The 105147-nt window shown below is 47.9% G+C and overlaps 5 protein-coding genes across 7 annotated transcripts; 4 read left to right on the top strand and 1 right to left on the bottom strand.

Annotated features, from left to right (window-relative positions):
* The first annotated feature begins 645 nt into the window (after positions 1–645).
* On the top strand, positions 646–18398 carry NXF1 (nuclear RNA export factor 1). The gene is made up of 21 exons (XM_035098375.2): positions 646–919; positions 2514–2727; positions 3946–4087; positions 7109–7192; positions 8181–8285; positions 8687–8767; positions 9136–9205; positions 9355–9443; positions 9902–10009; positions 10113–10222; positions 12739–12775; positions 12868–12936; positions 13167–13222; positions 13602–13709; positions 14313–14371; positions 14483–14598; positions 15128–15170; positions 15295–15367; positions 16586–16768; positions 16926–16986; positions 17581–18398. Exons 1-21 carry the CDS (start codon positions 886–888, stop codon positions 17617–17619), a joined length of 1881 nt encoding a protein of 626 aa, XP_034954266.1. The 5' UTR covers positions 646–885; the 3' UTR covers positions 17620–18398.
* Positions 18399–18474: 76 nt separating this feature from the next.
* TMEM223 (transmembrane protein 223) lies at positions 18475–38854 on the top strand. Its single transcript, XM_035098376.2, has 3 exons — positions 18475–20137; positions 21866–24301; positions 37267–38854. The coding sequence occupies exons 1-2, from the start codon at positions 19663–19665 to the stop codon at positions 22156–22158; spliced, it is 768 nt and encodes a 255-aa protein (XP_034954267.2). The 5' UTR covers positions 18475–19662; the 3' UTR covers positions 22159–24301; positions 37267–38854.
* Positions 38855–39013: 159 nt separating this feature from the next.
* Positions 39014–51354, top strand: SLC3A2 (solute carrier family 3 member 2). The gene is made up of 10 exons (XM_035099334.2): positions 39014–39149; positions 39978–40439; positions 43025–43198; positions 43496–43596; positions 44410–44478; positions 44840–44904; positions 46119–46323; positions 46942–47085; positions 49177–49287; positions 50268–51354. Exons 2-10 carry the CDS (start codon positions 39986–39988, stop codon positions 50613–50615), a joined length of 1671 nt encoding a protein of 556 aa, XP_034955225.1. The 5' UTR covers positions 39014–39149; positions 39978–39985; the 3' UTR covers positions 50616–51354.
* A 2053-nt stretch (positions 51355–53407) lies between these two features.
* On the top strand, positions 53408–65924 carry LOC118076518 (calmodulin-1). Its single transcript, XM_035099335.2, has 6 exons — positions 53408–53629; positions 56256–56286; positions 56938–57081; positions 57829–57935; positions 59573–59708; positions 61708–65924. Exons 1-6 carry the CDS (start codon positions 53627–53629, stop codon positions 61734–61736), a joined length of 450 nt encoding a protein of 149 aa, XP_034955226.1. The 5' UTR covers positions 53408–53626; the 3' UTR covers positions 61737–65924.
* Positions 64018–103030, bottom strand: RPS6KA4 (ribosomal protein S6 kinase A4). Of its 3 annotated transcripts, none has more exons than XM_035099333.2 (17): positions 102646–103030; positions 94076–94147; positions 91758–91976; positions 90139–90254; positions 88239–88346; positions 84901–84981; positions 80474–80577; positions 79039–79189; positions 77909–78070; positions 75364–75489; positions 72795–72928; positions 72070–72163; positions 71606–71776; positions 70142–70333; positions 68528–68687; positions 68045–68208; positions 64018–67417 (listed from the first exon to the last, which is right to left on the bottom strand). In XM_035099333.2, the coding sequence occupies exons 1-17, from the start codon at positions 102695–102697 to the stop codon at positions 67202–67204; spliced, it is 2322 nt and encodes a 773-aa protein (XP_034955224.1). In that variant the 5' UTR covers positions 102698–103030; the 3' UTR covers positions 64018–67201. The 3 variants fall into 3 exon arrangements, with proteins under 3 accessions (XP_034955224.1, XP_060125772.1, XP_060125771.1); XM_060269789.1 differs by lacking the exon at positions 102646–103030 and adding an exon at positions 102227–102509; XM_060269788.1 differs by lacking the exon at positions 102646–103030 and adding an exon at positions 94495–94828.
* Positions 103031–105147: the final 2117 nt, after the last annotated feature.

The following is a 105147-nucleotide window of genomic DNA, read 5'->3' as shown; positions in this document are numbered from 1 at the left end:
CTTTTAATATATCATACACAGAGACATGAATGTCATTTCTGTAAGCTGCCTTGGGCTCCATATTGAAGGAAATGTGAGCTGTAAGTCTTAACTATTAAATAATGTAAATAAATAATAAACCACCCACCCAGGGCAGCAGATCCCAAGCTGCTTCCTGCTTCCTCCTGGACTACACTGCAGGGATGTCCGAATATATTCTCTTCCTCCAGCCTACAATTTAAATTGGCATGCCTTTTACAATCTCGAAAAACTCAACAAGACAACCACAGACGTTTCACAGGAGTGTAAAAGCGCAGGGGCCTCCTGTTTGTACTTTATTTTTGCCCCAGCCCTGTTTGCTTGGTAGCTGTTGCCCAACCACAGCTGCGCGCCAAAAAAATGAGATTCCTCCATTCATCCCTACGACGAGCGCCGCTCCCCCTCTCCGCGATTGTAGGTGAAAGGGTGAACCAAAGGAGTCGTCTTCCTTCTCTTTTTAAACGAGCCGGAAGTAGAACTCCGGATGCGGAAAGCTCTAGCCGCAGCACCTCTATGGTCACAAAGCCGAGCGTTGAGGGCGCGCCTGACGTACGCGCGTACTATAATCACCGGAGAGCGCGAGCGCGTCCGTTTCGGGCATGCGCAGTGAGGCGCGTGGCGGCCCCCTCAGTTGGATGAAAAATACTTCGTGAGGGAAAGAGCGGAGGGAGCCTCTGGCTTGGCTTTCCAACCGATTCGAGAGCGGATTTATCACCACCACCGTCATTCTTATTGCTGCTGCTACTATTGTTTTTAATCTTTCGAGCGAGAGGCGGGGTGCGTGTACCTGTCCGCGTCCTTGCCTCTCTCTCGCCCTCATCCCGCGCTCGGGGAAGCGCCAACGCTCCCTCAGGGCCGCTTCCCTCGATGGCCGACGGAGGAAAAGGAGGAGGCTACAGCGGTGAGGAAGGAGCGGGGGGCTCTTTAGCAGCGGGGGCGGGCCGGTCAGACGGGGGAATATGGGGGGGGGCTTCGCTGGTGTGAGGGGTGGGAACTGGGCCGAAGCCGAGAGGGTACTTTTAAGACACGGGTAGCCAAACGTGTTGCCTCCGGATCCTGTTGGACTCCGGGTGACCGGGTCCCATCCGCCCCGGCCCGCGTCGCCAGCGATGTGCCCCGCAGCGCCTGGAGAGCTGCTCTAGGAGTCAACTCCTAGGGGCCGATTTCCCTTTAACTCCCCAAATGAGACACTGAAGGGTCCGCCTCCCGCTCCCCCCCCAACGAAGTTGATGGGCATCTCCCAAGAGACTGCGATCTACTCACAGAGTTAAAAACTGGCAGTGATCTACCCCCTTTTGGGGGGTTCAGCTCAAAGTTGTTGAGCTTTTTTTAGGAAGGAGGAAGGCCCGGGGGGGTCTGAGTTGTTTCTTCAGGGAGGAGGTAAAATGTTGAGGTTTTTTAGGGGAGCCACAGTTGTTCAATTTCTTTGGGGGGAGCCAGTGATCTACCAGTGATCTACCGGTAGATCACGATCTACCTGTTGGACATGCCTGGGCATTGCCATTCACATGGCGTGTGTGCGTCTCGTGATCGATTGTGTGGGGCACGGTTTACCTGCCCCCCATTTTATTCAATTTGGCACCCCTGCTCTAGGGAGTCCAGAACCTTTGCGGGGGGGGGCGACTATGTGGGCCACTGGCAGTCCTGTGGAAGGAGGGATGGAAGACGAGGAAGGGGGTTTGTGGGTCGAGATGGGAGGGGGGAGGAGCGGGGGGGCAGTTAAGTCAGGGAAGGACAGAAGGAGAGAGGAGGTGAGGACAGTGAATATTGGGGGGGGCAAGGGGGGAGAGGTTTCTTTTTGAGAAGACGCTAATGGAGCTTGAAGGCTTGAGAGTCAGTGCTTTTTTGTGTGTCTATAGTACTATCAATGTGACTGACAGACACACACACACACACACACACACACACGTATCACTGACAGGGGTAGGAGAACCTGGTTTTGTGCAAAAATGAAGCAGGGTGGCTGGTGACAAGGGAAGCTCCTTGGAGAGGGTTCCTTTCCAGAGATAACTAAGAAGATTTGGATAGAGTTAAAGAAAACGGAGAGAAGAATTCCATGATTTCAGGTCCTTAGGGGAAGCTGAAGGGAGGCAATGGTGGTGTGGATAGGGAATGGAGAATTGTTAAGAGGAAGTGAATGGGAAGGTGTGTCATGTGTTCATGATATTCTCTAGTTGTCTGTGGAAAACTCAGAAGCATGAGGACACCTTGTTGAATTTTGTAGGGAGAACAGAGTGTTGAAGAAGGCAATTGGTGGTCCAAGGCTAGTCAGTGTGTTGTTCTGCAGACATTGTTGGGAATGCAGCTCCCTTTAGTGCCAGTCAGCATGGTCAGTGGTCCAGGGATGATGAGAACTGGAATCCAACAATGTCTGGAAGGTGTTGTGTTGGCTATCCCTGCTCTAGTTTGCTTTTTGAGACTTACCTGGTGTGATTGTTTCTCTGAATACTTTGCTTGACAGCCTTCTGACACTATAATTTTTTGCCCTTACATAGAACATGATGACCGTGTGGGTGGAGGTGGTGGCAACAGGGGCTTCCCAGGGAGGAGGAGAAAAGGTCGAGGCCCCTTCCGAGGAAAGATGTACAGTGAGATGAACCATCACCCGCGGAACTGGAGCAATGCAGGCCCCAGTCCTCGTAGCCGACTTGAAGAGGAGGACGGAGATGTTCTCATGAGTGACCCTCATGATGTGCTGCGATCCCGCTAGTAAGTAAAGCGTTCTCTTGGGTGGACATGAACATACTTTAGTTTGTAGGCATGCAGTTGTTGCTCAGCCTCAGTCAAATGCTCGGCCTCAGTCAAATGGGAACAGCGACTTATATCAGAAGATTGTAATAAGATAGACATGAGTTGTATCAGCTAAGTTCCACTCAGTGTAGGCCCAATGAAATCAATGGATACTGCTAATTTAAGTCCATTGGTTTCAGTGGGTCTACTCCAAGTGGAACTTAGTTGGATACAACTCTAAGTATAAAAGAAAAAAAAGAACCGCCTTATGTGCAGAATGACACTTCACCACCATTTTCCTGTAAGGTCTGAAACACACTTGAATCCTGTACTGGTTATATAGTTTTCAGCAAAGAGAATATTCATTCCTTTTTCTTGGGAAGTACACTGGGGCAGTGTGATTTTTCAAAAAGTATAGATGTTCCCTATTAAGGACACTTTTTTAAAAGGGTGTTTTTTGCTAGTGAACCATTTAAGTGTGTGAATTTCATAAGATCTGAAGCCAACCCCATAGAAAGGTTTTTGTAGAAAGTTTAGGAAAAACAAGGGTAGGGCATCACTTGGTTAAAGGCAGGATGTGAATAAGGTCAAGGAGCTGGTATTAACAAAGATCAGAATGGTTAAAGCCTGTGACCTGCTCTGTTTTTAATGCTCTAGTTTACAGGCCCTCACACACCCTAGTTAAAAAAACGCTTAGAAGGTGGAGCTCTTTGAAGGGACGCAAACCTTTCTTGCCTAACCAGGTACAGGTTCTCTGCTGTGGGGAGGCTCTGTGCACATTTCCTGCACCTACAAAGATGGAAAATTGAGGTCATCTGAATCATTCCTCAGCATAGCACTTAACTGGCTGCAACCAGATGAAGAATCTGTGAAGTAAATAATAATAATCAAGGAACTGATAATTGAATGTATTCATCATTTGGAAAAAGGGCTAGAATCACAAGTGACCTAGTTCATTGAGTAAAGTTAAGTTGTGGGTATAATTACTATTTCAATGTCTGATTAGTTCTGTAACTTTTTTTTTGGTGGGGGAGGGAAACCAAATGCTTTTTATTACTGCTTTGTCCACAGAAACAAACCAGCAAAGTAGAATAACTTGAGTGTTTGATCCAGACTTCCTTGCTGGGCAAGGTTTCTCATATCTTAATTTGACACTCTGCTACACTCCATACTGAAATCTAGTTTTCTACTCCTCAGCACTCCTTACGGTCGTCCAAACAGAGATCGGGAGCGGGGAGGCCTAAGCAATATAAGCCTCACAGTGAGACAGAATCTGAATACCATAGAACGGCTTGGCCCCAGAAGCAATGCCCCCAAGAGGAACTGGTTCAAGATTACAGTAAGTCACATGGGGGAGGGGAGGGATTTGGAAGCAGAGCTTGAAGGACCCCTGGCTGTTGTTGGCAGAGGTGCTCTGTTCCTGTAGAGTTGCTGTTTTGACTGATGCTTGCTTATTCGGTTCCTAAGCAATGCTGTGTGTCATTGGCTAAACTGCTTAGATTCTAAAGGGGAGGGTGGGGCTGGCAAAATGCCCTCCTAAGCAAAGAAGAACAGGTCAAGCAGGGGACCGAGAAAACAGCAGACCAGAGACAATGAGGCCAGGGTAGGAGGTGAGTACTGAATATTGAATGTTCCAGAAGCACAAGGAGAAAGAACAGGAGAAGTGGGCAGAGAAGAGCTGTAGAGGTCAGGTTAGCTCTCATGCAGGCTTTGATCTGAAACAATCAGTCCAATCTTTGTGTTAATTCATTGTTAATTATTTAACAGAGCAGCTGCTTTACCTGAATAATTTTCAGACTTGAGTGTGCTGAAAGCACAAGGAGCTACCGCTTTTTGAGTTAGGCATGAGAACATTGTTCTGCAGGGGAGAAAGGGAGCTTCCCAGTTTCAGTTCTGCTGGTAATCTGCAGGTCAGACCTTCCCCACATGGTAGCTTTGCAGTCGCATGTGGTTTGGGAGGAGAAAAAGCGAAACCTCACAGGATTGGAGTTGAGAGAATGCTGCCTTCTTTTATAACAGAAACAAGCAGCACTATGGTTTGACTTTGGAAAACAAGCCTCTTAACACTGTGTATTTGGGGGTGGAGATTAAATGCATTTATTACTTCAATTTCTATCTTGCCTTTATGCATATAACACCCAAGAAAGCCTAACAGTGGGCTGTATCAAATGATAGTCCTGCTCAAAGTAGACACATTGAAATTAACCATCATGACTAACTTAGGCCTATTCATTTCAGTGGGGTACACTAAATAGAACTTACATGGATTCCACCCCGTAATAATATTACAATAACACATTTTAAAGTCAATAAGTAAATAAAGCAGATAAAACCAATCAAAGATACAAATTGAGGTCACAAACATATTAAGACTAGTCATGATTTGATTTTTTAAAAGAAAAGTCAGCTTGACGGGCCAAAAGGATAGTTATATAAAAATCAGAGAAGGCCTTTAGGTCATGTCCTTGCATGTACGCCCAAACTGCAAACTCAAGTCTTCAGAAGAAGTGCAATTCCATCCAAGACAGCATGCATCCCCATTTCCTGATCTTAAATGAACCAAGTTCTTCACTGGCATCCAGGCCATTAGCAATACTGCACACTGTTTCCGAACTTGGAACAGATTTTGGGGGGATTTAGATGGAAATGAGTTAGTCTCATCAGCATGTTCACAGAGTTGGAAGGGACCCCAAGTGTCATCTAGTCCAGCCCCCTGCAATGCAGGAATCTCAGTTAAAACATCCATGACAGGTAGCCATCCAACCTCTGCTTAAAAACCTCCATGGAAGGAGGTGTTGGGGACACAGAACTTCCAAACTGCAGAATACCTCTCCCAGTGGTTCCATGTAGAAATGAGATGGAACCCCAAGAGATGCAATTGACTATCAACAAGGGCATCAGACAGGATTCACACGGCACCAACTTTTGAAACTATTGCCCCAAGAAGGACTAGAGCCACCACAACCTTGTGTCTCCAAGTCCCATCACACCCAGATGGTCCAGAAGGTTGATGCTACTGAAAGCTGCAGAGAGGGCCAGGAGAACAAACCAGGAGGGGTGAGCTCCCTCTTTTTGCCCAGGGACGTTTCCCAAGAATTGAAAGTTGGAAACTGACTAGAAATTATCCAGTATGTGGGGGGTTTGGGGGAGCCCCACCTTTAAATATCTTAGCACTACGCTCTGTGGTTGGTGGAACAGTACTATCTTGTGACACGGCATTTGCATCTCCCCACTGGCAGGTTTTATGAGCCAGGAGGAGCAGGGATTGAGCAGTCAGGTCTCACTTTTCTAACAGTCCGTGTCCTTGAGTTGCACATATTGAAATGTATCCAGAGACTGTTTGTACTCACGGGTTTTGCCCTTGTGTACAGTTGATGCTAAATATAGCTATACCTAAGCTTAATGGGATTAGGAACTTCAGTGAAAGTCATCAACCATTGGATCTAGACATCTTTTCAAATCTTTTCCTGAGCTGATTCTCCAGCTGCAGGCTTTTATATCTGATTTATTTCTCCCAACATGTCCAGGCCAGCCGTTCAGCGTATATGCCTGGGTCAACTGGTTTTGCTAGAGAACCGATTTGAGAAGGTGTCAGAGGGTGATAGGCCAGAGCTAGGAATGGAGGAGAAATTTGTGCAGTCTGCATTTTAAAGTGAACATATCTCATTTGCTGATCCCACTTACATGTGAATTGGAACGTAGCTGTCAAGAAGATGACACATTTCTCCAAATTTTGCTCCACAGTTTTGGTTCAAACATGTGAATCTTTTTGTGGGGGATGCATACAAAATTCATTTTTGTTAAGCAGGAAAAAGCATTGAAAGTAATAAATGAGATATATTTTAGGGGAAGAATGTACACGCTTTGTACACAATCTAATGTACATACCACTTTTTGCGTTACCTTTATCCACAAAAAAGAGAGAAGGGATGGCCATATGATTGACATGGAAATAGGCTGATTTGTGCATCCCTAGCCAAAGCCCTTCAGTCATCTACAATGGACTTCCAGTTCTATAGCTTTTGCACTTTCCTAAATGGGAAGTCAAAATCTTGCTGCTCCCATTTCACCTATGCCTAGAATTCTCAAAACTGCCAGGAAGAAGCATCTCCCTTTGTTCTCTTTCCAGCTGAATTGTAGCATTTTTAATCCCATAGGTTATAAAATGGGTGCCTCCCAGGTTTCCAGATTAGCCAAAAGCTTTTCTTTCTTCCCCACTGATGCAGTGAAAAATGTCCCCAACCTACCAATTGGCAAATGGACTTGAGAGCTGGATATTATTGCCACATCAAAGCTTTGGTATGTTTCTGCTTTTGACCTTTCTTGCCTTGATTGACTTTTTTGCTTCCTCCTCCCTCAGATTCCCTATGGAAGGAAATATGAAAAGGCTTGGCTGATTAATGCCATTCAGAATTTGTGCACCGTCCCCTTCACTCCTTTGGAGGTAAGAGAGGCATACACATGCTCCCTGGGCAAGAATTTTCCTTTCTGTTTTACAGAATTGGCAGTCCCAATTCCCAAATTGTGTGCTGCAATAGGAGCTGAGGTGTTCCTTGAAACCACCATGTTGAGTGCATCCAACACCCATTGTCATTTGGATCAGGAGGCTGTATGTGGCATTGATCTTGCCCCCACCCCAGTTAATAAATTGCCAATGGTATTCTGATGGAAGTTGCACCAGCAATACTTATAATCTAAGGTGCTGGGCAGGGGCTGCGTTTCCTTGGGTGTGCCCAGTATTGATTCCACTCAGAAAACTTAGCTATTGTTTTTTTAGAAATGCCAAGCAAGATTGTTAGGGGAAAGGAGGAGTCAAGGAATGGAGCTTGTGTGAAGTTCCTCAACTTTCTCCCATAATTGAAGCTCTATACCCTAGCATCTTATGCTCCAGCTGACGGGTACAGGGGAATCCCTGAGTCACCACCATTGCTTAGAATGCCCAGTTGCTTCTATAGGCCTTAACCACCTGAGCAGGATGCCAGGAGGAATTAATTGTAGTTCTCTGCAATTGAAGGGAGTGGTACTGCTCTCCCCCCCCCCCCCCCCCGGAACCAATCAAGAAAATGTTTGTCATTTTTGAGCATCTGAGTGAAATGTACCTGAGTGAAATTTTAATCTAGGGAAAAACATACTGTGTCCTAGGTAATTCAGCAGTTTTGGAAATGTTGGTGCTAGTGAAATAAAAGGATCATGAAGGAATGCGGAGACTAGGGGTGGCATGAGGCTGGCATTAACAGGAAGTGTTGGTGATGGGGAAGCTTAAAATCCCCAAGCCCTGCACCTTCTGGTCATTCAAAGCTGTGCCCAGAGGCATTACAAGGCACCTTCCATGTTGTATAGTCTTTAATAATTATGAAGCTCAGCTCATTTTTTTCTAATTAAAGAATAATGAGCTCTGTCTCACACCAACACCTTTCCCCCTCTTGCCGCAGCTACACTATGCCAATAATCGGGTATTGTTCTATGTGGAAGATGCCTCTGCAGTCAACGCCCTCAAACAGGTGTCTCGAAAGATTGTTGCCCCAGATGGCTACAAGGTTTGTTTGTTCTTCTTCTGTGGGCCTGGGGCTATTGGGGGGGGGGATACATGAGGTTGGAGGGTGAGGAGCTATGTCCAGACTAGGAGGATGCTTGATCAGTTATAGATCTGACTTGCCTCATGTGATTGTCTTTTGCTGACCCAGCTTAGATTCAAGCAGTGCCTGCAAAGGAAGAAAGGAAAGAATCAGGAGTGCACTCTTAATTATTTCCTTTGAAGTTGTTAGGTCAGGTGATTGAGAAATGGTCAACCTCGCCCATCAGCCAGAGTGGCTCAAAGGGGAGTGGGGGAGCTTAGGATCCAGCCCACCTGCAAGATCTCTTCTTTACGTACATTAATAGGATGCCTGGGCAGGGATTAACCAGCACCCATCCAATCTCCAACTGGCATTTCTTTCAGGTTGTGATACTTGCAAACCCATGCAGTCCACCAACATCTGCCCAGCGTGAATTGAAACCAGAGGAGATTGAGCAGCTGAAGGTGAGTGGAATGTGCCAGAACTTCAGTACTATTGTCTTGCCATCCACTTGCCCATCTGCCCTGCATTCCCAGAAGTGGTTTGTGTCTGGTGTTTTTCTCTTTGGGAACCTGACAATGATCCTTGATTTTAAACTGTCTCAAGAGGTTAGCAAGTTGGAATGGGAGATGCCATCTGTCTTTAGTGGGAAAACAATTCCCTGTTCAGGTTGTGAGTATTGTACAGTCTCCTCCTAACCTTGGTTTGTTTGTTTTTCTTTTGCTTGGGGTACTGAGATTCTGTTCTTCCCCTCAAGCAGGCAGGAATAAACCTGTCCAAGATTCCATCGGAGGCCTTATCTATCTAATGGAATTTTTCTCTCTCCTTCCAGCTTTGCATGAGTAAAAGATATGATGGTTCCCAGCAGGCCTTGGATCTGAAGAACCTTCACACAGATCCAGGTAGGTCACCATACCCACCTTTTCACTGTTGGGACTGCTGTTCTTCTACGCACCTAGAACTCTGGTTCCAGCTTCAGGGGCGGAGGTGGGTTTCTGTTGCAGATTCCAGCTGGCAGTGAAGTGATTCATGCTACTTTTTAACTCCCCAGATCTGGTAGCCCAGAACATTGACATGGTGTTGAGCCGCCGAAACTGCATGCTAGCTGTGCTGCGGATCATCCAGGAGAACATTCCTGAGGTCATCCATTTCTCTCTCCCTTTCCCTCTCTTCAACCCAGCCTTTTTCTTGCCTTGGTGCACTCGGGGATTGGTGATTTCTCTGAAATTTCATGCTGAAAAGTTTTCAGCGTGCCCTCAAATGAATATGGACCCTTGTAAGTAAGTGGTCCATAATTACAAACCATACACCAAACATCCTACAAGGGGTGGCGGTATTGGGTTTGTGTTTTTTGTTTGTTCGTTCTTGTATTTATTGTGCATTTTGTGTCTTATCTTCTATTTTTATGTTGTGAACTGTCCTGCTCTACAGATGGAGGGCGGTATATGAATGTAAATAAATAAATCTTACTGTAGTTTAATTTATTTTTAATGAGGTTTTTTTAAATACAAAAACTGCCTTGAGGTCACTTGGTGGCAAAAAGCACATCTCTCACTCACACCTCACAATTCCCACCCACCCCCAATCTGTCCTTGCAGCTCCTTTCTCTGAACCTGAGTGACAACAAGCTCTACCGACTGGATGATATGGCTGAGCTGCCCCAGAAGGCTCCCAACCTGAAGATCCTCAATTTGTCTTCTAACCAGGTAGGCTGGATGCTCACTAGCTCAGCCTGAATCTTCCATTGGGTAAAATCCTCACTCTCTTCACTATGCTCTCTCTCTTTCTTTCCCTCCGGGCTCCCTTCAGTTGAAGACAGACCGTGACTTGGACAGGTTAAAAGACTTGAAGCTTGAGGAACTGTGGCTGGATGGCAACCCGTTGTGTGATAGCTTCCGCGACCAGTCTACCTATATCAGGTGAGCAGTAGCCCTGGGGCTGCCTAAGATGCCCTGGAAGGGCGCACCTCCACCTACCCAGAGAACACTCAGGGCATGATTAAGATGCTTCTTGCCAAAAGGCTTTTTTTGCCCTCCTAGTGGTGCCAGATTGGTTATTTTTACCCCATAGCACCATCTGCCTCAGCTGCAGCCAAGTCTCTGAAGATGCTGCATCCCATTCCTGGATCCTGAGTTGTGATTCTTGTGATAATGGTTTTGTTTCAGCCAGATTGGAGCACTGCCCAGCCCCATCTCCTCCCCCACCCCATATTGATATTACAACATTTATTAGCTGAAATTTGCTTTTGTGGATGATCTGCCATATCGCACCTCCCAGCCACCCCAGCCTTGCTTCTCTTCCTTTTGAAATCTTCCTTTCCCCCTCCCCCACTTTCCTGTCTGCCTTCCACTCTCCGCTCTGCACACACCACTTGCTTTTCTCTGCCCCCGGGGCTCTAGGACCTCAGGATGCGCAGCCTTTCCCATCCTTTCAAGTTCCCCTTGTGCACTGCCACCCTCCTTTGAGCCTGCCATGCTGAGCCACCTTGCTCGTGGCCTTGCCTGCTTCTATATTTATATACTGTGGCTCCCCAATGCTGTACCTGGAAGTACCATATTGCGCAGAGGCACACGGAAGTCTTTCTTTTGGAGAATTGAAGCCAAGCTGCTAAATCCTGGGGTGCCCCTGGTGCGTTTGGCTCTCACAGATGGCTGGTTAGCCAGTGACGGGTAAGATTCCTTGCGGAAGGAACGACCTAAGACAGGCACAGTCGCACAGTGGCCAAACGAAGCCCTTCCGCCCACCTCCGGGGAAGTTGGCAAACACAAGGCACCAGAACCCTCCTTCACAGGCTTGTCGTCGGCAAGTAGCTTTTGGGCAGCCTCTGCGCCATTTCTAATGGGGAGACTTTTGCTTCTTGGTGATCTGGGAGTGACGATGGTGCTGACTCTGGGTGGAGCAGCAGCAACAGCAGACTGAAGTGACAAGCTTCTTGCAAGTAAAACTCTTTCTCCCTCAGTTGTACACTTGGAAGTCCAGTTGGTGTGGCCAAGGCATCTGTATCTCTGCAGGGTTGGAGCGTCAAGAGGGGCAGTGTGGAGGATGGATGAGGCTGTGCATCAGTAGGGAGGAGTTTCCAGGCCTTTTTTCTTTGTTTCCATCACTCTGGCGTCCCTCTGCTTCTCCCTCCCCCACCCCCACCCGCATCTTCCACGGTCATTAATTAGATTTGGGCCTTGATGCAGGAACTCTCCCAAAGCTGTTTTAAGTTGGGTGCCAGAAAGTTGGCTCAGGCATCTCCATGACCAGTGGGAATTATTGTCCATTCCCCTACTTTCCCTTCCCTGCCCCTGCCCTCTGGCCTCAGTGGAGCGTTCCTCCTATAAATTGAGCCATGCGGGTGAGTACATACTCAGGTAAGTGCAGAGGGAGACTTTGAGTAGCATGGCTTTGGAGACTTCTGCCTCTTGCACCCGTGTGATGTGTAAAACTACCACGGGAAGAGTACCAGAGCATTTTACTTTAAAGGCTGTGTTCTGCTACCTGCTAATTTTTTGAAATTGGCTAACTGTCACTCACCCTTGTATGGTATCAAGTGACAGAACCATAATAATGAAATTGATCAACTTTTCCCTTAAATTGTCTGGCAATATTAAAGGAAAGCTGACTCAGCATTTTCTCCTAGGTGAGGCTTGAGTCAGATTTTAATACAAAGGGTGGGAAATGTCAAATATAATCAGATGTCTCTTTAAACTGGATTGCAGTAGTTGTCTAATCCAGCATAAGCAATGCAATCCCTTTAATCCCATTTGTGTTGCTTCTTCCATGGCTGACAGAAGATGCAGAGCCTAATACGGTTCCACGTGCAGCTTTAGCCACCCGTCCCTGATTTTGTACACGTTCTACCTTTGCTTGAAATGCTTGTACGTGTAAATTTCTTAGGCTTCCAAAGAAACATACAGTTTGAGAGCCTGGGGGGGGGGAATTCGTTAAAAGATTCTGGTGAGTAATGCCACTATTTTGTGATGTTTCTCCACGCTCCTAAAAAGGCCCAGATGTGTGGAATGAAACCCTGCCCCTTGTGGGACATGTCTCCTAAGTTCTCCCATTTGAGGAGCTGGTTGTTGCTCTGTAATTCAGAATCCAGGAAGTGAGGTGAGGGTTCTGAATCACCTGCGGGCAGCCTATCTAATTCGGTGGGCATCTGTTTGGCCCAGGATAACAAATTGATTACCCTCCACCTCCTGGCAGCAGTTGAGGCACCTTCTTTTTGCAAGAGTGCCCATCTTGGTTTTAAAGGATGCTTTAGAGAATGATGGCCAGTGGCCAGGACGGGTAGAGGCCACAACAGGATGTAGTTCAGGTAGCACTGGCTGTAGTAGGAAGATGGTGGTAGCAGAAGGTGGGGACCACCAAGGTAGGCCACGGGTGGGGGGAGGGCAGTGCTCTTGGGGCACAAAGCTCTTTCATTCACTCCTTTTCCCCTTTCTGACAGCGCCATCCGCGAACGGTTTCCAAAGCTGCTGAGGCTGGTGAGTGAATTGTTAAAATTCCAGGTGGATTCTGAGCCAGCTTTTGTATCTGACAGTACTGTTGCCTTACCCTTCTGCCTCTCCCATCACAGGACGGCCATGAACTGCCCCCTCCTATCGCTTTTGATCTCGAAGCACCTACCACGCTTCCCCCTACTAAGGTACAGAAATGCTCGGAAGGGGCAAAGGAGAGGGCCTGTGTTTCTATTGTACTGAGAAAGCTGGTGCCTTTCGAGCCCTTGCTTCATTCCCATTGCTCAGTGTGGGCCGTAGCATAGGATGCCTTAGGGCTGGTGCTGAGAGGGTGTTTGGTAGGTTTTGCTTGGTGTTTGGGAGGAATGGAGGGGGAAAGATTAACATTCAGCTTCTCTCTTTGACTCTCCTCACTCAGGGCAGCTATTTTGGCTCTGAAGACTTGAAAGCGTTGATCCTGCGATTTCTGCAACAGTAAGTAGAGTTGCAAGGTCTTGCACGTTAAAGAAAACCAGAGTCCCTTCCAACAGGTTTAGAACCTGGGGGATTTGGGACACACAAAAGGGGGAGCTGGAGAAAAAAAAAGAGAGGGTAAAGATCTTCGGTTTTAAGTTAGTTCCTGGGAAGAGGGCAGTGGTAATGCTGGCTGGCATTTGAAAACCAGGGTTTGAAATTGCATTCCAGTGTATAAAACTTGGCTAGCAAAAAGGACCACCGACTCTACTGTAATTGAAAAAAGCAAACGGGTTTATTGAGGCACAGTACCCAATACAATGGAAATAACATAATAGAAATAATAAAGCCTTGCTTCCATTCTGGCTGTTTCTTTAGCAATGTTGGTATTCTCCCACAGATATTACACTGTCTATGATTCTGGGGACCGGCAAGGGTTATTGGACGCCTACCACGATGGAGCCTGCTGCTCCCTGAGCATCCCCTTCTCACTACACAACCATTCCAGGTAAGTTTATGCTTCTGACATTCATTCCCTTGCCATGGGAGAGGACTGCACATTGCCCAGTACACTGTGCTTTGATTTTGGTGTGACATGGTGTGAGACAGGCTGTGTGCACCCTTTCTTTCCAAAGTTTCTGTGCCAAGATGTGGGGTATTTTGCAACCTATACTAAGTAAACAAGAGTTGCTTGTATTAGTCACAAGGAGATTCAAAGAGCTGTGTGTGGATCTTGCACATGCCTCCCATTCAAGTATTTCACGCTTTGCAAGCATGAAATCTTTTTGTAGGATGCCATACATTTGGTTGCATTGTGTTGATTGGGAAGAAGATTTGGTGTTAAATAAATCTAACTAGACTGTTCAGAGGGCAGGGATTTGCGATACTTCCACAACTTACTTTTTTAAAAATCCTCATACCAAGGGAGAGACTAGGTTGAAAGTACATGGAGCTGCATGCTTTACTTTGGAGCCAGCTTTGGAGCCTTAACTCTCAGCACGCTACCTCAAAACTCAACATTTTGCCTACTGCAGCCAAGTATACACGTCCTGCTATGTAAAGAAAGACCTGGGGAGATGGGTAGGCGTTTATGTTCTTGTTTTGTCTGCAGGAGCACTCTGGCTGAATACTTCAAGAACAGCAGGAATGTGAAGAAGCTTAAGGATCCCAGTAAGTAATGACCAGTGGCATTTAACACACACACACCTGCTGGTTTCTCCACTTTGGGTTTACTTCAGTGAAGATAGTAATTGACCTTCCCTCTGCTCTCTCTGCCCCCAGCCATGCGCTTCAGGCTCCTCAAGCATACAAAGCTAAACGTTGTGGCCTTCCTTAGCGAGCTCCCGAAGACTCAGCATGACATCAACTCCTTTATTGTGGACGTCTGTGCCCAAACGGTGAGTCAGGGGAGAAGGAACTGGCCAAGCACTTACCACCTTTCAAGGAGTAGGTGAGGTCAGTGGGCAACAAGAAAGAAGAGGAATGGGTTGTTGGTTGGGTGGAGATTTGGCTTGCCCCTGGTAGCTGATGGGAGTTGAGAAAAATTGCTCCCTCTATGGAGGAAGTCAAAATATGTGTTGTTCAGCTGGAAATCTTGGAATCTGGAACAAAGTTTGATTACCCCCCCAAATAAGTACATACCCCCCTATTGCTGCTCACTTTTTGATAAAACAAAGGCGATTTACTTCCAGGAAACCCATCCATAGATCTCTTTTTATGCTGCTACTGTTTCAGACCTTTTAGCCTGTTTTCAGTTGGCATGATTGTAATTGTTTCTATTGCTGTGTATTTATCTTGTAAGCGGCTGTGAGTATATCATTACAGAAAGGTGGGGTATACATCTTGATGTTAAATGATGTATATAACATCTGTGTGAGTTGCTGCCACAATCTCTTTGGCCTTGAGACCCTTCTTTTCTTATTGCAGAACACGCTGCTGTCTTTCACCGTCAATGGGGTCTTCAAGGAAGGTGAGTGTGCTGTTAAAAGCCTGCTTTGTGACACATCCTGAACAGTGGGAAAGCCAGAACACTTGCAGCACCCAGTGCCCCTTATTGAAAACTCTAACCTGTGCTTTCTTTCTAAATTCTACAGTGGATGGCAGGTGTCGTGACTCGGTGCGCGCCTTCACCCGTGTGTTCATTGTTGTGCCTGCTGGCAATAATGGGTAAGGGTTATGAGCTTCAGGGCATTGACAAATCCAGGGATTGCAAGACGTGTGTCTGAAAGGGGCAGGTGTTGGGAGAATGATGAAATATTTATAGGGGGATGAGAGACAGAGCCTTAGCAAGCCATGTCTGTCAGGAGCTGGGAACGTCAAAGGCTTTTTAAAGTGCTGGAGGCATCGGGGGATTGGCTAGCTTATGGAGGAGCAATCTGATTTTTCCCAGTGATTTATATCTGTACTGGTGGACCACTGGCCAATTTCTAGGGGACAGCCTGGCGCTGGTTGGGGAAGGGCTCAGTGCTAGAGCATCTGCTTTGCATGCAGAAGGTGCTAAACTTAGTCCCCAGTATCTCCAGGTAAGGCTGGGGGAAAAACTCACCTGAAACCCTGGAGAGCTGCTGCCAGTCAGTGCAGGCAATACTGAGCTAGGCCCAACAGTCTGACTTGGTATGAGGCAGCTTCCTGTGTCACCAAAGTATATATTCTCAGTAAATTTTAAAGTGGTTCCTTGGAGCACAGTTTTAAAAGCCAGGCCATCAAGACAGGTTGATTGCTGCCTGATAGCCACTCTGCTATCAGAAATCGAATCTAGTGACAATTCCTTTTTGCTGTAGTTGACCTCCAACAGGAACAGTGGGAACACGCTGGTGTGTCTCATTTTTTCTCTGACTTCAGGACCCATTTTACTGAACATTGGCTAGATGCACTTTTAATATTTGCCACACTTTTTGCTACTGTTAGAATATGGCGACCTTCTCTCCTTAGTGAAGGCAGAAGCAAGTATACGTCTAGCTGTTGCTCCTTTATTTATGGGAGCATCCTGCAGTGCTTGGCAAGAGATGCAAGCAAGCTGTAGGAGGCCCTGTGTATGCCTTAGCACAGGCACCCCCAAACTGCGGCCCTCCAGATGTTTTGGCCTACAACTCCCATGATCCCTAGCTAACAGGACCAGTGGTCGGGGAAGATGGGAATTGTAGTCCAAAACATCTGGAGGGCCAAAGTTTGGGGATGCCTGCCTTAGCAGATCCTAACCTCCTCCACTTGCCATCAGAGGGGTGGCCAGCAATAGTCAGGTCTCAGATTGAAAGGGTAGACGGTGAAAGGGGGCATTCTGACTACCCTCCCCTCGACATTTCCTCCTTATGTTGGGTGTTGAGCAGCCCATAGGCTTGCAGCCCCTTCATTAACCACTGCTGGCTCTTTTCCCCTCCTCCACAGGCTGTGCGTTGTGAATGATCAGCTATTCATTCGTAAGGCCACCAACAAGGAAATCCGCAAAGCTTTCGTCATGCCAGCGCCCACGCCCTCCTCCAGCCCGGTACCCACGCTCACGGCAGAGCAGCAGGAAATGCTGCAGAATTTCTCACTGCAGTCGGGCATGAATCTTGAGTGGTCTCAGAAGTGAGTCTGGAGTTGCTGGGGGCTGGCAGTTGGGAAAAAGGAGTGGGAGATGGTCTTGAGATCAGGGAGGAGGGCAGGGAGGGGAAAGCAGTTGCAAAATGAGATTAGGTTATGCTGCTATCTCATGACTTTAACATCTCTCCCTACCCTTGCCCAGGTGCCTCTTGGACAATGATTGGAATTACGCTCATGCAGCCCAGGTTTTTACCCAGCTCAAGGTGAGTGCCTTGGTGCCCTTTTAGAATGAGACCACCAGATGCTGCTGCCAGGCTTAAGAACTGGAGACAGAAAGTGATGGCTGGAATGGATTTGCACTGCACTGCAGTTCTGTTACAAGGGAGAACCCCTGGGTGGCTTTTCCTTCATTCTCAGGGTCTGATGTGCCGTATTTGAGGGTCATGTTTCTCCCCCAGAGGAAGTTTGCAAGGAAGGCCCATCCCATATGTAATATGTCTTGATGTGTGTATTCAGAGTTATTTGAAGCGAAAGCATCCAGAAACCATTGCTGTTGGTTTCTGCTCTTTTGCTTTTCATCCATAGTGTAGTAACGAGAAGCTGATATGTAGCAGACTTTGCCTTTGGACAGGTGGCTGTCCTTAGAATATGTTGTCCCCTTACTGGCCTCTTAACTGACCTTTGGAAGAGGAGTCAAGTACGGATTTGGGCAAACTTTTTTTATCACAACCCCGTGAGCCTCTGGAAAACCCCTGGGTTCTGTTGACAGCTTCATGTTTGTCTCAGTCTCCTTGTAGAACCAGGCATGGAGGAGAGTTGGTTGCTGTTAACTTCTTACTCTTCCTTTTCTCTTCTAGGCTGAGGGGAAGATCCCAGAAGTAGCTTTCATCAACTGAGCGTTTGCTGCCATTGCCCTTACCAAAGCCAGCCAAGCAGCGTTTTATCCTTTGGGTTCTTGTTTTGTAAATAAATGAAAGTTTGTAAATTAAAGAGACTCCTACCCTGTTGTGACTGTGAAGGCTGCACCTGTCCGTGTTGCCATTGGACTGCGGGCAAAGGCAGTGAAAACAGACCCTTGTGGAAGAGGCAGCACCTCCTGCCTGCAGCGACAGATGACATGATTTTCTAACAACAGACACTGACGACCATGGGAATTTTGAGGAAAGGCACTTGATCGTTTTTGGGTTCTCCCACCTCCCTTTTAATTTGAAAAGCTGATTTTTAGCATACCTTTTTTTCCCTGCTGCTACCGACTTGGGAGTTGAGTCTTGTATGTGCCTAGAGTAAGAAGTAGTCAGTAGTTCCCAACATGGAACAAGGGTTATATCCCTAGAGGGCAGGAGGAATGATAAACCCCCAACCTGCAAAAGACCGCCGTCGCAGCACACACACCCGCCATGTCCTTTGAGGTACAATTGATCATCCTGATGGTGCCAGAGAGACAGTGGGTTTCCTAGTTCTAGGTTGCTTTAGAGGACTTTAGGTATGTGAGACCCTGGATGAATGGATGGCCTCTGAAGCACAGCCCTTGCAGGACGTCGGATTTGCTGTCACTCACTGCTTAAATGAGAGGAAGCTTTGGGGTCCACACACCTAGCAAGCTGTAGCTTCCGTGTTTCTTTTCTGCCTGTAGTTCTTGAAAACACTGTGTTTAGTAAAATTGTTATTAAAACCATGGTGTGCATTCATGTGATGATGTTCTAAACTAAAGATAAGATCACTTCCTTTTACTATGTGGGTTTCTTTTTCCTTTTTGGCCACATACGACTTATAATTGTGGAAGTTCTTTCAAATGTACAAATTATGTAAATAAGCATACCTTTCCATCATTCGCAATCTTTTATTACTTTAAAAAGAAGTGTGTAGGGAGGTCTTAATGCTTTGGCCTCCTGGCCTGAGTTTATCCTGCTTCCTCTGAAAAGGAGAGCAAGGTTGTGTTATCTTTTATTTCTTCCCTGTGGAAGATTGCTCCTCTTGCAGCCCTGGAGATCTGCAAGATCCCCTGCTCCATGTTATATACAGAGACGTCACTCAGTGACCCAGGAGCCTTGGATGAAGCTTTATTTTTTAAGACTGTGATGGAGGAGGGTGTTATCCAACACTGAATTGTGCTTAGGTGACCAGAATTAGTTGGAAGGGGACAACTCAACTCACAACTCAAGCCAAAACCTTTTATCAGTACAGAGAATCCACTGCTACAACAACCCTGATAGATAGCTATCCACTTTTAGTCTAAATCCTTTAAAAAAGATATATTTTTTATTTTTATTTTTTTAAAAGAAAATTTATATACAATTTCCCCCCCGTCTAAATCCTTCTGTCATTTGAACCTGTCAGTTTGGGTCCTACCCTCTGAGCAACAGAAAATAAATTGGCTCTGTGATTTATGCCAGGAGTAGTGAATGCAGCGCCCTCCTGTAGTTGCTTGACTCCCAGCTCTGAACAGCACCAGCCAGTATGGCTAATGCCACAAGGATGTTGGGAGTTGGTGCCTTGCAGGTGACGTTAGATTACTTTTTTACTCACCCTGGCCTCTACAATAGCTCCAGGTTGAACAGACCTAATTTATTCAACCTTTGGGTCTCTAGATCCCTCTCCATCTTTGTCACCTATTCTCTGTACTGTACATGACACACGTGGTATCTTTTTAAAATTATTGTTGCAGCTTCTGGCGCCCCACAAACTGCACTCTTCACAATTCGGCAATTCTCTGAGGGAAAGGATGTGCTTTCAAAGTAGTGTGCACTTCCTCAGTCTTGCCAGTTTTGGTAACTGACCGGAAGCTAAGGCTGCCCTTCCCAAAGATGGCGTCCGAAACGAGCATCCGCCTATGACTCCAGAAAAGGGGAAGTGGGTTAAGAAGAAAAGGGAGGGGAGAAAGACTACAATTCCCATGAGCCTCTTTGGCTGCAGCTGACCTTGGCAAAAGCGGTTCAAGAATGTTGCACTGCACATGGCGAGCTGGGCTGCGGATCGGGGGGCTGGCAGGTGGGGGGTCCCGAGGCTGCGTGGTTTGGAGGCTCTGGGGCCCCACGGGTCCACAGCACACCGTGCGCTTTTGGAGCTGGGGCGCGCGAAGCGCGCACGGCGCGGAACTGCCTTGGCGATGGGGCGCACGGGGCGTGCAGACCGCCTTCCCGTTGGATACTAATGTGTCCCGGGATGTCTTGCTTTTCCAGCACGATCGAGGCCGTTTTTTCCGTATTCTTGGGCTGTTCTGCGCCGGCCAGTTCGTGTTCTGGGCGTATCTGGCACACTTCGCTTTCTACGGCTTGCGGGATGTTGGGGCGAGCCGGCCGGAGCCGGATCCCCAGCATGGGGAGCGCCCTCTGCCAACTCTGCCGGGAGGAGCCACGATACAGTTGAGCTCCAACAAGTGGCGCTTCGGTTTCACTGCTTCTTGCCTGACCGTGGGTAAGGAAGGGTTGGATTGCTCTGCCCGCTCCTCCTCCGGGGTTACTTATTAGCATTGGTTGCTCTTCGTTGTTATAGAATTGTAGAGTTGGAAAGGACCACGAGGGTCGTCTATTCCAATCCCCTGCAATGCAGGAATCGTTCTGGCCAGCATGGAGCTTGAACTCACGACCCTAAGATTAAGAGTCTCATGGTCTAGCGATTGAGCTATGTGCCACAATGTGCATGGCACTTTGCGCATTTTTCTAAGCAAAACTAAAAAGACCCCTAACCCCGCGGAGTTTACAATCTTACTTTCATGAAATTGTAGGTTTGCTTCTTGTTGGTGACAGATAGTATGTGGGGCACAGCAGGAAAATGTAACCAAACATAATATTGTGGTTTTCAGATCCGTTGGTTGTAGCCAACTAAGTTCTACCCCCAAGCAGAGCCATTGAAATTAATTTATCTAAGGAAGGCCCCTATCTGCACTATACATTTAGAGCAGCATCATTACCACTTTAAACAGGCATGGCTTCCCCCAAACAATGCTGGGAAGGCAGCCCTGTTTAGGGAAGCTTTTAATATTGAATAGATTATTTTAATATTCTGTTGGAAGCCGCCCAGAGTGGCTGGGGAAACCCAGCCAGGTGGGCGGGGTACAAATAATAAATATTAACAGTTGTTGTTGTTGTTAACAGTACTGAGAATTGTTAGGAGACCTCCCTTGCCATCTCCCTCACAGAACTACAATTCCCAGAGTTTCCTGGAAAGAAGGATTGATTGTTAAGCCACTCTGGAAAGTGTAGTTCTACGGGGAGAATAGGGGTCTCCTAACAGCTCTCAGCACCACTAACAAATGGCAGGCCCTGGAATTCTTTGGAGGAAGCCAAGACTGTTAAAAGTGGCATAATGTTGCTTTAAATATAAGGTGCAGATGAGGCCTCACTCATGCTCTTTGTTTCAGGGCTTCTCCCCTGAGTAGAATTAACATGGATACGACCCAATAAAAATAAGACACTCCCTGCCCAACTCAGGCTTATAACCAGGACAAAAGATCAGATCCAACAGCCATGGCTGGGGCAGGTGGGAGCTGTAGTCTGAAGCATCCATGAAGGCACCAGGTTGACACAGGCACCCAAATGTATCAAAGCAGGTGCAAGTCCAGTTTCTGTGGGAAATTGCACAGGGCGGCTGCTACCACAAAACAGGCCTTTCCTTGACATAGGTCTGTCACAGCTCAGCTGGCAGAAGCACCTGGGCCTTGGTCCTAAGCCATGAAGGTCTTTGAAGGTCACAATCTCTTTGAATCGGGTCCAAAAACCAGAGTAGGAGCATTTGCATTGGTGAAGCACTAGTACATGATGATTAAAATTCCTAGTCAGAAACCCAGCAACTGAATTCTGAACCACCTGCCATTTCTGAACCATCTCCCAGGTAGGGTTGCCAGACTCAATAGAGGACAGGACTCCTGTGCCTTTAATTGCCCTGCTCTCTTTTGAGTCTGGAAACCTTAAAAGAGAAACCAGCAGACCCTTTGCTCGGAAATTAAACAAAGGGTCTGCTGGCTTCTCTTTAAGGTTTCCAGACTCAAAAGAGAGCAGGGCAATTAAAGGCACAGAAGTCCTGTCCTCTATTGAGTTTGGCAACCCTACTCCCACGGCAGCCTTAGGATATATGAGGCATTGCAGAAGCCTGACCAGTAGGTTATCTCAGCTCGACTTGACATCCTGCTCTGTTCCTCTGCAGGTTCTCTGATCTTGGCGGCAGGTTTTGTCTTTTCCCGACGCTCTGTGAGCCGGATTTTGCTGCACCGAGGTGGGCAGGAGGTGACCTTTACCACCTATTACCCCTTGGGCTTGACCTCGTCCTTCACGGTCCCTCTTCGCCATGTTTCCTGCATGTCCCATCGTTCGGAGGTGCCAGCGATGATGCCACTCAAGGTTAAGGGGAGATCCTTCTATTTCCTGTTGGACAAACAGGGACGGATCACCAACACAAAGCTTTTTGACATCACTGTTGGCGCTTATCGCAAGCTGTGAGGCACTGCGCTGCTAAAGGGGAAAGGTGCAGGAGAGGGCCCGTTCTGCATCCTGGGCTATTGTGAAGACGGAGAAAGATGGACTGGGCATATCCAGCAGACAGATCCCAGGGCTAGAAGCAGCTCTTAAATGGCTTCTTAGCCCTTCTGTGCTTTGAAAAAGACAATTGATGCATGATGTATTGGGGTAAATGGAAGCTCATCTGGAGAGAGAGGGAATGAGAGAGAGCAAGAAAGAGAGGCTGAGATTGCCCTGGATCCAGAGTTGATTAGCTTGTTTGTTAAAAATCTAGAAAGCACCAACCTGATTTTTGCAGGGGTTTTTCGTACCTCCCAACATACCCCAGCTGCATTCATAGTACATTTTTCTCTGTAATCTTTGGGATGACAGAGCGGGGTGGGAAATGTGTGCTTGTGTCTTGGTAGCAAGAATTAAGGTTTTTGTGATGGCTGCTTGGTTGATCTCCAGGATCTCATCCTGCCTTAACTGGAGATCATTGAATTTCTCCTTTGCAGAGCTGCCACATTTATTTCTGGAGAGGCTCCTGTGCCTTTTAACAGGGAGAGAAATAGAAATAGAATAGTAATAGAAATACTTTATTGTCACTGTACCACTTGTTTACAGTGAGATTAAACGAGCCCCCCACCCCCCACAATCTCTCAGTCCTTGTTTCACGCTGGGTGATGTCGTACGACCACGAACCCTGAACGTCAGCTGCAATGTTGCTGTCTTCCATTCAGCAACCTCACGGCCCATGCGTAGAAACTGTTCTTTAACCTGTTGGTGCGGCTTATCATGCTTCTAGGCAGGAGATTGAAAAGGTGCTGGTTAGGGTGTGAGTCATCCCTGAGAATGTTCCTTGCTCTTCTGAGGCAACGGTCTCCCGCGATAACATCTAGCGGACTCTCTTCACCACCCTCCATAGGGACTCTCTGTCCACGGCTGTCAAACCAGCATACCACACCGTAATGCAGTATGAGAGAACACTTTCTATCGTGGACCGATAGAAGGAAATCATCAGTTGCTGTCCAACCTTGTTCTTCCGCAAGACCCTAAGGAAATGAAGTCTCTGTTGGGCCTTCCTAACCACCTGGGCTGTATTGACCTTCCAAGTTAGGTCTTCACTAAGATGGACTCCCAGGTATTTAAAGGAAGAGACTCTCTCCACACAGACCCCTCTGATATACAACGGGGCTAGCTCCCCTCTCTTCCTCTGAAAGTCCAACACCATCTCCTTTGTCTTGCCAATGTTTAGGTGCAGATTGTTCTCTGAGCACCATGTGGATACCTTTTGAACCTCTCCCGTGTACGCAGATTCGTCTCCGCCTGTAATTAAACCCATTATGGTTGTGTCATCAGCAAACAATAATTGCAGTAGACGGGTCAGATGAAATGCAATCATATGTATACAATGTATACAGCAAAGGAGGGGAACCATTTTTCAGCCCAAGGGCCACATTTCCTTCTGGGCAGCCTTCTGAGGGCCACTTGCCAGTAAGGGGGGGGCAGAGAGAAAAAGTGGATGGAACAATGAATGTAAGCCTGACTTTTGTTAAAGTAAGCTCATTTCTACACACACCAATCTGTATCCTCCATCCATACAACCAGGAGGCATTATTAAGAGTTTGAGGCTGCATTCCAGCCAGGCAGACACCTTCATGAGGGGAAATGGGGCTGGTGAGGTGTGGCATGGGGAGAGTTCTGAGGGCCAGACAGAGAGGCCTGGAGGGCCACACTTAGCCCCTGGGCCTGAGATTCCCTATCTCTGAGAAAGTGTGATAGACGCTGGAACAGTCAAGTTTGTGCACCCCCATTCCCTGTCACTGCCTTTCCATTCCATGATAATTTGGCCTGTTGAATTTCTGTCTGCCCCCCCCCCTCCCCAAGTGTTGTGGGGAGAGGGGACCAACCAAAGTTGACAATTGCCTCCTGCCTTCGTCCATTTTGGCGTGGTCCCACCAGCCACTGCCAAGTCTTGTTTTCCCGCTCGAGCAGAAGCTTCCTTGGCTGGTCTGGTTGCCGTGGAAACGCATTGGTCATAGCGGCATCAAGATGGCTGCCATGCGGAAAGGGGAGCTGGGCGGCGGCGAGTCTCCGGACATGCGGCTGGGAAGGAGAGAGCTAGAGAAGGAGGGGAGACGAGGTAACTGTCTGCCGCTTCCAAAAGTAGCTTTTGTAGCCTACCAGCTCCCCCTCCCAACCTTGCGTTTCACATTCTCACCACAGCCTCCCCTTCCGCTCCCCACCCTGTTCTTTTGGATTAATTTCTAAAAGCAACAGCAATGGAATAAAGCAGCCGCCACCCCACCCCCCCGCTCTCAGAAGTGTGGCACTCTGTGCATGCTCAGGGGGAGGCAGTTTCTTAAGCCTCTCTTGTTCAAGCCGCTTTATGGCTTGGGAAATAATAACGTTGTGGGCCTCTGTCCAATGGATTTCAGGTTGGGTCCATTTTTGAATCATCCGTCTCTCTTCATCCTCTCCTAACATGTATAGACAACCCTCCCAATTTGGTAGTTATAATTATAATTTGGTAGTTATAATTATAATTATATTTCCTGCCCCTTCTCAAAAAATCATAGAATAGTAGACAGGGGTCTTGTAGGTGCTCCCAGCAGCAATCAGGCACACGCGCGCACACACACACACACACACACACACACACACACACACACAGTCTCTTTTTAGATTCACAACACCCCTATGAGGTAGGTTAGGTGGTGAGAGGAAGGGAGGAAGAGACCAGCCCAAGGCCACCCAGTAAGCTTCATGACTGAGTGGAGGATTTGAACCTGGGTCATCTGTCAAGCAATCTAACCTTGTTGGTTTAGCACAGGGGTGGTGGGGAACCTTTTTTTCAGTCCCAGGGCCGCATTCCCTTCTGCGCATCTTTCCAAGGGCCGCATGACAGTGGTGACTGGGGCTAGAGGCAAAAATGGCCGGAGCAATTAATGTAGATGTTAGCTTTGTACAACAGGCTAGCTTCTTCAGGCATGCTCCCCTCTCTGACCTCCATCCAGAGCTGTAGCTAGGTGATCTTGCGCCCCTGGCAGAACCCTCCAGATTGCGCCCCCTAGCCACGGACAAATTAGCTCTTCTTTCTGCCTCTCCTCCAACGCCCCCCCCTCCACCCATTCTATTCACCCTCTATTTAAAACCATTTATGAGGCAATAATCAATATATATATATATATATTTATGGATATATTTTTAGCCGGTTTTGCGCCTCCTCCATCACCTGGCGGGGGCCCACCTTGCCACCCGCTAGCTACGGCCCTGCCTCCATCCAGGCAAGTGCAAGGCATCGCCAGAGTTCAGAGGCAAATTTCAGCCAAGCAAAAACACCCAAGGGGGTGCGAAGCAGAGATGGGGTGTGGGGTGAAGATAATTCCAAGGGCCAGGTAGGGTTAGAGGGCCGCATTTGGCCTTCAAACCCGATGATCCCAACCCCAGATTAAACAGCATGCAAGTTAAGAACCATATTTTTCCTCTTTCCTCTCCCTGTCCTTTCCATTCTGGAAAATGGCAGCAACTCCCCCCCCCCTTCCTGCTACATCACATTCCCATTTTGGGTGACTCAGTTGACTTGAACCGGCCTTTTGGACCTCCTCCTCTCCTTTCCCCCACCCCACAAAATAAACCACGCTTTATTTCATTTTAAATTGTTCCAGGATTTCAGTGCATCCCTTCCCTAGGAAGCTGCAGAAGAATACTGCTGAAGTAATCTTAACCCAGGTTAAGGGACCCAGGTGGCGCTGTGGGCTAATCCAGTGGTCTTCAACCCCCGGGCACGGACCGGTAGCGGTCCGTGGATCAATTGGCCGCCTAAGGATCATTAAATACAATTAAATTAAAATTATTAAATCAAAACAATCTAAATAAAATATAAACAATAAATGCCCCCCCCCTTAGCGGGCCACAGTAAAATTATCAAACGTTGACTGGTCCGCGGTGATAAAAAGGTTGGGGAGCACTGGGCTAAACCACTGAGCCTAGGGCTTGCTGATCAGAAGGTCGGCGGTTTGAATCCCTGTGACGGGGTGAGCTCCTGTTGCTTGGTCCCAGCTCCTGCCAACCTAGCAGTTCGAAAGCACATCAAAATGCAAGTAGATAAATAGGAACCACTACAGCGGGAAGGTAAACGGCGTTTCCATGTGCTGCTCTGGTTTGCCAGAAGCGGCTTTGTCATGCTGGCCACATGACCTGGAAGCTGTATGCCGGCTCCCTCGGCCAATAATGCGAGATGAGCGCGCAACCCCAGAGTCGGTCACGACTGGACCTAATGGTCAGGGGTCCCTTTACCTTTACCTTTTAATCTTAACACTAGGCCAAAGTCCCAAGTCTCTCTGACCTCGACAAACCCAAAGCATTTTGCTGAAAGCGTTTAGGTCCAGTTGGAGTTAGTGTGATGCAAGTCGCTCAGATTAGGGAGAAGAAACCTAAGAAGCTGCCTTGTACTGTCTCGAATCCTTGGTCCATCTTGCTCAGTTCTGTCTACACTGACTGGCAGCAGCTCTCCAGGGTTTCAGGCAGAGCATCTCTGCCGGCCTGACCTGGAGATGTAATTGTGCAAAGCAGATGCCCTACCACTGGAGCTAAATCCTCGCAAAGAGAAACCCAGTGCACCAAGGAAAATGGTTCTAAGCCTAGCTTCCTCCCTGATGTGCTAGGTTTTTTTTTTAATGTGCTGGGAATATTGCTTTTAGGATATGAGGGAGCATTTGGCAATGTGAGTTATGGAACTGGTACAGTCCAGACAGAAATTTACCACTTCCAGGCACTGTGAATCTTGAACTCTGTCCCCACTCTGTTGTGCCTTCTAATTCTAAGATGCCAGGCATCTTCTCCTTGCAAAGCCCCTGAGCTGTGGAGGGGGAACCAGTTTGAGAGGTTGCAGCTTAGTGGCAGAGCCACTGTTTTGCATGCAGGAGGTGTTTAAAATAGAGAGGGGTTTTAAGATTATGCATGGTGTAAAGCAGGGGTCGGGGACCCAGGTGGCGCTGTGGTTAAACCACTGAGCCTAGGGCTTGCTGATCAGAAGGTCGGCGGTTCGAATCCCTGTGACGGGGTGAGCTCCCGTTGCTTGGTCCCAGCTCCTGCCAACCTAGCAGTTTGAAAGCACGTCAAAATGCAAGTAGATAAATAGGAACCGCTACAGCGGGAAGGTAAACGGCGTTTCCATGTGCTGCTCTGGTCTGCCAGAAGCGGCTTTGTCATGCTGGCCACATGACCTGGAAGCTATACGCCGGTTCCCTCGGCCAATAATGCGAGCTGAGCGTGCAAACCCCAGAGTCGGTCACGACTGGACCTAATGCTCAGGGGTCCCTTTACCTTTAAAGCAGGGGTCAGCAAACATTTTCAGCAGGGGGCCGGTCCACTGTCCCTCAGACCTTGTGGGGGGCTGGACTATATTTTTGGGAGGAAATGGAACAAATTCCTAGGCCCCACAAATAACCCAGAGATGCATTTTAAATAAAAGCACACATTCTACTCATGTAAAAACACGCTGATTCCTGGACCTTCCGTGGGCCGGATTTAGAAAGCGATTGGGGCGGATCTGGCCCCCAAGCCTTCGTTTGCCTGCCCATGGTGTAAAGAAAGGGGATTGGAAGAAGTTTTCTCCACCCCCTAACCTCATAATACCAGAACCAGGGGACAGACAACAAAAAGAAGTACTTTATTCACACAACATGTGCTTGGGACTGTGAAGTTTGCTCCCACAAGAGGCACTGATTGCTAACCAACTGGGATGGCTTTAAAGGAAGATTAGACAAAGTCATGGAAGATAAGGCTATCAGTGGATGCTAAGCCTGATGGCGATATTCTCTCCACTGTTGGGGGCAGTAATGTGCCTCTGAATACCTGTTGCTGGGAATCGCAAATGGGGAGAGTAGCTGTTGTGTTTACATGCTGCTGGTGGGCTTCCCTTTGGCCACTGTGAGATCAGGCTGCTGGACTAGATGGGCCTTTGCCTCCAGAAGGTGCCAGGTTCAGTCCCAGGTATCACAGGCAATAGGATAAGAGAAGCCCCTTTACCACCAGATGGAATAGACCCAGAGAAGCCAAGATCTGACCCGGTACAGTATGTCTGTACCAAGGAACTGGATATCCTGACTTCAGAGACGGGCACTCAGATGGATGCCCTCGTTGAACTCGGGTCCATTCAATATGTAATCCTAACCTGCTCTGAGTTAAGTGTTTGAGAACCACCACTCTGAAATCTTCCACTGAGAGCAGCTGCCTCGCTTTTTATCTTGATGGGGTCACCTGGCTCAAGGATGTGATCTTGTTGTACATCATTCCAAAGAAATATGAGCCTCATTTCCATTGATTTTTATTTTATTTTACACATGCTCAGTAATAGGCCTGGTATTTCCAGACCTCCTTAGAAACCCCAAAGACTTGTAGATTTCATTTTAACATAGGGTTCCTATTTGTCCAGTTTCAAACTTGCAGGTCTTTCCATCTCTCTTTCCTTTCCAATTTATTTTATTTACTCATTACAACAAATGCAAATACTGTTAACCCGTACTGTTTTTACTTAGTTTGATATGTTTTTAATAGTCCAAGAGACCAGTGGAGATGGCTTAATTGAGTCAAGAAAGATGACTCGGAAATCTTTTTGAATGCTTTATTACAACATAAAATATTATTGGGACATGCACCCCTAACACCAGTCATCTAGTATATTTTGGAAAGATGTTTGTCAGTTTGCTCTGCATGCAGAAACTTCTTAAGATATCGTAACAAAATTTTGTGTAACGGTTCCTGAGATCGAGCAGCCAGTTTTCATCTATGTTTCTATACAGTTGGGTGCCATTTTGAATCAAGATGGCAGACTGGACATTAAAAACTTCACTGATTGTAACCACTGATTTCAAAGCTGCTCTGTTTGTATGTTTGCTTGTTTCTAAAAATTCCAAAGCAACATCAGCTCAAAGGCTGTTCATTAACAAGAGAAGATATGCTTATACACGTTCAAATCTTAAAATACACTGGATGGTTGATCAGACCACCAAGTGGGCACAGGTTTTACCTAGTTGTTGTTTTTTAATTAATTTTTATTGATTTTCCAATAAAAACAGCCAGTTAACATACCCATCAAATCATAACCATAATCCAATTAAAAACAATAAACTAAAATAAAAAAACAACCAAATTACAATCCAAATTATTAATGATTAATTTTTCCGAACTTCCCATAGTCTGGACCTCTGAAGTGTATCTCCAATATCTTCGTTCCTGCCTTCTTCTTGTTCTCATATTTTCCACATTCCGATCTTAACGCTTTAAAGTTCTCCATCCCAGGCTATGCGATTCTCAATCATGTCAGAAATCATATATCCTTTCATCCATCGAGTACAGCTTTATTTGTGTATATATATTTTCCAACTGTCTATTTGCCAGCGCAGCTTTTCCTGACTTCATTCCAATCTTCCAATCCGGGCTGTTGTCGAAGTCTATCGTTTAAATAATGCCCAACAGCTACAGGCTGGGAAAGTCCTCTACTTCAGCGTTTCTCAACCACTGTTCCGCGGCACACTAGTGTGCCGCGAGACGCTGGCTGGTGTGCCGCGACATGCGGCGACGAGAAGGGCGATTTGCATTGTCACGTGCCTGGCGGCCGCCAATAAACAACACTAACCCGCCGGAAAGCAATATTTCTCCTCCTCTTTCCCAAAGCTCAGTGCAAACGAGCCTGGCGGCCGCCAATGTACAACACTAACCCGCCGGAAAGCAATATTTGGCAAGTGTTTCTTACAGTCATAATTATAATATAGGGCGGCACAGAGTTAAATTTTTTAACTTTTTTAATGGTGGTGTGCCTCGTGATTTTTTTCACGGAACAAGTGTGCCGTGGCCCAAAAAATGTTGAGAAACACTGCTCTACTTAAAAGGTTTGTTGGAAGAGGAAGATATTCAGCAGGTGTCTGTATACAGTCAAACCTTGGTTTACACCTACCTCTGTTTGCGACTACTTCAGCGAGCGACCGCCACAGACCCAAAAGTGTTTACATCCGGGTTTCACAGCGTTGGATGCGCAGATGCGATCTGTGCAGCTCGTGCATGTGCAGAAGCGATCTACACAGCTCGCACGTGTGCAGAAGTGCTCTATTGGTGCTTCGCGCACGTGCAGAAGTGTGCCTCCAGGGAGCGACCGCTTCTGCAAGCGACCGCCTCCGCGGAATGGATTGCGGTCGCAAACCGAGGTACCACTGTAATATTTAACAAGAGGGACATAGGGGGGTTGTCATGATACTAAAAGCCAGATTCCTACATTGTGTAGCATCAACCTTTTGATAAGATTGTATCTGCAGGAGGCCCTCACCTGCAGAGTGCAGTGGTTAGTTGGGTATGCAGTGAGACCAGTGGTTTTTTTCCCCAAGAAAAGTGGTGCTAGAACTCACCATGAAGATGTGGCCGGGCGACTCGGGACAGCCCTGAACAGATGCAGGTTTGACAACAACCATGTTCACCACTCACGGAGTTGCTAAAAACTACTTGCAAGCTGTCTCCCTAGATGGTTTGGGGGTTGCCCCTGGTTCTGGTACAGGTCAAATAAATGTGCCCCCGCCTCCCTCATTCTCTTAGGTTCAGCCGGGTGGCTAGGGCAGCTCGGAAGGGCCCTCGTGCAAGCGTGCGCATGTGCAACAGCAGAGGCCTGGCTGGAAAGCTTAAAGCCCAACACTGCTACATGGGGACAGAAAAGGAAATACAATTTGGCCCCGTGCCGTAGCTTGACCAATCATGGCTAGGAGAGGCTAAGAGCTACGTGGAGTCATATATTTTAAAAAGTGTAGACTTGCATATGGGGGCCACCTTCCATTTTGATTTTAAATGTTCGTTTGGGACTTCTCAGAAGTGCGTAAAGGCAATAAGCGGGCAGGGGGAGCACCAGCCTGCAAAGGCACCCACCTGAGAAGTGCCTGAACTGTGCTCTGGCATGCTCTGACTGAAAAAGGTGAGACCATCTTTCAGGTTTCCTGGTCCCAAGCTGTGTAGGGCTTTACACACGAAACCCAGCACCTTGAAGCTATCCAGGTGGCTGGTGGACTATTGTCAATCAAGGGGGTGATCTTCAGATAGAGGCCTGCACAAAGTGGGACCGATAACCAACCCCCCCCCCAAATTTCCATTCCTTAGGTGTCTGCGACTGTATTTCTAAGCCTTCACTGCACGGAGGGAGGAGGGAAATGTCACATCTGTTCTGGGTTTTTTTTTTTGTTTTGATTCTGAGAACTAGCGCATTTTGGCAGCACAGCCGGTTCTCGGATTGCTTGCTTCCCTGGCACTAGGCCTGCCCTGAGTGTGATTCGCAGCCTCTACAGTCAGCACAGCAGTGGTACACTAAGGCCTCATCTGCACGATACAGATGAGAATCCTGAGAAACTGTTTAGCTATCAATCTCTCTTCCCAGGGAACTCTGACAATTGTAGCTCTGTGAGGTGGAATAGGGGCTTCCTAACAGTACACTTTTGAGGGACCCAGGTGGCGCTGTGGGTTAAACCACTGAGCCTACGGCTTGCTGATCAGAAGGTCGGCGGTTCGAATCCCTGTGATGGGGTGAGCTCCCGTTACTTGGTCCCAGCTCCTGCCAACCTAGCACTCCGAAAGCGCGTCAAAATGCAAGTAGATAAATAGGAACCGCTACAGCGGGAAGGTAAACGGCGTTTCCATGTGCTGCTCTGGTTTGCCAGAAGTGGCTTTGTCATGCTGGCCACATGACCTGGAAGCTATATGCCGGCTCCCTCAGCCAATAATGCGAGATGAGCGCGCAACCCCAGAGTCGGTCACGACTGGACCTAATGGTCAGGGGTCCCTTTACCTTTACCTTTAACAGTACACTTAACAAACTACAGTTCCCATAATACTTGGGGAAGCCATGACTGTTTAAATTGATATGATTCTGCCTTAAATGTATAGCACAGACAAGATCTAAGTGTTTGTGGCAGAAGTCATACCAAGGGGGCATGCAGGACAGACTGAGGCTATGTACACACCATACGTATAAAGCACACACATCCCTCAATAATCCTGGGAACTGTAGTTTGTTCAGGGTGCTGGGTGTTGTAGCTCAGACAGGTAAAATAGAGTTCCTAGGATTATTGGGGAGAGTGTGCTGTATGGTGTAGGTATATGCAACTTCAATGCAAACTGGGCTGGAATTTGAAACAAAGCCTCTTGAGCTCGATTCGACTCATACACTCTGCTGTTTAAGAACAGTTTATATTCTTTCCCTTTCCTTCCAATCCTGCAGTAACAGGGGCCAAAGTTTAAGCCCTGAATTGCTGCCAAACAAAGTTCTGCGCCCAAGGACCTTGAATTCCGGGGTTGGCCCAAGAAGGGGGAAGAACAATGCTGGGAATTATGGCCCTGCTGTTTGACCATTATAAATCATACTCAGCGATTTATCTGAACTCAGCATAGTTTCGGGCCTATAATTGTATTATTAAGGACTAGAATCTTGGCGTTTCTTAATTCAGGAGGTTGCGTTCTGCAGTACTGATTCCCCACACTTGGCATGGTGGGGCTGCAGAAGCATGAGAACTGAAGTAGGTCTGATTTGAGAGCCTGCTCTTACTGCCTGGGAATCTCTGCTGGATTCCTTTGCTGGAATAACCAGCCATGGTGGTTACAAAACAGTGGGAGGCGATGAGGTTTCCTAACTGCAATGTTGTTGCCAAAGCAAGGGAGCTCATTTGCCTTTCTGGGGCAAACGCGGATGGGAAGGTAATATCTCTGACACAGATAAAAAGTTCAAAGTTTGTTTACAACTGCAAGCATTTTTCAAACCGTTTCAGCTCAGTGGACTGGTCCGTGGCCAAAACATTCAAGCTCTTTTTGAACCATAGGGGGTGGCAGAGGAGAAGGGGGGTGGGGGAGGTAGAGGGAGAGGGAGAGGAGACTCATGTTGCTCTCTGGCCAAGAGTGCCTTGGAGGGATCACGCAACAGGAGTGTGCACCACCGTCCATTAGAGAAGCAGATAAACATGCGGCAAGAACATGCCGCTTTATTTTCTGCAGCCTGGCAAGGACCCAGCCTTTCTGCTAGTTCCGAATAACATTGAGCGGCACAACAACAGCAGGAGGAGGAAGGATTCTGGGAATTTGGAGAGGAAGATTGTATGGTGTAAACACACTGGGGGGAGGACAGCATTTAATGCAGGGGAAAATAGGGTCACCAGGAATTCTGTGCATCAGATAGGATTACTGTCTCTTTTTGCAGAGCTCCTTCATCTGCTTTGTAAGATGACTGAAATTTCCCTAAGTCAGGCACAGGGAGTCTTCTTCAGCCTGGGGGCCGCATTCCCATCTGGGCAACCACCTGGGGGCCACAGGCCAGTGGTAGAACATACACCTTTGTATGGTGTATCTACACCCACATACAATTGTCCATCTTGGCAAGAAGCATTAATAGAGTTGCATTGCAGCCAGGCAAGGCTGGGGAGGGTGTGAGGCTTGCAGAGAGTCCCAAGGGCCAGATAGAGAGGTCTGGAGGGCCACCTCAGGTTTCCCTAAGTTCCTTTGGCCTTCCAGGGGTTGCTGAACCACAACTCCTAGCACTCCTAGCAAATGTGGCCAATGGCCAGGGACACAGAGAATTGTGGTTCAACATCTGGCGAGTCGAAGGTCCCCTACACACCTGCCCTAAGTGTGGCTAACCACATAACTTCCATGTCCCAGTTTGCTGTACAAGACACAAGTGCAGGGGTATATTTTAAAAAGGCAACTGACCATCTTTTAGCCGTGTGTTTCCAACAAGTTCAGTGCCATAAACAAAATGGGTGCTCTTAGACCTTCGGTAAAATACAGATATTTAAGTCAAAGCAGTGCACTGCCCCACACAATGAGGCCCCACATAGCATCATGGTTAATCCGGCTCTAATAGCTGCTAGGCCATGAAAAGGACAACCAGAAAAAAATGACATTGTTATGTGTGCCTTGCTTTATCCCTGCTTTGTGATGCCTGACTGCTCCGATGGGATTTCAGATCTGGGATTCAAAGCTGGCTCGGAGCCCAGGCCTTTATAGAGGCTACAAGATCTGGCCTGCAGGCCGGCCTCCTCAGCAACGTGGGGTGAGAAGCACGTGGATCCCTTACTTAGCTCTGGGGCAGCCTCACCCCTGTTGAGGCTTCCTCCCACCTCTCCTCCTCCTCCAGCCCTGGGCTGAACACAAGCCTGAACGTGATGGAAGCCTGACCCAAATGTTGGACAGGTATTTGATGGAAATCAAAAGAGGAACGGTTAGCTTAAGAGTCTTGGAAGTGAGGGTGCTCAGGAATGAGCACCCTTCAGGAGTTGGGAGAAAACTGCTAAGGAAAAAAAGAGAGGCGATTCGATTCTGCCAGCATTCTTTGCCCAGGTCCTCTAGAAATAAGATATTGAGGTCCCACGGTTTCTCCCTTTCGTTGACAAGCCCAACTGGCTAGAATGTTTATATTTCTTTAAGTAGTATAAGTAGTTACAATTTATACCCTGCTTTCCAACAATGTGGAGCTGATGAAAAAAATCAGGCATGTATTATTTATTTATTTATTTATTTTCAATAAAGTAAAACCAGCTTTTTTTTTGTTAGGAAAATCTCCAAAATTGTTGCTTGTCGAAGATCCAGGACAAACTGGTGCCTTCCAGAAATTCCCCCTGGAAGTCCCTATTTTTTATTATTATTATCAGTCACTTTATACAAAAGGAAGTTCTAAAGTGATTGAACTTGCTAACACAGAAATTTAAAACAAGAAAACATTAAAACCTACATACAAAATCCATAAAATGTGCATCCAGTAAGACATTAAGAAAGCCAATCCACTCTACTAAAAGATGAGCAATACTTTAGGCGTACAAAATACAAATACAACTATTTTTTTTTATAACATATACCAGTAATGTTGGGGCATGGAAGTGCTATTCCAGGCCAACTGATTACTACCCAGACATACCTTGGTCCATTATGCCAGTCAGGGGCGCCATCTATGCGGGGCTCTGGGGGCCGAGGCCCCCCAAATTTTCAATGAAGGGTCCGGGGCCCACCGAAGTTCTGCGGCGGCATGTACACATGCCTCAGAGCATCAGCACAACATGTCAGCACGCCCCACAACACGTGTGAATTACATCAGCACGCCATGGGAGACCAGGGTTCAAATCACCCACTTAGCCACAATGAAACCCTCTGGGTGACCTTTGGCTGGTCATTTGTCTCTCAGCCAAAGCTACCTTACAGGGTAACTGAATCGCCTCTTGCTGGGCTTTTGGTGTCCACCAACTCTTCACAAATGTATGCAGGTCTGTTAGATGTATTTTACATTTATTTATTATTACAGTCAAGGACCAGCTCTTAGAAGTAAAATAAAATAAAAATAAAATAAAAAATAAAACGGATCCCTTTGAAAAACAGTTTCCGGGAGCATAACGTATAAAAGTTGCTTTGAACAAGATTTAAAAGAAAATTATTAATTATATAACAGTGCTAAAAGTTTAACCCTTAAAATAGTGGCTGCAGAAAGCTGAGCCTAGCTCGCTCGGGGTGCCATTGAGGAAAAAAATCAGACGGGCTGGAAGAAAGTCTGTGTCTGCATATTTGGGCACAGAATCTGGCGACCGCCCTGTTGTTTTCAGGTCTTTGCCTAGCAAGAGCAGGTTGTATAATTGCTTTTCCGGGAGGCTTGCTAACCTCACCAGTATGGGATCCAGGATCTCCCTTCGAGCTTCTTCATATAGGGGGCATCTGAAAAAACAGATGCTCAGGGCTTCCTATTTCCCCCAATGTACAAAATGTCTTGTGTGGGTGGAGGCACTGAGCCCCCCCCCCCCCGCCGTCCACCCACACCAGTTTAGGTGTCAGGATATTTTGGCAGGGGGGGACAAAATCCACTTAGCTTGAGGGGAGAGGGAGGTCAACTTAAAAGAGCCAAAGTCTGCTTTCAGTCTTGGCTTGTCTGAGAGTTGTTTACTGCCCTAGCAATGAACATTGGGATGGGGGGGTGGAGGGAAAGAGAAAGAGAGAGATAGAGAGGAGGACTGGAGCTTTGACAAGTTTTGCTGAGTCAGGCGATGGGGCTTAAGGTGGAGGACGCAGAGCGGCTGGCTTCTTGCTGGGGGAAAAAACACTATTTTTTTTCTTCTACCAAAGGAATTCCAAGATCAGCTGAGGCCGCGCTGAGCCTGCACAATATATGACAAGCTAAGCACTGTAAAAGAAATAATAAGATGTTGGGGCTTTCTTTTCTTATTTTAGGGAAGGGAGGAAAAGGCCATTGTGCTCGGGAGAGACATGATAAAGAGATTATGCATGGATCAAATATGGTTGTTATTGTCTGGGGGGATTCAATCACATGTCACCAAATTCATGTTGCACAATCGTAGTTGATTGGGAGGTCTTGCAACACAAAATCGCTTTTTGTGATAAGGAAAGGGGGAAATGCACTCAAAAGTGTGTGGTATAAACTTTGCTTTGTCTCAACAGTCGTCTAACCTTAGCTTTTTAAATAGCTTTTTGTTGGGTTTAATTAACAAGGATCATAGGAAAAAATAAATGATACAAATAAATATCACAAAAAATAGCATTAAAATTTTGTGCATATATATGCAACATATGGGTCTAACCTTAGAGGTTTTTAAGAATATTCAGCAGTTTCTAAATGCTTTAACATAAAATGAATAAATAAAATAACCTCCCCACAAGCAAATCAGGATGGATGTTGATTAAACAGCCACCTTCATCTAATATCCCATAGGAATCTGGCTGGTCTCTGTGAGGACAGGATACTGGACTAAATGGGTTATTCGCCTGATCCAGTAGCCAGGCTTATATTCCACTGCAAACAAATCAGGATAGATGCAGCAGGAGGCTTCTTTCAAGCCTAATTTCAGCATGGCAGATACTCCAGGAGAGGCCTCTGTGGGTGCATGTGTGCCTACAGGCCCCACATTCACAACCTCTGTGTTCTAGCCTCTGTGTTGTACAGGATCCCTGCACGATTTCATGCCTGCTGCCCACTCCTCAAAGGAACATTGTTTGCACTTGAAAGCACCCAATTTAAGGCAGGGAATAATCAGTTGCTTCTTGCAATTGTCCCAAGGCGGATGTCTACAACCTTTGATCTCCCCACAGATGCCGCCACAGAGGCTCAAAGTCTGACACTGACTCCCGCCCTCTTGGTTTCTGGTACAGTTCTGTCTTGGAGCTGAAATCGTATAGCAATGAAGGATCTGAAAATTGCCCCCACTTTCCTCTTCCCACTTTTGCCTTGCCTGAGCAGCATAAGAATGGAGCACTGAATGATGAGAAACTGGCTGGGAAGTTATTTTCTTACTTTAATTGTTTAATTTTTGTTACTTATTTACTTCCTTCCTTTTAACAATTGATAGAAGGTTCTTGATCTGGGATGGGAAGCCTGCAGGCCTAGGCAGCTCTCAGATGGGGAAAAAAAGTTCATAAAAGGACAAGAAAAGTGATCAAGGGGGTTGGAGCAACTCCTCCTTGAGGAAACTTCCAGGGCATTTTAGTTGAGAAGAAAGACTTACATGCCAGTGGCACATGTTAGTAGAGGTATTATAAATGGATGCTTGGTGTGGAGAAAGTCAATGGGGGAACTCTCTCTCTCTCTCTCTCTCTCTGTGTGTGTGTGTGTGTGTGTGTGTCACTTTTTTTCTCATAACTCTAAGGCTGCGTACACAGAATATCTTCACAGCACATTGAAAACTCATCTCTCCCCTCAAGGAATTCTAGGCAATGTAGTTTGTTAAGTGTTGCTGGGAATTGTAATAGTTACAGGTAGGTAGCTGTGTTGGTCTGACGTAGTAAAAAAAATAAAATCCTTCCAGTAGCACCTTAGAGACCAACTAAGTTTGTCATAGGTATGAGCTTTCGTGTGCATGCACACTTCTTCAGATACACTGAAACAGAAGTCACCAGACCCTTATGTAGCCTATAGTCAGAGGGTGGGGGCGTGGGGGTATTACTCAGAAGGGTGATGGGAATGGGTGATTGGTTGATAGGAGTGGTAAACCTGTGAATTTTAACTCTGTGAGGGGTGAGCTAGCATGCCCAGAATTCTTTGAGGGAAAGAATGTGTCCCGAATGTGCTTTAAAGGCACAATGTGAATGTGTACCCAGGTCAGGGACAGCCAACAAAGCTGAATAACAGGCGAAAGGAAGGATTTCCTCACACAGCTCATAGTTAATTTGCAACTTGTTGCCATGAGAGGCAATAATGGCCACCAACCATCCAAGAGTGACCTCCTAAACTTATAATGGTCTTTTTCTTTCTTGCATATTGCATTTTGTTGTATTAAAATTTGAATCTCATAGAAATATTGTGATACAGTACAGTAAAATAAACGGTTTAAGAAACAGAAAAAGCAAAAAAACCCAACCTCATAAAATCAACACAAATATTGAATAGGATGGACGTACTGTCTCTCATCTTCAATTGCAAATCCACAGAAACGCTGTGGATCACTAGCCTGAAGCTCGCTGGCTGCTGGTTGTCCATGGACCACAGTTTGAGAATCTCCAGCCTAGCAGCATCCCTGTTGGCTGTCTCCTCCTGCAAAGGAACCCTTAGGTTCTCACGAGCATGAAAGCTTAGATGGAACCTCCAGGTTCAGAGGCAGTCTGCCTCAGTTAGCAGATGCCTGGCTGGGACAAACAATGGGGTGGGCTGGGCTGCATGCACCTCTATGCCTCTCGTGAGTCCCCAAAAGCATTTGGCTGGCTGCTGTTCTTGGAGGCAAAGAGAGAGAGAGAGGTGGACTTATTGTCCCAATTTTTTGTTGCGGGTGGTGGTGGTGGTGATACGCACTCAAACGCCTTCGCCATCGTGAGGCTGGCGAGGCAAGCTCTGTTCCACCTTAAGTTCCCGCCTGGGGGAGCCGGGAGGGCGGGACGGGGGCGGAGGATCCGAGTCTATTTCAGCTGCCGGCCGGCGAGGCTTTGTTCATAATCGGATCGAACCGGATTTCCTTGAAGAGCTAAGTGCCGGATCGTTCCAGGTAGATATTGGAGAGACTCCACCTGCCGGGCTCGCTCCCCATTTTCCCCGATTTTACACCCGCTTCTACGCACTAGATACTCATCTAAAGTTGGTATCCAGAAAGCGGATGAAGGCAGAAGAAAAGATCTGGGTTACAAGGGGGGGGGTGATGGTGGATAGGGTCCGGGGCGGGGGGGGGGGCGCAGCGCAACGCCTCGGTAAAAGGAGCTTTCTGTTCAAAATCCCCCCTCCCCTCTCCATAGGGTTGCCATTAGAGAGCGTGTGAATTTCACCCCTTATAATAGGGAGGGGAATGTATTTGGGGTTAATGGACCCAGGGATCTAATAGGGGTGGCATAGTGACTGCTGCTGCTAAGGGGTTTTTTTTGGGGGGGTGCCTAGTCTCTGGCATACATACGGGGATATTCTGAAAGTGGGCTTTGTAAGGGTGATTGGGGCGTTTACTAGTATCAAGGAAGAGAGGCAGTTTTTGGAGGGATGGAGGTTTAAAAATGGACTTTGCCCTAAATTTCTAAAATGAGAGGTTCTAGGGTTTGAGGCTGCTGAAAGGTTTTCTGTGCAGCTGTTCATTGTGGCTACCGGGAAGCTAGACAGGCTTTCGGTTTCCAAACCCAAGGAACAGGCACCAAGGATAGGTTCGGAGGCCAAGCCTTTGATGAACCCTCAGTTGGACGCATCCAGGAAGGGTAGCCCAGAAGCAAGCTGGTCTCTATGAAGTGTTGGGTCAAGAAGAGCCTTTTCCCCAGAAAGGCCTCGTGAACTAAGGGGGGGGGCTCCCTCTGCTCCCCCTCGATCGCTTCCAAACCGCCTGCTTCCTTTTCCCCAGGTGGCACCATGACCTCCCCTGGTGTAACCCCCAACACGGAGCTCGACATGAAAGATGTGGAGCTCAACGAGATGGAGACCGAGAAGCAGCCCATGAACGCCTCTTCCCCGCTGGCCAGCTCACCAGGAAGCCTGGGCGAGAAGAATGGGGTCGTGAAGGTGAAGGTGGCCGAGGAAGAGGAGGAGGAAAGCGCCATGGTGGCCAAGTTCACTGGCCTCTCCAAGGAAGAGCTGCTCAAGGTGGCCGGCACCCCCACGTGGGTGCGCACCCGCTGGGCGCTCCTCATCCTCTTCTGGCTGGGCTGGCTAGGCATGCTGGCGGGGGCCGTCGTCATCATCGTCCAGGCCCCCCGCTGCAAGGACCTGCCCAAGCAGGAGTGGTGGCAGAAAGGCGGCATCTACCGCATCCAGGACGTGGCAGGGTTCCAGGACTCTGCAGATGACAACGTGGGCGACCTGGCAGGTGGGTGCTACAAGGGGGGGACCATGGGGGGGTCTCTTCTCCCTACAAGTCCTAGCTTCTCCAGGTAGGGCTGGGAGAGACCTCTGGGAAGCTGCTGCCAGTCAGTGTAGACAGCACTAAGCTGGATAGACCCAGTGGTCTGACTCAATAGGAGCCAGCTTCCTATGCTCTTAAGGACATTCTATTTGAAGGGTTGTGGCTGAGCATCGGAACATCTCAGGTGGGTGAGATACCGTCATTTCTAGATTCCCAGCTTTCCAAAATAAAGAGCAAGTATCTAGCATTTGTAGAACCCGAGATGTGAGACAACAAGTACAGGCACTATTTTTATTTTTGTGTGTTCAGAAACACCTGCTTGGAAAATTTATTGCGGACTTGCAGGTCCAGACTTCCTAGTAGTAATGTGATGTAATTAATGGGCTCAAGGGGTAGGGGGACAACCCATCGTGAATATCTGCCCTCCAAGCTATTTCACAGGGTGTTGTTGCTCAGAAGTAACTGATCTGCTGTAAACAAAACTTGAGAAGGTTCCTGGAATATAACCCGGGACCTACGCTTGCCTGCCCTTAATGCGACCCGCCTATTCCTCTCTCTCCTCCACTGCAGTCAAAACAGACTATTTTTCAATGCAGAGTTGCTGGGTAAGGTCATTGCAGGCAAGTCCGCAATGAGGCTTCTATGGCTCTGAAAATCTCCTCCTGGGCAGTTCAGGATCTCCCCATTGGGCTTTTATTGCTGCGCTCAGCAGTCCTCTGGGTACATGTGATTAGCAGCTGCCTCTCCACCCCCCCTTCCCCTTTGCTGGCTGCCCATCGACAGACTGGTACCAGCCAGACTTCCCTGTGCCAAGCAGCCAGTTCTATCCGGCTTTGAAGCAACCACTGGCCTTTGTTTCATCAGTTCCTGACGTCAGCGGGACGCTGACTCAGCACGGAGGCGGCTGGCTGGGTAAACGATTCGCAGGGCTCCACTTCCTTCCTTTCCTCCACTGTCTCACCCTGACCCTACTTCCTCTGAGGAGATCAGGCAGATAGAGCCTCGTGGCTGGTTATGTGAACCTGTGTCCTTATTTGCTCAGCTCTAAGTGCTTTTGGGGGTTGGGGGGGCATTGAAGGGCTTATTTTTCTCCCTCACAACATCCCTTTGAGTTTGGAAGTTTGTTCCCAGGCTAGTTATTCATTAATAGGATTTATAATAAATAGAACAAATAAGCAAAACTGGGACTTCTTATTACATTTAGATTCTTCATTATTATTATTATTATTATTTATTTATTGATTATTACCAAAGTTTATATACTGCCCTTCATCTGCAGATCTCAGGGAAGTTCACAACATAAAATTACAATATAAAAATAAGAAGAAAAACAAACAAATTAAACAAAATAATGGTACCACTCTGCATCGATCAGACCACACCTGGAGTACTGTGTCCAGTTCTGGGCACCACAGTTTAAGGGGGATATTGACAAGCTGGAACATGTGCAGAGGAGGGCGACCATGATGATCAAGAAGGTCTGGAAACCAAGCCTTATGAGGAAGGGTTGAGGGAATTGGGTGTGTTTAGTCTGGTAAAGAAGAGACTGAGGAGATATGAGAGCCATTTTCAAGGCGCTCAGAGTAGCATGCATTGTTTCTCTGGTTTCTGTTTTTATCAACACAGCAAATCTGTGAGGTAGCTTAGGCAGAGACACTGTGACTGGCCCCTCAAGGTCACCCACTTGAGTCCCATTCCTGAGTGGGAATTTACCCTGTTCTCCCAGGGTCTCAATCTATCACTCTTTAGGTAGCATACATGTCTTTTCCTGTTCCTCAAGTTTACCCTCACAACTTCCCTGTGAGGTAGGTTAGACTGAGGGACTGCCTGGCTACCCACTAAACTCCATGCCACAGTAAAAATTTGAACCCGGGTCTCTCAGTAGTCCTCTATAATGCCTCTGACAGTCTTCCTCCTCAGCCCTGTTAAATTCCCTGGTCTCTTAAATCTTAACAACAGAAAGTTCCAAATTGACACTAAGGAGGACTTGGGAAACCATTGTATAAACTATTGGCTCATATAATTTTCAAGTTTATCTCTACAGCACTGAGGGCTGGAAGGCTCTGCTGGATTGATTTATTTACTCGTTATGTTTCCGTTGCACACGACTGCTGTGCTCTGTTGCAAACTGGGAAGCAAACTGAGAAACTGCACTTAAGTATGGCTTCCTTGCTCTGTGCAAAATGGGAACCGTGGCTAGTGTCTTCCAAGCAAGCTATGATTTGTGTAAGCCAATGTTTCCCAGTTTGGATGTAACAGGAAACTATGGTTCCTGGCTCGAGGCCCTGCTCACACAAAAGGAGGGGCAAAGTTCGTTCCAAGGAGCCACAGTGTGCGCGCATATTCTGGTTTGTAAAGTCAGGATTTGATCCTCCGAACTCGGCTAGTTAAGTCTGTGGCCATAGTTGGGCTGTTAACTCTGCTGTCTGAGTCCTCCATCATCTCTGGAGCTAGAATTGAGCAGGGGATCAACTGTCTTGCTGCACTGGCAGTCCAACCTTTATTGCCCCCCCCCCAATAACACCTTTGTTTTCTTCCTGTCGCTCCAGGTCTGAAGCAGCAAATGGATTATTTAAGTAAACTCAAAGTGAAAGGTTTGGTGATTGGGCCTCTCCACATCAATCCCGAAGACGACCAGGCCGGAACCAACCTCAAGGACATCGACAAAAGATTTGGGACGCTGGACGACTTCCGGGGAGTCCTGCAGGTGGCAAAGAAAAAAAGTAAGGGCCAAGCGTAACCACTGTGGCTACTGGCCATTGCTCTGCTTCTGAATACCAGTTTCTAGGAATCACAAGGGAGGAGAGGTGCTGTGTGCTCAAATTCTGCTTGGGGGCTTCCTGTTAAGGCACCTGTTTGGCCACTGTGAGAACAGGACGCTGGGCTTTGGCCTGATCCATCAGCCAGGATCCTGGTCTTATATCCCTTATATCCCTTGCTGCGGTGCCGGCAAGAGGTCCCTGCAGAAGTTGTAGGAGTCACCTTTCTGACTTGCAATGTTCCTTGCCTCTCTCTTTCAGGCTTGAAGGTGGTTTTGGATCTGACCCCCAACTATCGCAGCCAGTTGCCTTGGTTCAGCCAGGAGATCCGTCTTAACAGCGATTTGCAGGACAAAATGAAGGTGAGGGAGGAAAAGTACACAGTGGAGCATTGGGAAGATCTTAAGGTTGCCACCTCTTTTTGGGGTGGTGGTGGGGAGGAATTTCTTTACAGCTGTGCCTGGGTATCACAAGTGTGGAGAGTTGCTGCTTGCTTGCCCACCCCCAGGTCTAAGGTTCCCCCCCATCTGATATATAGAATAATAATAATACAGTACATATATATTATTCATTTGGCACCCATCTGGCTGGGTTGGTCCAGCCACTCTGGATAGCTTCCAACAAATTGATATACTGTAAAACTGCAGTAAAGGATCAAACACTAAACACCATAGAATTGTAGAGTTGGAAGGGACCCCAAGGGTCATCTAGTCCAACCCCCTGCAATGCAGGACTATGCAGGTGGCCCATATAGGGTTTGAACCTGCGACCTTGACATTATCAGCACCATGCTCTAACCAACAGAGCTAACTGGTTTGAGTCTAAATACCTTAGACTGAATTTAAAAACTAAACAGACTTGTAATTGGTCACATATACCCATCTCACAAGCAACGTGGGGCAGTGCACATAGCATTACTAGCCTTGCAACATTCCCGTAAGGTAGGCTGAAATAACAGCCTGCATGGTTGAGGGAGGGGTCTGGCCTCCTTAATGTGAAACATCACTCTTGTTCCTTAGAGCAGGTGGATCTGAATAAAACTAAATTCACCAACGACTAATTAGCAGGGACTGAGAAGGAGGAATCAACCAACACAACAGGATTTGGGATCTTTTTAGTGACCCTTGAGGACTAACTGCTTGTCTTGTCCTGTTTTCCCCCTTTCCATCCCTCAGGAAGCAATTACATTCTGGCTGGAGGAAGGTGTCTCTGGGATCCAGGTTGGAGGCGTGGAGCATTTAAATGTACGTGGTGAGCCCACCCCAACCAATATCCATTGATTTGTCCTTATCCCCACCCACCCTGGTTCAGGGCACGAGCATTTAAGGGACAAAGTCAATTCCCTTGTGAGCTGGTATTAAAGAGCGGTGGCCTCCTTTTGTCAGATATATGGAGGTTGTTATTTATTACAGGGGGAGGGACTTTTGGGTTGTACAGAGTGGAAGCTCAGTGGCAGGACATTTGCTTTGCATGCAGAAGGTCAGAGTAGTTATAAGGCCTTTCCCTGCATTCCTTCCTGTTTGGGGTAGTGGTTGTGGGGTGGAGCTTGAAGTTCCTGCTCTCAGCGTGCACCCATCTCACTTGCCCAACGTGTTATTTCCTCAGGACACCGAGATCCTTAGTGAGTGGAAGAACCTGACGGAACAATACAGTGTGGACGACCACACCAGGTAGGCACCACCCCCTAAGACGCACAGCTTCCTATTCCGATCCCCTTCTCCTCCTCCTTTAAGCTCACAAGCTGTGCTGCATAGTGGATAAGGATAGTGTAAGGATAGTGACTTACATAAGACAACAAAATCAAGTTGATAAATCTATGCCAAAGCAAACTATCCTTCTGCCATTTCCACCCCTTGCTTTGTTTTCTCTTAACTTTTTAAAATTCTGCTTTTTGCCTATAATGAGTGAGGGCAGGGTTACCAACTTGAATAAAATATTGGGGGGCCCAAGTAATACCTCCCCTGCATAATTGATCATGTGATGTGGTGCACGGACACCATTTGAATGGCAATACCCATCAACTTTGAGAGGGCTTGGCCCCCTCAAATATTTTACTGGGGCTGCCAAAGACCCCTCAGCCCCTAGGAGTTGGTTCCTATGAGTGAGGACTAAGATGCCATACAGGGCACCGGAAAAGCCCCAGTGGCTTCTGAGCTTCTACTGAAGACATGACAACCCCAGGCCTATTTGATCCATATTCCTTTTAAAAAACAAAAAGCAAAAAAACCCCAGCTTCTAAATATGGTGTAGTTGTTGGATTATGACCTGGAAGCAAAATCAAGGTTCAAATCCCCACTCAGCCATGAAGCTCACTGGGTGACCTTGGACCAGTCGCTGTCTCTCAGCCTAACCTACCTTGCAAGGTTGTTGTGCAGACAAAATCGGGAGACCTGAGTATGCTGCCTTGAGCTCCTTGGAGGAAAGGTGGGATACATCAAGCATCAAAATATAATAGAAATAAGAAAGCACAGTAAAATCAATTGTGCTATGCTTGACCCACTGCTTGTGTCACCTTGATGTCACTCAGCTGCCTCCCATGGTGGTCTTTCGTTTGAGCCATCTCTCAGCGGTGGCTGGTTCCCATTGGCTGGTGGGGCAGAAGCAGGGTGCCCAGCAGTAGGCGTAGCCAGAGCCAATCACAGGCACAGCCAACTAATTCTAGTTTTGCCCTTCCTGCTGGTTTCTACAAGGGCAACACTGAGACTTAAGGAGAAGGAAGCTGAGAGGCAGGGCCACCCCCATCCCGGACTGGTTGTAGGCAGGAAAGTAGGCAGGTGGGGGTTGGCTGAGGGCAGACTGAGATCGATGGGGCAAGTGCTCCACTTGCCCTAATGGACCAGCCTCCACTGATCTCCATCTCTCTCTCCTCCTCCTCCTCCTGCAGGGTACTGATTGCAGTGACACGCAGGCAGGATGCCGAGGGCATCTTCACCCTCCTCAACGAGACCACAGGCGTGGATCTGCTGAGCAGCCAGTACCTCCTGGGGTTGGTGAGAGACGGCCAAGATGACAGCACCCGAGGGGAAGCAGCCGCCAAGATGATACGCCAGTACATCCAAGAAGCTGGAGACAAGTGGCCCAGCTGGAGTGTGAGTGGCAGCCTTGGAACCAGACTCTGTGGTTGCGTCTGCATATGTGTGTGTGTTTGTGTGTGAAAGAGAGCAAGAGGAGTGGTTGGCCGCTGTTTGTAGCCTGTGTGTGGTTGGAAGCAGTCTTGTGCAGATGGTGAGGGCACACTTGCCCCAGCCCTCAAAGGGCTAAGCTGGCTGGGGCCCCCGCCAGGGAGTGGCTGCTTTTTTGTTTGAGTTTACAACTTTATTCTCACAAAACACCCACCCCTGGGCCTCAGACAAGCTCTACACAGGCCTGGATGAAGCATGTGTGTGTGTGTGTGTGTGTGAGAGAGAGAGAGAGAGAGAGAGAGAGAGAGAGAGAGAGAGAGAGAGAGAGAGAGAGAGAGAGAGATGTTTTTCAGTTGCCTCTCCTGCTTGCATTTGCCTCGTGGAATTTCAACGATTAGCCATGTATAGTTGAAATCACATGAGTTAAATGCGAGGGCGCCATGGGTGAATTGGAGGTGAGCAGGCAGAGGAAGGAGGGGCATTTGGCGGTATAGACCCACACAGCAGCTGCTGCTGCTGCTGCTCCGATAGCCCCATTCTAACCCAAGCTTGATTGGATGCTGACTGTCCGTCCTCCTCCTACAGGTGGGAAGACCCGACATTGGCCAGTTGGCCTCTCCAATGGGCGAGCCTCTCCTTCGCCTCTTCCACCTGCTGCTCTACACGCTGCCAGGGACGCCCTTCACGGACTACGGAGATGAGATCGGGCTGCGGGACTTGCCGGGACAGGTAGGGGTGCGGCGTCAGGGTCTGGGTGCTTTGCTGAAGGGTGGAGGGGCAGATAGGGTGGGGTAGTGTGTGTACGTCACAGGCAGGTTTGGTTCTCTGCGTCTCTGGGTAGGGCTGGCAATTTTCCCCCACCTGAAACCCCAGAGAGCTGCTGCGGGTCATTTTAGATAATACTGAACTCAATGGACCCAACAGTTGGACTCTGTATAAGGTAACACCCTGTAGTTCTAAGTAAGATGCAAGCACTAGACTGTGCAAGGAACTTGCACGTCCTTTGCTTCAGGCAGCAAGGTCTGTTTGGTCTGTTGTTGTTGTTTTGCAAAGGGTGCGTGGGGAGCAGGAAGGGTCAGTGAGGATGAGGAGATACAGCAGCGGAGGCAAGTTTTCGGTTCATATATCTGGTGGTTTCAGGAAGCTAGATGGGCCAATGGTCTGATTCTATACAAGGCAGCCCAGTGGAAAGTCACCTGCCTTTTCATCAGCCGTAGGCATGTAAATGTGGGTACACTATTTTTGAAGACTGGAGAGAAACCAGAGGAAAGTGCTTGTTGTGGGGAGAGCATGGGGAGCATTGAAAGGTGCCGGGAGCTTCAATGCCCCCCCCCTGATGTGCAGGAGAGGCATTGGCCCCTGCTGCTGGATAACCCAGTTCTTGCCAAAGGATTGTAGTTTTCACTTTATGAAAACAAAAATCTTGGCAGCACAACAAATGCATTATAAAGGGGCCTGCTGTTTCCGGAGTTCCCATGGCTCCTAGCAGGAGGTGCACAAACAACAGCCAGCTGCTCTGTGGGCGGATGCTCAAGTAGCAATATCTGTTTGTTGGACCATTTTAAGGCTTGTTCTGGGTGCAGGGAGCAGATCCTGAGTCTGTAACATGCTGGAGCTGGTGAAATACCTGCAAGGGCAGGGATGAGGAACTGTGGTCCTTCAGATGTTGCTGAACACCCAGCTCTCATCATACCTGCCAAGTTGCTGTCCGAGAAATAAGGGACCGGGCTGAAAGTAGCAGACCGGAAGTAGCGCTGCCGCCATTTTGGAACTGGGTGGAGCATGCTCAGAAGTGACTTTTGATGCTGCTTTGCCCAGTTCCAAAATGTCCGCCGCACCAGAAGTCACACTGCAGCCATTTTGGAACTGGGCAGAGCAGCATCAAAAGCCGCTTCTGAGCATGCTCCGCCCAGTTCCAAAATGGCCACCGCGCCAGGATAAACCGGGGAAAAACAAAAACAAAATCCATTTTTTCAGCTAAGAACAGCTCGAAAAATGGGGATTTCCCGGAGAATACGGGAGACTTGGCAGCTATGGCTCTCATCAGCCCCAACCAGCAGGGCTGATGGTCGGGGAGGGTGTGAGTTACAGTCCAGCATGTGGAAGGCCACAGATTCCACACTGCTGTTCTAGACACATGTCTCACCGATCAGGGATCACACATTAAATGCACTTACAGAAAGCTAAATCAGGGCTGGGGGTCCTGTGCCCCTTCAGAAATTGCTGGTCAGCTAGTCTGATGGTCAGGGATCTTGGGAGTTGTAATCTGTGGGGCACGGATTCCCCCTCTCTGTCTTAGGGGATCAGATCTGGCTCAGTGGTGGTCTCCCCTCAGCATAAGAAGAACCCCTCTTGATCATGCCAAAATCCCATCTGGTCTAGCATTCTCTTATCATAGCAGTCCAACCAGAGGCCCTTATGGAAAGCTCTCAAGCAGTACCTGAATGCAGCCGTAACTCTCTCCTCAGGTTTGATTCCGAGTAACTAGGATTCAGAGGCATAATGCCTTTGACAGTGGATGGAGAACATAGCCATCATATTTGACCCCACATGTAGAAATGCAAACACTCACGTTTTTATAATGTGCCAAGCCTTCAAGGGGCAGCATGGAATCTGAGCAAACTAAATGGACAAAAATGTTACTTATATTTGCACTGTGGTTTTTTGGACTTGGAAATTCAGATTTCTTCCTGCAAAACACTGGCGGTGGTGGTGGTTTTTAAGGTGCTGCAAAGGGTCGTGTGTGATGGGTCTTGTCTTGTTCTGATTCCCCCCCCCCAGTTGCAGCCATGCTAATAGTAAGTTCTTTCCTCCCTCCAGCCTGCAGTCTCCAGTGTCATTCGTATGCAGTGGGATAATTCAGCAAACTTTGGCTTCTCGAAAGCAAATCAGCAGCAGGTTAACACAGAAGCCGGCAATGTCACTGTACAGGTGAGTTGCAGGAGTGATGGGATAAATGTGGGTGGCTCTTGCCAGTAATTTGCAAATTATATGGGGACACATGCCAGCAATTCACAAATAAATATATCCCCCAAATACTGCACTTAATGCCAACCAAAACTCCATCTAGCCTAGTATCCTGCTTCTAACTGTAGTCAGCCAGATGCTCCCATGAAGCTCACCAGCAGGACATGAAGGCAACAGCCCTCTCTTGTCATAGGAACATCAGAAAGACTGCCTTGTACCGAGTCAGGTCATTGGTCCATCTGGCTTTGTATTGCCCACACTGACTGGCAGCAGCTCTCCAGGTTTTGAGGCATGCGGCATTCCCAGCCCTCCTGCAGGGGCTGGGGATAGAACCTGGATGCAAGACAGTCTCCTCTGTTCCCAAGCATTCTTCTCCAGACAAAGTCCAGCCAGATAACTCAGGAGCCAAGCCCAGTGTTGTATAGACCACTGGGGCCAGTTAGGTCATTTTTAGACTCTGGCCTTAATGGTCCAGCATGGAAGGCCTCTGGTGATGATGTCTGCCCATGCCTTCAGTTACCTTAAAACTGGGGAAATCTGGCCCTGCTATGTTTGGGGCTCCCTCTTGCTCATTCTGCTGAATTGGGGCCCTTTGCAGGCACCATCGAGCAGGAGAGCTTTCCCTTGCTGCTTGCCCCCAGTGTCTGGTAGGCAGAGGTTTAGGCTGCACACACACATTTTAAAGCGCATTCACCTCCCTCCCTCCAATAATCCTGGGAACTGTAGTTTAACACACACAGAGCTACAATTCCCAGCAGTACCCCTAGCAAACTGCAGTTCCCAGGGTTTCTGTTTGCTTGTACTTTAAGTTTATGGTGTGTATGCAGCCTTGATCGCTAAGCAGTTTTTTAACACTGGTAACACTAGAAGTGGTTAATGAATAACTTTCCCCATGTCTCTCTCCTCTCTTTCTTCCCCTACCCCCTTCTACACAATCCCTGCAGTCACAGAACAGCGACCCGGCCTCAGTCTTGTCGTTCTTCAAGCACCTGAGCGAGCTGCGGGGGAAGGAGCGCTCCCTCCTTCACGGCGAATACACAGAGGCCGAAACCAGCAACCCGAGTGTCTTTGCCTACCTGCGGGTCTGGGACCAGAACAAGCGCTACCTAGTGGTCCTCAACTTTGCTCCCAGGGAGCAGACCATCTCCATAGTGACGAACCCTCCCCTCCCAGACCAAGTCACAGTGGAGCTCAGCACGCAGCCCACGGAGGAGAAGAAACAGCTGAGTGTACGGGAACTCAGGCTGGCTCCCTCGGAAGGGCTCCTGCTCAGTTTCCCGTATGTGGCCTAGTTTGACTTGCGTCTCCCCCAACCTGACAAGGAGGAGCAAAAGAGCAGGGTCTGTGCAACAACTGTCCTTGGAAAGAAGCAGCATCTGAATTCTTGAAAGGGCGCAGTTTTCACAGCATTCTGATCTTCCTCTCTCCTGTATCACCTGAATTTTTTAAACATCTGTCTCTTCTCTCCCTCTGCTCCCCTAATTCCTTCACTCCTTGTACATTCCTTGACCTGCCAGTATCTGGAAAAAAGAAACTTTTATAGTAGGAGGGGGGAATATGTGGACCCTCAGGAGGTTGTTGAACTCCGACTCCCATGATCCTTAGCCAGGGGGTCCAGTTGTTGGGTAGGATGGGAGTTGTAGTTCAATAACATCTGGAGGGCTGGGGGGTCCCTCACCCGTGGTGTAGAGCTTAATGTCCCCACCACCACCGGATACACAAACATGTCATGTGTGTGAACAGAGGATCTGTCCATGGATCCAGTTTTGATTATCATTTCCACATGGTGTGTGTGCTTGTCATTTGGCTGGGCAACTTTCTTCCTTGAGAACTGACAAGTAAAGTTATATGTTTTTGTCCAAACTACATGCCCCAGCTCCTTCTAAGCCTCTGAACTTAAAACTTTGTGGAATGAATATTACTGCAGGCGCATAGTGTCTGTACAAGCCTGTCCTGTTTGTGTGCCTGTCCTGTTTGCCAAAACTATTGTGAACTGGTATGGAATGAGTTTAATAAATTTCTCTCTGCTGACTCTTGTGGTTTCTGTTCAGATTGGTAGCGTTTATGCATGTGCACACAGCCTCTTTCAATTCCCCTGGTAAATCCCAACTCATTCAACAGCACAGTCGTCAGTGGCAAGGGTAGAAGTAGTGCAACTGGCCTGGATTTACCCCCTCAGCAGCTTGGGACCAGGTTACTTACGGGTACCTGTGCTCCTCAGATGGGCCACCACTGAGAATAAAGGATACTTAGATTGTACTAGAAAACAGCCATCTGGAATCAATTATCAGCCGAAATTAGTCAGGCACCTAAGTGTCTTGATGGCTAGTTGCCAATTGAATGTTTTGGTTTAAGAAGTCTTTCCTTGAGGAGTGACCCAGCCATTTATGGAATATTACTTTTATATCTTAAGATTTTTTTAAAAAAGAGTTTGTAGGAATGGTATTCATTGTTCGTTGTGCTTTGATGGCCTCAAGCTGATACACAGTTTTATACATTTGTTAAAGAATACCTGTTAAACAGGGAGCATAATAGCTCTAGCTAGAAATAGGATTGAGTCTGATGGAGGAGAGCCAGCAGAGAGGGTGTTTTCTAGGCTGGGTGACTTCCAGACATGTGTTTACCTTGATCATGTTGCACAAGTGTGGAATTTGGGATTGGGACAAATAATTAAACAGGCTGAATATCTCCGGACTTTCTTTTGCTTTTTCAAAACCCTTATTTCCAGCTGTAAACATACAGTATCTTTCAACCTTTCCCGACACGGGACCTATCTTTAACCGAAAAAAGCAGGCAGGAATTTTTCTTTTTACCATCGATATAGAGGGGTAATACTGCTGATGCTCATTTATTTTATTGTGACCCACCTGAGACCAGCTTGTGAGCTGGTAGTGGGCTCTGACTCGGCAATTAAAGACTAATGAATAATCTGTGGATACTAGCAGGCTGAGGCTTGGGGGCCACAGACAATGCTGTGTAGAGGATTGGGCTGTGGGTGTTGGGTACACTACATAACTTACACCCTTTTCCATAAGAAGTGGGATGTGTATGAATTATTCCTGCAAAAGAAACTATTGAATGCATGTGAAGAGTGGTTAACATGTTGAGTTTTGGTACTTTCCTCCACAGTGCCTGTTTATGTACCCTTCACACGATACTCAAATGTGCTTCTTGTTACTGCCAAGCTTCAATTAATTATTTTGTGAATTGGGTATTTAAAAATACAATCTCTGAAATCCCTTGGAATTTCAAAACCCTGCAAAAAGGATGGGGATCACCTTTGTACCCTCCAGATGTTGGACTCGAACTACCATGAGCCACAAAGACTAATGGGGAAAGTTGATGGGAGTTGTAGTTCAGCAACACCAGGAGGGCCACAAGGTCCCCAGCCCCGGAGTAAAATGACAAAGGAGTACAGGACAGTTTAATATGCCTTCTGGCTTGCACTCTTGATAAAGACTTGAGGAATGATGTTATCACCCCTCTTTTTTTGTCCATTCTGGGTTGCCCACCCACTGCCAGAGTTTCCTTTCTCTTGGCAGATCAAGATGAGCAGGTGACAGCAAAGGTTGCAAGGTTTTAGCTGGGGCAATTAGAATAAGATCCAGTACTATTGAACCAAAACTCTAAAATGTATTTTATATAATCGACTTTTTATTTCTTTTCTTTGTATATTGTAGGGTTGTTTCATTGCTATGGCCGATGGCTGATGCAAATAAAGATTGGTTCATTCATTCATATGCTCCCAGCAGTCCTAAATAGGAAAAGAAAAAGGAATTATCACACCCAGCCATCCCTTTTAACAACACCTCCCCTTTAATCACCCTCCAAAAAATACCGCCGACAGCATTCCTCTCTCCTCCACAACTTCCTCCTCCCCGTAACCCACTTATTTACATTCCCGCCCTCTCCTCCTTCCCGGCCGCCGGCTCACAATACGCCCTATTTCCTCGCGGCTTTCCCTTTAAGCTGCCTCCCCTGACGCAATGCAGGTGAGGCTAGGCCAATGAGACGTCGGGCGGCGGCGCACGTGACTGCGGAGGGGGCGGGACCGGGGGTTATTTAAAGGGCCGCCTTTCCTATTGCTGCGGCCCTGGTTGCCGGAGGGAGGAGAATGCGCGTGCGCGCGGGGCCCGGGAAGTAACGTTCGGCGCTTGCCGTTAGAGCAGAAGAAGAAGAAGAGGGCGGGCGAGAGCGCTTGCGCGAGCGGGGCAACGGCGACGACTCAGCCCCGGGTGGAGGGAGACGGACGCCAGGCAGGAGCTGAGAGGTCGCAGCGCCGCTTCCCCTCCCCCACGTCACCATGGTGAGAGAGGGAGGGGGGCTTAAATGGGGAGGGGGCTAAGCGTGAGGTCATGTGAGGAGGGGAGTCTAGACCTGCCCCCCCCGCAGTGTGGCGTCTTAAGGAGGGAAGGGGTCAGGCCCCTTTTCTCAATGGAGGGCTATATGGGGAGGGGACCCTCTCCAAAATGAAGGTGTGTGTGTTGGGGAGGGGTCTTCCATGATGGAGGTCTTGCGATGATCAAGTCCAAGTTAAATAAGGTTTTTTAGGATTCACATCCCCTCCCCTAAATAGGATGTGCGTGGGCTTGTGTTAATAAAAGATGGGGGTGTCTGATGGGGGCGGAATATGGGGGCTTTTGTGGCTTTTATCATATTACTGGGTCATAGGGAGGGGGGCTGGAACATCCCACAAATGATGGCATATTATAGGGTGGAAGCTTAGGAAGGTGAAGAAGTGGGAGGGGGGTTCAAAGTGTCTTTCCCTCTCCCACCCCCTATTTTTATTTTTACCTATGTGGGGGGTTTGAGGAGCTGGAAGTGGATGGGTTAATAGGAGATGGGTGTAGAGGAAGAAAAAACTGTACATTTCCCCTCCCTTTGCAAAGGATGTGGGGGTGATGAAGTCTAAGGGGAATCTTTTAACTTCTCCCCAAAAGCATGAGGAGTCAAGAAAGGAATCACCTCAAAAACAGCTGCACCTGTGGAACACCCCTTAAAAATGAAGGTGGAAGTTTTCTTGGAATGGGCTAGGGCAGGCATAGGCAAACTCGGCCCTCCAGGTGTTTTGGGACTACAACTCTCATCATCCCTAGCTAACAGGACCAGTGGTCAGGGATGATGGGAATTGTAGTCCTAAAACATCTGGAGGGCAAGTTTGCCTGTGCCTTGGCTAGGGGGCAGAGGAGTCCCAAAAGGCCTCATAAAAGTATGCAGTGCTGGCAGAGAGAGACTGGGATGCTGAGAAGAGGATCCCTTAAATATGAGTGAGGATTTGATAAAAGTGTTGATAATGGGATAGTCGGGGGGTCGTCATATTCCCCCCCAAAGTGGGGTGCTCAGCTAAGAAGAGACAGTTGATAAAAAATGGAGCATTGGCAAGAAAACTCCTGAAGAAGGCAAGTGGTGTAATGATGAGAGAAGATGATAAAGGGGTTTGTGTGTCTGGAAGTGGGAAGAACATAATAATTTGCAAAATTCAGAGCAGGTGGATAGAAAACAGGGGTGCCTTTAAAAGGAGATTCTGTTGTGTGACTAGAAAACCTCCTCATTTTGAGGCCACTTGAACTGCTGAGAAAGAGAAATGGTAGTGGACACCTGGTGGGGGAGAAAAGAGGCTTGTGTATGCAAGGGGGGGGGTGAGAGTAATAAATGGGGGACACACCCTTCAAGGAGTTGTGTGCATGCTTGAGAGAATGACTGTGCTTAAGGCATCTCCTCACCCAAGTTTAAAAATGAGATAATGACAATATATAGACAAGGGTATATTTCAAAGTGAGGATGCATAAGAACATTGGACTTTATTGTGAGGAGTGGCTAGTAAATCAAAGTTTTAAAAATGCAAAATAATGTGCTTTGTAGAGATCCAGATCATTGGTCCATCTAGCTCAGTAGTGTCAATACTGACTGGTAGTGGCTCTCTGGGTTTTCTGGCAGAAGTGCTCCCCAGCCCAGCCTGGAGATGCTGGGGCTCCAACCAGGGACCTTTGGCATGCAAAGCAGGTGCTCTTCCACTGAGCTACTGCCTTTACCTAAGGCCTTGCACAGATTGAGAATGGAAATATAAAGGGAGCAGGGGTGAATCCCAAGACAGATGATGGGGTTGGGAGATGCAGTATGAGCAGACAGGAGGGAGGATCTCTGTTTGTTCTCCCTCTATCTTATGTGGTTTCCATTAAATAAAGAATTAGTGGAAAGACAGTTGAGAAACTGGAAAGAGAAGCTTCCCTGAGAGAGGATTAAAACTCCCCTTATGGTTATAAAAGGAGAATATTGAAGGGGTTGGTGTGATGTTGTTCACCCACCTTCTGATGAAGAGGGGAGGGGCACATATTCCCGAGCTCTGTTGTGTCCTCCGACTTTGAAAATGTAGACTGTAGCCTTCGTAGGGCAAATACCTCCCTCTCTCCTGTTTTTGTGCTTATACCGCTTTGTAAACCACCATAAATGTTGGTTATAAATAGAAAAATGCTAACCATCTAAAGTGGGTTATTGACACAGGAACTTGGAGCATGTGATAAGGCTGCATAAGGAAGGGTTAGAAGAACTTGAAGTAGGTGAGGTGGGAACCATAGGTAGCAGGAGCCCATCCAGGTTTGGAAGCGGGCAGTACAGGATGTGTGGAGAAGAGTGTCAGAAAGGAGCTGGCAACCTCATGTTGCCCTTCCTGAAGGCTGAAGGTGATGAACTGTACCTTGGGAAGAGCATTTGCTTTGCATGCAGAAGCTCCCGGGTTCAATCTCCAGGAAGGGCTGGGGGAGACCCCAAGCTGAAATCCTGATGAACTGCTGACAATCAGTGTTGACAGTCCTGAGCTTGATGGAGAAAGAGAAAGAAATGGGGTGTGGCTGTCATGGACCAGGAAGGCGAGGCCTGCAAAACTGACTGATTTTCTCTTTCTTCCCCCACCATCCTTCATGGCTTTCCTGCAGGCTGATCAGCTGACAGAGGAGCAAATAGCAGGTGAGAAATTATCTTGCTCCTGGGGACAGGAACATTGGCAGCATCTGTCAAAATCTAAAGGGTTGGTGGTACCAGTTGTGTGGCATAAATGCCAAGAGAGCCAGCAATCAGTGCTGGATTTGGTCCTCCATCCAAACGCTTGGCCCTGAATGTCCTCGCTAAACTCGCTGCCTCACAATCTCCCAGCCTTTGCTCCTTTTCTGTGTTAAACAGGAGCATGTGTAATGTCCTTCCTCAAAAGCACTTCTCTGAATACTGCTTGACCTCATCTACCCAACTGATTTGAACACTCAAAGGTAGCTGAGTGTACCTTGGAGGGAGGGGAGGAGCATGCTGATGTAGCTGCATCCTGAAAAAAAATGCTATTAAGACAATATTGGGTGTTTGGGCCCAGGATCTTTTAAGGGCTGATGCATTAGGGCAGTTCCATCCCCCAGCAAGACTTGGATAACCTGCATGGGGGAATACTAGCGTTCTGCCCCCAAACACAACCTGGGTACTCCTTCCCCTCTCCACACCTGCCGAGCAGGTTACAAATGTACTTAGCTAGCCCCTTTCCTTCTGTTTTCCTTTCTGAGTTTGGGGGCTGGGACTTGGGTTGCAGGGGGTAATATCTGGCCCTGAGCTGTCTCTCTCCCCTGCCTCTCTCAGAGTTCAAAGAGGCCTTCTCCCTCTTTGACAAGGATGGCGACGGCACCATCACCACCAAGGAGCTTGGCACCGTCATGCGTTCCCTGGGGCAGAACCCCACCGAGGCGGAATTGCAAGACATGATCAATGAGGTGGATGCTGATGGTGAGCTGGGCACTCAAGACTCTGGGGACGGGTGGGAAATGGGGTAGTGGTGTAACAGATATTGGATTTTCCTGACCCTCCAATTTGGATTGTCTTGTTTCTTTGGTCCATATATGTGGTGCAGGTGGGAAATTGACACATTTATTTTAGTCTTTGTAACTTGCTGTAGTGAAAGGTCTCAGGGTTGGGTAACAGTAGTTGCATCCTACAAGATGCATAAGCCCCAATCCTCATTGGTCAGGGCCAAAGTAGAAGATGGAAGTGAACATTTGGAGGGTGCTGGGTTCACAGCAGCCTTTTGGGTGGAAGCGACAGCAAGCTGTCCTTGTGTGCTGTTGAAACCTGGGCAGGAAGGTGAGGAGTTGCCTTCTTGAACTCACAGGCTGATCCTAGTGGAAGGACAGCCTGTGAGGATAACCCAAGTTCAATCATGGAACGTTGTGGCTCCTTCCTAAAGAGAGCAGGGCCTATCCGGCACTTAGATGGCCCTTTCCCCTTATTCCCCTCAGTTACTTGAACACACACCTGAAACTGGGTTTTTCCACCCACTGTGGTGTCTGGCAAAGCCGTTGTTGCCCTGTCCAGGGGGAAGAGGAAAGTGTTTCCAGTAGCCATTGTTCCCTTGAAAAGTATTGACCCTGCTAGGTGGGAGGGGGCAGACCAGCGGACAAGACTTCCATGTTGCTATACACGTGATCTCAGCAGCAGTTTTTTAGGCACAGCACTAAAGAGCTGACCCTTCTCCAGGGAATGGCACCATCGATTTCCCAGAATTCCTCACCATGATGGCTCGGAAGATGAAGGACACAGACAGCGAGGAAGAGATTCGTGAGGCCTTCCGAGTCTTTGACAAGGTAGGGGGGCTAATTTTGTGACGAAAAGATGTTTGCTAGGATTCTACACAACTTGTTCACTAGTGCGACCAGAGGGAGTAGCATTCTGCCACATGCTCAGCAGCCCTTTTCTCCAGTGGATGGCCTACAGCAGGAGAGATGCTTATCCCAGGTGTGGGGATACTTTGGCCCTCCACATGTTGCTGAACTACAACTCCCATCATTGGCAATGCTTGCTGGGGCTGGTGGGAGTTGTAGTTCAGTAACATCAGCCAAAGGTTCTGATGTATCCCAGCATATGAGAGACTCTTAATTCCAAGGCCTCAGGATAGGCTTGGAAAGAGATTTCCAGGAGCCCAAGGGTAGGAATTTTTGAGCTGAACCTGAATGCCAAAAGTCCGTTAGGTCACACCAGTCCTATAGCTAGAACAGTAAAACTAAGACCAGCTTTCTTGCTGGCTAGGTGCCGTTCTTCCTGGTTGGGATCAACACTTTCACAGAGGTTTTCCAGGCTCTCTGCCCTTTTAGCTCTGCCACCTTGTTTTTCTTTGAAGCAAAATTATTCCAGTGATTGGGGAAAGGTTGTACAATAGAAACTGCTGCTATTTAGCCAGAGATTGAAAATTGCTTAGCACGTTTCCTAGGAACTACTGGCGGCAAGACCCGTAGTGGTAAAAGCCTTAGTGTTGGCCATTATGATCCTCCCTCTTCTCACTACAGAGGATGGTTTGGTGTCCTACTAGAGATGCAGTTGGTTCACATGGGAGAACAGTGGAGCCAGCAGGCCTGGCTGATGCTCTGCGTGAACTGGGAATGGAGTTTTAAGTGCTTCCTAGACTCCTTTTGTGAGGTGCAGCTTTTCGGTGAGTGCAGTAACGTTCCTCACACATTCAGTCTCATTGAGTCGCTTTCGGTTTTATTCTGGGCGCCAAATAAGCCCTGGGGCAAGAACTCCATTTCCATCTGAATCCAGGCCACTTGGCCAACTGGCTAGGACATGAGGAATCTATTCCCCGGGTTATCACACATTTTCCCCCTCCCTTCTTTGACATTTGAGAGGAAATTGACTGGAGAAAATGTCAAAACAAAACAAATATGCAAATAGTTAAAAAATAACTTAGAATCAACTGTAAATTTGTAGAGAGGAGTGAAGAAAGGGTCTCTTCAAGGAAGAAAACATATTTACAGAGGAATAAAAGTGGAAGGAGAGAGGCAATAACTGGGTTAGAAGCCATGTGGCTTGTTTGGAAGTATTGTTCCACAGTCCACAGCGGAAAGGATCAGTGTCAAGTATGGGGGTTAAGAAAATAGGAAGAGCCTTTCTGTTGGATCAGGTCAAAGGTCCATCTGTTACAGCATCCTGTTCTTACAGTGGCCAGCAAGGAGGACCACAGCACAGCCACATTCTTTCCTTGCGTAAATAGTCACATGCATCTGTGCTGCTTCTTTATGTTTCTTTAAAAATGCACTAATTTGCTTTATGGGGAGAATGGACAAGCCTGCTGTGGATGGAGTAATAGGTTATTCTGGATGCCAACGTCTTCTGCCTCTCTCCCTGGGGACAGTTCTCCATGGTCTGGTCCTTTCCAGGTGTTGATGGATGGAAATTGGCTTGGCCCAGCTTTGTCTAATGCACCCTTTCCTGGTTCCACACACAGGACGGCAATGGCTACATCAGTGCTGCGGAGCTGCGTCACGTCATGACCAACTTAGGCGAAAAGCTGACGGATGAAGAAGTTGACGAAATGATCCGGGAAGCTGACATAGATGGCGATGGACAAGTCAATTATGAAGGTGAGGAGGGGAGTTGGGTGCAGTGGCATGTGGCACCACACAGCCTCTACCCTCTTGGGCAAGTTGTCTTTGTTTCAGTGGGTCTTGCTCAGGAATTATGGCCCACATAATTATCAGAGATTTGTTTAGAAAGATGGATGCTAGAAACTTGTGTAGATCTTTAAGAAAGCCCCAAGAATCTAATTTTTAAAAGTGATGGTTTTGAACTATAAAGCCTTACATGGCTCAGGATCTCGATACCTTAAGGACTGCCTCTCTCCCCATACAAACCAACCTGGACCCTGCACTTTTCATCTGGGGCCCTTTTCTATATCCCCTCCTCCCCGAGACTTTCAGAAGGTGACAACACAAGAACGGGCCTTTTCTGTGGTGGCTCCCCACCGGTGGAATGCTCTCCCCAGAGAAGCTCGCCTGGCACTGTCATTACATATCTTTAGGTGCCAGGGGAAAACATTCTTCTTTATCCAGGCCTTCATCCATTAAATAATCTATGACCTGTTAAATGTGGGGGGATTGTTACTATGATTATTTTATTATTAAGCTGTACATTATGTTTTGGTGCTGCGTAAACTGTGTTCTGCCCCAGGGTCTTTGGATGAAGGGCGGTATATAAATAGAAATAATAATAATGGATAATGATGATGATGATGATGAAAGGGCAGACTCTGGCCCTGGGACAAACAGTGCCCTGGGCGAGAAGAGCCTTCTGTGTGCCCCTCCCCCATGGTCAGATTTGCAGGGCTGCTCACATGCTTATGGGGACTTGGGCAGGTGTGGTTTGCCCGTGCTACAAAGACTGATGCATGTGTGTATGAAGTCGGGGGGCATATGAAACAATTGTTGCATGCACCGACTACATGGGAGAATCCTTGCCCGCAACACCTCCTTGCCCTGGGATCAAATCGCCTGAGAGATGCGCTTCAGTTTGTGGGGATAATGGAATAGGGTTTGGCTTGTGCTTCTCCAGAGTACCTCCTCCAAATTCGAAACCCCTTCCGGTGGAGCTTCTTTCGGCTTCCTGGAGCTACATCTCTTCTGGTTGTGATTTGCTGCTGGCCTCCTCTCTGCTGCTCTTGCAGGAAAGCCTTGTGGAGGTGTAGGCCTCTATTCTTCATCATGTTCAGCACACACAATGGCTGTGGCTGCAAGTCCCCCTCCCTGAGCTCCATCACTCTCTCCACAGCTACAAGAAGTAGGCCATTTGTTGGAATGAGGTAACCAGGCCGGCAAAATCCCCATGCCCAGAGTAAGGGTAGATTGGTCTCTTATCTCACTATTGAGTATTTCATTGTGAATATGAGGGTCAGATTCACGATGAATGCAGTAGCCCAAACGGAATCTTCAAACGGGAGAGCTGTACTTTTGTTGAACCTGCTCATGTATCAGCTGAAGAGTGACTTGAGCAGCTGGAATTTTGCAGAAGTCCATGGGGATACTTGGACATCCTTTACAAGCTACCAGAAGAGGCACTTACTGCCCACTGTATGGATCTTCACAGAGCACTCACTGATGGCAACCACTCCCACATCAATGGTGCAGGTATTTGTGCTAAGCTGGGACAAAGGGTCACTTTTGTCAAATTCTACCTCCTGGTAGAGATGCCTTGCAAGTACATCCATAATACCAAAATGACTCATGTCTTCCTAAACATCTGAGTAGCACTATGAAGTCTCCTGGCACATTTCCCCCCTACCATTGACAGTAGCAAGCACAGCTTTTCAGAACTGAAGCTTATCAAAAACATACTTTCTTTTTGTGCCAAAGTTGTTGATCTTTTTGGACAAAATCACAAAAGCTGTTTTTGAGCACTGCCGACATGGACTGCCATATGTCTGGGTATGTCTTGGAAAATCCAGACCTATGGCAACCCTAGGTAAGCACATAAAAAAAATCCATTATTTTTTTATTTTAAAATGCATAGGTAGGAGATGTTTAGAAAGGTGCCCGTCTCTTGAATGTCCTGATTTACTTTCCTTTCCTGTCTCCTTTGCTCCTGTAGAGTTTGTACAGATGATGACTGCCAAATAAGAGAAGCAGCTGCCACCCCATTCCCTTTCCCTGTGCAGAATGGAAGGACGTGTCTGCTTACCATAGAAATCTTCTCCAGCTCCTCCTGTCTGTCCGGCACTCAACGCCTCCATTGATGCTTTAGCGGTTTGTGGCCATTCTCTGCTGTCTCTTCCCCCTCCCTCTTGGTTTACATACTAGTGCCCGCGGTGGGTGCAGCTGGGATGGCAGGAAGCCAATGGAGAGCCCTGGCCAGGAGAAGCAACGCAAGGCCCAACTCCTAGCATTGTGGGAGGCCCAGTGGTGGAGAGGAACTGCCATAGTGAAGGCCGCCCCTCCACCCTTGGCTCCACCGCTGCCTTGCGCCTACGCTCCTTCCCTCTCCAAAGGCCACACCCCAGTTAGCGTGTAACCCTTGCATCCATGAACTGTTTTGTTCAGCCGAGTGCCTCCTTCCGCCATCTGCAGTTGTCTTCCTGGGAATATCTGCATATCTTGGGTATATTGTAACTGTTACACCTCTTAATAATTGTCGTGCCCTACCTCCTCTTCCCTTACCTTCCAGTGGCTTCAGGGAATGATTCTGTTCCATTCCAGTTGGTGTACGGTTTCTTTTTCTTCTTTTGAATAAAGTCTGTGTGTTTCAAAAGGGTGGGCCCAGTGTGCTTTGTCTAAAGACAGTTTGCTCCTTCAAGGCAATAGGCTGCAGCATCTGTTCTTCTCACCAGCTTGGAAACAAATCTCTGTAGAGATCCCCTTCCCATGCAAAGAGCTCCACAGATCCCTTTTCATTCTTGTCTTCCCAGAAACTGGAGAGTAGCATTTTCTCACAAGCTTCCCACCTTGTGTGAATCATCACTGGGACTGGTTCTCTTTTGGTTGTGGGTGGCTTAAAAATGGGGCAGACAGCCAATGGGGCACTTTAGCCTGTAGGGAGGCTTTATTTATGCATAAGGGGTGTTTATGATGACCTCAGAGCAACATCAGATTGGTGGAATTCAGAAGCTACTGCGCACTAGGAGTCCAACGTGGGAAAGAGTCCAAAAAGTGGGCAAGGCAAGAGAAGGAAATTATACACTGGCATCCAAAACTGCAAGTGTGGCCACAGTGGGGATCCATATGGGCAGACGGTGAGGGCTGCAGTTGGATCTCTGGGGCCTAATGAAAACACAATCAAGGGATCATCTTGAGTTCTGCATGTTAACCTTGACACATACCCTGTTCCAGGCCTCTTGCATCAAGCTCTGCAAATCAAACCAGAGGTTGGGTCTGCTCATCTGGATTTGCTGCAGGAATGCATCAACCGCACAATTTCCATGTTGCCTTTGGACTATCCTGGGTCTAGTATATACAGTATCTATGAAATAAAGTTCAGTCTGGCCAAGTTTATCTCATGACTGGTAAGTGCTCCGGTTTTGGCTAAGTGGGTGATTAGACCTTGCTGTTGCATTTGGTGACAACCTCTGTTGCACTTGGAGAGGGAGGCATAGGCTTCCCAGTGCCAAGAGTAAGACAAAACACTTTGGCTTCAGAGGTGATTTTTATTTTCAAATAAAAAATACACAAGGTTTGGTTGCATGGATGAGATGCCCCTGATGGCTGGTTCTTGGCCTTTTGTGCTGCTTAAGAATACATTCCCACTCAATCCTCCACCATCTCTTCAGCATAGAGTATGGGGGATATGGCAATTAAGACACACACACACACACACACACACGTACGTATAAACAGAAACACACATGGATACCCAATTCCCCAAGGAGAGGGAGCCCCCTCACTCCCCAAATGAAAAAAGCTGCCAAGTGCAAAAAAAACAACAAAAAAAAAACCGAGGGGGAGCAGCTGGCAAGACTCTTTTCGGTAAGCATCTCTGCTACAAATCTAAACTTTTTTAATGGCAGTTATTGTCGTGCTATTCCCAAAAGGGGAAATGTAGTTTTGGTACAGGTGTTGAGAATTCCTTGTTTGAGATCTTTGCAGTTTATTTAAATAGAGTTCCTTAGCTGAGAGTCCACTTAAAACAAGTTAGACAGTTCAAATAAGTAGCATAGATATATGCCCAGAGTTTCTCTGTTAAACACCGACCCATTCACACTGGTGACGAAGCAAGAATGGGTTCTCTGGGGAAGAACAGATAAATGTTTCACACTCGCTCACTCCCAAAGGGAATGGAAGCAGAAGAGCTGTTTTGGGACCCTCTCCCCATCATATTGTGACCAAAACAAACACATTTTCTCTCCTCTAGTCCATTTTCCTCAAATCAGCAAGAAGCATTTAGGAGCTGCCCAGGAAATCCAATTCATCTCCAAAAGAAATTGCACTTTTTCATGCCCAGGAAGGGGGAAAGGGTTTTTTTTTTTTTTGAGGGGGAATATTATCTGTGGTTTCACTTTCCTGCCCCTCAATATCAGTTAAAAAAGGCGGGTGGGTGGAAATTTTGTGAAACACAGAAAAGAAAGAATTTGTTTAAATATTTTCCCTTAAGGTGAAGACTTTATATTCTAACACCAAAGCTAGATTAGCTATAAATAGTGAGGTGAGAGCAGTTTTCTTCAGCTGTTGAGGATGTAAGGTAATTACTGAGGGAATTCAAGCTAGTTAAAAGGCTGACCTCACTGCATATCCTGGGTTGAATTGATACAGCTAGTTAATCCATGAAATAGATTTCAAAATTTCCACTTTTTGGGGTTGGCGAGGGAGGAACCTATTATTTCCCCCTCTCTGGCTTCAAAGTTACCAGGTAGTTTATCTCTATAATTGCACTTCCCTTTAAAGTGACTAACAATGCACTCCTATCTACGTCTACTCAGAAGCAAGTGCTATTGTTTCAATGAGACTTCCTTCTATGTAAATGTGTAAAAGATTGCTGTCTAAACCTAATTCTCCCCTTTCCTCTTATTTCAGGGCATTCTGGCATATTATTTTACTACAATAACATTTTCATTCCAGATTAGATAATCTAGACAGACGCATACACATGCCTTTCTATTCATACACTTGCTATATACTAGAATTTCTTAGATCTGGGCCTCAATAGTGATTACCACCTTAACACAGTTCTGCATCTTTAAGAACCTGCTGGATCAGGCCAAAGCCCTATCTAGTCCAGCATTCCATTCTCACAGTGGCCAGGCAGATGCCTATGGGGAACCCACAAGCAGGAAATGAGGACAGCAGTCTTCTGCTGTTTTCCCTCCCATTATTCAGAAGCATGGTGCCTTTGAGCTGGGAGGTAGTATACAGGCACTAGGATTAGTAGCCATTGATAGCCTTGTCCCCCTTTTAAAGCCATCCAAATTGGTGGCCATCAACTATGGCTGTGAGTTCCATAGTTAATTCCGCACCTTTTAAACCAGTCCTCCATTTTATCTGCTCTGAATCTCCAGAGTCATTGGCTGACTTCAGGTTTCAGTCATCCCCCCTTAATCTGATTAACAAATGTAGGTAATTAGAATCCCTCTACACCCCTATTCCCAGTGCTCCACAAACATGTACGAAAACACGTGCTTTTAAAAGCTTGGACTTTTGACAAAATTTGAACATAAGCTTTCTGCAACAGTAGTGTAAGCAAAATGGGGTTACAAAAACCCCACAAATTAATCATAGAATTGTAGAGTTGGAAGGGGCCCTCAGGGTCATCTCCTACCCACCTGCAATGCAGAAATCTCAACTAAAGCATCAGTGACGTATGGACATCCAACCTCTGCTTAAAAACTTCAAATGTTGCAACATGACTTTCACATTTATACAGTTACAGATGGGGTGGGTCTTTGTAGTAAAAAAATAAATCTGAATTTTGGAAATGGGATCTCTGTGCAAACTTCCAAGTTGTGATGAGCGAAGTTCTAAATTTCTGTTTAATGATCCTATCCAAGCTAATGCAATCAGGGTCCTGCTCTCAAATTAGAAGTGAGCAAAATTCAACACTTCCATTTTGTCTGTCTTAAAAAGTGGGAAGTAACTGGTTCTAACTAAAATCTGATTCCCAGTGCAGTTACAATGTGTTAACAGAATTGGATTTAACAATGTGATGAAGTTCCTTCCCCATCTTTCTACATTTTTTCTTGTTCTACCTCTTAAGTGAACAAGGAGATGGGACAGATTTCTGAAGCTGAGAGAGAGATTGATTTTCTCCCTTCCCACTGCTAAATTCAAGTGTGTTATCACACAAACTCCACCCCTCAAGCCTGCCTGCAGCATTTTTTTAAATAAACATACAGATATTTCTCTCTAAAAATATACTCTCTCTCTCCCCCTCAACATCCCCACCCGCTCATCCCATTTTTGTTTCCTGAAGTGCCTGAGCTTTAATATACAGAATCTCCCAGCACAGTAGATTCTGCTGTCATTGTAAGGCAAAAACCAAAGACCCTTTTTGCCTCACATTATCAGAAATTTGGGAAAATCCCTCAGAAGACATCTCCTCCCACCCCCTACCCCGCATTTCTGTAGAGGTTCCTATTTGGCTTGTTAACCCATTTGCATCCACGGTGCATCCTATATTAAATAAAGTGGTGAGTGATTCTGCCTGCCCCATCCCTGCGATACTAAGCCCTCGTTCCCTGTCTTGAGACTACTTTCAGCATGGCCCTGCTCCTTTGGGTTGTATTCCCAAGTAGACCCATTGAAAAAAGTGTTCCCAAGTTAGCATGCCCATTCATTTCAGTGGGTCTGCTCTGTGCATTTACTAATGTTAGAGACCACCCTCTCTCGTTTAACAATAGCAGGAGGTGCCGAAAATTTTCCTTGGCACTCAGCTGTGTGCCAGAAAAAAAACCTTCCTGTTTGTTTTTTGCTGTATTTTAGCAGCCTTTCCCAGGAGAAAATGTCTACACACACCCTCCCCCGATACATAGCTTTGGACTCAAGGGAGGCAAATCCACGTCTTACAAAAGCCATGATGAAGTTAATGAAAATAGCTCAGCTGTTTTTGGCTGGGTTCCTCTTCAATTGTAACCCCTGACCTTAAATCACCTGACTCCAGTCCCTCAGGAAAAGGGACCAGCCCCTCTTGTGCTTTCAGGGGGAGGGCTGGGATGGAAAGGCATCACCTCCACATGGCCTCCGCTTGATCAATGTAAAAAAAAACCTGCACATACAACCCAACCTCTCCTGGCCCCGCCTTTGCAATGGGATGGCAGGCCCTGAACCATCAGAAAGGGAACACAGATTTGGTATTTAAAAAGGTGTGGTGCCTTCTTACGGGGCTGCCTTATGGTCTCCTTGTTCTCACTACAGCAACTGCGTGCCCTGCAAGAAACACAAGGAGTCATCCTTTGGGCAGGGGGTGGGGGCTGCAAATCTTTCCCCGCAGAGAGAGTTTTCCTCCGAAATACGTGGGCCACTTTGGACAACAAAACAGACCCCATCATGAATGAAGGTGGGGGTGGGGGTGGAGGGAGGGGGCTTCCTCCCTCAACAGCAACATAGACAATAAATACCCACTTCCCTCCTGACCAAGCGATGCACCTCGTCTCCCCGGGGTGCTATGAGGGAGGGTCGTGGCAAACTCTGGGAACCTTGGCTTTGTGGGGGCGAGAAGAAGTCGCGGAGGAGGAGGAAGAGGAAGAGGAGGAGCTGCTGCTGCTGCTGCGACGGGCTTCGGCGCCAGTGCTTGACATTTTCAGTTTGCGTCGCTTGGCAAGGGGGGCGTGCTCCACGCTCTTCAGGAAAAAGCCTTCACGCTTGCCCTTGTTAAAGGCCTGGGAGAGGACAAAGAGTTGAAGCTTGAGGGTTTGTCCCTTTGTCTTTTGTTTCGAAACCCTAGCCACCTTTTTTTAGGCTTGTGGGCAAAATTTGGGTTTTCGATCTTTTCCCACTCCCCCACATCAGCCAACAACCCTCCTCCAGAAAGCTGGAAAGAAAGTGCTCACAAACACTTTGCTTTTCCAAGAGATCTGGGATCAGTTCCAGTAGAATTAAACCTATGTCTCTGAAAGCACACAGCTGAAAGAGGAAGTGGGGAAGAGTGGCTGTTTTCCCACTTTCCTCCTTCCACCCTGCATACTTTTCAAGGGAGAAGGTAACCGCCCTCGCTGGATAGCAAAGCTGCCATCCGACTGCCATTTATTCCTCTCAACACTCGGGCCCAACATAACACGCAAAGCAATGTTGGGGAAACAAGATGGCTGCTGCTCCGGAGGAGCTTTGCCATGCCTTAAGGTTCATAGGGTGAGTGTAGCCTATGAACCTTGCAGGCTGCACCAGCATAGGAGTGCCCCCTCAACTCCTGGCAGGATCCTCTGAACCCTGGTGCTCTCCAGCCATTACATTTTGTCTCATTCGGTTCCCCCAAAGAAACTTCCTGCTCAGGTTGTCCAACCTCTTACCATAAAAGCAACGTTGACGCCAGTTCGCACGGCAGGCCCTGAGCTCTCCAGAATGTCCGGAGTCATGAGAGGTGTGGAAGAGAGGGCACTTCCATCTTGGAGCCAGTCGCTGTAGCGCAAACTCGACATCTTCAGTCGCTTGACAGGATCCACTGTGAGGAGGCCTGAGAAGAAGAAGAGCAAGCGAGGAAGAGGGAAGATGCATTAGCATTGCTTACAGACCTTAAATCCCCAAATCCACAGATAACCCTCCCTGCTTCACCATTTGATTTGAGGGTTGTTTTTTATGGATACAAAGGAACTTCTTTCAGTCCTAAGCCTGGGTTCCCCCCCCCCAAAAAAACCTTCAGAATCTCAAGTGCAAAATGTTTTTACCTCATTTCCCTAGCACCAACAGAGCCCCCCCCCAATCTTCCCATTTTCAGACAGGAATACGCCATGTACGTTTCCCCAACTGGTGCCTTAAGTGTATTCCCCCATCACCTCTAACCAGCTCCTTTGCCTCTTCAGAAACGTTCTTCCAGGCCTCGCCTTCCAGGGAGAATTGTCCCTCCTTGATCTTGTGCATGATCTCGGCTGCATGGTTCGCTGCGCTCCCTTCCTGACTGCTGTGGAAGGGGACCTGCCCAGAGAGCATGGTATACTGGAGGAGAGAAGAACAGAAGGGACAATTTATGCAACCTCAAAGGGTTATCGCTATTTAAAAAAGTATTTGAGTGGTTTTCAAAATAAGTACAATTAAAAGCAATACAACTACAAACAGAAACACAGTGAGGAGTAAACTCAATCACTAGAAAACGTAACTTGTTAAAGCTGCATTTAAAAAAAAGGTAAAGGTAAAGGACCCCTGACAGTTTAGTCCAGTCGCGAACGACTCTGGGGTTGCGGTGCTCATCTCGCTTTACTGGCCGAGGGAGCCAATGTTTGTCCGCAGACAGTTTTTCTGGGTCATGTGGCCAGCATGACTAAGTTGCTTCTGGCGAAACCAGAGCAGAGCACGGAAATGCCGTTTACCTTCCCGCCGGAGCGGTACCTATTTATCTACTTGCACTTTGATGTGCATACCTGAACTTAAATAAGCACCAGGTTAGCTATTGGCGGGGCTTTCTTCAGCTGGAACTCACCGAAACTCAGTTCTGGCACGTCTCAGGTGAGTCCCATTGCCATTATAAGAGAACAAGGTAAATGCTCAGGGTGAGTTCCAGCACCTCTCTTTCTAGAAAAATGGCCCTGGCTATTGGGCTGCAAGACATCCATTTCTTTGTGAGGGCTATTATGTATCAATCCTCTCCTCAAGGATACATGTGAAGTCGTGAAGCACAATTAGAGTTTTCTATTTACAGAGCTGATAAAGGGAAGCCATACTTTCTCAAATTGGTCTTTCTTGACCAGTCCCTACATATAATATACCCTGCTGTGTTCTCTCTCTCTCTCTCTCTCTCTCTCTCTCTCTCTCTCTCTCTCTCTCTCTCTCTCTCTCTCTCTCTCTCTCTCTCTCTCTCCTTTGTTTTCTAGTTGTAAACTGTAATTGTCAGCTGCCCGGAGACATAGGGGTAGGGAGGGATCAAAATAATACAGAAAATCAGTAACTACAAGTAACAGAAAGAAAAGGAATCTCAGTTTGTTAAGAGTACAATGAAGCAAGTTACTAGCGCTCATGCTTTGCTGAAGGAAGCACAGGAAAGTGGTCAAGTACTACAAAGGGAGAAGGTGGTGCTGGATTTGGAGGGAGGTCCTGGCACTACTAATCAGGAATGGGATGGGATGCAGGGTTTGGGGTGGGATGCAATGAGGGGGTGGGGAAGAAGAGATGGAGACAGGATCGTTGTGTGGCAGGGGGCAGTGAAATCTGCTAAAAGAAGTTTCTGCACACTCATTTTAAGTTGCGCCCTACCCTGCAATCTAGGATGATTTAAGGCAAAATATAGGTGCTTTATTAAATATGTAAAGAGGCAGCAAGGCTGCTTGTGAAAAGGGAGAAGCCAGGAGAAGAGAAAGGAATGGAGGGGATTGTGTGATGGTGTCCCCCGCAGGGTAACCACAGCCCACAGGCCAGTCCCACTGACCTCTCTTCATTTGCACCGTGTCTCCACCTACCAAGATAACCCCCAAGCTCCAGAGGTCGCAGGACTCATCATAGCCCCCATCCTGCAAGAGTTCAGGTGCGGCATACTGCAGAGTGAAGCAGGGGGTCTGCATAGGCTGAGAGTTCTGGGGGCGCAGGCGGGCAAAGCCAAAGTCAATCACCTTCACGGGAGCTCCTTCCGACTCGTCCGCGTACAGGATATTCTAAGAGGGGTTGCACCAAAAACAACAGCCAGCCTGAGTCATCTCTCTCTCTCTCTCTTTTAGGGTAACAATCAACAGCCATGCCTAGACAGAGATCTTCTCAGAAGAGCACCCTCCCCATCCCTGCAGCAAACCACAGGTCCCATGCGCCAGCTCTTGTGAGTTCTCTGGTAGCCTCAGAGCTCTCATTTGTGACCAGCGGCCAGGCATGTGCCAGGTGTACCCAGAGCCCTTTGGGGCCAGTGGCCACACCTGGAATTTTAAGGGAGTTCCGTGGGCAGCAGTCACAAAATGGCTGCAGTGGGGGTGTGGCACGACACAAAAATGGAACTCACGTCTAAAAGAGCAGGAAAAGAGCCAGCACCACAAAATGGTGTGGACATGCCTTCCCCACCCCCAGGGAAAAAAAGACACTTTCATGTTTGCTGTGTGCTAGCAAGAAATCCAGCTTTTAACATGGCAGCAGCTATGTTCTGGAATGCTCTGCCTATTTGTACTGTTTTCAACACCTGATGAAAATGCTTTTGTTTGGGTGACCCAATCCAGACATGCAATTTTATAATGTATACTACTTAAACTCTGTGGATTAGGAGTTGCATCCAGCTAACTCCTCTCACGAGTAGACCTGCTGATGGCAAGGAGTCTGTTCTGAGTAGGAGTCAGGTGGATCCAACCCTTTATTTAAATTTTGATAATGCTATTACAGTGGTCCCTCGACTTATGAATTACTCGACATCCGTAGGTTTCGACTTACGAAAGGACAAATGGCTGCACGCCTATGAATTTTTCTACATCCGAACAGAAACCGTTGGCGGCTTTAAATGCGTTTGTTTTTTTTTACTTAAGAATTTTTCTGAATATATTTTTTCCTATGGGAAGCTGCGTTTCGACTTCCGAACTTTTCAACCTAAGAATGTGCATTCGGAACAGATTAAGTTCGTAAGTCGAGGAACCACTGTATTGTATATCCAGTTGTTTTTAGAGTCAGTGTAAATATCTTATACTATTTTATGTAAACCGCTGAGAGATTTATGTATTTATTTGGTCTATAAATGTTGCTAAATCAATAAAAACATCTTGTGGTCTTCACCAAGCCTTGCTTGCCGCTGAGTCCCAGAGAACTTAGGGGGAAAGTGTGTGTGTGTGTGTTTGTAAAAGAGAGTTTGCTTTGCTGTTGCGCTGTCATTTTCCAGGAGGCATCGGCAACCTCTTGTTGCCTGTTCTCTATCGTGGAGGCTGTGGTCCTCCTGCCACTCTGCTCTCCCCCGTTACCTCAGGCTTGAGGTCGCGGTGCACTACCCCGGCGTCGTGCATGAAGCTGATGGCGGAGACCAGGCTGCGCATGATCTGGCTGGCTTCCGACTCGCTAAAGTGCTGCTTCTTCTTGATGCGGTCAAAGAGCTCCCCGCCCCGGAGCAATTCCATCACCAGGTACGTGTGGTACTGTAGGGAAGGAATGTGCCAAGAAAGAGAAGAGAGCAGCTCAATCCAGGAAGTTCCGGGACACAGGGCGGTACTTAAGCCCAGAGAACTACCTGGGAATAGGGGGGGGGTGTCGCATCTGGCTCTGTGATTGGCAGGCAGCTTGGAGTGTCTGGATTGGCCAGCACGGGTTGACGTTCTAGGAGTCTGGCCTTCTTTCTCTTCCTTGCCCAGCCAGTAGAGCAGCCTCTTTAGCCCTCTCTCTACAGGGAGGGCAGAGAGATCCTGGCGTGGAAAATTCACAAGACCATTACCTGGTCATTATGGACGTCGTGCAACTTGACGATGTTCGGGTGGGCTTCGCAGATCTGCAAGGCAGCCACTTCGCGCTGTGTGTTCACTTCCATCCTGGATTAGGGGTTGGGGTGGGGTACGAAATGGGGTTGCTTTTTTATTTCAGCATCATACAAAGCAGCTATCAGGCACATGGAAATACACTGCTACTTAATCTTTACTGTCCCGCAGAGAGAGGTGAAGAAGGAGCCAATGGCTAGGACCTATAAATCAAACCTCCAATCCATTGGGGACATAAGAAGCGCCTGCCTGCTGGACCAGGCCAATGGCCTATCTAGTCCACTGTTCTCACAGTGGCCAACCAGATGTATGTGGGAAGCCTGCAGGTAGACTGCTTCTGAACCTGGGGGTTCTATTCAGCCTTAGTCAGTGATGGAACTCTCTTCTTCCTCCTCTGCCATGAATGTGACCAACACACTTTTAAAGCCACCTTAAGTTCTCAGAGTAACAGCCCCAAAACTTGTGGCAGTGAATCCCCTTGAACTGATTATGTACGGCGTAAAGCAGGTGTGGAGGAACCCTTGGCCCTCCAGGTGTTGCAGCAGCGCCATTCTGATGTTCTTATTGAAAAAGAAAATGTCCATTTTGACCTTGTTCAATGTCAAAATGCCCTGCGACTTTCTAGGCGGAATAATTCCTTTGGGAGGGGGAAGGAGTGTGGATGGCAGTGAAGAGGACCAAGTACCTTTTGCTGATTATCTTGACGGCGAATTCTGCCCCATTCTGGCGCTGCCGGCAGCGGCGGCACAAGGAGAAGCTGCCCTCACCCAGCGGCGTCTCTTTCAAGTCCATCTCATACTTTTGGAAGAACGAAGAATCCTGGACAGAGGAGGAGGAGCTTTAGAGCAGAACCTACGAAGAAAGAACTTCTCCCAAGCACACACACACCCTGGGGTGAGGGACAGTTTTGGCCCAGTGGGGTGGAGCATCCCCATCGGCCAACACTGGCAGATGGGCAAGACTACCCACTTGTCAATCATCTGACACCATAGCACTATCAGGTGACTGACAGGCAGGTGGTCTCACCCCACTGTCACAAGTCCGCCCAAGGCAATGGGGGAGAAACAGGATTGTCTCCAACTAAGTTCTACTCAGAGCTGACCCACTGAAATTAATGAACCTAAGGTACTCATGTCAATCAACTGAGTGTGAATTTCATAAATTTAATCTGCCTACATGCTTGAGATTAAATAGCAATAACAATAATGATAATCTGTTACGAATACACAATAAACCTGAAAATGAAAGATTGTTTGGACTTTTAAATGCAAAATAATAATAATAATGATACGATGATATTGGTGACCAGCAGCCAGGTACTTTGACAAAGCCTGGATAATACACAATAAAGCCTTTTAGGCCACCATTTTTATTTTTTATTTTTTAAAGCATCTCTGAAAGTGGATGGAAGCCTTCCAGCATTGCCTTCCTGGGGATACAGCTGCAGGATGTCTCTAGTTATGAATGCCCAGCCCTATGGATGGCTGGTTCCAGAATGTGGGACAATCAGGCTTTGGCACAGAGTCCATGGGGCAGCTCAGCCAGAGGGGTGGGGGGGAAGAAGTGTGTTTCTCTTGGGACAGCCCTCTGCTGACACAGCCCAGTCCCCTTCCTGCTTCACCATGGGCCTCTCCGCTGAAAACAGACCATTATACAGCTGCAGCGGTTGCCTCTGGAGCAGGCAATGAAGGTCTTTTGCCCAGGAGCCCACCAAAACTTATCACTGCAGGACAAGTAAGCCATTCCCGCACACCTGGCTTCTCCTCCTAGGGAGCTTTTAACCTAGACTTGGGACTGACAGGAACTATCCACCCCCAAATGTGAAAATGTTGTATGGGCATGCTTTGCTTTGAAGTGGTTGTCTGGAGAAGCCCTGGGTGGCACCAAACTCAAGCAACTTTGGTACTGTTGTTTTCTGCCCATCAGGGCACATTGTGGGAAGGATCAGAGAATGCTTCCCTTGGCAACTGCCCGGTTCTCCCTAAGGCACTAGCTCGTGGGCCAAATTTGGTCCACCAGGCCTCCTCATGTGCCCCGTGAGGCCATTTCCTCCAAACTACATTCACCTGCCCTGTGCCTGAGGTGGGGGCAGGTAGACAAACGTCTGGGAAACATGTTAATCCCGGCAATGACCCTGTGAGGTAGGTTTAGAGGCTGTGACTGACTCCAAAGTTACCCAGTGAGCTTCATGACCGAGTGGGGATTTGAACCCTGATCTCCCAGGTCCTAGTCCAACACTCTAACCATTATGCCACACTGACTTCCTAGAGTACTTCTGCTACGGGGCAGCGGTATAAATGAAGTAGGTAAATAAATATGGGGAAAGCAAAATGACATTTTGAAAAGGATCTGAAATATTTTCCTTGAAGCTTGAATTAGTTTTATTCTGGATTGTTTTCTTTGAGATTTTTTCTTTAAAATATAAAGTGGTATAGAAATGAAATTGACAACAACAGCAACAACAGAGCTGAACTCCCTACATATCAGCTGGTGAGTGGGGAGTTCAATCCTGCTTGGACATTATTCCATCCCTGTGGGCCAACTTTGACCGATGAGCAGAACCGGATGTCAGGGACTGGCAGGACAAAGGGGAGTGGTGGGAGGTACCAGCAGGGGAACTCTCAAAGGAAAACCCGGAGGAGGAAGGCTCAGAGCCAGGGGATTGGTGGTGGGACACAGAGGAGCGGTCAGAGGGAGAAGATTGGTGGGAGGAGGAAGCTGGAGGGGCAACAACAGGGGTTAGTGAGCAGGAAGAACCTGTGACAGGGAGCAGTTCAGTCTCCAAGACAGAAGCAGAGGAGGGGACTCAAGAGACTGCAGAAGAATCCCGGAAGTCTCCCCCTCTGGCTGCGACAAGCTCCCCTCCCCCCAGACTCCAAGAACGCACAGAGTAACAAAAAGAGCAGGTGTGCAGTTTGAGACTGCTTGGGGAACATCCAGGAGAGGAAGAGCCTTAAGGGTGGTAGGAGGTGGGGACCTTCAGTCCTGGCAACTGGCTGAGTTGTATTTCATGTCCTTGATTAAAGAGTTAATGTCACAGGCACCAGAAATTTGCTTCCCTTCTTGCTGACCTGCGTCTGACTCTACCCACCTGCCAATCACCTGGTGGTGGGGAGATGAAGATCTGGCCTGCTAGGCCAAAAAAGGTTCTTCAGCCTTGCCCTAAGCTCGAATGCTTTCACCACCAAGGCCTCAGCAGTTCCCCCCAACCTTCTGTGGCTCCCTGCGTCTCCCCTCCCAAGGGCGGACGTTACCTTCATCATTGCACTGCGGGCCACAGCAGCGCTTCCTGGGCGCTCCCCACCCAGTGCCGCTTCCAGAACATCAGCTGTCACAGCGTTGCGGTTGAAGAGGATGGAAGGAGCAATGAAGGAGTATCCCTTTAAAAACAAAATCCGTGCAGAGGGTGGGAGTCAGCAGGGTCCTCCAGAGTGCTTTACCCTAGGGCCTAGTACACGCATCTTTATGCACATTCCTTGGGCTGGGGAACCGCACTACGGAATTCAGAGAAGTGCAAACATTAAAGGATGGCCGTGTTACAGTTTGCGTATTGTTTTGGAAAAGAGCACATTTGATTACTTCGCCTTTCGATGCAAACTGCATCGCATATCTCCCCAATCCCTAGTCTGGAAGGGCTTTCAGCCTGCGGTTCCGTGTCAGGCCACCTGCTCTGCATGCAGGAGGTCCAAAGTTCAAGTCTCTTTGCATTTCATCGTAAGTCAGAGCAGAAGCACAGCATCTCTTCCGATCCCAGGACTAAGGTTAAGTTCTCTCTTAAACCGTCACCTGCAGCCTTAGGACATGCCATGTGGTTAAGGAGAAGATAACCACGATCCTGGGTTCAGGTGACATGCTAAATTAATATTTGGCTTAGCACTGACCTAAAAAGATGATAGAGGAGTAAAACAGCTGCCATCTCCTCCTTGGGTTTGTGCGAAACCACGGTTTGGCCTAATGTGACATGTGTATGCAGCAGATTTATAGATAGTTAAGAGCTACAGAAACCAATGGTTTGACTCAGCAGATGGCGGCTTCCTATGTTCCTGCAGAATATTTGCACATTTGGTTCTAGGCGGCTGCAAATTAGAGAAGGAAAATGAGGAAGCTCAAGACTGCAGCTGAAAAAACGAGCAGCCGGGAGAAACATGGAGGGTTTTTAAAAAAACCCAACCCAACAAAGGGGAAAAAACAGAAAAGCACTTTCTTTCTAACGATGTGCTCCACATAATGAGGAAGTGTGTGCAAGATACTTCTTGAAAATGATCAGATTAGGAAAAAGAGCTGCATTTGAGCTGGGAAACGATTCTCATCTGCAGCATGCCTCAAACGACATAAACATTTAAAAAAATGATTTCAATGTAGGGCTCTGGTAACATTGTAATCAGTTGTTAGCTGGGCAATTGATCAATTATACCTGCATATATTTGGGTAAGAGGGGAGGAATTCTAAAAGCATATGAGCATACTTTTGTTGCCAGATTTTGCATGCCTATATCACTGCAGGCCCTGTCTTAGAACAGACATCCCCCTTTCTCACACAGGAAGAAATGACTCTTTTGCCATCAAAAAAACCTTTTCTTTTCTTTTCTTTTAAAAAAAGGTTTCTAATTTATTTGTCTATGTAAAGTGGCGGGGGCAGGAACCACAAGCCTGGAAGGGCTGTCTGAAACCCCATAAAAGTTCCTACTTAATATAACCCTTTAATTAAAAAATATGATGTCTTGAATCTTGCTGAGAGAATGGCCAGAGCTCAGTGGCAGAGCACCTGCTTTTGTAAGCAGTAGGTCGCAGGTTCGATCCTCAGCATTTCCAAGTAGGGCTGAGAATGCCCCCATCTGAAATCCTGGAGAGCTGCTGCCAGTCAAAGTAGACCAGGCATCCCCAAACTGCGGCCTACAACTCCCATGATCCCTAGCTAACAAGACCAGTGGTCGGGGAAGATGGGAATTGTAGTCCAAAACATCTGGAGGGCCGAAGTTTGGGGATGCCTGGAGTAGACAGTACTGAGCTAGATGGACCAATGGTCTCCTATGTTCCTAGTACAAAGTTTGCCCTGGCCTGCAAACTTGGAACGGAGTTGCTATCCTGAACAGCACCTGAATGGCCAGTGATGCTGAGCTATAGCAATCATCTGAAGCTTGTAGCCATCCTAGGGCTGCACCAGCTTCATGTCTACCCTGAGGGAGAGAGGAGGCAGGGGAGGACAGGTCGCCATCACCTTGAAAAGTAGATGCTCCAGCCAATGCAAGGGATGATCAGGGCTGTAATCTAACATCTGGAGGGGCCACAGGTTCCCCAGCCCTGCTTTAAAGCCAGGGAGGTTAGGCAGAAAGAACCCAGTATATTAGTGCATATATAATCTGACACATTCCTATCCTCACTTTTCAGGGACTTCTCTCTGATCACTCTCTCCAGAGTATACCTCCCCTCAGTCCTCTCCCCCCCTCCCTCCAAAAGCATGTTAAACGCTCTATGACAGGCATGTCAAACCTGCGGCCCTCCAGATGTTTTGGCCTACAACTCCCATGATCCCTAGCTAGCAGGACCAGTGGTTGGGGAAGATGGGAATTGTAGTCCAAAACATCTGGAGGGCCGCAGGTTTGACATGCCTGCTCTATGATTTCCCTCACAGGGGAAACCCACTCCCCCCCCCCAAGTCTGCAATTCTGTCATCTTTTCTCACCTGCAACTTTCCCACCTTTTCAATAGCCTTTTGGAAACAGGCGCTGGGAATTTATACCCAGCATGGTGACAGTTGCAAACCACACTACAGGTTGAGATCCCCCGCTTTGGCACTCACATGGAAGAAACGTTCGAGGCTGGGAGGAGTTCCGGCGGGGGAGTAGATGGGCTCCAAGCTGGTGAATTCCTCGGCAAAGTTTCGCACGTCTAGCTCACTGCGGATGAGGGGCTTGAAGGGGGGCTTCACTGTGCGCGCCGCTAGCTCTGTCCAGTCCAGACCCTGGGGGAAGAGGATGCCAAGTGAAGGAGATGGCGAACATTGTGGACGCAGGCTGCCGTGACTTTCCCCCATGGAATCCTGGGAGTTTCAGTTGTTGTTGTTTTTAAGCAGGGCCCTGGGCTCTTAACAGAGAAATAGTCAACGGCTTCCCTACAAGCCACCTGGTTCCTTGCACGATGCAATGACAGCTAAAAGCATTTGAAAACCAGCTTGAATCAGAGATTTATAAGAGCAATGAGTGGAAGGGCTGGGGAGTGGCCCACCTAAGTCAGGGTTTCCCAAACTGGACTACAACTCCCATCATCCCTTACTAGCAGGACCAGTGGTCAGGGATGATGGGAATTGTAGTCCAGCAAGAAGTTTGGGAAACACTGATCCAAGTCTAAGGCCTTCTCAGTCTCAATTCCGCATTGTGAGGCCCGCCTGGCACCTTTGCTGGCATTTTTTTGACACCAGGTAGAAACATACTTCTTTTCCCAGGCTTTTGATAAGCTATGTTGATGATTTATTCGATTTCTTACCCACTTTTCTCCATAAGGTGCTAGCACAGTTTACAGCTATTTAAAATGGAATATTAAAGGAAGTTTAAAGCAAACTAATGTCACAGGGATAGGGTGGGTCTTGAAAATAAATTTATCAGTTGTCGAAGGCCATGGAAAAGTGGTGCACCTTCAGCATACCGTGGAAACTATATAATAAAAGTATCAGATGCACCTCTGTGAGGAGGAGAATTGCACAATCTAGGAGCTGCTACAAGGAAGGCCCTCTCCTTTCTGAAGGTGGTTGAATTAGCGGCTATGGCAGGGGGTTTGTTTGGGGGAATTTTTAATGACCTGCATATGGTGTACATTTAAGCAATGCTTATGCTCCTCCAAATGTTGTAAGCAACTCGGATGTGGGGGACAGAAGGAGCTGGTGATAAGGCTAGCTCAGATGGTGCCCTTTGCAACTCGGGTGCAGGACCTCACCTTGAAAAAGGGGTGCTCTTTGATCTCCTGCGCTCCAGTGGGCCCCGAGCCCAGGCGCTTCTTGGGCTCCTTGCACAACAGCTTTTGGAGCAGGTCGCGAGCCACGGAGCCAATGAGCGACGGAAACGGAGGGTTGCATTTCAGGATCCGCCTAGAAACCAGGCACAGACTCATCATTGGGGAAAGTCTTGCCCTAAATCCATCAAGCCACACACACACACACACACACACACACACACACACACTTTGTCTTACTTCACCTTTCCCTTACAAATAAATTCATGGAGGATAAGGCTACCCATGCCTATCAGCCCTGATGGCCATAGGCTCCCTTCAGGTTCAGAGCCGGGATTGGCAGTGAAAGTGAGAGGTAATCACAGGACAAACAATGAGATAGGGCAATTGCCTTCCTGTCCCGCTTGTGGGCTTCCCAGCCACATCTGGTTGGCCACTGGGGAAACAGGAGGCTGGGCTAGATGGAATTTTGACCAGAATATCACCATCATCAGTTAAATTTCTATACCGTCCTTTGTCAGAGGATCACAGGGCAGTTCACAATATAAAAACGCAATACGTACTATAAAGGTAAAGGTAAAGGGACCCCTGACCATTGGTCATCTCGCATTATTGGCCGAGGGAGCCGGCGTACAGTTTCCAGGTCATGTGGCCAGCATGACAAAGCCGCTTCTGGCAAACCAGAGCAGCACATGGAAACGCCGTTTACCTTCCCGCTGTAGCAGTTCCTATTTACCTACTTGCATTTTGACGTGCTCCCGTCACAGGGATTCGAACCGCTGACCTTCTGATCAGCAAGCCCTTGGCTCAGTGGTTTAACCACAGCGCCACCTGGGTCCCTTAGAATAGTAACACTCAAAAAGAGTCGTCCCCACAGCACGATCTAGCCGGATTGTTATTAAGGTTTTTTTTATGTCTTGTTCTCTTTAGCTAGGGATAGCCAATGGGGTGCCGCCCAGATGCTACTGAACACCGACTCCCAACAACCCCCCATAACGTAGCCAGGTCAGGGATGATGGAGATGTAGTTGATGGCGACCTCTCCTTTAGCCCTTGTCCCACCAATCAGCTCCTGCCACTCTTGGTAAGCCCCACCCTATCACAGTCCAGGCTCTGCTACTCATGTCAATCCCCTCCTTTTGCCCTATCAACTTTGGCGTCTCCCACTAAATATTTTCCTGCTACCCATCAGCTTCTGCCTGCGTCTGCTCTCTTACAATATCCATCAACCCACACTTCAGACGCTAATCCATTACCCATCTGCCCAAGCAAACTCCCCTCGGTTACCCAGCAGCCCTGGCAGCTCACACCAATCATTTGCACGTTGCCCAGCAGCCCTTCTTTCTCCAGTATAGTCAGTCCATCCTGCCCACCAAGACCCTGTTTTCCTTAACCAGTCCCAAATCCCATGCCCGCCTCACCTGGACACCTCGGCCTGCGAGTTCTTTTCCCCCTCCAGCGTGAAGGGTGAGGCACCTGTTAGCAGCTCAAACATCAGGATGCCCAAACTCCACCAGTCCACAGACTACAAGAAAGGGGCAAAAAGCATGCAGGGTAACAACAGGGGGGGCAGCAGCAACAACACATATCCTTTCCCCACCCCCTTCCCTTCCTATTGAACACGTCAAGGTTTCATTGTCCTTTTACCTCTAAGGTCACGTCTACACCATGCATCTGTGGGGATTCCCCCGAGCTATCCCTGGAAACTGTATAGTGAACGGTGCTGGGAGTTGTAGCTCTGTGACAAGACACAGTTCCCAGGATTCTTTGGGGGAAGCCATGACTGTGAAGGTGGAACAAGTTTGCTTCAAAGGTACAGGGTAGATGTACCCTAAGAAAAAATCCTAATACCCAACCCCTAGTTTTGTCAATTAAGCCACAAGGGTCAAGCCAGTAAAACAATGCTGTCTATCAGGGATGGGGGAAATCTGTTGGACCCCTCCTCCCACCAACCTGTCAGCACAGTGAAGGCTGATGGGAGTTGAAGTCCAATGACATCTGCTAGGCCGGGCATCCCCAAACTTTGGCTGTCCAGATGTTTTGGACTACAATTCCCATCATCCCTGACCACTGGTCCCGTTAGCTAGGGATCATGGGAACTGTAGGCCAAAACATCTGGAGGGCCGCAGTTTGGGGATGCCTGTGCTAGGCCGTAGGTTCCCCATTCTTGCCCTGCATTAAAATGGCATAAATACAATATAAGTTTGCATTGTAAATGCATAGAGATAAATGGGTGTTTGGAGAGGGCATTACTGTCCATACATACAGATGATTTTTGGCTTTTCCTATGAGGTGGATACCCTTGTGGACAGTGGTCTCAAAGCTACGAACTTGAGTTTGACCAAACTGCGGGAGGCAGTGGAAGACAGGAGTGCCTGGCGTGCTCTGGTCCATGGGGTCACGAAGAGTCGGACACGACTAAACAACAACAAACCCTAGTGGATTATAGCAGCTGACTGCACTGCCCACAGCTAACTAGTTCAAATACTTTATTTCCTTATTTCATAACTTCTTGCCTCTAAAATCATCTTTCTGAACAGTTTGCCCAGGGCGCTTGAGTAAGGTGGGCACAGCAGCTTGGGAGAGATGAGTGCCTGTCCATTGGTAGGATTCTTAGAGTCAGATACCCCCATTCTTGACTTCATTTCTGTGCTGCCTTTTATCAAGGCATGCTTGTCTCGAATTGGGGCCTCTGGAATGGAGGAGGTGTTTCCAGCAGCTGAGAGTGCCTACTATGCTGGATAAGGACTTCGGCTGCAAAGCCAGCAGCTGCAAGTTTTAAAATCCCTTGCATGGTATTTTTCCTCTGTAAACCTGCTGGAGTTCAATCCTCAGACATAGGAATCAAACAAACCTCTATCTTCCCTTACCCACACCCCTAGTGCGTTTCTTTTTTCTTTTTCTTTTAATTTACAATATAAAATCAGCACAAAAAAATTAAAAAACATAAAAATAGTTAAATATGGACAAAGCATATAAATCACTTACATGACCTGCTTATTTGTCAACTGTTATTTTATCAAATCTTTAATGACAAACAATTTCCCCCCACATTCAAATAAACACACAAGGTGTGTGTGTGTGTACAGATCTGCAGAAGCTCCAAATCCCAAGCAGTCAAAAAAGAAATTAGATTAAAATTAAGACAACCTGTTGGGCCTTGAACCCCCACCTGTTGGCTCCCCAGCCCACCTCTCTTCCTCACTGGGCTATTCCAGCGGATTAGCAAAGAGCTGCAGAAGTCATTCTTGAGGCTCAAGTTTCAAGCAGCCTTTTTGAACAAAAAGACAGATGCACCCAAGCTTACAAGTAGGATGTAGACCCAGAATAACGGACTCTATAGGGCAATGGCTTTGCTTGAGAGACTAAGGACTGCATCCTGAACAAAGGTCCTAGAAGCTACAACCCCAAGCCGGCTCCACAACAGGGGTGGGAATTCTCCAGCCTGGGGACGAATTTTGGCCTGCTATGAGATTCAGTTTGGCATGCAAGGCCACTTTCCCCAAACCATGACCCCCTCTCAATCAGCTGATGGGTGGGGTTCAATCCTGCTGGTCGCTCATAGCTGCCAAGTTTTCCCTTTTCTCGCGAGGAAGCCTATTCAGCATAAGGGAAAATCCCTTAAAAAAGGGGATAACTTGGCAGCTATGTGGTCGCTGCTTCAGGAGTGTATTCCCATGGCGAGTGCAATGGCAAAGCAGATCACTGCAGATAATAGGATTGAACTGTTCAATCCTGCTTGGAGCTGCTTCGCCAGGTTGTTTCCTGTGGGGAATGTGAAGGCAAAGCAGACCCCCCCCCCATGTGGGTCAACTTTGGCAGGTGGGCGAGACGACCAGTCACCTGGCGCCAGATGTGTGGCAGGTGGGTGGCCCCATTCACCTGTTGAAGTTGGCCCACAGGGGTAAATATCCGGCCCGCTAGGTCAGAAAAGCTCCCTACTCCTGCTTCAACAGAAAGGAGAGAGAGTTTAAGCTGTCTAGGGGATTTGAACTCTTAACAGCTGGCTCCTGAAGACAACAACTGTTGGGAAATGTGCATCAGAAAGTCATTCTTAAAGTTTCCATTCTGGGAGGCCTCTGGTGCAAAAAAAGAAAAACAGAAATGAAAGTCACCTGTTGGAACTTGAACTTTTCAGAAAAGGCCTAAAGCAGCAGCTGCTGAACAGTAGGTCTTGCATGGTCTAGGGCAGAGGTGGGGAACCTTCCCCCCCCCCCGATGTTGTAGGTCTTAAGTTCCCATCAGCCCCCTTCCCCCCAGTTCAGGGGCTCCAGGACAAATGAAATTTCCCAAGTTAAGAGATGAAGTCAACAAAGAGGGGATTTGGACATGTAACTGTTTGGTTCTACAGTCAGCTTACTTTGCCAAGAAGGCTCAGAGCCAACTTTTAAAGGGATACGAGAGTACCCCTTTAAGAATCTAGAGTCTGCAGTTTCCAAACAAAAACGAAACCGCAGCCAAGCACAATGAATCAGAACTTCTTGTTCTTACTTTTGGGGTAAGCCACACTTGGGAACTGGCTGAAGGCTTTGCTTAGAAGGGTGTTCAGTGGGCTTCATTGACCAGAGGGAAAGTCATTCAACATTAAATAGGGATTCAAACACCTGGGAGGCCTAGGGACCTAGCCCCTGAGCTACAATTTTCATCAAGAAGGCTCATTGTAGGTGTTCCAATTCTAAGTAGCCTCTGCACTACAAAAGACTGAATGAAAGGAAGAGCAAGGAGGATTTGAACTCACAACTGCTTGCTTAATGTAAAGCACTGGTGCCTCACTTGGAGCTAGCAGAAACAAGCAAGAAAGCAACCACAATTTGCAAGAATCGGACAGGAAATGAAACATGCCAGTTTCCATGCCTTGCTGGGAGAGACTAATAGGATTGCTAAATTGGGAGCAGGGGTCGGTGGGAGGAAGGAGCGGGTTGAAGCCGATTACATAAAGGCATGAATAACTGTACACTTTGGTGGTATTTGGGTTCCGCGCCCCCTTGCCCTACAGACCAATATGGCTATCTTGTTTTTTGTTTAGGTTGAGACTCTCTGATTTCCAAATTGCAAACTGCATACAAATAATTAAATTTTCTGCCATGAAGCCCAGTCATTACCAGAACCCTGTCAACCTGCACTCCTTCCTTCCTTCCTTCCTTCCTTCCTTCCTTCCTTCCTTCCTTCCTTCTTCATTGCTTGTGTGCATATACTGTTTAATTACTATATGGTACAACTTCCACAGCAATTTCTGTCTGACATGCTGTTTACAAATGAAGCTCTGGTCAGTTGGTTCTACCGGTATGTACTTAGCTTGTTAAATTTCCCTTGGAAAAATAAGGGCCACCCTCCTCCTAATGCAGGTGTGCGGAAACCTCTGGCCCTCCAGATGTTGCTGAGCTACAACTCCCATCACTCTGCGCCATTAGCCATGCTTGCTGAAACTGGTGGGAGTTGTAGTTCAGCAACATTCGGAGGACCAGAGGTTGCCCACACATATTTTCATGCAAAGTCGTTTGTATTCATTTCCAGATTTCCTTGCAAATAATGATCTGTTCCCTGACCTGCCAGATTCTGCAAGGCTTTGCCCAGAACCCAACTAGTTTCCAACCTGGCTCCATCCTAACCTGCCAGATTTGCCTTGCCCAACCCATAATTCAGTGGGTTCCACACCAGCTCTGCCCTTGACCTCTTGGATTCCACCCTATCTCTGTTCCTAATCTGCCTGTGGATGAGTGAGGTGGGTGAAACCGTATTTTTGAGATATGAAATTAGCTGCTTTCCTTTTCTTTGCCTGCCGGATTTGCACTGTCAGAAGGATTGCCCCAGTTTCCAATCCCTCCCCCATCTACGCCACACAGCTCACCTTGCCGTGTCCACTTTTGCTTCGGACAATCTCTGGGGCCATGTATTCAATGGTGCCACAAAAGGAGAAGGTCCTTTCTTTCTGTAGTGGTGGAGTGCAGACGACAAGAGAGAGAGAAAGGTACAGAGAGTCAGAGGGAAGGGGAACACAGAGCATATCCAACTCCAAATCAGAATGGGGGCCTACCCTTCTTGAGTGTCCCAATTTTCAAAGTTAGCACCACTTTTATGAGTAGGTGACAAGGCTGATCACTCCACCGTGAAAGCTTCACCTGCCAATGTTGGAAACAGCACACAGCTGTTAAAGCCATAAGAGCAGGGCTGTTTTCTGTTTTCCTGGTCAGTTGGCAATGTGATCCATCTCAGAGGACTGAGTTTATATGAACAGGAGATTATGCGGCACCAGTGAAAATAGGGATGCGCTTGCATCAACCCTCAAGAATCACTTTACGAGCCCATCTTTTCACCTACATACACACCCCAATATACATTGTTGAAGGCTCTTCATTCTTAGGCTGTATGCTGTCTTTAGCTGAGCACACACCATACATTTAAAGGACATTTAAAGCACATGGCGTCCTCCAAAGAATCATGGGAACTGTAGTTTTCAATGGAGATTGTAGTTCTGTGCAGGAGAAATTAGTCCCCAGGATTATTTGGGGGAAAGGCAGGTAGGGTTGCCAGACTCAATAGAGGACAGGACTTTTGTGCCTTTAATTGCCCTGCTCTCTTTTGAGTCTGGAAACCTTAAAGAGAAACCAGCAGACCCTTTGTTTAATTTCCAAGCAAAGGTTCTGCTGGTTTCTCTTTAAGGTTTCCAGACTCAAAAGAGAGCAGGGCAATTAAAGGCACAGAAGTCCTGTCCTCTGTTGAGTCTGGCAACCCTAAAGGCAGGCTCTGCAATAGCACTGACCCAAAAGCCAAGAGGCAGATGCTTCTTTTTTCTGATAAAGATTCAAAAACTGTCCTCTGCAATGGTATCAACAGTTCCAAATATAGCTTGGCAGCTGCGGTGTGTGAAATGGGCAGACTGTGTACACCATGGTGCCCTAGGCTCCATGCACGTGTGCCGACCTACATGTGAGTCAGAGACAAAAGGAATCCATCTCCTTTCCCATCAACCCACCCTCTGCACACACACACACTCTCAGAGGTATGATTTCTGAGATGCTGGGGAGGGAGCTGGACCCTGAGGAATGACAACATGAGCAGCTCATTGCTCACACAATTCTAACAACACACAAGGAATAGGGAAAAGAAAGCAAGGCTGTTCGCAGTAAGTCAGGGAGGTGTACACACCATACATTGAAAACACATGGACACCCCCCCCCATTCTGGGAACTGTAGTTTCATAAAGTGCTAGGAATTTCAGCTGTGTGTGGGTAAGCTACAGTTCCCAGGAATCTTTGGGAAAAACCATGCTATCTTTCTTTCTTTCTTTCTTTCTTTCTTTCTTTCTTTCTTTCTTTCTTTCTTTCTTTCTTTCTTTCTTTCATTGTTTAATAAATAGACCATATCTACTGCTATAATTAAGGGATGCGGGTGGCGCTGTGGGTTAAACCACAGAGCCTAGGGCTTGCCGATCAGCAGGTCGGCGGTTTGAATCCCCGCGACGGGGTGAGCTCCTGTTGCTCGGTCCCAGCTCCTGCCAACCTAGCAGTTCGAAAGCACATCAAAGTGCAAGTAGATACCGTAAATAAACCACTACAGTGGGAAGGTAAATGGTGTTTCCGTGTGCTGCTCTGGTTCGCCAGAAGTGGCTTTGTCATGCTGGCCACATGACCTGGAAGCTGTACGCTGGCCCCCTCGGCCAATAACGCGAGATGAGCGCCGCAACCCCACAGTCGGTCACGACTGGACCTAGTGGTCAGGGGTCCCTTTCCCTTTCCCTTACTGCTATGATTGCAAGAAAACCTCCAATGTGCTTTAAATGTATGGTGAATATGCATGGTTCTAACCTCACACTGCAGGTTCAGAGAAATGTGTGTGTGTGTGTGTGTTTGTGTGTGTGTGTGTGTGTGTGTGTGTGTGTGTGTGTTTGTGTGTGTTTGGGTATGAGTGGATGCTCACACAGGTTAAATAGAATCATAGAATTGGAAGAGACCACAAGGGCCATCCAGTCCAACTCCCTGACAAGCAGGAAACACCATCAAAGCATTCTTGACATATGGCTGTCAAGCCTCCGCTTAAAGACCTCCAAAGAAGGAGACTCCACCACATTTCTTGGCAGCAAATTCCACTGTCGAACAGCTATTACTGTCAAGAAGTTCTTCCTAATGTTTAGGTGGAATCTTCTTTCTTGCAGTTTGAATCCATTGCTCCGTGTCCGCTTCTCTGGAGCAGCAGAAAACAACCTTTCACCCTCCTCTATATGACATCCTTTAATATATTTAAACATGGCTATCATATCACCCCTTAACCTTCTCTTCTCCAGGCTAAACATACCCAGCTCCCTAAGCCGTTCATCATAAGGCATTGTTTCCAAGCCTTTGACCATTTTGGTTGCCCTCTTCTGGACACGTTCCAGCTTGTCAGTATCCTTCTTGAACTGTGGTGCCCAGAACTGGACACAGTACTCCAGGTGAGGTCTGACCAGAGCAGAATAAAGTGGTACTATTGCTATTACCATTTTATAATTTGTGCATATTCTGCTATGTAAATTTACTTTTATTAAAATGATTTTATTTAGTCCCCCCAACCTTTTGCCTTGACTTGGGAACCTTCCCCCCAATATATTCCTAAACTTCCTACCACATCAATACAATTTTTTTTAAAAAAATCCCAGCTTGAGGATAACATGTGTTGATTGCAGCTTGTTCTCCAATGACAGCTGGCTTTAACCCTCTAAACCAGGCATGGCCAAACTTTGTCCTCCAGATGTTTTGGGACTACAATTCCCATAATCCCTGACCACTGGTCCTGTTAGTTAGGGATGATGGGAGTTGTACCGGTAGTCCCAAAACATCTGGAGGGCCAGGTTTGGCCATGCCTGCTCTAAACCATCATGGCTGTGCTAGCTGGGCTGGGTTGCAGCCCAAAATACCTGGAGGGTGCCAGGTTAGTGAAGGCTGGTCTTAACTGGCAAACCATAATTCTGTGGCTCCCTAGATCTTGACCTATCTCATAGGCCTTAACACTGATAAATCTCTTAGGATGAGGCAGGCATCCCCAAACTTCGGCCCTCCAGATGTTTTGCACTACAGTCCCCATCTTTCCTGTTGGCTGGTCCTGTTAGCTAGGGATCATGGGAGTTGTAGGCCAAAACATCTGGAGGGCCACAGTTTGGGGATGCCTGGGATGAGGAAAGGAGGATGCAGAGCCAGGGGGATCAAGACTCACATCCTCAGTCACAAATTCCTTGCTCAGCCCGAAGTCCGTAAGCACCACATGTCCCTCGCTGTCCAGTAAGATGTTCTCCAGCTTCACATCGCGGTAGATGATGCCGAGCTATGGACAAGAAAGGGTCAGTGTTGAAAAGCTTATTGTGCAAATTCAGATATCCGGACTAGGCTGGCTTCCTGCTTTACAACCTTCCATCTCAATGATAATTGCTAGATATATGGCAATGTTGAAAACCAGAAATTGCTCAGCTCTAATGGGACGCATGCAAGCAAGATCCGAGTGCAACAGCACTCCTTCCCCACTTGTGATTGATTCCCAGCAACTAATATTCAGATGCACACTGCCTCCAACTGTGGAAGTGCAACGTAGCCAAACTGAGCTCAGAAGTGTTTCACTGAGCAGCGTTGATGAAGTTCTTTACACACACACAACATTTGTTGCAAAGGTATGGCATGAGCTGCTTCTTAGCTCTTGAAGGAAATGCTACCCTCCATGAGAGGTGTCAGGGGAGGGGTAATGCCTCTGGTGGGGGACACAAATCATGCTCTTTCTGGGGCAGTTTGTCCACCTTTGGTCCCCCCCCCCTGCACTCAGCTCCCACCTGTAGCTCCTAGAAGCTGTCAGCATGCAACAGCAGCTGCACCCTGGAACAGCTTCGACTGGCCGGCTGAACCAGGTGAGGGTAGCCAATGGGTCTTAAACCCTGAGTGAGTTAGGGACTTCCCTTGCATGTGAAGACAGGCTCTGGCGGATTGAGGGTTGAAAGCAGTGCAGTGGTACCTCTAGTTGCGGACACCATCCGTTCTGGGGTGCTGTTCACACCCCCAAAAGTTTGCAACTAGGGTGGTGCTTCTGTGCAAGCGCGAAGTGCAATAGAGAGCTTCTGCGCATGTGCGAAACACGCAGAACGCTTCTGCGCACACGGCAAAACCCGGAAGTATACACTTCCGGGTTTGCCGCACTCGCAAGCTGAAAAGACGCAACATGAACCTAACGCAACACAAGGTATGACTGTCCAACAGTTAAGAAGGCGGTTTTTGCACATGCTGTAGAGGGAAGTGAGGAGCAGATAGGGTTCCTCAATCTGGGAAGGTAACCCATCTAGGAGAAGGAAAACTCTGATTCTAAACCTCCGCTGCCTTGCAGGATGTCTTTGGGAGAAGAAAAGGCTAAGGAGTAAACCCTACAGAAATCTGGAGTCTCTAAGACGATTGGATGGTGCCTTCCAGCAACTCCTGCAGCCAAGCTGGTGCCAAACATATTGCTCTGCTCTCCTATGGACCACATCAGCGAGTCCAAGAAGAGGGTCCTTCCTTCCTTCCTTCCTTCCTTCCTTCCTTCCTTCCTTCCTTCCTTCCTTCCTTCCTTCCTTCCTTCCTTCCTTCCTTCCTTCCTTCTCTCTCCCTCCTCTCTCTCTCACCCCTTCCTTCCTTCCATCCATCCTTCCTTCCCCCCTCTTCCTTCCTTCCTTTTTTCCCTCTCTCTCCCTCCCTTCTCTCTCTCTCACCCCTCCCTCCCTCCCTCCCTCCCTTCCTTTCTTCCTTCCTCCCTTCCTTCCTTCCTTCCCTCTCTCACCCACCCCTTCCTTCCTTCCTTCCTTCCTTCCTTCCTTCCTTCCTTCCTTCCTTCCTTCCTTCCTTCCTTCTCTCTCTTCCTTCTCTCTCTTCCCTCCCTCCCTCCTGCCTTCCCTCTCTCTCCCCCCCCTAGTTTTGATCCTCTGTACGCCCCTGGTATCCCTCCTGAAATGGAGGGAATCTGCATGAGGATGGCAGTGGGGCAGAGCCCTTCATCCCCAATCCAGAGGTGTTATTTACTTTTTGAAGAGCATCCATGCAATTATACAAACAGCACAACCCTGCCTGGTTTGGTCACACCTCCCTCCCTTCCCACTTCTCACCTTATGCAAGTGTTCAAGCGCCAAAATGATCTCCCCACTGTAAAACCGCACCTCGTCCTCGGAGAAGTGGTCCCGTTGGTACAAGTGGGTGAACAGCTCCCCACCGCTCACGTAGTCTAGAAGGGAAGAGGGAGGCAAAAAGGTTAATTAATTCCCAGGGTCCAACCTGAAAACAATCCCCGCCCCCCCCACTTCAAAATATTATGTCCTCCTCCTGATTCATGGCTTTCATCAGATTCTCAAAGGGGTTCATGATCAAAAATGGTTAGGAATTCCTGTTCAAGATGACTTAGGACCAGGAGACTTCAAGGACAGCCTTTTCCAAATGAAACTGCAATGTTATTATTATTAATAATAATAATAATAATAATAATAATAATAATAATTTGTACCCCGCCCATCTGGCTGGGTTTCACCAGCCACTCTGGGCGGCTTCCAACAGAGATTAAAAATACAATAAAATGTCACACATTAAAAGCTTCCCTAAACAGGACTGCCTTCAAATGTCTTCTAAATGTCAGGTAGTTATTTATCTCTTTGACATCTGATGGGAAGGCGTTCCACAGAGCGGGCGCCACTACCGAGAAGGCCCTCTGCCTGGTTCTCGCCATGAGGGAACCGCCAGAAGGCCCTCGTAGGCCTTTCTGTGGGTCTCTACATCATCTGAAATGAGGTATGTCATGATCTGCTTTTGGAACTCTCTTGCCAGGGAGATCTCTCTCTCACCCAGCATCCTCTTTGTTATCTTTTTTTGTGCCAGAGTGAAGCTTTCATTTTAAATTCACCCAGGCTTTGGGGGGTGTTCAGTTTCTGGACTAAAGACTTTCCCTGACTTTTTTTTCAAAGTTCTCCCATTGCCATCTCCTTCTGTTTTAACGTATTCATTATTATTGATGTTATTTTTTCTTTATGAATAAAAAGGTCCCCCCTCCCCAGAAATTGATTGTTGTCTTTTAAACAAATTGTCAAATACATTAGAGAAGTTGTATACAAGATGCTTAAAACAAATATTTATTCCCTCCCAACCTTTCAGAGACCACGTTTATTTTAATTTTACTTCCCCACCCTCTAGTCCTTTTGTGTTTATGCTGATTGTTATTATTTCATTGCTGGGGTTTTAAGTGTATTCTTATTTGGGGTTTGTTTTGTTCCTATTGCTATGCTAAATTTGATGAGTTCCAGTTTAGGAGAAAAGAGGGATATAAATAGATTAAATCAGTGGTTCCCAATTGGTGGTTTGTGGACCCCAAGGTGTCCACATAACCCACCCAAGGGGTCCGTGGCACAAGTCACGTAACAAAAACTATCATAGAGATATCAAAAATTTCAAAAGTATGGGGTCCACGGCTTGGCTTTTGAAAAACAGTGGGTCTGCAGTACTTAGCTAATTGGGAACCACCGCATTTAGCAGTAGAAGAGGTAGTAGTAGTAGTATAACAATAATAAGTATAAACCACTGTGTGGCCATTCCACCCCATTGAAAACCAGTTTAGAAAATCACAAAATAAATACATAGTAAGACCATAACAAATATTATTTGAAACAGAATCATTGCCTCCCCTCATCTCTCCTCCCAGTTCCATGCCCCCCCCTGTTTTGCTCCCCCATGATGCTCATACCTAGGATAAGGTGAAGCTTGGAGTCTGTTTGGAAGGCGTAGTGGAGCGTCACAAGGAAGGGCGACTGGCGCACATGTTCCAGAACCATCCGCTCAGTGCGCGTGTGCTCTGTTGTCTTGGCCTTGGTGACAATGGCCGCTTTGCGCAGCACCTTCATAGCATACAGCTTGCCGGCATCGTGACCGCTGAGCTTGCGAACCAGGAACACCTTTCCATAGGCTGGAGTTGAAATGGCAGGTGGGTTAGGATGGCCATCCTCAGAGCGCCTCCCTACTCAACCCCTATACCTGCTATCTTGCGGGCATTAGGGGAAAGGCCTTTTAATCCAATCAGGCTTTTAAAACACACACACCGCCTTTCTTGTAATAGGCTGCAATCTAAATCTCTGGTCTGCCCTGCTGGCTGGGGTGGGGTGCGAGATGGGGCTAAAACAGTTCTACCAGCCTCCATCTGCTGCATGACACCAGTTTCACTCCTCAGGTGCAGATTGCACTAGCAGTAGCATATAAAAACCCCTGATGGCATTGGGTCCCAATCCATTTATCTCGGGGTCTGAGGTTCTCCACTCCTACCCAGTGGCTGCCTCTACAGTGGTGCCTCGCTAGACGAATTTAATTCGTTCCACGGGTCAATTTGTATAATGAAAAATTCGTCTAGCGAATCCCATAGGAATGCATTGAATTTTTTTGAATTTTTTTTTTTTGCCCATAGGAACGCATTAATTGAATTTCAATGCATTCCTATGGGAAACCGCAATTCGCTAGACGAATTTTTCGTAAAACGAATTCGTCTTGCGAGGCAACCTCCGCTAGAAAAATCTCTTCGTTAAGTGAAAAATTCGTCTTACAGGGCATTCGTCTAGCGAGGCACCACTGTATTTCCCATATTCTTAGTTCCGTTGCTTCTTTTAATTGCAGTGTGTGGAAAGCATTCGATTTGTGTCATTTTATGAATGTCTTTACACTGTGCCTTTCTATCAAAAGTATTCAAGGCAGCTAATGAAAACAGCACAATATTATGTAAATAAATAAATAAATAAATAAATACATAAATTAATAAAATTATAAGACTGGAACATCAAATAAGGCAGGAGCAAAGCAGTGTCCTTAGAAGGCTTCAAACTTCTTCTTCCTCAAACGCCTGACAGAATTGAACTGTTTAAATTTGCCACTGAATGAAGAGAAAGGTGAGTACCAGATGAACATATCTTGGGGGGGGGATCTCCATAAGCCTGGGTGCCACCACTGAGAAGGCCCTGTCTTTGATAATGGGGACACCCAGCACAGGCCCTGCATAAGAACAAAACAGCTCTGCCAGATTAGATCCAAGACCCATCTACCCCAGCATCCTCTTTCCCATAGTGGCCCATCAGATGCTTCAAAAAAGTCCAAACGAAAGCTGAAGCAACAAATAACTTTTTTCTGTTGTTATGTTCCCAGCATCGGGTATTCAGAGGTAAAGTGCTCTTGCACATGAGGGCACAATGATGAATAGCCATTGTTAGACCTCAGCAACACTGGCAGAGCTTCATTCTCCGGCAATGGGGGAGGAGGGCAGGCGGGGGCGGGGCTGGGGCGTGTTCCGGGGGCGGGGCGCCCAGTGGGGGGGGAGCCGCCATGGCGCCCTCAGGATCGCGCTGCCCGAGGCGGAGCGCCCCCTACGCCCCTCCCTTGCTACACCCCTACTCAGCAAGGAAGCAGGTCCATATGGCGAAAGCATGCTTAACTTAATGATATGTATTGCTTTAGAAAAGGGGTGGGGAATGCTCAGGCTCAGAGGTTGAGTATGGCCTTCCAGAACTACCCCCCAGGTAGTTCTACCCCTCACTGACCTCTCCTCAATTCCCCCCCTCAGGTGTTTTTGCATGGCTGGAATGTGTTCTTGAAGTCCAAAAATGCCTTCTGCTAGTCAGGATGAAGGGTAAAGAGGGCGGATGAGTGCAGAAACTAGCCTAATGTACAAACGTAATATTTACATCTGTTGGCCCACCCACCCTACATATGGCCCTCAGAAGGTTGCCCAGGAAGGAATATGGCCCTTGAGTTAAAAAAAGGTTCCCTGGCCCTTCCTTAAAGAATATCAGCAAGTAACTTTTTTCCACATTCAGTTTCTGACCACTTTAGAAAACTCGGCCTAAATGTACACCATCTTTCGTTTCAAGCTCTCTGTCAGGCATCAAAATATTTTTTTGCTACACTGCTTTGTTTTCGACTTCTGCTTTACAACTTTGGGTTTTTTTATTGATTGTTATGCATTTGTGTGCAGTACTCCCCCCCCCAAATAAAATAGATTCTATGATACAGCTGCTTTTGACTCACCTCCGGTGCCTAGGACCTTGAGTAGTTCAAAATTCTCCATGCCAACTTTCTCCTCATGGCCTGTCAAGTTTGCTGTTGAAGGGAAATTCAAAAACATACACTTTTCAGGTGGGAAGAACAAGGTAGAGCTGTGTGTGTGTGGAAGGAGAGGCTGAACATCAGGGAGACTGCTCCAAGACCCCTTTCCTGACTATTATGTATTACCCTGTTTCCCCGAAAATAAGACATACCCATAAAATGTCGTAGCAGGATTTCTAAGCATTTGCACAATATAAGCCATACCCTGAAAATAAGACATAGTGATAGGCGCAGTTCTGGAGGGCACCAAGGAAGAGGCGAGGCTGGACGCGTAATAAAAAATAAGATATCCCCTGAAAATAAGCCATAGTGTGTCTTCTTGAGGAAAAATACAGTGGTACCTCAACTTACGAAGGCGATCCATTCCGCGGCGCTCTTCGTAAGTCGAAACCTTCGGATGTCGAAGCGTCCATTTTGTGCATGCGTGAAGTGCAATTTTGCGCTTTGCGCAGACCGTGTGCGCCGCTTCTGCGCAGGCGCAGAACACACACGCGGTGAAAATACTTCCGGGTATGCCGACTTCGGAAGTCGAAACCTTTGGAAGTCGAGGCATTTGGAAGTCGAGGTACCACTGTAAATATAAGACAGTGTCTTATTTTTGGGGAAACACGGTAAGTTTAACTGCAATACTCCTTCTGGCCACCATGGCTGCAGTTCTTACCCTGCCCACTGTGGCTGCTGTTCTCACTCAGGTCCACGACATGCAAATGAAGGATTGAGAGTGCTGTTCACGGATTGGGTAGCTAGGGGGAGTTTGTTACTGTTGCAAGTTGTTGTTGTTTAGTCGTTTAGTCGTGTCCGACTCTTCGTGACCCCATGGACCATAGCACGCCAGGCACTCCTGTCTTGCACTGCCTCCCGCAGTTTGGTCAAACTCATGTTCGTAGCTTCGAGAACACTGTCCAACCATCTCGTCCTCTGTCGTCCCCTTCTCCTAGTGCAGGCATCCCCAAACTTCGGCCCTCCAGATGTTTTGGACTACAATTCCCATCATCCCTGACCACTGGTCCTCTTAGCTAGGGATCATGGGAGTTGTAGGCCAAAACATCTGGAGGGCCGCAGTTTGGGGATGCCTGTCCTAGTGCCCTCAATCTTTCCCAGCATCAGGGTCTTTTCCAGGGAGTCTTCTCTTCTCATGAGGTGGCCAAAGTATTGGAGCCTCAGCTTCACGATCTGTCCTTCCAGTGAGCACTCAGGGCTGATTTCCTTCAGAATGGATAGGTTTGATCTTCTTGCAGTCCATGGGACTCTCAAGAGTCTCCTACGTTACTGAGTACTATATAAGCCAGCAGGCTAAGCTATTGTTCAGTCCAGGACTCAGAGCTGAAATAAAGAGCTGGTTGTTTTAAGAGCTGTGTCTTCATCCGTCTCCCACTACTCAACACTGGTGACAAAGATGGGATGGATGCAACAAGCCACAGCTGGAGCTAAATCACTCAGCTAAATCACTGGGCTGAACACCTAAGAGCTGAATCACTGCTGAGGCTAGCATACATCCCTTTGCTTGGAAATTGAACAGAGGGTCTGCTGGTTTCTCTTTAAGGTTTCCATTGCGGTTCGAGGACCCGCCCCCCGCAATAAATAAAGACACAGTGACACGTGGTATTAAGGTTGATGGGTAGAATAAGGCCACAACTTTATTGGTTAAAGCAAGTGAGAGGTATTGGCTTAGGCATTGGACTCGCTAGCAAGCGTGACTCCGCCCCGCTCGGCGGGGGGGGGGGGTCATATCAGGTTAACACCCCAAGGGAGGAGCCTGTTGATGCAAATACAACTGAAAGCTCACCCTGGTGCCACCGGGGTCGTGCCATGGCCCTAGCCACCAGCAGGGCGTCGGACGGGATCCACGACCGCCGGATCCCTTTAAGGGGATACCCCTATAAGAGGAGGGTTGGATGATGGCCACAACCAGTCCTCGAACACACCAGACAACTCCATATTCCAATGCCTACCGCCAAATACCGAAGAAGTTGTGACGAATTGCTACGAGGTAGGCGAAAAAACCAAGAGGCCGGTGCCAATTAGCCAATTGGAGAAAAAACTCCTACCCGGACCCTTTGGGCCACCAAAGGCGACCCAAAGGCGACCAACCGAAGTCCATAGCAAGGTCAAAATGAACCTGACTAAGGGACGACCTAAAGGGCGGGTGGGTGGGAGATCCGATGTGGTGCAGGGGCGAAAAGGGGCGATCTGGAGCCTGCCGCGCTAATTTAAAGACCTGTTAGCTCCGCCCCCCAGCTGGCCCTATTGGCCAGCCCTGAGCGCGGCAGGTAAAGGTGGAGCAGGGGGGCGGGACCCGCCCCCTGCTCACTGCGTAGAGCGGGTCCCGCCCGCAAATTCCCCCCTCTCTGAAGAGGAGGGATCGACTCAAAAGAGAGCAGAGCAATTAAAGGCACAGAAGTCCTGTCCTCTATTGAGTCTGGCAACCCTACTTATATACAGTAGTACTCAGTAACTTGCAACAGTAACAAACTCCACCTAGATACCCAATCCGTGAACAGCATTCTCAATCCTTCATTTGCATGTTGTGGACCTGAGTGAGAACTGCACCCACAGTGGGCAGGGTAAGAACTGCAGGTGGCCAGAATGAGTACTGCAGTTAAACTTAATACATAACACCCCTGCCTACCTGGATGAAGTGTTGAAAAGGATAAAGAGTAACAGTGCAAATCTAACCTTGTCTACTCAGAAGCAAGTCCTATTCAATTCAGTGGGGTGCACTGCCATGTAAGTGGGGTTAGGATTACAGCCTAAGACCCCAGCCCAACTAACACTGGTCACGATTTAATTCCCATTGAAACTAATGGAACAAGTTCATTGCCAACCTCCTTGCTTTCAGTGGGATCCACATCAGAAACCTATGTAGTACATGTCTACTCGGAGGAAAGCCCTGCTGAGTTCAACGGGACTTACTCCCAGGTAAGTGCAGAAAGATTGCAAGCTTAGGACTGGATCCAGTGTTGTGTTAGTCCTAATCAAAGACCCACTGAAATTAACTAACATGACTGAGGTCCATTCATTTCAATGGATGAACTTATGCAAAACCACCCCTAGTCTTCACAAACTTTAGTTGGATTGGGGTCCACATATTTTACTTAATGGAGATAGAAGGGCCATGCATGGGGGGTGGGGCAGTGTGAGCCATAATCTTCTCAATTACTCATAAAGAAGTTAAATTTGATTCTGCCTTCTGGCATTCTGGGGCCTATTGCTATTACAAGCATTAATAATAAATATAATATTATTAGATACTATGTCTTAACCGGACTTCAGCACAAGGTCCTAGGTCAGGTTACAGCAATGTACCATTACAATACTGAAAAAAGCTAAAACAATTTACGTTCAGAAGATTTACAAAGTGTTACAAGATCAACTGGTGCTTATTTCCCCCCCTAACAGTATTGAAGTGATTTAAGAGGAATGAAACAACTTTTAAATTAAACATGCTGGTCCGTTTTTTTTAAATAAAGGTGGTCACTATTTATTTATTTATTTATTTAACAACTTTCTAGAAAAGAAAATTAGAAAAACTGACAGAAAGCATTTACACTGGGTATGTTGAATACCTTGGGCTGTATCCAACGTTAGTCCTGCTCGGAGCAGACACATTGAAATGAATGGACCTGGCTAACTTCAGCCTAATATTTTCAACAGGTCTACTCTTGAGTGGAATTTAGCTGGATACGACCTTTGGGGTCTTGCAAATGATGCGTTTTGCTACACCCGTTTCCCAGAGTCTACAGATGAAACTCAGAAAATTAGAATATCGTCGAAAAGTGCATTTATTTCAGTAATGCAACTTAAAAGGTGAAACCAATGTATGGGATAGATGCATGACACGCAAAGCAAGATATGTCAAGCCTTTATTTGTTGTAATTATAATTATTTGTGGTTAGGCGGGTCAATTATAAATGGAATGGAAGTAATGAAATGTAATAGCGACGTTTATTTTTGTTTAACTATTGTAACTATTTGTTTTATTGCTGTGGAATTCCCAAAAGAAAGCATTTGTAAAAAAATTAAAAGAAAAATAAAAAATAAAAAGTGGCATTACTGAAATAAATGCACTTTTCGACGATATTCTAACTTTCCGAGTTTCACCTATACACTTAGGCCCAACCACAAGGACCCACCACAAAATCTCTGGCTATGTGGCACAGGGTGGGGGGGCATTGTGCCAATGGTGCTGAGCCACTTCTGGCCCTCCTTCTCCTCATGGCACACTCCCTTTGCTCTGGCACAGCACAGGTCCCCACCCTCTTCCCTGGGGTTCTCGGGTGCAGAGGGGAGGAGGCCCCATTTCCGGCCTATGAGTCACAACTTGGCCAACTCTGAGAGGGGGGGGGGAAACGGGCCTGCACTTGCCCACAGGAACACCTAGCCCAAGAAGAAGGCCTGCCACAAAAACTCAGCCACTACAAAACACCCTCTGTGGGGCTGCCGCCCGGTGGCTTATAACTTACAGTGTTTTCTAATTTATTGCTACCGATAATTGCACATTTATGGCCACATTCTTCACTTTAAAACAGGGTGCTGAGGGGAATAGTTCCCAGGAATGTTTGGGCGGAAGCCATGAAAGTTGCAGTGGAATCCTGGTGCTTTAAATACATGTGGATGTGGCCTATATGTGGGTATCAATATTTTCTTAGCATGGGCGTACCCAGGATCAAAACTAGGGGGGGGCAAGGGGAGGGGCCAAGGCACGGAAGGGGAGGGGCCACAAAGTGGGCGGGAACAGCGAACTCGCGCTCCGCCGGGCTGTGCCCCTCCCTAGCAGCAGGGCTGGTGGGCGGAGGCGGAGCCCAGCCCAGCGGAGCGCGAGTTCGGCGTTCCCGCCCACCGCGCCGCGCTCCCTGGTTCCCCACCGCGCTTGGCCTTGCCTGAGGGCGCGCCGGGGAGCTGGAGGGAGGGTGCGGCGCGGTGCGGCGGGAATGGCGAACTCGCGCTCCACCGGGCTGTGCTCCGCCTCTGCCCACCAGCCCTGCTTCTAGAGTAGGGCAGCTGCCCTAACTTGCCGTATGGTGGGTACGCCCTTGTTTCTTAGTCTTATATGTCATGCTTTAAAAAGAAGGGGTGTGTGTGTGTGTGTGTGTGAGAGAGAGAGAGAGAGAGAGAGAGAGAGAGAGAGAGAGAGAGAGAGAGGTGTTTCCCCTTAATTGTTACCCTCCTCATTCTCATCCCTTGTTTTATTTATTGGCTAAAAGCATCTCACTAAATAAGAGACCCAAGTCTCTTGAGTGTATTTAAAATACAGTTGTCTCCCCGTTGGTTGCCTTAAGAACCTGCTTTTAATACCAGCAGGCCTCAGCTCTGCTACCCTGGTGGGAGGAAGGGTGGGCCATAAACTGGAATAGTAACAACAACAACAACAACAACAACAACAACAACAACAACAACAACAACATATGCCACAACAGTAACATTCACTTTGAGCATGTGCAGAGTACATCTGAGTACATCTGCCAGCAAGGAGTTTCTAGCAAATACAGTTTGCAAGCAGACAGGTCCCCTGTTTTTCTGTTATATAAAGCTCTCTCTCTCTCTTTTTTGACGAGAAAATATTCAGGTGAAGACCAGGTGCTCGAAGACTGTATAAATCGCCTTGCACTTGCTGGATCAGACCAAAGTCCATCTAATCTGGCATTCTGTCTGCAAGAGAGGCTTCTGGGAAACTCAGCAGCAAGGCACGAAAGTACAGTGGTACCTCTGGTTACAAACTTAATTCGTTCCGAAGGTCCGTTCTTAACCTGAAACCATTCTTAACCTGAGGTACCACTTTAGCTAATGGGGCCTCTCACTGCCGCCGGCGCACGATTTCTGTTCTCATCCTGAGGTAAAGTTCTTAACCCGAGGTACTACTTCCAGGTTAGCGGAGTCTGTAACCCGGGGTGTTTGTAACCCGAGGTCCCACTGTATACCGCCTTCCCCACAAGCAAGGCCTGCTCTCTGTTCTCAGCATCTAGTACTCAAAGGTATACTACTTCTCAACATGGAAGTTCCACATTTGCCCAACCAGGTGCCCACCAGATATTTTGGACTACAGCTGTGCTAGCTGGGACTGACGGGAGTTGTAGTCCAAAGAGTCTGGGGAGCATCAAATTGGCAAAAGTTGCAATAGACAACTCCACTTTAAAACCCACCTGGCTTGCCCTAAACTGGGGTGCATGGAGAAGGAGGGAAGCAGTCATCTATAGCTTACGCTGCCTGGTGCACAGTTACCTGTATATGACTCTGTCTGAGATAGTCAAGTGCATTTGGACGAGAAACGAGAGTGGATGGAGTGCATTTCAGGTCATCCATAAGGAAGTGGCCTGGCCTGACAGACGGTGTGATTGAGCAACTCCTAACCTTCGCCCAAATTAAGACATTTGCCCCAGCCTGGCATGCAAGGTACAGTTAGGATGCTGCTGCCAGACTCTCACATTCTGCTTCTCATATGCCAAAAGGATTGAGAAACATGTGCCTCTTGTGTGTGGTGTGTGTAAATCAGGAATGGGAAACCCTTGGCCCACCCAATGTCCGTAGAATCATAGAATAATACTACAACTCCCATCCGCCCTAGCAAGCATTGCCAATGGCCAGGAATGGTGGGAGTTGAAGTTCAGCCACATCTGGGATAAACAAGGTTCCCCATGCTTGATGCAAATGGTTTTTAGTCTGTCAGGGTCTCTGTTTCTCATCTGTACAATGAACAGAAAAAAGGCTTTATATATATATATATATATATATATACACACACACACACACACACACACACACACACACAAAATTACTCCAAGAATGGTATCGGATATCATGTTTCATTTATGCCAAGGCTCAACCTTTTTTTTTAATGGGGGGGGGCTTTGCCCTGGGAACATGCAAATCAACAAACGAAAGTACCTCCTCTGACCGAGGTGCTGGGGAACCTGTGTCCCTCCCCCAAGATGCAACTTCCATCATCCCTGACCATTGACCATGTTGGAGGGGGTTGATAGGAGTTGGGGCCCAACCACATCTGCGGGACTCAGAGCTGTCCCACCACCCTTGCCTTAAGAGCAAAGACCTTTGCCTCATCATCACAGCACCCACCAAGTTGTATCTGGAAGTGAAAGGTGGAGATGTTTGGAACAGAAGTCCCTGCAAGTTTGCACCACAAAGCATGTAATCATTGGTACCAACTACCCTTTATTATTCACTATTTCCCCACCTCTCTTTACATGGAGGATGCACGGGTGCTGAAGATGGCCAGATCGTTTTAAGAGCCCCTCTCTTGCAGCCAGCCTACTTTTTTTTCAGTGGGGGGAGGAGGAGAAGGAGCAGATCTCTTACTCCAGACAGCCTTCGCCAGTACAGTGTTCTCACAAACACACACACCACTTCCCACCACCCACCTGCCAACCGCCTCCAGCCGCCCCTACGGCTCCCTCCCCTTGCCCCCACCTGCCAATCCAGGCGAGGGCGGGCTGGTGATTCAGCAACACCCACCCCCACTCCAGCTGGGTCGGGAGGCGGGGCGTGCATAAATTAGGGGCGGAGCTCCGCCACTTTGAAAGATAACACTCTCCCAGGCCCTCGGGTGGGATAGGAAAAGGTTCTCTTTCTTTTTCTCGCTCGCTCTCGACTCCCGACGTCTCTCCCCAACCCCAGGCGGGTCTAAGCGTTGCCCAATCGCGCCCTCTGTCTCTCAGCAAAGGTCTCCGGGCACAGCCGAGCCGGGATATCCGCTCTCTTTGCAAAGCTGGCTGTTTTAGCAAGGGCAGAAAGCAACTGGTGTCTCTCCTCCTCCTGCGCCCAGGTCACGTTTATCCGCCCTCCCCGAAATCCTGTGCATCACCGCCAAGATGACTCTCGCTCTCCTCCCTTCCACCGACCCAGTTTATGCACCGAGATCTGCAGTCACCCCCAATCTCTTTATCACGGGCAAGAAGCGGGACCTGCGTGCCGTTGCCCCCACCGCGGACAAAACCCCTATTCCAATTTATGCGCTTCAGTTTGATCTCACTCCAAATATTACGCCGCGCACTCCCGATCGTGTTTACACACCGCGATCGGCGCCCATAAGAAGCCGTACAACCAGCCGACACCCCCCACCTCCTTGTCTCTCAACATGCGCCTTCCTCGGATCAGGTCGATACGCCCCCCGATGCGTTCCCTGCGCTCCAGCAGCGCCCTCTCCTCCTCCTCCACGCGCCTCCAACCGGGTCCTGAGCCGAAACCCAAGGTCCCACCCCGCCGCCGCCACTACGGTGCGCCCTGCTGGGGGTCATCTTGTCATTCCCGGAGGAGGAGGCGCCGCCTGCAGGGTCGGCAGATTCTCCTCTGCGGGACCCTCAACGAGCCAACCCCACCCCCTACCCCGCGCGCCCCGGAGATCCCACCCAGGGGCGCCCGGGCCAGCGGCTCCACGTCTCCAAGGACCGCCCGCGCGCGCGCCAAAGGGGACCCACCCAGCTGCCCCCTCCCTCCACACACACATGCCCGGCTCTCCTCCCCCTCGATCGCCTGGTTACCGTCAGTGAGAGGCAGCTCCACCATCTCCTCCTCGGCTCCGCCGTCCCCCATGGCCAGGCCGGCTTCTCCTTGCTCCCTTCCTTGCCCTCCTCTCGCGCTCTCCTCCTCCTCCTCCTCCTTCCTTCGCTTTGGTTACATGGTGCGGGCCCTGCGCTTCCTGGTGCAGCAAGCAGCCCGCCGCTGCCTCCGCCGCCTCCAGGCCTGACTCAAGCGGCAGGAATGTGACAGCAAGCAAGAGGAGGAGGAAAAAGCCCAGGAAAATCAGGGGACCCGCCCCAGGGAGGGACAGGGGACCCCCTTCCTGCTTAACGCGCCCCCTGCCCGAAGTTCCGTGTCACCCCCGTGCATGGATTCCCACCACACACGCACACACGCTCGGACTTCCTGCGGGGCCCCTCTCGGCCAATCCCAGGGACACGCTGCTTCTTGGGGAGGCGCGCTGTATTTTTCTCGCTGTCCTGCTCTTGCACCCCTGGCAGGAGCGCGATTGTTCCCGAGGATCGTCGCCACCTAAGTTTTACTCTGAGTAGACCCATTGGAATGAATGGATTCAAATTAGGGGCTGTACCTGCAGCCAATGCTCGCCCTACAGACTATTAGAGTGATTGTACAGGACTGATTTAGGACCCTTAATTTCAGTGGGTCTACTCAGAGAAAAAGTTAGATGCAATATTTAGGCATGTGCATTTGTTTCAATGGGTCACAGTACTCCTCCAGATAGATAGATAGATCATTGTGCAAGTGAATTGTTGGTGTGGTGTTGAGGTTAGAGTGGAGAACTAAGAGGAAAAGAATCATGTTGGAGGAACAGTAGAATAAAAATGTGATAGTTAAACCTCTAAGTAGCTTACAAAAAAACCCAATAAAATATACAATAAAATTTAAGAAAAATACATTAAAAAAATCAAAATGCAATTAAAGCCAGCAGTTAAGCTAAAACGACAGGTTAAAACCTATGCCAGTTTTTGTCTGAGTGCAGGCTTGTCTAAACAAAAAAGTTTTTAGCAGGCTTGGAAAACATTTTGTACAGTGACAGCTAAGATGACCTATGTAGCCCAAATATCAGGTGGGGGGGGGGAGGTCCGGAGGGTAAGTGTCACCGCGCTAAAATATTTCTTCCTTACAAGTGTAAAACAAATAATATGTGGCCGTTTTAATAGTGCCAGTTCCGCAAAATCAAAGTGGTCAGTGAGGCATATCTGGGGCAAGGTGTTGTTGCCTGGTGCAAGGTGCACAGAGTATTGGCTGGAATGGACGGAGAGGGATGGTGGAACAATAGTCAGGCTAGCTTGATTGTGACAGCTGCGGCATTTTGAAACAGGAAGGGATTGTGCAAGGGAAGAGAAAAATCAGCAACTAGGCCATGAAATAGCCTCTGTCTTTGGCCTCTGCTGGTATGAAAACAAAACTATGCTGGGGCTAGTGGAGTGTAGGAACTTAAAGCAGACATTGCAGAAGTGGCTAGTGTGTGTTTTGGAGGGGCTGCACTCAGTTTGCATCCTCACTGAGAACCAGATTTATTTGAAGCACCTCTCCCAGTTTAGCCTGTGATAGCAGTGGCTGCAGCTTCTTGGGTCTGGTGGGGCGGAAGGCAGGGGAGCCCAGCAGTAGGTGGCGCCAGAGCCAGTTACAGGCAGAGACAGAACCATAGAATTTGCAGAGTTACAAGGGGTCATGAGGGTCGTCTAGTCCAACCGCCTACAATGCAGGAATCTTTTGCCCGATGTGGGGCTCAAACCCGTGACCCTGAAATTAAGAGTCTCCTCATGCTCTACCAACTGAGCTATAGATGGCTCAGTGTCTAGTTTTGCCGCCATCCTCCCCACTCCCTGCTCAGTTTTACAAGGGGCAACACAGAGGTCAAGGGAGAGAAGACAAGAGCCTGTGCCACCCCACCCCACCCAGACTAGATGTAAGAAGAAAGGGAAGGTGGGGGCTAAGTAAGGGCAGCTCAGGTTGGTGGGGTGCAAGCTTAAAACTGTGTACCTAGGTAGATAGATCGGGATCTACTGCAGTGGAGATGAGGGCATAAGGGGCACTGCCCCACCAACATCAGTCTGCCCTTAGCTACTACCCCCCCCCAGCCTGCCTTCTTTCTTGCAGTCAATCCAGCGGGTGGTCCTCTGTAGTCTCAGTATTGCCCCAGAGAGGGGGAGGAGGATGGGGGCAAAACTAGGATTATTTGGCTCTGCCTATCATTGGCTCTGGTGCCCCCTGCTGTTGGTGTTGCCTTCCACACCACCAGACTCGATGAGCACCAGCCCAGACTAATCTCTGGGTTATGGTCAGGCAGGGCTTCCAACTCTCAGTTGTTTTAACAGCAAATTTTACCTTTATACAGTAGGCTAGTTTCTATACATACTCTCTCACACACACACCATTTCTATCCTCTCCATGCAGGAAAGCAAGAAGCATTAGCAGAGTTCAAGGACACATTCCTGCCAAGCTGATTTGCAGCAGCCACCCAGGATTTTTGACTGGATTCCTCCCCCCTCACCCTG

Source organism: Zootoca vivipara, chromosome 17 (assembly GCF_963506605.1).
Source record: "Zootoca vivipara chromosome 17, rZooViv1.1, whole genome shotgun sequence".
Classification (NCBI taxonomy): Eukaryota; Metazoa; Chordata; class Lepidosauria; order Squamata; family Lacertidae; genus Zootoca; species Zootoca vivipara.
The sequence above is the reverse complement of the archived record's forward strand: the minus strand, read 5'-3'. Positions and strand labels throughout refer to the sequence as shown.

What these genes read in the sequence shown, in the direction of transcription:
- NXF1 (XM_035098375.2), top strand. Translation starts at nt 886, where the DNA reads ATGGCCGACGGAGGAAAAGGAGGAGGCTACAGCG. An exon ending in TCCAGGAGAACATTCCTGAG is followed by an intron (nt 9,444 to 9,901) that starts GTCATCCATTTC and finishes CTGTCCTTGCAG; the next exon opens with CTCCTTTCTCTGAACCTGAG. An exon ending in GACCAGTCTACCTATATCAG is followed by an intron (nt 10,223 to 12,738) that starts GTGAGCAGTAGC and finishes CCTTTCTGACAG; the next exon opens with CGCCATCCGCGAACGGTTTC.
- TMEM223 (XM_035098376.2), top strand. Translation starts at nt 19,663, where the DNA reads ATGTTGCACTGCACATGGCGAGCTGGGCTGCGGATCGGGGGGCTGGCA. An exon ending in TGCTTCTTGCCTGACCGTGG is followed by an intron (nt 20,138 to 21,865) that starts GTAAGGAAGGGT and finishes GTTCCTCTGCAG; the next exon opens with GTTCTCTGATCTTGGCGGCA.
- SLC3A2 (XM_035099334.2), top strand. Translation starts at nt 39,986, where the DNA reads ATGACCTCCCCTGGTGTAACCCCCAACACGGAGCTCGACATGAAAGAT. An exon ending in GAGGCGTGGAGCATTTAAAT is followed by an intron (nt 44,479 to 44,839) that starts GTACGTGGTGAG and finishes TTATTTCCTCAG; the next exon opens with GACACCGAGATCCTTAGTGA. An exon ending in AGTGTGGACGACCACACCAG is followed by an intron (nt 44,905 to 46,118) that starts GTAGGCACCACC and finishes CTCCTCCTGCAG; the next exon opens with GGTACTGATTGCAGTGACAC.
- LOC118076518 (XM_035099335.2), top strand. An exon ending in CAATGAGGTGGATGCTGATG is followed by an intron (nt 57,082 to 57,828) that starts GTGAGCTGGGCA and finishes ACCCTTCTCCAG; the next exon opens with GGAATGGCACCATCGATTTC. An exon ending in CCTTCCGAGTCTTTGACAAG is followed by an intron (nt 57,936 to 59,572) that starts GTAGGGGGGCTA and finishes TTCCACACACAG; the next exon opens with GACGGCAATGGCTACATCAG.
- RPS6KA4 (XM_035099333.2), bottom strand. Translation starts at nt 102,697, where the DNA reads ATGGGGGACGGCGGAGCCGAGGAGGAGATGGTGGAGCTGCCTCTCACT. An exon ending in TCGCAGGCCGAGGTGTCCAG is followed by an intron (nt 79,190 to 80,473) that starts GTGAGGCGGGCA and finishes CCTGGTTTCTAG; the next exon opens with GCGGATCCTGAAATGCAACC. An exon ending in ACCGCGACCTCAAGCCTGAG is followed by an intron (nt 70,334 to 71,605) that starts GTAACGGGGGAG and finishes AACCCCTCTTAG; the next exon opens with AATATCCTGTACGCGGACGA.